This window comes from Gorilla gorilla, chromosome 17, assembly GCF_029281585.2.
Source record: "Gorilla gorilla gorilla isolate KB3781 chromosome 17, NHGRI_mGorGor1-v2.1_pri, whole genome shotgun sequence".
Lineage (NCBI taxonomy): Eukaryota > Metazoa > Chordata > Mammalia > Primates > Hominidae > Gorilla > Gorilla gorilla.
This window is the reverse complement of record NC_073241.2, coordinates 30,784,351-30,906,246: the sequence shown is the minus strand read 5'-3', so window position 1 is coordinate 30,906,246 and position 121,896 is coordinate 30,784,351. Positions and strand designations below refer to the sequence as shown.

General features: G+C 42.2%; 2 protein-coding genes across 2 annotated transcripts; both read left to right on the top strand.

Moving 5' to 3' along the window:
- Positions 1 to 207: 207 nt before the first annotated feature.
- On the top strand, positions 208 to 48,765 carry LOC129528463 (B melanoma antigen 3-like). Its single transcript, XM_055368859.1, has 4 exons — positions 208 to 351; positions 932 to 1,032; positions 39,919 to 40,081; positions 48,606 to 48,765. Exons 1-4 carry the CDS (start codon positions 208 to 210, stop codon positions 48,654 to 48,656), a joined length of 459 nt encoding a protein of 152 aa, XP_055224834.1. The 3' UTR covers positions 48,657 to 48,765.
- A 1,872-nt stretch (positions 48,766 to 50,637) lies between these two features.
- LOC129528462 (histone-lysine N-methyltransferase 2C-like) lies at positions 50,638 to 59,450 on the top strand. Its single transcript, XM_055368858.1, has 2 exons — positions 50,638 to 50,746; positions 58,750 to 59,450. The coding sequence occupies exons 1-2, from the start codon at positions 50,740 to 50,742 to the stop codon at positions 59,448 to 59,450; spliced, it is 708 nt and encodes a 235-aa protein (XP_055224833.1). The 5' UTR covers positions 50,638 to 50,739.
- Positions 59,451 to 121,896: the final 62,446 nt, after the last annotated feature.

Below are 121,896 nucleotides of genomic sequence, written 5' to 3'. Positions count from 1 at the left end.
TGCTTTAGGGGAGTTGTGAAATGTTGCATTGTCCGTGGGGAAAAGGGGAAGGTGGGGTCGGGGGGTTAGTTGGGTGCACTACCCCGGGCGTTCACTGCCCGCGACAGGAGCAGACTGGGGGCGCTATCTGGGGCTATACTGCTTGTGGTCCGGGTGGGGGGCGGGTTTAATGGGGTGCTATTTGATGCTGCAACACCCGTGGCAGGGATGGGTTGTGGACACTATCGAGTGTTACACTGCCAGGAGAAGAGGGGTCGTTTTGGGGGCGCTATCAGGGTTACACTGCCTGCAGCAGTCTCTGGGTGTGTTGTGGGCACAATCCGGGGGCTAAGCTTGTGGTGGAGGGGGCAGGTTAGGGGCGCTATGGGGGAAAGCTGCACTGCTGCTTCCAGCAGCAGGTTGTGGAGGTGGCCACGACCGTGGTGGCCTCTGAGGAAGGGGCCCTTCTCCTCTTCCCGGACTCAAGGCTCTAGAGGGTGAACAACTTCTGCTCGTTCTGGAGCGCGGAGGGTGCACAGAGTTTTTGCGGCAATCCTCTGACCACCGCAGGGCCCTCACACCCACCATGGTTACCCGGCCCTTGCCCTCTTGCTCTGTGTTGTGGGGACCATCTGGGAGCCCCAGGCATGGAGTAGTGGGCACCACGGGGGCTCAGGGTCCTGTGGGTGGAGGAGTCAGGAATGGGAACTGGTACTTGGGTGGGGGGGACTGGCTGGGTCTGAGTTTCTGCTGTTCTTGCTCCCCAAGGAGCCGCGGACACTGTGGTGTCTCCAGTCCCCACCCCAGGTCAGGAGGCCAGCTTGGTCTAGGAGGAGAGGCTGGACTTTGGAGGGTGGGTGTGAGTGCCTTCGCTGAAACTGGCCCCAGCCACCCAGTGGGCAGCATGACAGGGTGAGGCTCTAACACTGCCACTTTCTGCACCCTATTGTAGGTTTTTCTGGCATTGTCTGCCCAGCTGCTCCAAGCCAGGCTAATGAAGGAGGAGTCCCCTGTGGTGAGCTGGAGGTTGGGGCCTGAAGATGGCACAGCTCTGTGATTCATCTCCTGTGGTTGTGGCGGCCACGGTGATGGGGACGGCAGCTCAACAGGAGCGGTAGGAGGGTACCCGTGGAGGCCAAGTGGTAGGAGCCTTGGAGGGTGGGCAGGTGCATGGAGGGTGACAGCAGCGCTGATTCCTTTGGCGTCGGTGCTAATGGTGGCAGCAGCAGCAAGTCTAGGGGCCAGGAAGGAGAAGTAGGAGAGCTTTGGGGCCCGGCCCGGCCTGGGGTGGGTAAGAAGCTGCTGGTTCTGTACTGCAGGCCTCAGTGACAGTGGTGGAGGTGCAGCCAGGGCAAGGAGGAGTCCTCCCCCTTCTCCTGTGGTCTCTGGTCTCTGGACGGTGCTGTCCTTCTGCTGGCATCTGAGCCAGGTGTGAGTGGCAGCATTGTTTCATTCTTAACAGAATTTAGGGGCTTGCTATTTGTGTATCTTTTTGTTTTTGGTTGTGATAACCCTTAAGGGACAAAAGGCTTCTTTGGCTGGGTTTTGGTGTGGTGGGATCCCCCCATGTAAGACACAGGGTGCTTTCCTGGCAAGCTGTGTGTTGGAGGGAGTTCACCAAGGGGAAGAAAGGGAACCTCTCAGGAAGGTGGCTGCTGTGGCAGGTCCCCTGCCTCTGGGCACCCTTTGGGACACCTAGTTTCCCCTGTAGAAGAGGGGAGGCTTAGACCGGTATCACTTGTATCATCATAGAGGCATCCTGGCTGGGCCAGTTGATTTGACCTTCCCACTTCTTCAGCCCACCTGCCCATGGTGTCACCTGGGGAAAGTGGAACCTCAGGCCACAGGGGCAGAGGCTTCTCCAGCAGACTGATTGCTATAGCAGATTCTGTTCTGCCTGCTGCTCAGGAGGGCTTCTATGGCCACCGATCACTGCAATCTCCACCTCCTGAGATCAAGCGGTTCTCCTGTCTTAGCCTCCCAAGTAGCTGGGATTACAGGTGCGCTACCATGGCCGGCTAATTTTTTGTTGTTGTTGTTTGTCTTTTTTTGAGATGAGTCTCGCTCGAGATGAGTCTCGCTCTGTTGCCCAGGCTGGAGTGCAGTGGCGTGATCTCGGCTCACTGCAAACTCCACCTCCTGGGTTCACGCCATTCTCCTGCCTCAGCCTCCCTCCCGAGTAGCTGGGACTACAGGCGCCTGCCACCATGCCCGGCTAATTTTTTGTATTTTTAATAGAGATGGGGTTTCACCGTGTTAGCCAAGATGGTCTTGATCTCCTGACCTCATGATCTGCCCACCTCAGCCTCCCAAAGTGCTGGGATTACAGGTGTGAGCCACCGTGCCTGGCCTATGCCTGACTAATTTTTGTATTTTTAGTAGAATACTAAAAATACAGGGTTTCACCGTGTTTGCCGGGCTGGTCTTGAACTCCTGACCTCAAGTGATCTCCTCTGCCTTGGCCTCCCAGAATGCTTGGATTACAGGCATGAGCCACCATGCCCAGCTCTGATCTCTTATTTTTATTAAAGTTTTGAAATGCCACTCCCTAAAAAGGCTGCATCAATTTGTAATGTCATTAGCAATGTGTGATAGGTCTAGTTTTATCAAACCTTTGTCAAGTATAATATACTAAAATCTTTATCTTAACAACTGAAAAAAAGTACTTTAGTTCTAAGTTTTTGCTTACTTGATTAGTAGGACTAACGAATATTTTACATTTCTTTTTCTTTTTTCTTTGAGACCTGAGTCTCACACTGTTGCCCAGGTTGGAGTGCCGTGGTGTGATCTTGGCTTACTGCAACCTTTGTGTCCCAGGTTCAAGCAATTCTCCTGCCTCAGCCTCCCAAGTAGCTGGGATTACAGGCACCCACCACCACGCCCAGCTAATTATTTGTATTTTTAGTAGAAATGGGGTTTCACTATGTTGCCCAGGCTAGTCTCGAGCACCTGATCTCATGATCCACCTGCCTTGGCCTCCCAAAGTGTTGGGATTACAGGCATGAGCCACCGCGTCAGCCTTTTTTTGAATTTTATTATTTGTGTTTCTTGTGAATTGTCCAGTCGTGTTTTGTCCGTAGTTCATTAGGGTGGGGGCATTCTAACTGTTTCATATTATTAATTTAAGCTTGTTGTATGACATACTTTAAGACATTTGCTCTAAGAATTTCACCTCATTTCATTGTATAGGTAATTATCTTTTGTGTAGTGAAAAGTCCCATTATTTCTTTTAGTTCCTTTAAGATTTTATTCAATTATTTATAGAAGTAGTAAGATAAATATTTGTAGATTAGGTAAACAAAGCATTCGAATTTTTGACTTTTAGAAAGTAAAAAACATTTGATTTAATGTCTATTTTTGTTCATTCCCATTTCTTATCTAATTAATAGAACACAGTACTGGGAGGAGGAACAAAAATTTAATCATGATATTGCTGTTTTTCATAATAATCTAGGGCTAGTGATAAGTCCTCTCTTTCATCAAGAAAATATTGAAGGCCGGATGCCATCACCTGTAATCCCAGCACTTCAGGAGGCTGAGGCAGGCTGATAGCTTGAGCTCAGGATTTCAAAATCAGTCTGGGCAAAATCGTGAGATCCCGTCTCTACAAAAAAATAAAAAATAAAAAATTAGCTGCATGTGGTATGCACCTGTTGCCCCAGCTGCTCGGGAGACTGAGGAGGGTGGATCACTTGAGCCTAGGAGATTGAGGCTGTAGTGAGCTGTGATCATGCCACTGCACTCTAGCCTGGTGGCAGAGCAAGACCCTGTCTCAAAAAGAAAAAAAAAAAGAAAGAAAGTATTGAGAAGTTAACTTATTTCATTACCTTAATGAAAAATATTTAAGGCCGGGTGCAGTGGGTCACACCTGCAATCCCAGCACTTTGGGATGCTGAGGTGGGTGGATCACCCTGAGGTCTAGAGTTTGAGATCAGCCTGACCAACATGGCGAAACCTCTTCTCTACTAAAAATACAAAAATGAGCCAGGCATTTTTCTGTTAAGTTGATCATCCTTTTTAAATGATTTGTAAATAATTTTTGCATGCTAAGAAAATAAGTATTTGTTATATAATTCTAGATTCTAAATATTTTGAAGCTGTAAATGAGGTTTTAAACTCTGAGATCAGTTTTCTAATTTTGAAATAAAGGGAATCTCCATTGAAATTTACAAGTAGGGGCTGGTGATTGCAGAGTCCAATGCATAATTTATAGTTTTTCCTATTCTGGGTGCAGTTGTCATTTTAACCTGAATGCCAGGTAGTTATCTTTATAAAACTATCTTTTCTGAGTTATAGAGGTAGCATTGGGGTGGTGGAAAAAAAAACACCCTGTGCGTCTATATGTGCAGTTTTGCCAGAGGCAATTTTTATTTTTATTTATTTATTTATTTATTTATTTATTTATTTATTTATTTATTTATTTTTTGAGGTAGGATCTCACTCTGTTACCCAGGCTGGAGTGCAGTGATGCAATCATGGCTCCTTGCAGCCTCAACCTTCCTGGCTCAAGTGATCCTCCCTCTACTCAGCCTCCACAGTAGCTGGTACTACAAGTGCATACCACCACACCCGGCTAATGTTTAAATTTTTAGTAGAGACAAGATATCACTATGTTGCCCTTTCTTCCTTCACCAAAAAAAGCTGATAAACTGGCTTATTATATAACAAGGAATTCTCATTTTATTCTATTTATATTGTATTATTATTCTTTAATTTCAGTGATGCGAAGCAGTGTTTTTTGGAGGTTTTGAGTGTGAGCTTTCTCATCAGACACTGAAGAGTTTTTGAGCCTTAACTCCATTACTTAATTAGCTGGGTGACCCAGACCACTTCATTGTACAGCTCTGTTCTTGTGCTGGGGAGGGCATTCACACAAAATACAATGAAATTGTGCTTCCTGGTGGTTCTGATGTGGCTTTAGGCAAGTTCATTAAACACTGCGCTTTCAATAAGATAATGCATGTGGAATGCTGAGTACAGTGCCTTTAAGGCACTTAACGGGATATGAGAACAGTTCCATAGCCCTTCATTTTTACTTTTGATTAAGAGTTGTTTACTAATAACTAACTGGGTGAGTTATAAATGGGGAAGTAGGGTCACTGTGAAGTGGCTATGAAATAGCATAGAGGATATATATAAAAAGGTGTATTTTTACTACATATTTTCAAACTACATATTTCATTTTAGTTTGGAGAACTTTACTGAAGAATAAAGAAGTAGTAGTATGTGAGTTTGGATCATTTCTATGGTTAGGTGGTGGCTGCACTAAGGCCTTTCCAATTCTTAGTCCTGTGAGAGGTAGATAGGGTTGTGGGGGGTAGGGGAGAACAGATAAATGAGATACATTTATATTTTTTTGCATGGTAACTTATAAGGCATTGTCAAGAGAGGGAATTCATTGGAGGCAAAGAAAAATATAAAACATAGTGTATATAGGGCTTTGTAGCATCCGTGGTTTCAGGCATTTATGGGAGCCAGGCAGGGGTGGGGTATGGGGTTGAAATGTATTTCCTATGGATAAGCACAGGACTACTTTATATCACTTAATCCAAGACCCTCTTACTGGTGAGGAATCCAGCATTTAAATTTATGTATGCATATGATAAAGCTAGAGTTTTTCCAGATCTGAGACTCAAAGCTCTTTGTATTTTCATTTATACTCCAGCTCTTTTGAGGAGCTTTAAAGTCTATTTACAAAGACAGGAAAAACAAGAACGGACATAGTGGCTCACGCCTGTAATCCCAGCACTTTGGGAGGCTGAGGCCGAGACCAGCCTGGTGAATATAGTGAAACCCCGTTATCTACTAAAAATACAAAAATTAGCCCGGTGTGGTGGTGTGTGCCTGTAATCCCAGCTACTCAGGAGGCTGAGGTAGGAGAATTGCTTGAACCTGGGAGGCAGAGGTTGCAGTGAGCTGTGCCACTGCACTCCAGCCTGTGTGCCAGAGACTCTGTGTCAAAAAAAAAAAAAAAAAAAAAAAAAAAAAGGCCGGGCACGCGGTAGCTCATGTCTGTAATCTCATTGCTTTGGGAGGCCAAGGCAGGCAGATTACCTAAGGTCAGGAGTTTGAGACCAGCCTGTTCAACATGGCAAAACCCTGTCTCTACTAAAAATACAAAAATTAGCTAGGCGTGGTGGCAGGCATCATAATCTCAGCTACTCGGGAGGCTGAGGCGGGAGAATGGCTTGCACCCGGGAGGCGGAGGTTGCAGTGAGCTGAGATGGCACCCGTCAGCGCACTTCAGCGTGGGTGACAGAGCGAGACTCTGTCTCAAAAACAAAAAGCAAACAAAAAACAAACAATAACAAAAATCCTAGGAAAAACATACATGCAACAGAATGTTAAAGACGAGATTCTAAGGCTTTTTTTTTTTTTTTGGAGACAATCTCACTCTGTCACCCAGGCTGGAGTGCAGTGGTGCGATCTTGGCTCACTGCAGCCTCCGCCTCCCTGGTTAAAGCAATTCTCTGCCTCAGCCTCCCAAGTAGCTGGGATTACAGGCGCCTGCCACCAATCCCGGCTAATTTTTGTAGTTTTAGTAGAGATGGGGTTTCACCATCTTAGCCAGGCTGGTCTTGAACTCCTGACCTCGTGATCCATCTGCCTTGGCCTCCCAAAGTGCTGGGATTACAGGCATGAGCCACTGCTCCTGGCAGAGATTCTACGTTTTTTGAGAATAGTGACTGTGTTTCTTGGGTCACGGCTCTATCTTATACATCTGGCACAGTGTGTGTGTGTAGCAGGTGTTTAATATTTGTTAAACACAAGTGGTCCTTAATATCAAACAGCATGGGATTTAAGACATGAACTTGGGTTTGAGTCTCAGCACTTTCACTTCTTAGTTGTATGACCTTGGCCATTTAATCCCTTTGATCTTGAATTTCCTTATCCGAAAAATAGGGGACGTACTAATTAACATCTATTGTGATGGGTTGTAGTGAGAATTAAATGATAATGTGTACAAAATACCTAACTTGATTGGATTTGTGGTACGCAGTAGCTATAATGACCATTTTAACCCCAATATGAGAAGGATTCACTCATCACACTGTTGTATACTTCGTAGCTATTACTTCTTTAATCCCCAAGGACTTGTTTAAAAAAGTGTTCTTCAGTTTCTACTTCCCAGTTCCCTTGTGGAACTGGTAAAAATTTAAAATATCTTAACATAATATTTTATTTCAAATGATAAACAGTAAGGTAAAATGTGGTTTTTCTTGGACAACATATGGTAGAATGATGTCTGGAATATTTAGTTATGTCATTTAATACTTTTTTCCTTACCAGTTTTTAAAAAAATTATTTTATTTTAGGTTCGGGGGTAAACATGCAGGTTCGTTACATGGCTAGATTATGTAATGCTGAGGTTTGGCCTGCTAGCGCAGCCATCATCCAAAGTGACCCTAGTACCCAATAAGTAGTTTTCACCTGTGTACCTCCTCTTCTACCTTCTCTTTTGGAATCTCTGGTCTATTACTTCCATCTTTATGTTCACATGTACTCATTGTTTAGCTCCCACTTAGAAATGAGACCATGTGGTATTTGATTTTCTGGTTCTGAGTTACTTCTTTTAGGATAAAGGATGAAAAAGAATGTAGCCTCCAGCTCCATCCGTGTTGCTGCGAAGGACATGATTCCATTCTTTTTTATGGCTGTATATTTTTACCTTTTTTGCAAGGGGGAGAGGATTTAAATATGGACCAGCATAATGAAGAAAATATCTGTAATCCCCCTATTCACATAACCCCTGCTAGTTTAAAAAAAGTTCGTGTAGGCTGAGCATGGTGGCTCACACCTGTAATCCCAGCACTTTGGGAGTCCAAGGCTGGAGGATCACTTGAGCTTAAGAGTTTAAGACCAGCCTGAGTAACATAGTGAAACCTCATGTCTAAAAAAAATAAAAATTAGCCAGGTATGGTGGTGCATGCCTGTAGTCCCAGCTACTTGGGAGGATTGCTTGAGGCCAAGAGTTCGAGGCTGCAGTAAGCTGTGATTGTGCCACTGCACTCCACCAGGCGTTTAAAAAAAAAAGTAAATAATTAGAAAATTTAAATAGTGTAAACTAGAGGCCTCTCCTATTAGTTTGCTAGAGCTACCATAACAAAATACCACAAACTGAGTGACATAAGTGACACTATTTTTTTTTTTTTTTGAGACGCAGTCTCACTCTGTCGCCAGGCTGCACGATCTCGGCTCACTGCAGCCTCTGCCTCCCAGGTTCAAGTGATTCTCCTACCTCGGCCCCCTGAGTAGCTGGGACTTCCAGCCTCCAGAATTGAGAAATTTAATTTCTTTTAATTTTAAAAAATTAAGAGTGACACTCGGCCGGGTGCAGTGGCTCATGCCTATAATCCCAGCACTTTGGGAGGCTAAGGCGGGCAGATCACGAGGCCAGGAGATTTAGACTATCCTGGCTAACACGGTGAAACCCCGTCTTTACTAAAAATACAAAAAGTTGGTCGGGCGTGGTGGCTCATGCCTGCAATCCCAGCACTTTGGGAGTCCGAGGTAGGCGGATAACCTGAGGTTGGGAGTTTGAGACCAGTATGACCAACACGGAGAAACCCCGTCTCTACTAAAAATACAAAATTAGCTGTGCATGGTGGTGCATGCCTGCAATCCCAGCTACTTGGGAGGCTGAGGCAGGAGAATCGCTTGAACCCGGGAGGCAGAGATTGCACTAACCCAGATCACGCCATTGCACTCCAGCCTGAGCAACAGGAGCAAAACTCCATCTCAGGGAAAAAAAAAAAAGTCTAAGTAGTCCCAAAAACATAAAATTTGAGCCTCAAATAAGAACTGTTTTAAAATTTTAATATATTGCGTTTTTTCGCCATATAATCCCAGGTATTCTTCAGGTTAGAACTCAGTTTCACAAAAAAGGGTGTGCTTGAAAAACTTACCAAAATCTCCTGATTAGATACTTTTTTCATTTGTTTCTGTTTTTTTGAGACAGAGTCTCGCTCTGTTGCCCAGGCTGGAGTGCGGTGGCACAATCTTGGCTTACTGCAACCTCAGCCTCCCGGGTTCAAGCGATTCTCTTGCCTCAGCCTCCCGAGTGGCTGGGACTACTGGCACACACCACCATGCCTGGCTAATTTTTGTATTTTTAGTAGAGACAGGGTTTCACCATGTCGACCATGCTGGTCTTGAACTCCTGACCTCAGGTGATCCACCCACCTTGGCCTTCCAAAGTGTTGGGATTACAGGCGTGATCCACCACGCCTGGCCACAACATACTTATTTAGCAGGTGTGGATATGTGTATTTACACAGACTTACTTGTAAATAGATGTATAAATGTATACCCATAATGAATGAAATTGATGAAATTATATATATTTATATATTCATTATAAGGGGTTACATTTTTCCCCCAGCCTAGAAAGCTTCACTACATAACATGATTATGTGGGAATTTGAGAGTTGGATCGCTTTGCATTACTGTAAATGATAGAGCTTTATTTTAAAGTACTTTTTATTCTAAAGGTATATGTGCTTTTCATAAATTCAAATTCTAACAAAAGGTATACAGCACAAATTCAGTTTTACTCCCCAGAGGTTATCACTGGAAACTTTTTTTGTATATTTTTCCAGATGTTTTTGGTTTGTAGATAAGACATGTATGTACTTAGAAAAAAAGTACAGACATAGGCATATATGTTCTTTGAAAACAAATGGAATTAGGCCGGGCACGGCGGCTCACACTTGTAATCCCAGCACTTTGGGAGGCCAAGGCGGGCGGATCATGAGGTCAGGAGATGGAGACCATCCTGGCTAACACGGTGAAACCCGGTCTCTACTTAAAAATACAAAAAATTAGCCGGGCATGGTGGTGGGCGCCTGTAGTCCCAGCTACTTGGGAGGCTGAGGCAGGAGAATGGCGTGAACCCGGGAGGCAGAGCTTGCAGCGAGCCGAGATGGCACCACTGCACTCCAGCCTGGGCCACAGAGCGAGACTCCGTCTCAAAAAAAAAAAAAAAAAAAGGGACCACAAATGGAATTATACTATAAATACTGTTTTGTAACTTACTTTTTTTTGGCATACTAGTATATGTTACACATCTTTTCATAGGTATATCATTATTAATGTAGGTGCAGTTCAGTAATGATTGAAATGAAGTTTTCATTATATTCTATTTTTGAAAAATTACCAATAACTACATATATAACTGAAATCACATTATGTAACTGTCAGTATAAAGGAATGGCTCAGGTAAAACCCAATAGAAGTTGTATATTTAATATTTTTAATAATTTTTTTGATTAAAAAGTTAAAACTTGTACTACATGGCTATTAGGGTAAGGAAGTATGATCTCTATAACGTACATGGTATTTTAAAAATATCTTATTCTGGTGTGTCTTCTTGATTGTAAAACCCCACTTAACATTTTGGGCTTCTATTTACATCTTTTTACTTTAAAGTAACACTATTCTGTGGTTATTCTTGTAGCATATTAAAGTGATATTTTAAGGAATACTTAACCAAATTCTATATAAAATGTATCTACTCTAAGTTAGAAATCTTGGTGCACTTACTGGTCTTATGATCTCAGAAGTCACTTAAGATCCTGAGCTCTGTATTAAGCCAGTGCTGGTTCAAGTTCTGGATCTACCATTGAATAATTGACCATGACTTCTTTATACTTCAGTTTCCCCAACTGTTGAATAGAAATAATGATTGTTGTGATGAGTCCATAAAAAATACAGTCTTACTGACTTTATGGTGGCCGAAATTTCAAGAGTAACACAATAACAGTTAAGTCATACTGGGACCCAGGCTAATCTTTTCTCCATTGCCCTAGGCATTGATGTCCACCTGGCAAATGAGGGTGAGAAGTGGTGAGGGATTGCATGGGAGGTTTGGGGACAAGGCCTGCGAGTAGTAAAGAGGCATCTTTCACTTTTGCCCACATTTCATTGTCCAGACCAGTCATGTGAAAGGGAAGCTGGAAAATGTAGTTTAGCCATATGCCAGGAGGAAAAGGAAACGCTTTGGTAAATAGACAGTTTTTGCCACCAGTGCTAAGCACAGTTCCTGGAAGATGGTTTTCAAGTCATTAAGCAAGTCACTTTTCACCTCTCCAGGTCCGTGTTTCTTTCTGTAAAGTGGGAAGGGGGATGATAATGAAAACTTCTATGAAGCACTGTTTTGGGAGAACTATATGTTATAACCATCTTAACTCACTTAATTCTTACAAAAGTCCTCTGAAGTAAAGACTATTATTGTCCTTTTTTTTTCTTTTTTATCAGCTGAGGAAGCTAAGGCTCAGAGTGAGTCATGGACACAGGATTTGAACCCAGGCAGTCTTTTCTGTAGGGTCTGTGCTTTTATTTATTTTTATTTTTATTAATTTTTTTTTTGAGATGGAGTCTCATTCTGTCGCCCGGGCTGGAGTGCAGTGGTGTGATCTCAGCTCACTGCAACCTCACCTCTCAGGTTCAAGCACTTCTCCTCCCTCAGCCTCCCAAGTAGCTGGGATTATAGGTGAGTGCTACCACGCCAGGCTAATTTTTGTATTTTTAGTAGAGTCGGGGTTTCACTGTGTTGGCCAGGCTGGTCTTGAACTCCTGACCTCAGGTGGTTCACCTGCCTCAGCCTCCCAAAGTGCTGGGATTACAGGCATGAGCCACTGCACCTGGCCTCAGGCATAATGTGATATCATTTATAAATATTAGAGAATGTAGTTCTAAAAAGTGAAGGCTTAAGAAAAACCTAATACCACCATCATACTTAAAAAAAAATGACAGTTAAATGCATAATATCATCAAATATTCTATGTTCAGGTAAACATGTCTCAGTTTTTAAAAGTATTTGAAGAAGGCTTACATATTGCGATTAAGTCTCTTAATCTGTAGGTTACCACCTTTCTTTTTATTCTCGCAATTTATTCGTTAAAGAAATGGGTTATTTGCCCTGTAGAGTTCCCGTAGTCAGGATTTTGCTGATTCCTGAGATTCAATACCAGGTTTATCCCTGATGTTTCTTTATTTTCTGTATTTCCAAATGAGTAGTTGGAACCAGAGGCTTGGTCAGAGTCAGGTTCAGTCTTGTTTTACAAGACTGCTTCGTAGTTGTGGTGCATTCTTTCATCAGGAGTCACAAAATGTGATTTTCTCTTTTTGTGACACTAGCAACTGTTGGTGACTAATTCCTAGATCCTTTGATTCATTAAGGGTTGTAAAATGATAATGTTCTAGTTGTGTTACTCCTTCATTTTATTATCTGGAATACTGTTTTATAAAAAGAAAAGTTTCCATCACCTCTTACTTGGTTGCCCAGTGTAACTGTTCATATGGGAAAGGCAGAATAAATGTTTGCTTGTTTACCTTTCTTTACCAGTTTCCAGTGTAGTCAGTAGGTTCACTGTATTTTCCAGCTGTGATTAATAAATTTTTAAAATTATTATTTTTAATGTATCTGTTACTGTATAGGACAGTATCTGGAAATACCCAAAGACAAGATCTCTAAAGAAGTCATTGGCTAGTGGTGGATCAGTGCAGTGTGGTGGTGGTGGTGGTGGTGGTGGTGGTGGTGATGGTGGTGGTGGTGATGGTGTTGGTGGTGGTGGTGGTGGTGGTGGTGGTAGTGGTGATGGTGGTAGTGGTGGTGGTGGTAGTGGTAATGGTGATGGTGGTGGTGGTGGTAGTGGTAGTGGTAGTGGTGGTGGTGGTGGTCGTGGTTTTAGTGGTGATGGTGGTGGTGGTGGTAGTGGTGGTGTTATGCACATGGGGGATAATATAGCAGAGGCATTTAGCTTGAAATCAGGAAAGAGCTCTGGAGTTATCCTTGAGCTGTGTTTTGAAGGTTGAGTAGCAGTTTGTTGTTGGAGGAGGTAGAGGTTACTTTTCAGGCAGAGGGAGCAGCATGTGCGAAGGCTCTGAGATGTGAGAGTTTGTTACTGAAGAAATTTGGTAGGGCTGGAAGCTCAGTGAGCTTCGTGCGAGAGAGTCAAGAAATGAGGCTTTAGAGGTAGTATGGGTTTTAAGTCATTGAAGGAATAGTTTTGATTTAACTCTGAAGGCCATGGAGAGACATTGAAATGTTTTATCCAAGTGAATGGTGGAAGGAACAAACTGTGGAACCCTTCGGGCAGCACTGAGAAGAGCGACTCATGATGCCCCTTTTCTGAACTGCTTATACAGATTTGATTCTCATTCTTAGCATTACTCCTGATTCCTCCTTCGTCTACATGCACACGCACCTACACACACACACAAACACACACAGAGACACACGTCTGCCTCTCGGATCTCATTCTAGAGTCTTAGTTCTTGCTTTTTTCAGAATTTGGGCAACTAGCAAGGCTAGAAAGGAGGCCATCTGAAAAAGTGATTGGTGTTGAAAAGTTGCTGCTCCCGTCCTAGCAGCACAACTCTTGACGTCATAGTAATGGGAGTAACGACGATGATGAGTGTGGACAACTAATGAGCACTTAACTGTAGTACCAGGGACTATTCTCAGAATTCATTAGTGTGACAACCCTCTAAGGTAGGGTCTGTTATCCCCATTATACAGATGTGGCAGAAACGGCAGGGAGAAGTTAAGTGACTTGCTTAAGGTAATAAATATAGTAAGAAGCAGAGGTGGGATTGAATCTGAACAGTTTGCATCTAGAGTTCATGCTCATAACATTCTATTTATTGCCTTTCTTGTTTTATGACCCCTTTCTTATCCAAGTGTATGCTCTGTGCCCCGCACATACAAACTAGTTCCCATAACATGTGTAATATAATCCCTCCTTTCCCAGGGTTTCCCGGCTTCCTATCCTTCCCCTTAGCTTTCTGTCATCAGTTTTTCCTAGGATTTCTGGTTCAGCCTATGTCAAAGTGAGAGTCACCAACATAGTTGATGATAAATACTGTTTGATTACAGGAATGTAGGAAGATGTGCAAGCATTCTACTAAAAATGCTTTTCCCACAGATAGAGTAAACCAAGGTTGCTTAGGTTTTGTAAGACTGCCATTCAACTATAAATAGGCCTTATGTATGTTTACTAAATCAGAAAAAATTTAATATAGCTAAATTTTAAATAATCAACAACAGAAAATAAAAATATTTTGCCCCACCATCTTAAGGTTACAAAGACTTAGAGGTATATTATATTTACATGCATGCATACACACACACACACACAAATTATACATAGATGTGTAGAAAATATAGAAAAGTAGAAAAATGTATACAAATATTTGAAATACATTATGTGGAATCATGTTTGTATTTTTTTAGCTTAGGAAAGAAAGCCATTAAAAGAGTTACATGTCAATAACCATGATACTATAGGATTTTAGTAGTTGCAGAGTATTACATTACTTAAATAAATGATTCACGGAATAGTCTTTTTTTATTGGACAAGGAATTTTCCCCTCCCCCTCAATCTTTGAGAGTTAGAAACAATGCAGAGATAAGTGTCTTTATAGTTAAACCATTTTACATTTTATAATTTACTTATGATAAATTTTCAAGTTGAATTCCTAGGCCAAAGGGTATACAGATTTTAAAGACTTTCAATGTTGGCAGATATCACTGTAGGATAATTATACCAATTTATACTCTTACCAGTAATATATGAGTGTATATATTTACCTATTACTTGCCAGTTCTGGAAATTGTGAATTGAACAGAATCTTCCAAAAAGCACTGAAAATTCGCCTGGGAATGTAAATATCCTTTTCTTCCCCATTCAGCTTACTAATGAATCTATCATAATCTCAGCTGTCTGAATCTAAAAGAGAACCAGTAAAATTGAGATAACAAGTTTATTGCAAAATAAATGACCTGAAAGCCACAGGCATTGGGTGGGGTAGGAGAAGGGCAGGTAGTGGTGACTGAGGTGACTCTGTGTTTGGGTTTTTGAAAAGATTGTAGATTTGAAGGATAAGGAGTTCAGAGAAGTAGAAAGGCAAATAGGGGCTGTTATAAATAAGGACAGTGGCATGAGCCAACGGGATTATCTCTCATATTTAAAGAACATGGCTAGATCTGGTTTCCCTATAAGTTGATTCCTTACTGTTATTCTGAGTTGAATGCACATCTTTTGTCTCAGTGAAGCCTGAATGGCTTTTGATGTCTCTGATCTGGAAAGGTTGTTTGTGTATCTCAGAATAAGTCATTTTGCTAAAAAAGGCTACTCCTGAGGGAGAGCAGTGGAAAAAAGAGTTGGAAAAGTGGATTGTAGCTAGTTGAAAAAACGATTTGAATGTCAAGCTTTAGGAATTAGGTTCTTATTTGGTATGTTACAGGCAACCATATGGACTTTTGAGCAGGTGAAAAGTACAGTATTAATGGGTAGGGATAGCTTGGGAGGGAAGGAGACATGAACATTGAGCTTCAGAAAAACCAGTTAGTAAAATGTTTCAGATAATACATTGGTACTAGAAAAAGATCCATTGAAATGTGAGGCATTCACATGGAAAGAACTGGCAGAATGTGGTAATTAACTGCTATAAGGACCCCAAAATAAAAGGAGTAATCAAACATCACTCAAAGCTTTTAGCACAGTTTTTGAGAACAGTGTCAGAAGGAGAAGACAACTTTGTTCCTAAAAGTTATATTGTAAAATAAATGTAGCTTATACATTTTTGAAAGTGAAATCTCAGGATTCATGGTATCTTTACTTCTACTTGCCAAATTATTAAAATGGTGTTATATTTCTTAAGCTATTTTAAAGCCTCTATTGTAGAACAGAAATAGTAGAAAATGGAACTAATGTTTATTAAAAGTTACTATGGAAGAGGGAATAGAAATGTGTTGCTCTTGAACAGGTTTATTCAACTTTGGCACTATTGACATTTTGGGCTAGCTAATTCCTTGTCACGGGCAGTATGTCCTGTGTGTAGGATGTTAAGCAGCATTCCTGGCCTCCACCCACTAGATATAGTAGCACACCCACATCCCTCCCCTCCTCCCTGCCCCCGTGACAACCAAAAATGTCTTTAGACATTGCCAGATGTCCCTTGGGCAGCAAAAATTGCTCCCTCTCCCCAGTTAAGAGTCATTGTTCTAGAGTACAGAATCAGTACCACTAAATAAATGTTATTGGCGTGTTTAGAACAGTGCCTAGCACATGGCTGGTACTCAAATATTTGTTGAATAAATGAGTAGTCAGATTTTCATTGTGAATTAAAAACAGAACAAAACTTGATGACTGACCTTTCAAGTTGCTTTTACAAAAGAAATGGGATGTCCATTGAACATCTGTTTTAGATCTGATTTCCCAATCTGGATTATTAAAATGAGGAGGCTATTTTTTCCCAGTATATAAATGATTCTAATACTTTTTGCCGTAAAACGTTTGGAGTCTCTCTGCTAAATTATGTTCCAGTTTCTTAGCTTGGGATTCAAGTCATAAATATACTAGGTCTGTCTTACCTTTCAATGCTTTTATTTGTTCCCTTTTGAACATGACTGAATTTTACCTTTCTGTCTACCTGCCTGCCATTCTTGCTACCCCTCCTTCCTTTTTCCACTCTCATCTTTTTCCCATTTTCCAGTCTGTAAATCCTACCTATCCTTTTATTTTTTAAATTACATTATCTCATTCTGTTACTTAGGCAGGAGTGTGTTGGCACAATCATAGTTGACTGCAGCTTCGAATTTCTGGGCCCAAATGACCCTCCCATCTCAGCCTCCCAAGTAGCTGGGAATACAGGTGCACAATACTGTGCCCAGCTAGTTTTTTTTTTTTTTTTTTTTTTTGAGACAGAGTTTCACTCTTGTTGCCCAGGCTGGAGTGCAATGGTGTGATCTCGGCTCACTGCAACCTCTGCCTCCCGGGTTCAAGCGATTCTCCTGTCTCCGCCTCTCGAGTAGCTGGGATTACAGTCTCATGCCCCCATGCTCAGCTAATTTTTGTGTTTTTAGTAGAGGTGGGGTTTCATCATAGTGGTCAGGTTGGCCTTGAACTCCTGACCTCAGGTGATCTGCCTGCCTCGGCCTCCCAAAGTGCTGGGATTATAGGTGTGAGCCACTGTGCCCAGCTTAGTTTTTTTTTTTTTTTTTTTTTTTGAGATGGAGTCTCGCTCTGTTGCCCAGCCTGGAGTGAAGTGGTGTAGTGGTGTGATCTCAGCTCACTGCAACTTCTGCCTCCTGGGTTCAAGTGATTCTCCTGCCTCAGCCTCCCAAGTAGCTGGGACTACAGGCGCATGCTGCCACCCCTGGCTAAGTTTTTATATTTTAGTAGAGATGGGGTTTCACCTTGTTACCCAGCTGGTCTCGAATTCCTGAGCTCAGGCAATCCGCCTGCCTCGGCCTCCCAAAGTGCTAGGATTACAGGTGTGAGCCACCATGCCCAGCCATTCCTGGCTAGTTTTTGTAGATACTGGGGTCTCGCTGTGTTGCCTAGGCTGGTCTCGAACCCATGGGCTCAAGTGATCCTCCCATTACAGCCTCCCAAAGTGCTGGGATTACAGGCATGGGCCACTGTGCCCTGCCCTGTCCTCCTTTTTGAAGTCTCGCTCTCTCTGTCTTTACTTTTATACTTATTTTTTCTCTCTTATCATGTCTTTGCCCTTGTCTTTTTTGGAGTCTTACTCTGTCACACAGGCTGGATTGCAGTGGCACAGTTCTAGCTCACTGCAGCCTTGAAATCCTGGGGTCAAGTGATCCTCTAGCTCAAGTGATCCTCCTACTTCAGCCTCTGAGTAGCTGGGACTCTATGTGTGCACCACCACGCCTGGCTCCTTTGCCCATTTTTGTTTGTTTTTTGGAGACAGAGTCTTACTCTTGTCACCTAGGCTGGAGTGCAGTGGCATGATCTCGGCTCACTGCAACCTCCACTTTCTGGGTTCAGGCGATTGTCCTGCCTCAGCCTCCTGAGTAGCTGAGACTACAGGCGTGCACCACCATGCCTGGCCAATTTTTTTGTTTTTAGTAGAGACGGGATTTTGCCATGTTGGCCAGGCTGGTCTTGAACTCCTGACCTCAGGTGATACACCCGCGTTGGCCTCCGAAAGTGCTGGGATTATAGATAGGAGCCACCATGGCAGGCCTCCTTTGCCCATTTTGAAATTGAGTTGTTTTCTTTTCTTTTGATTAACAGGTTCCCCTCCCCCACCCACACACACAGTCTTGCTTGTTGCCCCAGGCTGGAGTGCAGTGGTGCGATCTTGGCTCACTGCACCCTCCGCCTTCTGGGTTCAAGCAATTCTCCTGCCTCAGCATACTGAGTAGCTGGGATTACAGGTGCCTGCCACCATGCCTGGCTTATTTTTGTATATTTAGTAGAGATGAGGTTTCACCATGTTGACCAGGCTCGTCTTGAACTCCAGACCTGTGATCTTCCTGCCTTGGACTCTCACAGTGCTGGGAATACAGGCATGAGCCACTGGACCCTGGCCTTAACTACATATTTTTTACATCTGCACAGTGTTTTGGAAAAAAGTGGTTCAACTGAAAGAATGAAAAGTTGGGGGCAGAATTTGCTTTTAAAAAAAAAATTTAAAAAAGGGCATTGAAAAAAGTTTCAGTGGTGTTGGGAGGGCCTTGGAACAAGGAGTGAATGGAAGATGAGGGAGTGGAGGGAGGCCATGTATGGACTCTTTCTACAGACCAGTCTGTTGAAGGAGAGAGGGCTAACAGGAAATGAAGTGCAGGGGGAAGTTTTTTGAAGATGGGAGAAAGAGGACAACTTTTATATATTTCATTTCATTTGATGCCTTATAAATTTGTAAGGAAGATAGAGCTTGTATTATGTCAGTGAAGTTGAAAATAGAGTACAGAAAAATTAAGATACAGCACCCCCAAAACCGAGAACTTCTGACATAATACACGTTGGAAATATTTATTTCAGAGTGAAGAAAATATTGGAAGTTAGGCTTGTTAATTGGTCTGCATGGTTCATAATTACTCTTTCTTATTAACTATTTAAGGAACATGAGACCAGGAAGTTAAATACCCAAGTATATGCAGATGTATATCTAGAATTGGTACCAAAGTAAATACAGGCATACCTTGGAGATACTGTAGGTTCCATTATAGACTACCACAATAAAGTGAATATCACCATAAAGCAAGGCACACAAATATTTTGGTTTACCAGTGCATGTAAATATTATGTTTACATTCTACTGCAGTCTATTAAATGTTCAATAGCGTTATATTTAAAAAACCAATGTGCATACTTTAATTTAAAAATACTTTATTGCTAAAAAATGCTACTGATCATCTGAGCTTTCAGTAAATTGTAAGATTTCTTGCTGATTGAGGATGTTGGTGGCTGCTGACTGATCCCAGCAGTGATTGCTGAAGGTTGGGGTGCCTCTGGCAGTTTCTTACAATAAGACAACAATGAAGTTTGCTATATTGATTGCCTCTTTCTTTCATGAAAGATTTCTCTGTAGCACTTGATGCTGTTTGATAGCATTTTTTACCCAAAAGTAGAACTTTTTTTCAAAATTGGAGTCAGCTCAAACCCTGCCACTGCTTTAACAGCTAAGGTTATATAGTATTCTAAATCCTTTGTTGTCATTCAATAATTTCACAGCCTTTTCACCAGGAGTAGTTTCCATCTTTAAGAAACCACTTTCTTGGGTCATCTGTAAGGAACAACTCCTAATCTGTGCAAGTTTTATCATGAGATTGCAGCAATTCAGTCACATCTTCAGGCTCCACTTCTAATTCTCTTGCTGTTTCCACTACATCTGCAGTGACTTCCTCCACTTGAGTCTTGAACCTCTCAAAGTCATCCATGAGAGTTGGAATCAACTTCTTCCAAACACCTGTTCATGTTGATATTTTGACTTCCTCTCATGAATTATGAATGTTCTTAATGACATCTACGGTGGTGAAGCCTTTCCAGAAGGTTTTCAGTTTATTTTGCCCAAATCTACTACAGGAATCACTTTTTTTTTGGAGACGGAGTCTCGCTTTGTTGGCGTGGCTGGAGTGCAGTGGTGTGATCTTGGTTTACTGCAACCTCTGCCTCCCAGTTCAAGCAATTCTCCTGACTCAGCCCCCCGAGTACCTGGGACTACAGGTGCGTGCCACCACGCCTGGCTAATTTTTGTATTTTTACTAGAGATGGGGTTTTGCCATGTTGGCCAGGGTGTTCTCGAACTCCCAGCTTCAAGTGATCCTCCTGCCTTGGTGTCCCAGAGTGCTGGGATTACAGGCATGAGCCGCCGTGCCTGGCTGAAATGTATTTCTTAAACACTAAGACTTAAAAATTGAAATTACTCATTGATGCATGGGCTGCAGTATAGATGTTGTATTGTACTGGCAGGCATGAAAGTAACATTCTTCTTTCTGAACATATCCATCAAAGCCCTCGAATGACCTGGTCCATTGTTAGTGAGTGCTAATATTTTGAAATGAATGTTTTTTCCTTAGCAGTAGGTCTTGACAGTGGACTGAAAATATTCAGTAAGCCAACCTCTAAACAGATGTGCTGTTATCCAGGCGACTGTTGTTCCATATGTAGACAGCAAGCAGATTAGATATAGCATAATTCTTAAGAGCTCTAGGACTTTTTGAGTGGCAAATGAACATTAGCTTCAATGTCAAGTTACCAGCTGCATTAGCCCCTAACAAGAGAGTCAGTTTTTATTTATTTATTTATTTATTTATTTATTTATTTATTTATTTATTTATTTTTAAAAGAGACAAGAGTCTTGCCTTGTTGTCCAGGCTGGCCTTGAACTCCTGGGCTCAAGTGATTCTCTTACCTTGGCCTCTCAAAGTGCTGGAATAACAGGTGTGGCCCCAGTCTGACCTTTGAAGCAAGGCATTGATTTTCCCTCTCTAGCTGTGAAAGTCCTAGATGGCATCTTCTTCTAATGGAAGGCTCTCTTGTCTACATAAAACACCTTGTTTAGTATAGCCACCTCCAGCAATGATCTTAGATAGATAGTCTGGATAACTTGCTACAGCTTCCATGTCAGCACTTGCTGCTTCACTTTCCACTTTTATGTTATGACAAGAGCATTTTTCCTCATGAGCCAACCTCTACTTGCTTCCAGTTTTCCTTCTGCAGTTTTCTCACCTCTCTCATCCTTCATAGAACTGAAGAAGGTTAGAGCCTTGCTGTGGATTAGGCTTTTTGCTTAAGGGAATGTTGTGGCTGGTTTGATCTTCCATATGGACCACTAAAACTTTCTTCATATTAGCAATAAGATTGTTTCATGTTCACTGACATAGTGCTTTTAATTTTATTCAAGAATTTTTCGTTTACATTCATAATTGGCTGAGTGGTACAAGAGGCCTAGCTTTAGGCCTTTCTCACTTTTTGATATTCCTTCCCCACTAAGATTAATCATTTGTAGCTTTTCAGTTAAAGTGAGAGTCACGTGACTTTTCCTTTCCGTGAATTGTTTGGGCATTATATATGACTTCTGTTGCACTACAGTGTCAGAGTTGGTTGCTGCAGAGAGCACATATATTTCAAATTGCTGCTCTGCATTCTACGAATCACAATGACATAGTTACTGCTTGTCAGTATGTGTGTGTGTGTGTGTGTGTGCCACACATATTGCCCTGGCATCTTATTTATTTCTCTCATTACCAGTGCATACCTACCTATCATGTTAAAACCAGAAAAGGAGAAAAGTGGACTTTATATGTAACACTTTAGAGGCATAGTGGAATGTATATTATTATTAACAAATTAGATAGCAAAGCATTATATTTGTTATGCTAGAAGACTATGGCTGTGCTAAAAGAATATAATATATGTCAACATTGCCAGACTGGGCACTTCTCACAATATTCCCAACCAACAGGAATAAAACTAAAGGTCAGAAAAAAAATAGTAAATTAAAACAAAATTTTATCACAGCAGAATTTCTTCTCAAAAACAAAAAATGGAAATTAGGCTATAATTAAAGTAAGTTTTTCAATGGCTTGTTAGCCAAGCAAGGAAAACCATTACCAACAGTAGTTAATTAAATTATGTTTTATTATGGTAACCAAAGATGTGTCCATAGAAAATAAACTTTAAAAAAGACTATTAGCCTTTCAGTGAGAGTAATTGCTCTAAAAGTTAAGGACATTGGGAGTAGTATCAAGTCATTTTGGAAAGAAGGGTGAATGATTTTTCATGGTTTTCTTAGGCTTTTGATGGATGAATAGGTGTTACCAGTACTGTTCAGTTGTTACATATTCCAGAAGTCAGTGCTGAGTTTGAAGTGATTGAAGAACTAGTGTTTATGCATAGTCTATGTGAAACAACTACAAAAGAAAATATTTTCAGAAAAGTTGAGCAAACACTAACTTAGTACAACCTGAAGTGGAATCCGCTAAGATGCGTTACAGTTGATAGTGGCAAAAATAACTGTGGAGCAGAAAGACTTGAGTTGGACAAATTTACAAAGCTTGTTAAATGTCAGGTGTTTAAAGCCTGATTATTCATTGTATTATTTATTAGCAGGTACTTTGCAGAAAATATTTAAATCTGTCATGTTTTAGTGAACTATTATATAATAGTGTCAGCAGTGATTTTGACTTGCATTTGTGGACTTCATCATCAAATCCTATGAATTTTTGTTAGATATAGAGGCAGAATATACTGAATTGCCATTCTACATAGCAATTTAATGACTTGGCAGTGGTAAAGTTTTATTTCACTTTTTTGCGCTGAGGAATGAGATTGAAATTTTTCTGAATAATATTGCCCTCAACTGTTAAGTCAAATGTTTAATAGCTTTGAAAGTTGGCTTTTCCTATAGATTTCATAATATTTTGTAACAAATTCACCTAAAATTACAAGGCAGAACTGTGATTATAAGTGAACCTTATACTGTGGTAAGGTCACTTCTACAAGAATAATGAATCATGAAAATCAAGAGAAAGAACAAATAGTAGGAAAATGTCTTCCAATTCCTTTTGGCCCTTCATATTTCCACTTAAACTCATAAGCTTTTAAAAAGATAATTATTTTTATTTATACTTAAAAAGATAATATAGGATAATATTTTTGTAAAAGAGTTCTTGAGATACAGCACTGAATGTAAAGGAAAATATTGGAGCATTCAACTACATTTGAGAAATAACTTCTGTTTATTAAAAGATACTGTAAGAATGAAAGCACAAGCCCTAATGAATATTCCTGTTTGATACTAAACCAAAGCTTGAGAAGTGGTAGTTTCTCAAGTTTTTCAAGTGGTTTGGTGCAATCTGAAGACTGCAATCCCATCAATGAACTTTATATCTTTACTCTTTAAAATTATAATTTATGGGCTGGGTGCAGTTGTTCACGCCTGTAATCCCAGCACTTTGGGAGGCTGAAGCGGGTGGATCACAAGGTCAGGAGCTCAAGACCAGCCTGGCCAAGATTGTGAAACCCCATCTCTACTAAAAATACAAAAATTAGCCAGGCATCGTAGCAGTCACCTGCAATCCCACCTACGGGGGTGGCCGAGGCAGAGAATCACTTGAACCCAGGAGGTGGAGGTTGCAGTGAGCCGAGATTGTGCCACTGCACTCCAGCGTGGGTGACAGAGTGAGACTCCATCTCAGACAAAAAAAAAAATTATATATATATATATAAAATTTATTAGACTACCTTGCAATTTCAGGGGATCTTTTACCCATATATGATTTTATAAGATTACTAAGTGGTCTTTGGAAAATATTGGTTCACTGAGTGATCCAGATATTCCAACTATTGATACAGTTGTTTTTATTTGTTTTGTTTTGTTTGTTTGAGACAGAATCTCACTCTGTTGCCCAGGCTGGAATGCAGTGGTGTGATCTCACCTCACTTCCGTCTCCTGGGTTCAGGTGATGCTCATGCCTCAGCCTCCTGAGTAGCTGAGACTATAGGCATGCACCACCAGGCCCAGCTAATTTTCATATTTTTAGTAGAAATGGGGTTTCACTATGTTGGCTAGGCTGGTCTTGAACTCCTGACCTCCAGTGATCCCAAAGTGCTGGGATTACAAGTGTGAGCCAGCTTACCTAGTCCTACGTATTTTTAATAAGTAACAAAATTCACATTTGTTATAATCGACTGATCTCATCAGAAAAGTCTTTAAGTATTGGAATTAGTTAAGCTTACATTGTTGGTTGTAAGTTTTTCAAATCTTCTTATTGTCCACTCATGTTCTAAGTTGTTTTCCTTGAAGTGACAGGCTCACTTTATTCATTTTTGAAGAAATATGTCAGATAATCAAGTTTTAATAATTGTGGTTTCTTAGTTGTTCTTACATGTAAAAACAGTGTTCCATGAAAAAAGCAGTTATTTCAGTTTATAAATCACATGATCACAAATTCTTTCCTCAAGAAAAACTATGGTGTAACAATTATTTTACGCTTTATTTCTCGTTTTGTCACATAAATAATTAAAAGATGTGTATTCATGGATCAAGACTTAAAACATTAAAGATTTTTGCTGCTTCATCAGTGATATGCTCAATGATACTCTACATTATTTTTACTGTAGTTGTAATGCCAGTTGAGAATGTGACAACTTCTAATACAGCTTGGTGCCAGCTGCCTTCAGTTTTGGAAATGCATCAACAGTATTACCCACCATAGCTTTTGCATCATGTAACAATTTTTGCTTCAATTGTTAAACATTATTTTGGAAACTCAAGGAACAGTAAAGCCTGTTTTATTGCCCATATTTTTACTATTTGTTTGTTCTTTCTTCCTTCAGGATGTTCTGAGAATCCTTCTTTTTATCATTCTCCTTTCTGGTTCAATAACTTTTCTCACTATTCTTTTGGTGTAGTTTTGTCTCATGACTAATTTTTAGTTGTCATTCATCTCACAATTTCTTGATTTCCCTTTCATTACTAATGGATGTTTTTGCTGGATGTAGAATTCTTTGTTGTCAGTTCTTTTAGGACTTGCAAAAATGTTATGCTGCTTTGTTCTGGCCTCCATCGTTTCAGGTGAGAAATCTGCTGTCATTTGAGTTGTTTTTCATCTGTGGATAAGGTGTCATTTCTCTTATTTATCTCAAGGTTTTTAAGTTTAGTCATTAGTTTTCAGAAGTTTATGATATATATTAGCATTGATTTATTTGTGTGTATCCTCTTAGGATTTATTCAATTTCTTGAATCTGTGGGTCTTCAAATAATTGTTCAGCTGCATCATGTTCCTTTTCTGAGATTCCAGTGACAGGAATGTTGCATCATTTATTATAGTCCCACAAGTGTCTTTAATGTCTTTTTAAAAATATATATATATATATTTATTTGTTTATTTATTGTCAGAGTTTTGCTCTTTTGCCCAGGCTGGAGTGAAGTGGTACGATCTCAGCTCACTGCAGCCTCTGCCCCTGGGTCTAAGTGATTCTCCTTCCTCAGCCTCCTGAGTAGCTGGAATTATAGGTGTGTGCCACCATGCCCAGCTAACTTTTGTATTTTTATTAGAGACAGGGTTTTGCCACGTTGGCCAGGCTGGTCTTGAACTCCTCACCTGAGGTGATGCACCCATCTCGGCCTCCCAAAGTTCTAGGATTACAGGCCTGAGCGACCGCACCTGGCCACTGTTTGTTTTTTTTTTTTTAAATCAGTTCATTTTCTTCTCTAGGTTGGGTAATCTCTCCCATTTTGTTGTTCAGCTTAGTTTGTATTTTATTATTGCTAGCATATTTTTTAATTTTCAACTTGGTATTTGTTTCTTTCTTGATTTCTTTGCGAAACTTTGTATTGTTTCCTTTGTTTCAAAATTATGTTTGTAATTGCTTTTTTTTTTTTTTTTTTTTGAGGTGGACTCTTGCTCTGTTGCCCAGGCTGGAATGCAGTAGAATTATCTCAGCTCACTGCAACCTCTGCTTCCTGGGTTCAAGTGATTCTCATGCCTCAGCCTCCCAAGTAGCTGGAATCACGGCGTGAACCACCATGCCTGGCTAATTTTTGTATTTTTAGTACAGATGGGGTTTCACAATGTTGGCCAAGCTGGTCTCGAACTCCTGACCTCTAGTGATCCAACCACCTCTGCCTCCCAAAGTGCTGGGATTACAGGCGTGAGCCACTGTGTCCAGCTGTAATTGCTTGTTGAAGCAGTTTTATAATATATAGTTTAAAATCTTTGATAGATAATTATGACATCTATAAATTCTCATGGTTTGCACGTTTCAACTATATTTTCAAATTCTTGTTCACATTTTCCTGGTTCTTAGTATGGTATGACATGTTATATTTGATTGAATCATTTGCATTTAAGTGTTGTGTTTTGAAGCTCTGCATTTTATTTAAATCCCCCCTTTTAGTAGGATTTATCTGAAACTTTGCTTTTGGGGTGGAGGTGGGGCCCAGCCTTGTTACTACTCCCAGGTGTATGTGAAGATTCCAGTTTCATAGTAGGCCTTTGTTGACTCATTGATGGAGACGTACACCTAGTAAATGCTGAGTTGGAATGAAAACTCTGGACTTGCATTATACCTTTGTGAATACCACCCTGGCTCAAAAGGTTCCTGCTTTTCACTTGGCCTCCACTGACACTGGGATGGAGGGGTGGTTAAGTTATCACTGGGCAGTGCTTTGAGTTTGGATTCTCCAGTAGGCCTCTCCTGTCATATCTCTGTAGAGGGAGGGATAGGGATATGTCCTTATCATTGGGTGGGTGTTGAACTCAGGCTCCCCACTTTTTTTCCACCCACACTCTAGAGGGAGGAAGCCACGTTACTGCCCAGTGGGTATGAGTGTCCTGTGTCCCCACTTGGCCTGCTGTGGTATCATGTTGTCTGTGGGTAGGAGTGGGGAATGGCTGACTATGTCCTCCTTTTAAGTCTTTGCAAAAGGTATATGGCTTGGGGTTTTATTTGTACCCTTTGGCTTAAACTGGTTGGTTGTTGTCTGTGAGTTTTTTTTTCTTGGTAGCCTGCCGCTTCCCTGCTTTTTTGACAAGAGACAGCCGAATTTTCTTGGAGTTTTACATATGTGTGTGCCTGTTGGTGTTTCTGAGTTGTCTGCTTCTCTAGCAACTTTTCTTGTATATATGAGTCAGAAAGGAAACCTAGGGAATTCATCCTCTTGTGTTTCTTGGCACCTGAAGCCCTAATTGGTCTGCCATCTCGCTACATTTTGTTGTCTTCCTTTGTTTGTCTTATGTATCACGGCCAAGGGTTTTTAAAGCTGTATTTAGTGGAAAGAACAGGGAAAAGTACATTTTCTGCATTTTGTCTGGAAGTGGAAGTCTGCATTCATTTTTGCCTTTTTTTCCCTGAATATAGAGTTCTGGGATGATTATGTTCTTCTTCTTCAAGCATTTAAAAGATGTTGCATTGTTTCCTGTCTTCCATGGTTTCTAATGAGAAGTCAGGTGTGGTGTCAGTAGTATCATTATTCCCATGTATATAATAATGTTTCGATATTCTCTGGCTGCTTTCAGGATTTTCTCTTTATCTTTGGTTTTCAGCAGTCTGACTATGATGTGCCTAGGTGTGGTTTTCTTTGTATTCATCGTGCTCGGGGGTTGCTGAGCTTCTTGAAAGTGTAAGTCGATATTTTTCACCAAATTTGTGAAAAGCTTGACTTTTATTTCTTATTCTTTTTCTGTCTCATCTCTCTCTCCTCTTCCTCTGTAACTCTAATTACATGAATGTTAGTATATTTGATATTTTGTAGATTACTGAGGGTCTGTTCATTTTCTTCCCAGTGTTTTTACTTTTAGTTCCTCAGAATAGATACACTATTCATGTATTTTCAAGGAGATGGACCAATTTTCTACCAATCTCTTGTTAAGCCCATCCACTAAAATTTTCATTGAAATCACTATACTTATTAGTTGTAGAATTTTCTTTTCTTTTATTTTGAGACAGGGTCTCTGTCACCCAGGCTGGAGTGCAATGGCGCGATCTCGGCTCACAGCCACCTCCACCTCCCAGGTTCAAGCGATTCTCGTGCCTCAGCCTCTCAAGTAGCTGGGACTATAAGGTGCCCACCACCACACCCAGCTAATTTTTGCATTTTTAGTAGAGGTGGGGTTTTGCCATGTTGGCTAGGCTGCTCTCAAAATCCTGGCCTTAGGTGGTCCACCTTCCTCGGCCTTCCAGAGTGCTGGGATTACAGGCAGGAGCCATCGCGCCCAGGCTGAAACTCCATTTAAATATAGATTTTAGCCAACGATATTCCGCTTTTTTTCCAAGGGTAAAATGTCCTCCCATTCCAGCCAGTTTTTGGTTATTTACAGGTAACTTCAATTAGTTAGCTTTTACATTTTCTTCAGATTTGAGACATTTTAGGAAAGTTATTCTGATATTGGTCCCTATGCTGTTACCCAATAAATAAATAAATTTATGTGTGAGAGTCATTGTTTTGTTAAGGTATATTTTGCATACACTATAATTCACCCTTCCTAAGGTGTGTATTGAATGTGATTTTGTAAATATGAACAGTCATGTAATTACCATCATAGTCAAGATACAGAATAGACCCTTTACCCATAAATTCGCTCATGACCTTTTGAAGTTACTGCCTACCTCCCACTCCAGCTCCTGGCAATCACCGATCTGTTGCTTTCCTATAGTTTTGCCTTTTCTAGACTAATATATGAATGGAACCGTACAGTATAGAATCTTTTCCGTCTGCCTTTTTTTTGCTTAGCATAATCGTTTTGAGATTGGTCCATTCACTAGCTTACAGTTAAGTTTCGTTCAATTTTTGGCCAGTATATAAAGCTGCTGTGAGCATTTATGTAACATGCTTCGTTGTAGCTGTATCTTTTCATGTTTCTTGGGTAAATACCTAGGACTGGAATTTCTGACTTGTTGGAAATAATATTCTTAACTTTGGAAAACAGTTTCACAGTTTCTTAAAAAGTGTCTGTATACTTTTCCATTTCTAGAGATCTGAGAGTTCCATTTGCTGTACATTGTTGCCAGCACTGGATATTGCCACTGTTTCTAAATTTTAGCCATCTGGTTGGCATTTAGTGACAATTTATTGTGGGTTTGATTTTGCATTCTCTGATGATTAATTAGATTGAGCCTCTTTTTATGTGTTTTTTTGCCATTTGTGTATCTTTGGTGACATGTCTGTTAAAGTATTTTGTCTCTACCACCATTTTTTTCCAGTTGATTTGCTTGTCATCTTCTTGAGTTGTGAGTTTTTTTTATATATTATTCACACAAGTCAGTTATTGGAGATGCATTTTATAAATATTTTTGCCTAATGTGTGACTTGTTTTCATTTATTTAGCAATGTTTATTGAACAGCAGAGGGTTTCATATTGATGACATTTGTTATTTGTTAATTTTTTGGAAGTTGAAAAAATTATGCTCTTTATGCTTTATTAAAAAATCTTTGCTTGCCGCAGTGTTACTTGTAGGTTTAAAAAATCCATTTATGGTTAAATTACACATGATAAGAGAATACGAGATAAGATTCATGTTTCTTTGTTTTCCATATGAATTATTTGGCAGTTCCAAAATCATTCTAAAAGATTATTTGTTGCTCTCTTGAATTATCTTGGCCCCTTGGTCAAAAACTAATTGAATATGGGAAAGTTTGACTATTTCTGTATTTTCTGTTCTTCTGACTTATTTGTCTCTCCTTTTACCAAAACCAAACATAAAAAAGACTTTTTTTTCAAACTCATGAGTTTATATTTATGTTTTCATTTTAATTCAATAGCACAATTACATATCTTTAAAACAATTTTATACCTGTAGCTAAGCTATAGTTGTATACTTTCTTTTAATATCATCTTTCCTATAACTGAAAAAGTCATTAAAAGAAGAAAAGATTATTGTTTTTGTTTCAATTTCAAAGTAATCAAAACTAAGTGTACTAGTATTAAATAGTTAAAGATAGTAGATCAATAATGAAATTTAATGTTGTTGCTTTTTGCTATCTTTTTTGAGTTTACTAGTGATGTAAAAGATTTGAGTTATTTGCTGTGATTATATAAATACTCTTTTGATGCATAATTCAGCTGTTAATATCATGTTAATTTGTGGCATTAATAATTTTACTGATAGCCCTTCTGTGATTCTGATTTTTGATAGTGGTTTTTCCCTGGTAAGTAACATTTTGTCAGCTGGCAGGTACTGGAAATCTGCTTTATCACTTCTTTTTTAAGAAAAGTGGAAAACACAAACAGTTTGTTCACCAAAGTTATATTTCAAGGATTCCATTCAACCAGAATCTGGTTCACCTTATTGACTCAACTTGGGGGTATATGTACTAGATTTTTACATACATCTGTTTGGAGAAACTCGTTTTATCTGTGTAATGTTTGTAAGACCAGAAGTTCTTTTACTGTTCTTGAAATAAAACTTTTAAGAAGCTGAGTATTCTTCTGTTAGTTTCAAATTTGGACTAAAATTACACCAAGGTTTTGGACTAAAGAGGAAGCAAATAATCTGTTCTTATGTTCTTAAAAGACATGATTTAAATTTAAGTGTATCCAACTAGATTCTTAGTGTGTCTGTGTTTACTCCTACTCAAATGAAAGCTTTTAAATTTTTTCCCACTTTTTGAAGTATTTAACTCTTCTGTAATATGCAGTGTTTTCTTATTAACTTTAAAGTTGTGTTAAGCAAACATGTTTAAATTAATATTTCAATTTCAAAAACCCTAACTTGAAACAATAAATTTTATCATTGTATACATTATGAGCTTTTAAGAATAACCAAAAAAATGGGGGTGGATGCTTTATGTGGAAGTTATGTGTATCCCTTTTCTGCTTTTGGCTAAGGACAGATATCTTAGAATTAGCTTTATGGTGCATTCATCTATCTGATTATTTCAGTTAATATCATCTTAATATAATACAGGTTACTTGAGAAGAAATCTCTTAACCCAGTATTGGAGAGATGCCAGGTAGGACACTAACCTTGATATAGGATTTCATGTGAGAAAGATAAAGGAAAATATTTTCCATTAAAAGTTGAGTTTTTATCTAAAATTCTCTTAATTTTCTAAAAAAACTTAATTTTTCTAAAAATATGTTGAAGAATTATATATAAAATTCACTTTGCTATATATAGAGCAAGTGAATAATAGGTACACATTTCTAGGAATACCCAAAATATTAGAACCTATATACCAAAATCACATCAGGAAACAAATAATAGCGCCCCAGACATTCCATTCAAGCCTCCTGTTGGTTACTATTCCTAACTCCCCAGAGACATGCACTATCATCTAGTAACAACATAGGTGAGTCTTGCCTATGTTTGTACTTTGCGTAATTGGCTTTGTACTTCGTATAATTGAGCTACTAAGTACTGTTATCTGTCATCTTTCACGTATATATTTGTGAGATAAATCCAAATTGTTCCTTCCAGTCGTTTATTTTTCTCCTTGATATATAGTATTCTGTTGTTAAGAGTACTATAATTTATTTATTTTACCGTTGGGCATTTTGAGGACTTTCAATTTGAGGTCATTATGAATTGTGTTCTGTGAACATTGCAGTACATTTCTTTTGGTTGACACTGAGAGTATTTTATGGATTCTAACCCCAAAGTGGTTACTTTCTTTTCTTACTTTCTTTTTTATTTTTTATTTTTTTGAGACAAAGTCCAGCTCTGTCCAGGCTGGAATGCAGTGGTGCAATCTCGGCTCACTGCAACCTCCACCTCCCGGGTTCAAGCGATTCTCCTGCCTCAGCCTCTCGAGTAGCTAGGATTACAGGTGTGCACCACCACGCCTGGCTAATTTTTGTATTTTTTTTTTTTTTTGGTAGAAATGGGGTTTTGCCATGTTGGCCAGGTTGGTCTCGAACTCCTTGTCTCAAGTGATCTGCCTGCCTTGGCCTCCCAAAGTGCTGGGATTACATGCACGAGCCACCGTGCCTGGTTATATGTTATTTTCTTACAACCTAAATAAAAGCCATTATGTAAACAAGACAAAATACTCAGTACATTTCCATAGTCGATGAATTTGTCTTTATTACTTGTATATAAATAATTATGAACTCCTTGAGTTCAGTTCCTTTTTCATTTCCTGACTCCATGGACTTGAACAAGGAAATTTAACCTCTCTGCTTCATTTGTAAAATGAAAAATAGTGATATCTACCTAAAGTGGTGGTGGTTAGATGGGAATAAAGTAATTTCTTTTTTTTGTTTTTGTTTTTGTTTTTGAGATGGAGTCTCACTCTGTTGCCCAGGCTAGAGTGGAGTGGCATGATCTCAGCTCACTGCAACCTCTACCTCCTGGGTTCAACTGATTCTCCTGCCTCAGCCTTCCAAGTAGCTGGGATTACAGGCGCCTGCCACCAGGCCCAGCTAATTTTTGTATTTTTAATAGAAACGGGGTCTCACCATGTTGGCCAGGGTGGTCTAAAACTCCTGACCTCAGGTGATCCACCCACCTCTGCCTTCCAAAGTGTTGGGATTACATGCGTGAGCCACTGTGCCTGGCATAGATGGGAATAAAGTAATTCTTATAAAGTACTTGGCTTAGCTGCTGGCAAATAATAATGCTTACTGATTCTTGCATATTACCCATAGTTTATTGGCTAACTTTATGTCTTCCTTAAATTATGAAATTGTATAAAGTATCCTTGTCTATTTAAAAATTATACTCATTTTTATAACTTACATGCTTTATTTGTATATATCCAGGATTCCAGATATTTGTAATTCAAATTGGAGGTTATTTTTTGTCATTTGATTTTTTTTTTCTGTAATGTGTGTTCTCACCACATAGAAGTTTTTACATTTTTATGTAGTCAGATTTATTCATGTTTTTATTTATGGTTATGTTAAAGATTATAGCTATTAGGGACCTATTTCTTCAGGGTTTATAATTTATGTATGTTGTTACAAATAGAGAAATTACTTTTCTTTGACCCAATAGGTAGAGGGCACTTTTGTGGACTCAGAAATCTTGGCTCTCCTATTTTATTTTAGGAAAATTTCTGAGATTCTGCCTCCTCATTTCCAAGCCAGAGTTTAAAATATTTACATTTTTACTTCATAGTGTTAAGACATTATGTAATGTAAGTATAATGTGTAAAAAAAAAATCTTAAAAATCTAATAGTGATTTGGCAGAGACCAAAGCATGGAGGGCCTTGAAATGCTGCTCTATTTGTTATCTATTATTATAAAGCAATTAACATAAACTTAATATCTTAAAACAGCACCCATTTACTTAGGTCAGAACTCAGGGCAGGCTCAACTGTGCTCTCTGTTTAAGGTCTCACAAGATTCAAATCAAGGTGTTACCTGGGTGGAGGCTCCAGGGGTGAATCCTCTTCTGGTGCACTCAGGTGTGGGAGGAATTCAGTTCTATGCAGTAATAGGGCTGAGCTCGCCATTTTCTTTTTCTTTTTTTTTTTTTTTTGAGACAGAGTCTTGCTCTGTCGCACAGGCTGGAGTGCAGTGGTGCAGTCTCAGCTCACTGCAACCTCTGCCTCCTGGGTTCAAGTGATTCTCGTGCCTCAGCCTCCCAAGTGGCCGGGATTACAGGCGTGCACCACCACGCCGGCTAACTTTTTTCTTTTTTTTGTATTTTTAGTAGAAACGGGGTTTTACCATGTTAGCCAGGATGGTCTCGATCTCATGACCTCGTGATCCGCCTGCCTTGGCCTCCCAAAGTGCTGGGATTACAGGCATGAGCCACCACACCCTGCTGAGCTCACCATTTTCTTACTGCCTATTGGCTTGGGTCACTCTCAGTTCCTAGAGGCCACTCTTTGGTTTTTGCTCCTGGCTCTTTTTATCTTCAAAGATTTGTATTTTATCTTCAAAGATACACTGTATTTCAAACAGTGTATTGAAATGTTCCCTTGCTATGAATTTCCCTTTTGCTACTAGCTGGAGAAAACTCCACTTTCAAAGAGGTTATTTGATTAGATTAGGCAAATCTCCCTTTTGATTAATTGAAAGGCAGTTGATTGGTGGCTTTAATCACATCTGCAGAATTCCTTTGCCATATAATATATTAATGGCATTATCCTTGCCATGATATTTCATCATATTTACAGCCTCTGTATTAGGGTAGGAAATTTGGTGGGGTTGGTGGTATGCGGGCATTTTAGAATACTGCCTACCACACATTCTGTATTGAGGGGTTTGCGTGTGATTCAGAATATATTTGTATTCCTTTAGAAAGATTGCTGTGGCAGCAGGGAGGAGGATGTGGCAGAAAGGAAAGATACTGGCAGGAGAAAAATCCCACTCTTAGCAGTCTCCATTTTGATTTTGTAATGTCGTTTGATGTTATTTTTTAGCAGATGTTTCAATCAGAAATGTGTGTTTAATAGTATGCCAACTAGAATGATTAGCCTGGACCAGAACAAGAGTCATGAGTCAGTCATTGAACTGTTCATTACTTCAGGTCAATTCATATACAGAATAATTTCATAGATTAGGTTTTATTTCAGTCAGCTTTATTTCACTTTCTAAAGTGAACAGTTGTTTAAACCTCGGATCTCATTAACAGCATTTTAACAAACACAGTATTAGGGTGGGTTTACTTCCCTAGATTGCGAATCTCATGGATTATATGTTGATTCTTATTGGCTTAATTTTTGAATCGGGCATTATTTATTGTATTTAGTCTTACAGTTTTGCATGTTTGAAGCTATATTTTTTTCCTCTGAATACCACATTTGCCACGTCTCAGAGATTTTTTTGATGTTTCTTAATCATTTAAAAATAATACATGATTTTTCTTCTTGATTGAAACTCTGCCGTTATATAGAAAGGACTTTTAAATTTTGCCAGTGGATAGATTTGGAAGTTTTTCCTTATATTGTGAATTTCTAATTTTTATTGTATTAGGTCTAGGGACGCATCTGCTTTTACTGGATATAACCTAGGAAATACCTGCTTTTTAAAATATGTGGACATTTCTTTATGACCATACATGTGAATTTTTTTTTGAAAATTCTATGTACATTTGAATAGAATGCTTTCTCTATTTTTGGAATTCAGAGATCTGTGTGTATTTTATGTGTCTGTTTGAATCAAACCCGATCATTGTTATTATTTATTTCATATCTACTTAATATCCTGATTTGAGAGCTATGTTAAAGTCTAATCTGTGCATGTTATTTCTACTCAGCTTTACTTTCTACATGTGACATATATTTATTAGGTGTATAAACTTTAATGACTATGGCTTCTTTTGGAATTTACACTGTAACATAAAACTTATGTTATTATGAATTATTATCTTTGACTTGTTCACTGCTTTTTAGTTTAAATTCTGTTTCTTTGAAATTATTGCTGTACCTGCATTTTTTGGATAGCGTTTGTGTTTTTTCCCCTCAAGTCTGTTTTTGAATTGTGTATGTCACTGTGCATTGTGCATATGTATGATTATATATATATATATAGCCGCTCCTGTGTTGCTGTAAAGAAATACCTGTCGCTGGGTAATTGATAACAAAAAGAGGTTTAATTGGCTCATGATTCTGCAGACAGTACAGGAAGTGTGGTGCTGGCATCTGCTTCTGGTGAGGGCTTCAAGAAGTTTGAAATCATTTAGCCGGGTGCGGTAGCAGGTGCCTGTAATCCCAGCTACTCAGGAGACTGAGGCAGGAGAATCGCTTGAACCTGGGGGGCGGAGGTTGCAGTGAGCCGAGATCGGGCCATTGCACTCCAGCCTGGGCAACAGAGTGAAACTCTGTCTCGAAAAGAAAAAAAATAATAAATAATAAATTTAAAAAAAAAGTTTGAAATAATGGTGGAAGGAGAAGGGGGAGCAGGCATCTCACATAGCAAGAACAGGAGCAAAGGAGACGGGTGGAGATGCCATACACTTTTGAACAACCAGATCTTGTGAGAACTCACTCGTTATCGCAAGGACAGCACCAAGCCATGAGGGATTTGCCCCCATGACCCAAACACCTCCCATAAGGCCCCACCTCCAACATCGGGGATTACATTTCAACATGAAATTTTGGTGGGGACAAATATCCAAAGTATTTCATTCATTTTATATTATATATGTGTACACACACACACACACATACATAAATGAAGTCTGTAGTATAGTTACATGTAAAATATGTGTATGTGTTAAGTAGTATATTTTGCATATTTTGAAAATTGCTGCCTTTTACTAGAGAATTTAACCTATTTACATTTGTTATCCATGGACTTGAATGTTAGCTTAACAGACATTAAAATTTTGGTTTTAAATAATTTTTTATAGACCTAGGAAAATAATGATTTTTGGGGGGTTTCTTTTTAATTCAGTATTGGTAATGAGAACTGATGCCCGATTCTTCTTTTTTTGTAATGATCTGTTTCCTTTTTTATGTGGCTCCAAGAATTTTCCTTTTATCCTTGTTATTTCAAACTTTCTGGGAAGTTTTTACCTGAAGCTGCCATTCAGGGAGTTTAAGGAGGCATTGTTACAGATCAAGAGTGAGTATTTTTGTAGGGATATAGAGATAAGTGGAACAGTGATAATGACTCTTTGGGTTTTAGGTCCCTCATCTGTTGAATGAGGATTATGCTTAATTAAATGTTAGCTTTTATTATTAGATATATACATAACTTTTCCTTTAGAATTTTGGTGATTATCATCCCTCCTATTTTCTCCCTTTCTGGTACTCATGTAAAACAGACGTTGCACCTTCTGGATCAGATTTTCATGTCATTCTACCTCTTTCTCTTGCTTTCCATCTTTGTTCTTTATTACTGCATCCTGGGAGAATCCTAGTTGCCTAACACTGGAAACAGATTGGTGAAGATTAAAAACAAATTTGGAGCATGGGGAGCCTTACAATACTTATTTATTAGAGCACGTAGCTTAAAACCATTGCTATAGTTGGTACAGAATAAATACTGGATAATTAATTAAATGAACTGTGGAATATTTAACTTCTTGGTATTTTTTATGATACAACTTTAATCTCAGAAATTTTGTTCATTCTGTTGTGTTTTATAGATACATTTTGACAGATTATTTCAATCTATTAAATAAAAGTTTTCAAAATTCCTCAGACTCATTCTTAAAATTGGTAATATGAGTTCTCACTGAATTTTTGTTGTTGTTATTGTGTTCTTGGATTAATATGGGAAAATATTATTATAACATGTTACTTTTTTTCCTTTTCTTACTCCCTGTCTTTTTAATGATGAATAGAAGTAAAAAGAAAAAATGCTGTCTAGGAATTTTCATTATTGATTCAAATAAACCATTTAGTTGATAAACCATTTAAGGGCTTTTTTTTTTTTTAATTTTTATAGACAGGTTCTCACTTTTGTTGCCCAGGCTAGAGTGCAGTAGCGTGATCACAGCTCACTGCAGCCTCAACCTCCTGGGCTCAAGCAATTTTCCCACCCCAGGCTCATGAGTAGCTGGGACTATAGGTGCATGCCACCATGCCTACCTAATTATTGTATTTTTTGTAGAGATGGAGTTTCACCATGTTGCCCAAGCTGGTTTCGAACTCCTGAGCTCAAATGATCCACCTGCCTCAGCCTCCGAAAGTGCTGGTGTTAAAAGCGTGAGCCACCATGCCCGGCCAAGAGCTGTTTACTTTATCCCTCCTCCCCAAATGTTAATTTGCTTTGTAATTGTTACTTATGTATTATATATTACTTATTATATTATTAATATCTTAACTTGCTTGATTTCTTTTATGTGTAGTATATAAGAGTGTTGACATTTGAGAAGTTCCCTGTAGAAATCTATTCTTTGATATTGTCTATGATTTTACAAGTCCTTTTTATTTGGTGTAGGAAGATACATTCCAGACTGTGTATATATAGTAAACATTTTCTTTTAATGCCGAGTGCTCTTCATTAGCTATTTAATTGTAACATATGGGTTTGAGGCGTTCCCCTAAATGTAGTGTTTTATTTTCCTTCTTTTATTCACTGATATCTTTATATGATATTGTAAATTAGTATGTTAGATATATTCCAGTACTTTTCATAATAGTTTAGCTAATATAATATTTTTCATTGCAGATATGATTAAGAGAACATATTGGTGTTTCTAAAATGAGAAAGACATTGAGAAGCTGGTCAATTTAAATTATTTTCTGTTATTATATACTTACCTCTCATTATATTTTATCTGCCAAGATTATTTTTAGTGCAAAAGGCTTCTGCAAAACTTGCCATATGGTATCAAAATAAGCGATTTTAGATTTTAACAATTTAGCAGAAATTAGTTATGTTAATGAGTTGTTACAAACATTTTTCAACAGATTGTACTTTTTCTTTCGACATTTATGTGACCTTTCTGTTTGGACATTTAGACTACCAAGGTGTTGTATTTGCAGTTAATTCTGGGTTCTGTTAATGCACTAAACATATTTAGATACCTTGGGAGTTACAATATAAAAAATTACCTGTTTTGTAAAAGCTGGTTATTACACTTTATCAATGAAGACAAATATTTATTTTTTTTCTGTGTTTCTAATGCATTAATACCCTTGAGTACCAAAATAGCACTGAAATGTTATTCTGTATACTTATAAATATTATATAAAATTAAAGTGTCACAACAGTAATTAGTGTTTATGAGTTATTTAGAAGCTTCTCCTGCTTCAGTCTCCTGAGTAGCTGGGACTACAGGTGCCCGCCACCACGTCCGGCTAATTTTTTGTATTTTCAGTAGAGATGGAGTTTCACTGTGTCAGCCAGGATGGTCTCGATCTCCTGACCTCGTGATCCGCCCGCCTTGGCCTTCCAAAGTGCCGGGATTACAGGTGTGAGCCACCGGGCCGGCCAAAGTTTTGTATCTCTTTCTTTTCTTCTTTCTGATTCAGCCCTCAGGAGTCATTTAGCTTTGTTACGTTGATTCAATGCAGTAGACTGATGACAGTGATGAAGAGTTTGATAGTATGTGAGATACAGATTTACACATAAAACATTGAAAACAATTATAATTTTAACTACTGTAGTCCCTGGTTAATTAGCAGAATATAAAGTCAGTGTAGTAACATGTGAAGATATCCACAGTAATGTTAGCAGGGTCCAACTGTCTCTGCTACGTGAGGCTCCAGTTATCTCAGCTAAGCTGTTTATGAGCCACACCCACAAACAAGATCACCAAAAGTTAAGTCTTTTTGGTATATGTATAGGAACACCTATCTATTAGGGCCTGTTTGAAGCAGCATTTTTGGTGCTTTGGATACAAGGATAGTATGTTGCCTCAATTGAAGGATCTTGGATTAGGATGAGAAAAAGGTAAACTGATCATGTAATGGCATAAGCAAGTAGGTACCATGTAACGATGTAAACAAAAATTTATGTTAGATAGTCATTTCCCACAGAGAGATTTAATACTGTATAGTACAGGGCCCATCAGACTCTCTTCAAAGAAAATAATGCTCAAAATGGGCTTGGGAGAATGAGGAAGAGTTTGTGAATCATTCTAAGGGAAAACTGAATAAGTAAATGCAACATTTTACATAATTTCTTCTGACTTCTTATGTGTTCACTTGCCCTAGACTGCCCCTCTTCTTTGGGGCTTGTTTCTGTGCGTTTTACCACTTGCAAGATAATGGAGGCAGGTTGAAATGGGAAAGATACCAGATGACTAATTTTTTCCCCCACATTTCCATCTTTTGTTAAGAAATTTGAAGTTGATTGCTACATTGAAGTATGTAGTTTTGTTGTTTTTTTTTGTGTGAGTCTTTAACCATTTGTGTCCCTGTTAACTTATAATTGATGAGTTTATTTTGTATTTATTTTTAGGCAGGGTAAAAAATAGTAATATGTCTCATAAATAATATATGTTCCTATTACTAGTTTTGGTGGGATTTAAAAACTTTATAATAATCCTCAATATAGAAACCTGCCCCTTTAACCATATTACTATTTGCTTTTAAAAAAAAATCTTTAGGTTTTGTTTCAAAAATGCTTCACAATTTATTTTTGAAAATATAAGGAATGAAATTCTAACTTTCTAATTTGAATGGAAGGATGAGTTCGTAGCACACGAGGCACTAAATTGAGTAATGTAGATTTTATTATTTTTAACGAATCTTTTGTTTAATATTTTGCAGGTTCAATTTGTTTACTTGTGATGCACAGAGAGCTTTTTATACCTTCCCAGCTTATATTTGAATATTCCTTTTCAAGGTTTTATAAAGAGATTTCTCTCCTTTACCACTTTCAGCGATGTGCATTTTGTAAGCGCTTTGGGGCCACTATCAAATGCTGTGAAGAGAAATGTACCCAGATGTATCATTATCCTTGTGCTGCGGGAGCCGGCTCCTTTCAGGATTTCAGTCACATCTTCCTGCTTTGTCCAGAACACATTGACCAAGCTCCTGAAAGATGTAAGTTCACTACGGATAGACTTTCAAACTTCAACCAATGTATTTACTGAAAATAACAAATGTTGTAAATTCCCTGAGTGTTATTCTACTTGTATTAAAAGGTAATAATACATAATCTTTAAAATCTGAGGGATCGTTGCCAGAGATTGTTGGGGAGGGAAATGTTATCAACGGTTTCATTGAAATTAAATCCAAAAAGTTATTTCCTCAGAAAAATCAAATAAAGTTTGCATGTTTTTTATTCTTAAAACATTTTAAAAACCACTGTAGAAAGATGTAAATAGGGACTGTGCAGTATTTCTGACATATACTATAAAATTATTAAAAAGCCAATCAGTATTCAACATCTTTTACACTAAAAAGCCATCCAGTTGAAGAATTAGAAGACAGTTCACTCAGGTGTTATTTCAGGATTTACGTTAATAGGAACACCAAATACTTCTGAAATTCTTGGAAATTGTGTATCCCTGATAGGTGAGATAGAAATCTCTACTGGCACATTTTCATGATTCATCTATCTTAGTCATCTGTAACCTGCGGTTGTGCTGTTTTTCTTTCTTTTCCAAATAGTATTTTATAATTCAATGAAAATGTTTAAATGTTTGAAATTTACATTATACAGGAAATTATAACTCTACTATTGTATCATTAAATAGAGATCTCTCCTTTTTCTTACTATGTGTTTTCCCAATGAGCATGTATATTTTGGGATCTTTTTTCTCCTAGTCTATTGAATTTCCAATCTTATTATGAAACCTCCATGATATTTTATTCAGTCTTTTTTATGTCACCTCTTAGTTACCTAATGTTAGCTTTTACCTGTTCCTTAGCAATGTTGATAAAAGCTTTTTTTCCTATCTTCTCCAGGTCTGTGAAACATAAGTATAGCTACCCCAGGCTTAAACTAATCTCAAATATGGTTAGTGTACATGATCATTACCCTTTATCTTTGTTGAGTACCCTAATTTCATTTTCCATTAAAATTATTTTGTGTCCACATATGTAATCATATCACCCTTAGTAACCTAGTGTACAGACAAATTATAGGTAAGGCAAACTAAAATTTTAAATTATATTTAAGCTAATAAGGGATTTAAAGTTTTAAAATGCTTTAGATTGTACACTCTTCAATCTGGAAGAGAAGAACTTTCATGCACAGCGACTGATGTGGCTACTATTTATGTACTGAGTTACTTCAGCAAGTGCATAAACTGGCAGTTATCAGAGTGGATTATATTCTGGGTGGCATAATAAATATACTTTGTCATCTCAATAAAACAATTTTATGTGTATGTAAGAATCTGAATTTCATTCAGCCTTTTGTGTAGTCATGCTTTAGACCTCAGTAAACAACATGCAAACTTGTATAAGAATGTTGCTCTAATGTTAGAACAGTTTTTTACTCAATGGCAGTGCTACTTTCTACTGAAAACTGTGTTCTAATAGTGTATACCTTCAGTTACATGTTAGCAATCATAAATCAGTTTGTAAAATAATAAACTAAATACTGAGGTGAGATAATTTGCTGTTGTTGATCATGTATATAATGAAAGGTTTATGGCAACATAAAGCTAAAAGATATACTAAAATTATGAGTACTCTGCCTTTTTCCAAAATAGACTTATGGAGACTCATAAAAATGCATGAGCAATAGGATAAAACTAAAAATAAGTAAGGAAATTTGGCAATGGAAAATTTAGATAGGATAAATATGAAGATAATAGAGAGACCCCCCAAAAATATGTAATTCCAGACAAACCACAAATTTGGCCCCATACCTTTTCAACAGTCAATACAAAGAAGGACATATGAGCCCTTAATCTGATTCTTACTATTTATAACATCACTTGATATAATGGTATAATAATAAGACATCCCTTGATAGAATGCAATGAAAAATTGTCTTAAAGTAGCCAACTTGCAGTAGAAAAATACCAGTTTCATAGGGCTGTTTCTTATAGCAGCCTTCAAACTAAGTCAGTGGTATAAAATCAAGGCCTAAATGACTAAATTAGATTCCTTTGTTTTTTTTTTTTTTTTTTTGAGACGGAGTCTCGCTCTGTCACCCTGGCTGGAATGCAGTGGCATGGCCTTGGCTCACTGCAAACTCCACTTTCCGGGTTCAGGCGATTTCTCCTGCCTCAGCCTCCCAAGTAGGTGGGATTACAGGCGCACACCATAACACCCGGCTAATTTTTTGTATTTTTAGTAGAGACGGGGTTTCGCTATGTTGGCTAGATTTGTCTCGGACTCCTGACCTCATGATCTGCCCGTCTCAGCCTCCCAAACTGCTGGGATACAGAGGTGTGAGCCATCGTGCCCGGCCTCCTTGGGGATCTTAAACAGTGCATTCTAACTACACAGCGTTCTGACCCATCTGTTAAGACGATCATAATCTTGGATTAAGTTCCAAGGATATAATTTAAAGAATATTGCAGATAGGATGTTTTGTCACCTTTTTAACATCTTTTATAAATATTTCTTCCTATCCTAATTGTGTGTCATGGCAGAAGTTACTTTTTATGCTTTTAAAATGATACTGTCTGAAATCATAGTGTTATTATGAGGGTTAAATGAAAACAATGAATGGAATTCACATAACATTGTGCCTTGTATATATTAATTGCTTTAAAAAGGGTAGTTATTTTACCTCCTATCTAAGGCTTAAGTTATGAGAATGATAATACATATTGAGTATATGTATTTTCTGTTGCTTCCTAAAGGGCAGAGCAGTAGCTGTGATAGTTGACTGAGTTAGGAGTAAGGTTGACATCTTTTTATAAAAGTTGAGAAATTTAACAAAATCATGCATCTCATTATAAAGAAATCCACTAAAGAGAGTATCTGCGAAGAAGGCCAAGATTTTCATCAGGAAACACTTTTAGGGTGCTCTGTCATAGGTAAATGGCTGGTCATTGTTGCAACATTGTTTTCATGATGATACAAGGATACATTAACCTTGACTGGAAATTTTACACTAAAAATCCATCTAGGAGATACAACCAGATATACTTCCTGAATAGGAAAAGTGAATGGTAAGAAGCCAATCATGCAAGATAAGAGGAAAGAACATTCCAGGGAGAGGGAACAGACCACTACACAGAACTTGAGGAGTGGACTTGGCATGATTCATGAACAGACAGCATGTCATTTCACTTGGAGCATAGTAGCCTACTAGGTGGGGGTAGTAGAGACATCGTCAAGGTGAACAAAGGCTAGATCATGTAGGCTTGTAAGCAAGGGAAGGAGTTTGGGTTCTGTTCAGCCTGCAATGAGAAGTTTTTGCAAGGTTTAAACATGGAAATGCTACATATCTTAATTCACCCCCTGTTCCTCAATGTATTTACTCATCATTTAGCTTTAATTCTTTTTACTTCACTTAAGCTTTAACTCCAGCCTCTTTTCTTTGGTTATCTTTGTATTTCTTGGCATTAAGTCCTGCTGCTTTTCTTTTACCCTAAATTCTGTCAGTCTTCTGACCTTTCTTATCTACCTGCCAATGATATGGTCTAGCCTTTTTGGATGACATCCATGATTTATTTTTTCTTTCCAGAGATTCTCTTTTATAGACAAATCACTCAGCCCAGTGTCCTGCCAGTAATGAAAATTGGCAGATGGTAGGGTGTGATGGAAATTAGAAAGCAATGCTGATTTGGTCCTTCTTCAATTTACACTATATGACAGCTATTTTGACTTTTCTTGCTGTTCACCAATGCTTTTATTCTTATGTGTTGTCTGGGCTTTCTTAAGCAATAGTTTCATCAAGTTTAAGGATCTGTGATAAGCTCTGTTCTAATTTAAGCTCAATGTTTTTGTCTTTTTTATTTATCTCTTCTCTTTTTACAGCTGTCTCTTAGGAAATGACCTTCTCTAAAGATGATCATTTTGTTTCCTCTCACTTTTCTCCTGCCATAAGAACCTTGCTCCCTTTACTCCATTTAGCTTCATTGTATGCCACTGTTGGCATTTCATGTCTACTTTTGTGTATACTCAAATACTCATCACTTTCATTGATCACTAGTAAAGTTTACTGAGGAGTCAATTTGATTAGTAGTCAAGAGCCTGATCTTAGAAGCCAAATAGACCTGGATTTTACTCCTCTCCCCTCTTAAATTATCTTTAGTTATAGCCTGTCTTTTTGCTTTTTCAACTGTTTAAAGAAAAATTTCTTAGTTGATTATTGCTTTAAACTTAATGTCTCTGGCTTACAGACATGTGTGTCTAAATATTCATATTTAATTTCTGTGATGACACCAAACCTATCTAGTATTATCGATAATCTTCTTATACATGACCTCCATAAGGTTGTTTCAGTATCCCCACACATCTTCTCCCTGACTGGGAGGGTTGGAACCAACCTCATTTCTTTGTGTAGTGCTTTTAAAAATAATATTGTTTTTCACGTAAGGCATATTAAGTGCTTTTGCACCAGATGTATTACATGGATGTTTTTCTTTGACTAATTTATTACCAATGATCCATAGTAATCAGATAAGACAGCAAGGTTGTCAGTAAGGAATTGGTGGAGATCATCATAGTCTAAAAAGTGATTTTTGTGACAATGACAGTTGTCTTGTTGCAGAGTGAACTTTGTTGTATATAACAGTGCTGCGCAGTATAAATATAATGTGAACAACATAAGTAATTTTTCTAGTGGGTATGTTAAAAATTTGAGGAAAAGGAAACATTTGGGAACAACTGTAGTAAATTTTATTTAATTCAGTAATCCAAAATAGTAATATTTCAAATTTTGAGATACTTTTTCCCCATTAAGATTTTGGAATCCAGTGTGCATTTTATGCTTACTGCATACCTCGATTTGAACTAATTACATTTCACTTGTTCAGAAACCACAAGTCGCTAGTAGCTACCATGGCAACCTGAAGTGTCAGGGGAGCAAACTCTAGAAAGTTTCACAGAAGCATTTTAGTGTTCCTAGGAGAGTATAATAGAAAAATGAATTGATTATCTGATAATTAGTTTCTGATAATTAGTTGAGTATTCCCCCAAGTTTTAAAAGTTTTACGGTGAGCAAAAAGAGATCAATTTTTCAATGTACATATTTTGAAAGATAAATACTAGTACTCTCTTAATATTAAGAAACATAACATCCCAGTTATGTCTTTTCTATCAAAAATGAACCAATTTATGATGCTTCCATTGTTAGATTAATGATTTATTTTAAATGCCTATCACTTAAAGAGCCATTTAAAAGTGATTTTAGCAGTAAGTCCTTCACTTAAAATATGTTCAATAAGACTTGATTCATGTTAGGCAGTTGGGGATAAAAATTTAAAAAAGTTAAGGCCCCTGTCCTTCAAGGATTCACAGAGTTGTGCTGTAAATAAATGATTATGTAACAGAAGTTTCTTGTAAGCATATGGGTAAAAGTAATATTCAACTACTAAATGGGTATTTGGGTGTGGTAATAGGTATTCAGGAAATAATGTGCAGAGTTTTTTTTTGAGACAGGGTCTCACTCTGTCCCCCAGGCTGTAGTGCCATGGCACAAACTCTAGTCACTGCAGCCTCCATCTCCTGGGTTCAAGCGATTCTCCTGCCTCAGCCTCCTGAGTAGCTGGGACAGGCATGTGCCACCACACCCTGCTAATTTTGTATTTTTAGTATAGATGGGGTTTCACCATGTTGGCCCGGCTGGTCTCAAACTCCTGACCTCAAGTTATCCATCTGCTTTGGCCTCCCAGAGTGCTGGGATTACAGGCGTGAGCCTCTGTTCCCAGCCATGAGCAGAGTTTTGAAGGCTGAGAGCACAGCAGAAAAACAAAATTTCAAGCAGAGGGAACAGAATGTGTAAAAGCACACAGACATGAATAGCATGCTATGTGAGGTGCATGGCAGACAAACCACCATGACCACAAAATAGTGAGTGGTTCTGAGATTCAGTTGGAAAGGGAGATAAGGACCTTTTTGCCTCATACTTGAAAATTCTGATTTTCTTTTAGGTGAAAAATGAGGTATTGGTGGAGTTTTAATTTATAAAGAGGTTAACAATTAGATTTACATTGTTGAAAGATTGTTCTGGATGTGTAGAAAATGATTTAGAGAGGATGTCAGAACCGTAAGTAGAGATGATTTGATGCAGAAGATACTGCAGTTAGCGAGACAGAGTATTAGGTAGGTGCAAAGGTAATTGCAGTCTTCGCCATTAAAAGTAATGCCAAAAACTGCAGTTACTTTTGCACTAACCTAATATGATAGACTAAACTATAAACATATAAGGAAGAATGATGTGTAGGAAGTTTAATACATAAGAATTGGGATCTGGCTGGATGTGTTGGGTCAGGGCTGAGTTCAGAGTCAACAATGATACTAAGGTTTCTGCCTTTATCTATTCTTGAGAAAAATGGATGATGTTTCGGGTTTTTAAAAAAGTTTCACTTTAGAGCAGTTGAGATTGAGTGTTTAGAACACCTGGCTATTGAGATCCAGTAAGACTTGAAGAATAAAAGTTTGGGGTTTATGAAAGAATTCTAGGGCCAATAATACAGATTTAGGAATCATGGTGGCATTTTATGGCATGAGAGTTGATGTGATCACAAAGGGAAACTATGGGGGATTAGGAAAGAAGGAAAAGGATGAAATCCTAAGAAACTCCAGTATTTAGAAAGATTGTATAGGTACAAAAGCCAACAAAGGAGGATGAGATGAAAGTGGGGGAAAACTAAGGAGAAATTAGGAGAGAGTTGCCATGATAGAAACTAAGGAAAGGGGCGTTTTAATGTGGGAGTGGCTAGCAATGCAAATGCTGCAAAGTGCAAAAAAGCCAAAGACTAAATCGGGTTTCCTATGGGCATTGGCAGCCTCACTAATGTAGCTTCAGATGAGTATTAGGTGCTAAGCCAGCCTTCGTGAAGTATGTCAGAGGTCCAGCCAGCGTCCACATTTTGAAGCCTGTTTTTGTACTGCCCTCAAGCGAGGAATTATTTTCACATTTTTAAAAGAGTGTAAATAAAAACAAAAGGTCTGACTTTTTGTCAGAGACTGCTATGGCTCACAAAGCCTAAAATATTTACTCTCTGGCCCTTTTCAGGAAAAGTTTGCAGACTCCGGTACAAATAAAAGAAATATATTTTTACTCTGTTTCAAGATGCTTGACTGGAAAAGAAAGAATGTATGAGTCAAAGAGAAATTGATAGGATTGACTAAACTTTCAAAAAATGGAAAAAAGTCTGAGTGCGGTAGCTCACACCTGTAATCCCAGCACTTTGGGAGGGTGAGGCAGGAGGATTGCTTGAGCTCAGGAGTTTGAGACCAGCCTGGGCTATGTGGCGAAACACCGTCTCTACTAAAAATATAAAAATTAGGTGGGCATGGTGGCACACGCCTGTAATCCCAGCTACTGGGGAGGCTGAGGCGTGAGAATCCCTTGAACCTGGGAGGCGGAGGTTACAGTAAGCCTAGATCGCGCCATTGCTCTCTAGCCTTGGTGACAGAGTGAAACTGTCTCAAAAAAAAAAGGAAAAAAAATGGTTCATATACTTTGTGATACTTGTTAAATACAGGCATATTTATATATATTATCAAAGGTTGGTATGATAAGCTTGACTGGAAAAGAAAGAACATATGAGTCAGAATAGTAGATAGGAATGATCAAACCTTCGAAAAATGAAAAGATTCATATACTTTGTGATACTTGTTATATACAGGCATATTTTTTATACATTATCTAAGATTGGTATGATTTTAGAATACATTATTTTCCTTCTTATTTTGCAATATGCATAAGTTTAACTGTATATTTGGCAGGGCAGTTTATCCTTATATTTTCTGTTTTCTATGGTAAAAGAACTGTTAGTACATTTTCTTTTAATCCACATTTAGGGATGGATGATGCCCATAATGATGTGGATTTTAATGCTTTTACAACTAGAAATTAATATAGAAGAATATATAATTAGTATATTAAGTAATGTGTTTGTGTATGAATATGTAGCTTCTGTCTTTAATGTTCTTCCACATAAGACATTTTCCAGTAATTAAAAAAAAGCCCTTATGTGATTTGAATAGTCTGTTTCTGCTTAAGAAGCATCTTAGTCTAATTGATATTAACGTTTCTTAATTTTGTCTCTTGTCTGATTTTGTAATTTCAAAATATATTTAACATTCAAAGAAAATGTTTATGTTACACTGCAAAGCATTTCTTAGTTGGTATTTTCCTTGTTTGGTTCTTTCCAGTGAGCATATATTGAGCATTAATTAGGTGTCCAGCATTATCATTGGCATTAGGAATAGAAAATTAAAGAAGACCTGCTTATGGTCTCAAGTAGATATAGCCACAAATAATTGCAAAACTATACGATTAAATTTAATGTGGTTACATTTAGATTAAATACCCTACAGTGTTTTTATTGATGCCTCTTTCTGATTAGATGACAATTCAAGGTGAATAACTTCAAATGTCTGAAAGGTTCATGATGCAAATCCTTTCAAATGATTTTACTGTATAGTCAGAAAAAATTTAAATTCTTATACAACAATTTCATTGTTTTACTGTTAATTATAGCGAAGGAAGATGCAAACTGTGCAGTGTGCGACAGCCCGGGAGACCTCTTAGATCAGTTCTTTTGTATTACTTGTGGTCAGCACTATCATGGAATGTGCCTGGATATAGCGGTTACTCCATTAAAACGTGCAGGTTGGCAATGTCCTGAGTGCAAAGTGTGCCAGAAATGCAAGTAAGTTTTCATTTCAATTCAAAGCTGTGTATTGGGTTTAAGAGGGACCCTATTACTAGGCGCTAAAGGTTTGTGTAATATAATAGAGGTTGTTCATATTTTGGCTGTATTCATTCAGAGTGACTTCATCATACTTAAGAAAATTACTGGATATTAACGTTTATATTATTTTGAAAGAAGTCTAAACAAAACTGATTTTAATCATTTAAATTGCTCTGGTAGTCTAAAGAGCTAATTTAAATTTACCAACAGTTTAAAAAATAAGCGATATTAACAATTTAAAACAAGCATGAGAAGAATAAAGTAGCTTGTCTTCAGGGGCACCGGGGAGGGGATGTGATAGGATTTAAACCTGTTACTACAGACGTAGAAGAATTAGAGTTGAGCCAAAACGTCAGTCATGTGTTTGAATTTCCATTCCAGGAAGGACAATTTCTACTATTATTTTAATGTACATCTGCATCTCTCTAAAAGGCACCTTGAATAGATCCTGGTCAGCATAATTCGAAAATGAAATATGTGGCATTTAAAAATTTGTAAGGGGGTTATCTTTTCCTATTGTATTTCATCTCTTGGTCATTTCTCCAGTCTTTTCTGTGATTTCCGCTTGCACCCCCATGATTCTAATGAGCATGATAATTTGGGGATGTTACCACCATCTTCATTTACAGGCTGAGAATTTTTGTTGAAACCAGCAAGAATTATGCCCAACTGCCATGATCAGCCTGTTTTTATTATTTAGTTTTATAAGAAATAAGCATCAATATCTTAGAGTTACGTGACATAAATAGGAATATGTACCTTCATATTTTGGTAAAAATTAGATAAAATATTCAGTAAACATTTATTCGATACCTTGTATCTGCACTCAGTTTCTTGGGAAGGATTAAAAGAACTTGAAGGAAGAGTTCTTGTCCTCCAAGATCTTTCCATGTAGCTGAAGAGATAAAACATGTGACTTTTTATGGAGAGGTTGAACTGAATAATAATTGGAGGCCAACTGACCCATCTTCCTGTTGACTTCTGTTTATCCCACAGATTTCATTCAGAGATTCCTCTCTCAGCTCTTCTTGCTTTCCCCGTTTTTTTCTCTTCCCCGCCTCTTGAATTTAAAATCATAGTATCTGAAAGTGATTATAGTCAAAAATCTCAACAGAGATAACGCTGTAGGACAGGGGCCCAATCTTTGGGGGCAGAAGAGTGTTTAAAGAAAGGTTTTAGGTTTTCAATTATAATTCTTAATAATTATGACAAGGTTCATCTTTTGTAATAATTATTCAGCGTTTAATTGCTTAATAGACATCCTAAGCACTTGAAACTGCATTACATTTAATTATCACAGTAATGTTTATTATTCCCGTTTTATACCTGAAACTCAGAGAGCTTTAGTATAAGTTGTTTAGTGACACAGCTAGAAAACAGCAGCCTGAATACAAATAGAGATCTGATGCCAAATTTGATCCTCTTTACGTTATATGACAGTCTTTTCAATTTGCTGTGCCAAGATTTGTTCTTTCCACACAGTAGCACCTAGCAGTTATAGCGCCTTCCTCTCAAAAATTATATTTTAAAAGTAAAGATCAGAGGCTATTCATCTTGCCTCAACCCTTCCTCCTTTGCAGGAATCCTAAAATGGCTAGAGCAAGTTAACCGTAGGTGAGCATTGAGTAAAGATCACCATTTAGGAGGCAATCCTTATAGCAGGGTTACCTCTGTTACTATCTGCAGAGACAAAACAGATACTGAGGTATTTATGAACTGTGCAGTTCCCAGGACTGATGATTTTCATGATTACTTATGTTGCAAAACATAAGTTTAAAGATAAGCCATCATTAATGCTATCTTACTTTTTAGACAATCGGGAGAAGATAGCAAGATGCTAGTGTGTGACACGTGTGACAAAGGGTATCATACTTTTTGTCTTCAACGAATTATGAAATCTGTACCAACCAATGGCTGGAAATGCAAAGTAAGTTGTTTATTTACTTTTTTAAATCCTCTGTATGTTTTATACGGAGAACAGACAAATCGGATATCTATTCAAATCTATATATTACCATCACCTTTTTAAAAGCAGCTTTATTGACATATAACTGACATACAGCAAACTGTACACTCTTCAAGATAATGAACATAGTCATCACCGTCAAAGTTTCCTGGTGCCTCTTGGCTTGCTTTGTGGCTGTTCAAACCCAAACCCTCTGTCTTCCTAGTCTGCTTTTTCACTATAGATTAGTATTCACTTCCTAGAATTTTTAATAAAAGCTTCATATAGTATATACTCGTTTTTGGTCTGGCTTCTTTAACTCGGTGTAATTATTTTGAAATTCATCCCTATTGCTGCACAGATCAGTAGTGATTCTTTTGTATTACTGAGTGCTGGAGATACCACAATTTGTGTATTGAATCACCTGTTGGTGAACATTTGGGTCGTTAAAATTTTGAGCTATTATAAAAAATGCCGATGAACTCATTAACTAACTTCCTACCTCACTTGGCTTCTGCCCCTTCAGGGTGAGGTGTTCAGAGCCGGGTTGGGGGCAGTGGGGTAGTGGAGATAGCCCTTGGAATCCAAGGTGCGGTTTAGCTTTTAAGCTTAGTCTTCCTGGGCTGCTGGTGTCGCGAGGTTGAGGGATGGAGTTGACCCTCAGGTGCTGCATGGGCCTGGAGCGGGTTTTCCCTGGAGCTGGAGAGGGCGTGATGGCCCGTGTGCGGGAGTGGAAGGCACAGCATTGTCATTGCCCTTCTCGGAACTGCTTTCTCTAGGGAGGAGGTGGAGGGCCTGGGAAAGGAGGGTGATGTGGCCAGAACCCCTGGTCCCTGGCGTGGGAAGGAGGTGGGAGCAGACGCAGAGAGATCCTGTACCTGCACCCTGTCCTCGCCAGTGAGGTTTGGCACCTAGAACTGCAAGCAGTATTACCAGGTTCTGCTGTGGTCTTCAGCAAGTTCTACTAGACATCTGCCTGAGTGGTGGGGGTTGAGGGGAGGGGCTTTCTCTCCTTGGGGGAAAAAGAGCTGCTGGGTAACTGTGCTCAGCTGTGGCTACCTGGGAAGTGGGGCCTGAGGGCTGAAGGATTGTGATGAACTCTGGCCTGCTTCCTCAGGTAGTTCAGATTCCTTCTCTTGCTGAATGACTTATCATTGGAAAGGAAAAACTCTGCTGTTTGACTGATTTGTATATTTACACTCTTATCTTCACTCAGTTCCTCTACTTGCCTTTTTACTTTAATATGAAGTTGAATTTGTAATTCATTTTCTTTCCTAAGGAAAAAGGACATTTAAGACTATAAGTTTACCTTAGGCTATAGCTTTGGCTGAAGCCAAGTTTATTGTATTTGTAACTTTATGTATGTATATACCTTAGCTAATAACTTTATGTTTTTTAAGTTGTGCTGAAGTATGTTAATTTATGCTTTCATTTCATTTAAACAGAGAATTTAACTAAGGTAGGTTTTTTAAAATAAATGTTTTGATACTTGAAGTATTGACTTTTTAAAGGTGTAGCATTTGTGTTTATTAATTTCATTTAGTTAGATGAAGTCCTTTTACCTTATTTTTTGACTTGTTGATTCAACAAGTTACAACTGACCACTATTAATTGTTCCTATCAATTTATCATATTTTTAAACAAATAACTTGTGGCTGTTATTTAGCAACAGTGTTAATATGTTGTGCTTTTTACCAGTATAAAATTGTTCTTTATTCTATGTAATGTGTTTTTTGTTGAGGGATCAGGAAGGGCAGGTATTTTGCTTTGCCTGACACTATGGCCACGTAGGGTGTTAGATTAACAGTTGAATGGTTATCTTTTCACATCTTATTTTGGATTCTTTTGTGTTATAAAAATGTATCTTTTGAAAGCTTAATAGAGGTCACTGTTTGGATTGATGGTTGCAATTGAAATGCTTGGCTGTTTTGAGGCAAAATTTTTCTTATAATTTCTTTCTATTTTTCTCTTCTTTTACTTCCTGCAATGATTTATAATTCAGAATCTCATTTTGTGAGTGTAAATGATTATAAATATTAAAGATATAAATTTTCTCCCATTCCCCACTGAAAATGAAGTTTTTATTCCCCTTTTCTCTGATTCGATTAACCTAGATTGTAAACCTTGTCACAATTTTCTTGCAAAAATATATTTCCTCTGTTAATTCCAACTTTACCCTCAATCTTTTGGAGTCTTGGTTGTGATCCTTTAAAAATAATTATAAATTTTTTGAAACCCTACATGTCGGAAAGAGACTGTTCCTTTTAGGCTATAAGAACTTGGCACAGTATAATGTTTCATATTACAAATTTTTCTTTTTTATACTCTGAAAACATTTTCTTCAGTTTTTTCAGTTTATGCTGTCACGAGAAAAATCTTAACTTGAAAAAATTTAATCATAATCCTTTTTTTCTTCCTGAAAGCTTTGGGAGATGTGTGAATCCCCATCCCCGCCCCCACCCCCCGCCCCAGCACCTTTTTAAAAAAATATATTCACTTAAAAAATTACCTTCTTTACACTCTCTAATAATATCTAGTCTAGTAACTACTGGATAATTTTTGTCTCTTGCTCTTAATCTTCTTTATTATGGTTTTCATTGTCTTGAGAACTGGTAGAGAATTCTGGGTGTCTTTCTCAGCTTGTTCTGTCTCCCCTTTGGTGTGCTTCTTTTCGATTTGCTCTTTGTAATCTGCTATTCTCTTTTGAGAGTGACAGAATTACATAAATTCTGGGAATACTATTGGATACTTAATCTTTTTATTCTGCTCTATGAAGGCACTATAGTGTGGTGGTTCAAAGCTTATGCTGTGGAGTCAAACTGCAGTTTTTTCAGTTACTAAATGGATGATCTTTGGCTACCTGTTGAACTTCCCTAAGTCAGTGTATAGAAGGTTAACGGTACTTACCTCACAGGGATGTTGGATTTACTGAAGTGGTATCTATAAAGTGCCCAGCACAATGCCTAACACAAAGTAAGTACAGAAACAGTTACCATAGAGTTTTTCATGGATCGAAAGGTTTGTCCTTTGAACCATTTGAAGAATGATCATCTTTCTCTGCTGTTGAATTCTTCTGTAGTTCTCTCTGTAGTCTTGAGTCATAATTTGCTCATTTGTTTGCATTTAACATTTGAGTGTTTACTGTGTGCGAACATCACTGTAGTGAAGGCTGGAGATATTGGGGCAAATCAGTGTGCCCCCACAGGGCTGTCAGTCTAGTTTGGGGCTGCTCCCTGGTGAGCTGGAGTGGGGGTGATCTTTTCAGGATCTTTATTGTAAAACAGTCATTGTCAGATGGGTTTTTTTTCCTATTTTTATCTCAGGAATGTCTGTTCGTTGGTATATTATGCGTTTTTAGAAAGTTTTTACTTGAAAATAAGTTCAAACTCTAAAAGTTGGAAAAAATAAAAATAATACGTGTATCCCATTTACTCAGATTTATCAGTTGTTAGCATTTCATTATCATTGGGCATGCCCTCTCTCGCTTTCTGTGTGTGTGTGTGTGTGTGTGTGTGTCTGTGTGTGTGTCTTTATTCCCCCAACCCCCTACTATTTGAGGGTTAATTACATACATTGTGCCTTTTTACCACCATTTCAGTATGTATTTCTTAATAGTAGGAATATTCTTAAAAAAATCACCATCCTGCTATCAACTTCCTAAACTTACATCAATGTCGTATGTTTATCTAATGTACTAGCCATGTTCCAGTTATGTCATTTGATCTTATGTCCTTCATAGCCTACCCCTTCCTCCAAGTAGATTCTAGGATTTAGTTTTTGTCATTGGTATTTTTGAAGAATAGAGTTCTTCTCGATATACTTCTTTTTTCTTTTTTCAAACAGAAATTTCCCCATGTTGTTTTTGATAACCCCTTACAATTAGATGAGAGGCATGCATTATTGGCCAGAATACTGCAAAGTGCTGATCCATCCTCAGGGTATCACAGCTGGAAGCACACATTATTCCACTTTCCCTCATGAGAATCACGTGGTCAGGCTGTTGCCCAATTTCTGTTCCCCACTCCTTTGTATCTAATAAAGCAGTATGTGAGGATACTTTAAGACCATGCAAATATCTTGCTTTTCCTCAGAATTTCCTTCTAGATTTGAAAAACTTACTCCCTAGCCCGGGTGTGGTGGCTCACACCTGTAATCCCAGCACTTTGGGAGGCTGAAGTTGGTGGATCAGTTGAGGTCAGGAGTTCAAGATCAGCCTGGCCAACATGGTGAAACCCTGTCTGTACTAAAAATACAAAAATTAGCCAGGCATGGTAGTGGGTGCCATGTAATCCCAGCTACTCAGGATGCTGAGACAGGAGAATCGCTTGAACCCGGGAGGCAGAGGTTGCAGTGAGTCGAACTCATGCTACTACACTCCAGCCTGGGTGACAGAGATAGACTCTGTCTCAAAAAACAGCAACAACAACAACAGCAACAACAACAACAAACTTACTGCCTGATGATGCCATTTTAACATGCTTTCTTTTGGTTGCAAATGATGCATTTCCAGCTCTCGCACTCCCACCACATTTACCAGTTAGCCCTCTGCTTTCTTTTGTAAGCAAGAACACTTCTTTCACATGTTAAACTTACTTACTATTAATATTGGCTCATGAACTCCTATTATCTTCAATCATTTACAACTCATTACCTAATTATTTTTTGGCTCAAATAGTCCCATACTTGCTGTCAGTTGCTCCTTCAAGCTGGCACTGGTGTTCTGCTCTCACTGCTTATTTGAACACTTCATACTTTTTGGTGTAACAAGATGTTACAAGCTCATCTTATACCTCCCGTGCCCCAGTCCTGGAATAAGTCCATTGTTAAATAAGTAACCCACATTCCTTTAGTGGGGAATGGGTGCTGGGTGTGCTCATTGCTACTGGAGGGTGTTTGCTTCTTCACCCTTTCAGTAGGTGGCGTCAGGAAATACATGCATGTGTATACACTTACAGAAGTTTGTCCAACCCATGGCCCGCAGGCTACATGTGGTCCAGGATGGCTTCGAATGTGGCCCAACAGAAATTCATAAAATTTCTTAAAACATTATGAGGTGTTTCTTTTTTGGGGTGTGTGTGTGTGTGTGGGTGTGTGTGTGTGTGTAGCTCATCAGCTATCATTAGTATTAGTGTATCTTGTGTGTGGCCCAAGATGATTCTTCTTTCAATGTGGTCCAGGAAAGCCAAAAGATTGAACACCCCTACATGTTATGTATATACACATAAATATTCATATACATATACATAACTTAGAAATAATGAATTTATACCAGCACCTCCAGTTCTTATCCTTCTCCATTGAGTTCTTTGCCTTTTCATTCTTGCATGTCTGTTCTTCTACAATAAAAATTCTGGGTTGTAGAACAGCACATTTATTCAGTTGCTCAATCTAAAAAGCAAGTCTGCTTCAGTTTGCTCTCAGTAATAGATTTTATTCCCCTTTCTTTTCTTAGTGATTTAATTTTTTAAATATAGAAGGTATGAGTATACTTTCAAACCTCAAAACTATATGAAGTTTTACTCAGAATTGTCACTGTCTCTTGTTTATTACTTATACCGCATTTTCCCCAGCCTCTTGGAAGTAACTAACTTCATTGTTTTCTGTTTTAAACCTCCTGTTATTTTTCATCTAAGAATAAGAGGATATATTGCTCTTTCAGTGAAGGTAGCATGTTGTATATGTTCTTTTGCATGTTGCTTTTTTCGTGTAATAAAATCTGGAAATCACTTCCAGGCAAGTTAGGCAAGTTCAAGAGATCTCATTCTCCTTTTAAACAGCTGCATAGCACTCCATTGTGTATCTGTGCTATGGGTTACTCAGTAACCCATGGTATTTCAGTAGTTTATGATATTTTGCATTATAAATGATTTTACACTCCCTGGCTTTGTGCATGTGTGTTTTTGAATTCTCAGGGACAAATCTGTAGGGTAAATTCCTAGGATTATTGCCTCAGGAGTGTACACATATGTAGCTTTTTGAGATACCGTCAAATTCCCTTTTTTGGGGCTTACGGTACTTTGCATTGCCACCAGAGATGTGTGAGAGAACTTTTCCTACGTCTTTGCTAACAGGATGACTTGTTCAGCTTTTGAATGTTTGTCTGCCTTCTGGGTGAAAAGTAGTGTATCAATGTAGTTTTAATTTTTGTTTATCCTAAGAGTGAAGTTGATCATTTTTTCATGTGTTTAAGGGTCAGTGTTTATTTCTTCTCATGAATTGTCTGTTCATGTGTTTTGCCTGTTATTGAAGATTTTGGCATTTTTCCCTAAATTTAAGAGTTCTTTATAAGTGAGGGATGTAAGCCCTTATATGTGTTACATGATGCAGATACTTTCTGCTAGCTTATTTGTTCTTGTTTTTTTTTTTGCTTATTTGTGTGAGACTGTGTCTCACCCTATCACCCCGGCCATAGTACAGTGGTATGGTCATAGTTCACTGTAGTCTTGACCTGGGCTCAAGCAATATTCCTGCCTCAGCCTCCCGAGTTAGCTAGGAGTTATGTGTACCACGAAGCCCAGCTAATTTTTTACTTTTGTAGAGACAGGGTCTCACCATGTTATCCAGGCTGTATTATGTGTCTTTTGACTTTGTTTTTATTATTTTTTTTGCCATGCAAAAGTTTCTTTTTTATGGAGTTGATTTATTAATCTTCTTTTGCCTCTGGATTTTTGAGTCATATTCAGAAAGCCTTTCCCTACACTGAGGGTATAGAGGACACAGATAGTCTTCTCATTGCTGGTAAGCAGTATGTTCATATTGTCTAATTTGTTTGAGTCATAAGATAATGTCTTTATCCCAAAGACATTTTTTGCAATTGCTGTATGTATATACATTACAGTAACTAAATCTTTTAGTTAAGAGATTCTGGAAAAGAATTGACAATGGATCTAAAGTAGGTTAGTTTCTCTTGAAAGTTTTTTTTTTTTTGGAGGGGGGAGGTCATGATTAAAAATATTTTGTACTATCAGATCTGTTATTTGGTAGTTTTCTTTTATCCTTACCTGTAGTCTTTCAATAAAGTGGGAAAGAAGATGAGATTTCAGTTTGGTATCAGAACATGTATAGGCCTGGGCAATATAGTGAGACCCTGTCTCTACAAAAATAAAAAAAAAATCTGGGCATGGTGACACATGCCTGCAGTCCCAGCAGTTTGGGAGGCTGAGGTGGGAGGACCACTTGAGCCCACGAGGTTGAGGCTGCAGTGAGCCATGTTTGTGCTACTGCACTCCAGCTTGGGTCACAGAGTGAGATTGAGATCCTGTTTCAAAAAAAAAAAGAACATAGATAAATAGATAAATTTTAGTCACTGATTGGTAAATGAGGCTAGCAGTGTCTTTTTACTATAATTTAAAAATTACCTTGATGAGATTGAGTTAAAGGTTTAACATACTGGTATCCTGATTTAAAATTTACCAGTGACTATGTTTCTGATATCTAAGTTTATAGATTTTCTGAGATTAGTCTTTTAATTTATAGACAATGATGAAGAGCAAGGATTATATCCAAAGAATATTTTGGCTAGGTTGGCAGGTATGGTTAAGCAAAATAAATATTGGTGGTTAGCAAATCTTTTCTGTCTGTGCTTTTGAGTCTATAGTAACTTTGTTACATCTGGGTATCTACTATTAGAAAATGCCTACACATTCTAGATCAGTCTTTACTTTTTAACTTAGGTACCTCACATAACATGATTGATCCTCATTTTCTTAACTAAAAAATGAGTATGAGAACTTTTCCTGTGTAATTTTCAATCCATTTGTAAGTACTTAAGTTATCAAACATGTTTTCATTAGGTTTTCTGGTGTGTGGCTAATTCTAATCCATAAATCCTTGTATACTTTGGCTTTCATTCACTTAATAATTGTCTGCTTTGATGAATACCTTCTGATTTAAGTTCTAGTGTAGCCAAATGTTTTATATATCTATAGTCAGAAAATTTAAAATTTGTTTGTACCTTACCATAACAAATGTTCTGAATTTTGTAGTATCATCCCAACATACAGTGAATACCGAATTGGAAAAACAGATTTCTAATGAGGTTGATAGTGAAGAAATGAAAATGTCTTCTGAAGTGAAGCATATTTGTGGTGAAGATCAAATTGAAGATAAAATGGAAGTGACAGAAAACATTGAAGTCGTTACACACCAGATCACTGTGCAGCAAGAGCAACTGCAGTTGTTAGAGGAACCTAAAACAGTGGTATCCAAAGAAGAATCAAGGCCTCCAAAATTAGTCATTGAATCTGTCACTCTTCCACTAGAAACCTTAGTGTCCCCACATGAGGAAAGCACTTCATTATGTCCTGAGGAACAGTTGGTTATAGAAAGGCTACAAGGAGAAAAGGAACATAAAGAAAATTCTGAGCTTTCTACTGGATTGATGGACTCTGAAATGACTCCTAAAATTGAGGGTTGTTTGAAAGATGTTTCATACCAAGGAGGCAAATCTATAAAGTTATCATCTGAGACAGAGTCATCATTTTCATCATCAGCAGACATAAGCAAGGCAGATGTGCCTTCCTCCCCAACACCTTCTTCAGACTCGCCTTCACATGACATGCTGCATAATTACCCTTCAGCTCTTAGTTCCTCTGCTGGAAACATCATGCCAACAACTTACATCTCAGTCACTCCAAAAATTGGCATGGGTAAACCAGCTATTACTAAGAAAATTTTCTCCTGGTAGACCTCGGTCCAAACAGGTAGGGTGATTTTAATGATATTGAGAGAAAAGACATTGGAACAATTCTATAAAATCAGAAGGTATATGTGTAGTTTTGGTGTGGATGGCAACTTTTTCTGTCTTCAGATAGAACTTCAGTGTAATGTTGATTATGTGTTTCAGCCATTATTTTTTAAATGCTGTTAATGAAGAATGCCATTTGATTAAATTTGAAGGGATCTTATTTGGAATTTCAACTCAGTTGGGCCATAAAGATGCAACCAATTGATAATAGTTTCTAATAGAAAGAACTTTAAAAATTCTTTTAGTTCTGTGCCTCAGTAAATATAGAGCCTAAAATACGTATAGTTTTGGGTATACGTAACTAACATCTATTATTTCCTTCTAATACATTTATTTATTGATATTATTCGTTGTATATATTTTTAACTGGATAAACATCAACATTTATGACAGGAATTTTCCATGCTGGGGAATTTCTCATTTTGGTGTTTTTATTAATTGCTAACTCTTGTGGGATTTCTCTTTTCAAGTAGGACTTATTTCAATAGTTTCATGGAAAAAATCTTAGAATTGTACTATTGATTTTCAGTAAGTAAAGATAAATCTTCCTGTGTCTGCTTTACATCATGTACATTCTACCCTTTAAGAATGAGTTCCATTTCTTTTTAAGTGAGATTTAAATAAAACTGCATGGCAAAATGAGGATACTATAGGTACGAATTATTTATTGTTTTACAAATTTGCTACTTTCTGAAGTGTTTTTAAAATTGCAAGATAAATAGTGGAGAAGTGTTAATTCACAATAGTAATTTGGAGTTTTAAGTTTCATGATTGAAATCGCTTCAAGTTAAGTTTTAAGTTTCATGATTTAAATGGATTAAAGTTTGGCTTTTTATAGGAATAATACCTTGATTTTAATCGTATAATTTTTAAACTGTAAGGCCAGGCTTTTAAGAAAATCATTTTTTAATGTGAAAATTAGTCTCCTCTATATCAAACCCAGATATATTTTATTCTCTAAAGACAAGGTACACGAAAGGGAAAGTAGTTGTCAGATGGGATTTAGCTGTTTCTGCATGGCAAAGACGTGTGCAGTAAAACTAGGCCACTCTTTATATATGCCTTTTTCTAAGTATTTTCCTTGACAGTTATTTCTGCTCTACCACGAAAAGTTTTTCTTCTCAAACCAGTTGTTCTCCTTTCCAGTAAGTTTTTGGTTTTGTTTTGAATAGCTATATAATAATTATGTCGTTCTGACTCTGAAAAGACTTTAGCAATGGAAATTTGAATCTCAAATTTACTTTTGGTTGATATATTTACATTCTTTAAAGATACTGCTTCATATGTATTCCTGTTAAATTTTATGTATCTCTCCTTCCTTGAAGACTTTTGTTTCAATGGAGAAACCAGGTTCAATACATTAGGAGTCTCTTTCTGTAGATTTTATGTTCTGAAATATTGGGGAGGGGGGTGTATTTCCAGGCTTATTCCATCTTATATGAGCCATGTCCTAGTATTTTGCTGAGCTCTCTTTGAATTCCCAAGTCCGATGATAATCTTTCTATTTTTCTGCCCCTCTTGTTACTACTTCATCATTTGCTGCTAATCTTGTAAGCATTTTGTAGGCTGTGTTTTCCCTCCCTCCAGCTTTTTAGTTTTCCAGTCTTGGTTTTGGTTATCTAGCAAACAGCCTTCACTTGATGATGAACCTGCTAGTATAGTGCTGTTATTAGGGAGAGTATGAATTGAATAGTACAAGATAGATCTTCCATTGGTGAGGCACTGGGACCATAACTTGCAGGAAATATTCTACAGTTAGCAGGAATGTGTATATACATGTATTAGAAATACTGAAGTTCAGTATTCTGTTACATGAGTTTCTTTGATATTAGGCATTTCTGTATTATACTTCTTTTTTTATTTACTGTTGCTTCTACGTATTCTTCACATTGGGGACTGGCTGTAAAATAAGCTGCATTTTCCTGGCTGTGATTGTGATGTAAGCAAGATTCTTTGGTTTCCAGCTATTTTTTGTTAACGTCACTGGCATTTTCATATTTTGTTGAACATTACCAATTCTTTGGTCTTTACCAGTACAATAAATACTAACCAAACAAATGTAGATTTACCTTAAGTTCTGTTTCATGTTGGGCAAATTATTAAGTTGATTTTAATGATTTTCTATAATAGTATTATATGAGCTTTTCTAGGAATTCATTTCAAAATTAAACGAACATTTTAATAGAAAACATCTGAAAGATCTATTTTGTGATAGCTAGTGATTGGATTATCAGATGTTATCTGGAGGTACAAGCTAGCCAACCAGTAGAACGGTGAGCCAGTGCTGTCTAATAGAAATATGATGCAGACCATATGTGTAATTTTAAATTTTCCAGTAGTTACACTTAAAAAAAAAAACAGGTGAAATAAATTTTAATCTATTTTATTTAACCTGGTATATTCAAAACAATATTTCAGGATTTAGTATAAAAATGAACAAGATGCTTTATACTTAAAACATCAGTTCTGGCTAGCTGCATTAGAAGTGCTCAGTGGTCACATATGATGGTGGCTGCCTTATTGCACGATGCAAGACAAAACATTTTGAGAAATACAAAAAGAGCAGTTCCAGAACTATTGGTGAAATTAAAATACCAAAAGAATTCAAGATTGACAAACTAAGACTGTGGCTGTGCTTTCACAATTTTTAAGGACTGAAGTAGAAATATTCTTTTTCTGTTCTTCATGGAACACATTTTAATGCAGATAATTGCTAAACCATTTGTTGCAGCAACAAATCATTCACATCTTCAAGTATATTCAGTTTTAAATATATAATCCAAATAACCCAATATTGGAGATTTTCTGAAGGTGAGATGTTAGGACACAGAAAATGGGATTTAAATCTCAGGTATTGGACATCCATTATCAAATATCTAATCGCATAGAATTCTTTTTCTTTAAGGAGGTTAGTAATTAAAAGTTTAGTTTTTTGTATTTTTCCTTTCATATGGAATATTTCAGGTGCTATTTAGTGAGAAATATGATGCTTATTTTCTTTATGACGTGTTTCAAATATATCTCAAATGTATGATTTAGAACCTAACTGACTACAGGAATAGTAACACATTTTTCTGATGGCTGTGAATAGAATAAGATTCCTTTGGATTTTTGTATTTTTGCCTACTGTAGATGCAGGAATTCACAAAGATGAGAAAAAATTAGACACGATAAGGTAGGAGAAGTAACAGACAGCAAATTGGATATTGTTTCATACAAATTGTCCTAATGACCTAGGTGCATTTTCTCATCTTTTATTGAAGTTATATATTCATAAATAATTTAGTATTTCATTTTTCAGCAATTAAAAATATTTTTTATTTTTTTATAGAGATGGGGGTCTTGCTGTGTAGACCAGGCTGGTTACAAAGTCCTGGCCTCAAGCAATCCTCCCATCTTGGGTCTCCCAGAGTGCTGGGATATATCATATATTAAAAAAATATATATCATATGTTATATATAATATATAACATATATTGTATAATATATAGCATGTATTATATAATATATATCATATATTGCATAATATATAGCATATATTATGTAATATATAGCGAATAATATATAATATATATCATATGTCATATTTTATACCATATATCATATAATATATATCATATATTATATTACATATATCATACATTACATAATATATTTCATATATTTATTATATATGGTATATATTACCTGTAATAAATTATTTACATATCATATAATATATAATTTATATATTAATATAATATATATTTTATGTAACATATATTATATATAATATATATAATATATATTATATATTAATATATAATATATAATATATATATTATATACATGCCATAAAATATAATATATACTATAGTTCATTATATAATATAAAAAATATATATTATATGTAATATAGATTATGTCATATTATATTTATATTATATATAATATGTAATATATAATAAATATAATATATATTTATTATATGTAATATATATAATAAATGTAATATGTAATATATTATATGTAATATATAATATATATTATATATAATATATATTATGTAGAATATAACATAATATATAATATATATAATATATATTATATATAATATAACATAATATATATAATATATATTACATATATTATGATATATTATATATAATACATATTATATATTATATATTACATATATAAAATATATATTATATGTATATAACTGTTTTTAGACAGAGTCTTGTTCTGTTGCACAGGCTGTGGTGCAATGGCTCCATCTAGGCTCACTGCACCCTCTGCTTCACGGGTTCAACTGATTGTCCTGCCTCAGCCTCCCAGGTAGCTGGGACTACACCACACTGGGACTACACCAGCTGCCACCATGCCTGGCTAATTTTTTTTAGTATTAGTAGAGACAGGATTTCACTGTATTGGCCAAGATGGTCTTGATCTCCTCACCTTGTGATCCTCTTGCCTTGGCCTCCCAAAGTGTTGGGATTAGAGGCCTGAGCCAAGATACATATTTTTTAAATGAAGAAAAATTTCAAAGGTACTCTACTTGGTACAGTAATCAAATATATAAATTGAGGAATAAAACATAACCATGAAACATATTGATAACTGCATATGGAAAATACAGACGATAATGTTTTAAATAACATATTTCGAAAGCACTAACTAGTAATTTGAAGAGTTTGCATTTGACAGGCCGGTATGAACATACCTTGAATGCAGCAACACAGGTTCCCCATAAGACAAATCAAAATCAGGGAAAATGAAACCACAAAGGTTCAATCTGCTCTGACCTTTGAAAAACTCAGCACAGACAGTCGCACTTAGGACCAAGGGCAGGAGATCCCTAATCCCACCACCATGGCGATAGGGCATAAATATTCCAGGGTGAAGGCACAATCCAGATTGTGAGGTCCAACTGCTGCCAGGCAGGCAGTAGTGCTTTTACAGGTACAGGAAGGTCATGGAAGGCTCAGTGATTTGTTCCAAAAACTGAATCCTAAGCCCACACATTACTATGCTGTACTTCTTAAAATAAGTTATGAGATGGGAAATAGGGCACCCACAAATATACATACATATATACATATGTGTGTATATATATATATAATTATATATAATGTAATACGAATAACATGTATAATAGGTATAACATATATAATTTCCTTTCACATCCTGAATCCTTACATTCTATATAATATATTATCTATAATATAATGTATAATAATGTGTAATTATGATATACACTATAATACATATAATGTATAATTATTATATATAACATAATATATAATTATTTATATAACTAAATGAGTATATATATTATTATATAATTACATATAATTATATATCACATAATATATAATATATATCATGTATAATATATGATATATGATATAATATATAATATCATATGTATAATATATAATATATAATATATAATAAATATAATATATAATGTATTATATATTACATATAACACGTAATATATTACACATAAAATATAATATATAATATATTATATAGTATATAATATATATCATATAATATATAACATTATATAACATATATCATAATGTAATATATATAATATATATGACATATATTAGATTACATATGATATTTTGTTTAGTAATAATATAATATATAAAACATGATATATTATTTATACTATATAATGACATATTTATTCTACATTAAGATGTATTATATATATCTATATATCTATATAATATATATATAATATAATCATACATAACAGAATATTATATAATTATGTATAATTGATAACGTATAGAAGATATATCATATACATAATATGTATCATATATTATACGAATCATATATTATATCCATAATATATATCATATGTTATAATATATATCATGCATTGTATAATATGTAGCATATGATATATAATGTATATCATATTATATAATATACAGCATATAGTATAAAATATATATCATACATCATATTATATTCCATATATCATATAATATACATCATATCTCATATATAATCATATGTTATATTATATATTGTATATTATATTTATTATATATGGTATGTATTACCTATAATGTATTATTTACATATATAATATATAATTTAAGTATTATATAATATATGTTTTAAAATATGATATATATAATATATATTATATATTTTATATATGATGTATTTAATATATAATATATGTAATATATAATTAATATATCCATAATATATAATATATAATATAAATAATATACATAAAATATATAATATATGTATATAATATATAATATATAATATAACTTATATACATGTCATAAAGAAGATATATATTATAGTTCATTATATAGTATGCATCTCATATATTATATAATATATATAATATATTTATTATTTGTATTATATATAATTTTAATACGTATCATAATATATATTGTGTCATATATAAATTATATATTATATAATATATGCAATATATATAATACATATAATATATATTATATATAATATGACATAATATATTATATATATTGTATATATTATTAGATAATATATTATATATTACATATTATATATAATATATAATACGTATATATAATTTATATTTTATATATATAATTGTTTTTAGACAGAGTCTTTTAGTGTTGCACAGACTGGGGTACAATGGCGCCATCTTGGCTCACTGCAAATTCTGCCCGACGGGTTCAAGCGATTGTCCAGCCTCAGCCCCCCAAGTAGGTGGGACTGCACCACACTGGGACTACACCAGCTGCCACCATGCCTGGCTAATTTTTTTTAGTTTTAGTAGAGACAGGATTTCACTGTATTTGCCAGGATGGTCTTGATGTCCTCACCTTGTGAGCCTCTTGCCTTGGCCTCCCAAAGTGCTGGGATTAGAGGCCTGAGCCAAGATACCTATTTTTTAAATGAAGAAAGATTTCAAAGGTACTCTACTTGGTACAATAATCACATGTATTAACTGAGGAATAAAACAACCATGAAACATATTGATAAATGCACATTGAAAATACAGAGTGTAATGTTTTAAATAACATATTTGGAAAGCACTACCTAGTAATTTGATGAGTTTGCATTTTGCAGGCCAGTATGAACATACCTTGAATGCAGCAACACAGGCTCCCCATTAGAAAAATCAAAATCAGAGAAAATGAAACCACAGAGGTTCAATCTGCTCTGACCTTTGAAGAACTCAGCACAGACAGTGGCACTTAGGACCAAGGGCAACAGATCCCTAATCCCATCACCATCGTGATAAGGCATAAAAATTCCACGGTGAAGGCACAATACACATTGTGCAGTCCAACTGCAGCCAGGCAGTCAGGAGTGCTTTTACATGTACAGGAAGGTCATTGAAGGCTCAGTGTTTTGTTTCAAAAACTGAATCCCAAGTCCAAACATTACTATGCAGTACTTCTTAAAATAAGTTATGAGATGGGAAATAGGGCACCCCCAAATATATGTAAATATATGTGGGTATATATATATATAATTATATAAAATGTAATATATATATCATATATAATATGAATAACATATATATAATTTACTTTTACGTCCTGCAACCTCCTATATATTTTGTATATTATAAAATATTATGATATATTATTATTATATACAATATAATACATATAATAATGCATAATTATTATATATAACAATATATAATTATATATATAAGTATAAAATTACATAATTACATGTAATAGAATAAATATCTATAATACATAATATATAATTTGTAATATATTATATAATATATAATATATGTATAACATTATATGACATGTAATATTTCATATATAATATATAATGTACTGTATATTACATATAATATGTAATATACATAATATATAATAGATATAAATTATATAATGTGTATAAGATATTATATATTCAATAACATATTATATATTATATCATAATATAATATATATTATATTACGTATATGATAGATTAAACATATAATATCTTACATTACGTAGAGTAATAATATACAATATATAATATATTATGACATATATAATATATTATGATATAATACATAGTATATATTAAGATATATAATATACAGTATGATCATATACAATAGATTATTATATAATTATATATACTATATAACATATATAATATATATCATATATTATATATTATATATCATATATTACATATAATATATATCATATATTATATATAATATATATCATATACTATATATCATATATATCATATGTTATATATAATATATATCTATATTATATAATATATGATGTATATAATATATAATATATATCATATATATTATATTATATATGTATCATATTATATATATCTTACATTATATAAAATGTATATCATATATGTTATATATCAGATGTTATTTTTCATATATTATCAATGATATATATCATATGTTATATATACTATATATTATACATTATATAATATGCAGCATGTTATATATTATATATCATATTATATAGTATATAGCGTATTACATAATATAAATCATATATCATATTATATACCATAAATCATATAATATACATTATACATTGCATTATATATATCATATATTATATAATATATGCCATATATTTAATGTAGATGGTATATATTACCTATAACATATTATTTACATATCATATAATATATAATGTATATATTATATAATACATTATTTTATTTAACATATATTATACATAATATATATTATATTTTATATAGTGTACACTTAATATGTAATATATACTTTATATATTTAATATTTTATATATAATATATATTATATACATGTCATAAAATATAATATATATTATAGTTCATTATATGATACATAATATATGTTATATAATATTTATAATAGTATAGATTTCATATATAATATTAAATATATATTATATATTATATATTATATAAATAATATATAATATGTAATATATATGATGTCATATTATATATAATATATTATATGTAATATATATAATACATATAATATATAATATAAAATATGACAGCGTATATATTACGTATATTTTATATATTATGACATATTGTATATTATATGTTTTATATAACATATATAATATATTATAAGCTATATAATATATATGTTATATATATGTTATGTGTATGATATATGTTATGTATATTACGTTATATATAATTATATATATATACACGCTCACATATATATATATATATTTATATATATATGGGGTTGCCCTATTTCCCATCTCATAACTTATTTCAACAAGCACAGCATAGTAATATGTGGGCTTGGGATTCAGTTTTTGAAACAAAACACTGAGCCTTCCATGACCTTCCTGTATATGTAAAAGCACTGCTGTCTGCCTGGCAGCAGTTGGACATCACAATGTGGATTGTACCTTCACCCTGGAATGTTTATGCCCTATCGACATGGTGATGGGGTTAGGGATCTCCTGCCCTTGGTCCTAAGTGCAACTGTCTGTGCTGAGTTTTTCAAAGGTCAGAGCAGATTGAACCTTTGTGGTTTCATTTTCTCTGATTTTGATTTTCCTTCTGGGGAACCTCTGTTGCTGCATTCAAGGTATGTTCATACTAGCCTGTCAAATGCGAACTCTTCAAATTACTATTTAATGCTTTCCAAATATGTTATTGAAAAAATTGTCCTCTGTATTTTCCATCTGCAGTTATAAATATGTTTCATGTTTATGTTTTATTCCTTAATTTATATCTTTGATTACTGTACCAAGCAGAGTACTTTTGAAATTTTTCTTCATTTAAAAAATATGTATCTTGGTTCAGGCCTCTTATCCCAGCCCTTTGGGAGGATAAGGCGGGAGGATCACAAGACAGGAGATCAAGACCATCATGGCAAATGCAGTGAAGCCCTGTCTCAACTAAATATACAAAAAATTAGCCAGGCATGGTGGAAGCTGCTATAGTCCCAGTGCAGTGTAGTCGCAGTTACCTGGGAGGCTGAGGCAGGACAATCACTTGAACCCGTGAGGGAGAGGTTGCAGTGAGCCAAGGTGGCGCCATTGCACTCCAGCCTGTGCAACAGAACAAGACTCTAAGAAATAATTATATTTATATAATATATATCATATATAGTATATATTAATATGTTGTATGTCATATATAATACATATGTAATACATATAATACATCATAATACATATAATATATAATATATATTGTGTCATATTATATATAATACAATATTTTATATATATTATATATAAAATATTATATATTATATACTATATAAATTATTATATATATTATATATTATATAACATATATATTACATAATATATAATATATTATATAACATATATATTACATAATATATAATATATTATATATATTATATGTTATATAATATATTATATATATTATATGTTATATAATATATATATAATGTAATATGTTGTATATATGATGTAATATATTATACCTTATATAATATATTGCATATATTATATGTTATATAATATATTGCATATATTATATGTTATATAATATATTGCATATATTATATGTTATATAATATATTGCATATATTATATGTTATATAATATATTGCATATATTATATGTTATATAATATATTGTATATATTATTTGTTATATAATATATTGTATATATTATCTGTTATATAATATTTTGTATATATTATATGTTGCATAATATAACATGACAAAATATATAACATGTAATATAATATGTAATGACATATAATATATATTGTATGACATGTAAAATGTATATGTTATATGTATAACATATTATATATTATATATTAAATATTATATATATTACATATATGATATATATGATATATAATATATTATAGTTATTTTTTATTAAATATAGATTATATATATTAAACATATGATATATATTATATATAATATATGCTAAATAAAGTATGTAATTTATTATGTTATATATAAATATTATATTATATGATATGTAAATTATATATTATTTGTAATATATACCATATATATTATGTAATATATGATATACATTATATAATATATGATATATATTTAATACATGATGCATACAATATAATATGTGAGAAATTATGTAACAGATGATATGTAATATAATATATGGTAATTACATAATATATGATATGTATTACATAATATATGATATATACCATAGATAATATATGATAGAAAACATAATATCTGATATATATCTTATAATATGTGATATATATTAGATATAATGTATGGTATATATTATATATCATATGTGATATGTCATATATGATATATATTATATATCACTTATGATATATCATATATGATATATATTAAAAATCATACATGATATATCATATTTGATATATATTATATATCATATATGATATGTATTTTATTTGTTATATATTATATATAATTATATAATATTCTTTTAAAAGTGATTATATTATTATTATATATAATATATCATAATAGATTATATATAATATATGATAATATATTTTATATTATATTACATTATTAGTATACATTCTATAATATACATCATATATAGTATAATATATGTCACGTATGTAATGTTATAATATATATCATATGATGTATGTAATATATTATTTAATGTATAACATATAATGTATAATATATTTTATATCATATGCAATATATTACTTATAATATAGGAAATATAATATATTATATATAATATAATATAATATATCACATATAATATAAAATATATAATATATATTATGGCTTACATAATATATTATATATTACATAACCTATTATGTATTCGATATTATATATATATCATATAATATATTAGATATTAGATATACGTTATATAATATATTATATATTAGATATATATTATACATATTATATGTTGTTATATTATAAATAATTACATATGTAATTATATATGTAATTATATATTGCATTATATATAATAATTTTATATTATTATACTTATTTTATTATATATAATGATATATTATATATTATATTACACATAATGTATTATATGTAATATAAGGAGGCAGGAGGTAAATGGAATTTATCTGTATGTTATGCATATGATATATGTTATATATATTACGTTATATATAATTACATATATATATGCACACATCTATATATGTATATATTTGGGTTTACCCTATTTCCCATCTCATAACTTATTTCAACAATTACAGCATAGTAATATGTAGCCGTGGGATTTAGTTTTTGAAACAAAACACTGAGCCTTCAATTACCTTCCTGTACACGTAAAATCACTGCTGTCTGCGTGGCAGCAGTTGGACCTCACAATGTTGATTGTGCCTTCACCCTGGAAGGTCTAACCCCTATCACCATGGTGATGGGGTTAGGGATCTCCTGCCTTTGGTCCTAAGTGCCACTGTCTGTGCTGAGTTTTTCAAAGGTCAGAGCAGATTGAACTTTTGTGATTTCTTTTCCCTCATTTTGATTTTTCTTCTGGGGAACCTGTGTTGCTGCATTCAATGTGTGTTCATACTAGCCTGTCCAATGCGAACTCTTCAAATTACTAGTTAATGCTTTTGAAATATGTTATTTAAACAATTGTCCTCTGTATTTTCTATCTGCAGTTATAAATATGTTTCATGGTTAGGTTTTATTACTCAATTTTTACATTTGATTATTGTACCAAGCAGAGTACCTTTGAAATTTTTCTTCATTTAAAAAATATCTATCTTGGCTCACGCCTGTTATCCCAGCATTTTGCGAGGACAAGGGAAGAGGATTACAAGGAAAGGAGAACAAGACCATCGTGGACAACACAGTGAAGCCCTGTCTCTACTAAAAGTACAAAAAATTAGCCAGGCATGGTGGCAGCTGCTGTAGTCCCAGTGCGGTGTAGTCGCAGTTACCTGGGAGGCTGAGGCAGGACAATCACTTGAAACCGTGAGGGAGAGGTTGCAGTGAGCCAAGTGGCGCCATTGCATTCCAGCCTGTGCAACAGAACAAGACTCTGTCTAAAAATAAATTACATATATAATATATATAATATATAAAATATATTATGTAATATATGTCATAGAATACATATATATCATAATATCTATAATATATAATATATAGTATGCCACATTATATGTAATATATATAATATATTATATATAATATTTCTTACATGTAATATACAATGTATTATATACACTCATATATTATGTATTATAGATAACATTTATTACATATATTATATAATATATAGTATATCACATTTTACATAATATATAATATATATAATATGAGAAAACATATTACATAATATAAATTATGTAATGACATATAATATATGTTACATTTTATGACATGTAAATAATATACATTGTATATAATATATTATATATATTATGTATTAAATATATATTATATGTATTAAATATATGATATATATTGCATTTAATATATTATACATATTAAATATTTAATATACATTATATATTAAATATATGATACACATTATATATAATATATGTTAAATAATATATAAAATTTATTATATAATATGTAAATATTACATGATTTGTAAATTATATATTATATGTAATATAGACCATCAACAATATGTATAATATATGATATACAATATATGATATATATTTAATATATGATACATATGATATATGATGTAATATATGATATATAATATAACATAATATATGATATATAATATAATATGTGATCTATGTTACATAATATATGATATATATTATGTAACATGATATATATTATATAGGATATAAAACAATATACGATATATAACATATAATATATATTTATTACATATAACATAAGATATATGTTATCTATAACATATGATAAACATTGTATATAACATATGATATGTATTATATAAAACATATGATATATATAATACATGATGAATGTTAAATATATGATATATTATATGATATTTTAAATATTAGCTATTAGACATTATATAATGAATGATATATTATATGTTACATGTTATATAAATTATATATTAAAATATTATATATAATAATCTATAATCATACAATTATATATGTAATTATATATGTTGTAATATATATAATAATTATATATTTTTACCTGTATTATATTATACATAATAGTTATATATTATTATATATTATATTATACATAATATATTATTATATATTATATTATACATAATATATTATATGTAATATAAGTATGCAGGATTTAAAAGGAAATTATATATATTTGATACATATTATATATGTTATATATAATACGTTTTGTATAATTATATATACATACACACACACATATTTAAATATATCTATTTATATATTTGGGGTTGCCCTATTTCCAATCTCATAACTTATTTCAAGAAGCACAGCATAGTAATATGTGGGCTTGGGATTCAGTTTTTGGAACAAAACACTGAGCATTCAGTGACCTTCCTGTACATGTAAAAGCACTGCTGTCTGCCTGGCAGCAGTTGCACATCACAATGTGGATTGTACCTTCACCCTGGAATGTTTATGCCCTATCGCCATGGTGAAGGGGTTAGGGATCTCCTGCTCTTGGTCCTCAGTGCCACTGTCAGTGCTGAGTTTTTCAAAGGTCAGAGCAGATTGTGGTTTCATTTTCCCTGATTTTGATTTTCCTTTTGGGGAGCCTGTGTTGCTGCATTCAAGGTATGTTCATACTAGCCTGTCAAATGCGAACTCTTCAAATTACTATTTAATGCTTTCCAAATATGTTATTTTAAAAATTGTCCTCTGTATTTTCCATCTGCAGTTATAAATATGTTTCATGGTTAAGTTTTATTCCTGAACTTATATATTTGATTATTGTACCAAGCAGAGTACCTTTGAAATTTTTCTTCATTTAAAAGATATGTATCTTGGCTCAGGCCTGTTATCCCAGCACTTTGGTAGGACAAGGCAAGAGGATCAGAAGGAAAGGAGATCAAGACCATCGTGGCCAAGGCAGTGAAGCCGTGTCTCCACTAAAAATACAAAAAATTACCCAGACATGGTGGCAGCTGCTGTAGTCCCAGTGCGGTGTAGTCGCAGTTACCTGGGAGGCTGAGGCAGGACAATCACTTGAACCCGTGAGGGAGAGGTTGCACTGAGCCAAGATGGCACCATTGCACTCCAGCCTGTGGAACAGAAAAAGACTCTGTCTAAAAATAAATTACATATATGTAATATATATCATATATACATTATATATTCAATAATATATTATAGATGTCGTATATAATACATATATAATATATAATACACCAAAATATAAATAATATTTAATATATATTTTGTCACATTGTATATAATATGTACTATATGTAATATTTATTTCGTATAATTTATAATATATTACATATAATTATACATTATATATCATATATAATATTTATTATATATAATATATAATGTATTATGTATATTATATTTTATATAATATATAATATATACAATACGACAAAATATATTACATAATATTTGTTATGAAAAGACATACAATATATGTTATAATTTATGACATGTAAATAATATATGTTGTATAAATAATATATATGACGGTGGGGACTTGGTACCCAGAACTTCGGAGGATAATGGGTTCCTTCAAAATCGGTAAGGATGGACGACGGATGATTCGCTTAGAGCTGATGGTGGTGGTGGTCTTGCATGCCATCCCTGACCTGATGCGCGTCTTCCCTGGCTGTCTGCCGACGTTGGAGCCACTGGAGCGTTGGCTGCTGCTGGCCACCCGGGTTCTCTTGGCATCTGTGTAACCTGTGACCAAGCAAGGGCTGGAAGAGTGGGCGATCGTCTTCCTCTTCCTGGGGGCTGCGATGCGGACTCCCGAGGGCCTCTCTGACAGCCTTGGGGCGCCTGGCAAGCAGCAGGCCGATCCCCTCTGCGCAGGGAAGTAGCACGCCTCCGTCACCATCTTGGGCCACGCTGGGGGCACCGCCGGACCCCTGTTCTGGGGCTCCGCCTGGATGTCCACAAATGCTGAGGCCTGGCTGTGCATCTGGGGCACCCGGAGCCCGAAGCTCTGGGCAGGCTGATGAGAGGGCAGTGGGAATTCTGGAGCCTCCAGGGCCGCCTCCTCGGCCACCTTCTTAGCTTCTGGGTATCCAGGTGGGAACCAGCAGGGAGCTGTGTCTCGCAACATCTTGCTGCCTTCGGGAGCACCGGCCTGGCTCTGCTCCTCTCCCAACTGGCGGCTTCAATGAGTGCCGCGGCCGCCACGCGTCGCCTTTATAGACGCACAGGGCAGAGTGGGTGGGACTTCTCCTTGATAGGTTGCTGCTTCAATCCAATCACACTGAGTCTCATCTTCCACCAGACTCCAGCTTGGGAATGCCCCAGGGGGTGCGCTAGCGGAATCAACTGGAACTCCTGGTTGCTAACCTTGGATCTAGGTTGCTTTTCCTGAGTTAATTAACTGTCCGTGCAGGGCAGTCCTATAATGGCTACTGGAATTGGGCTACCTAGGATTAAATGAAGGTTCAGGGAGGTTGGGCAACTTGCTTGGGCCCACACAGCACCCCATGGAGCCAGGACTGATCCAGCAGTCTGCTGCATGCTGGAGGGCAGGATCTCTCTGGGGTTGCCTTTCCCTGCTCTGTGCACTCCTCCGCTGTGGGCAAATTGAGGACAGGAAGTGGACCGCACCCACTTCTCTCCCAGGACTCGGGCAATGTTCAACACAGGGGGTCTTCCAAAGGTTCATAGAAAATGCACATGCTGAAGAAACTATGCATGGATTTCCACTGGTTTGCACTCAAATAAACTTGTCCTAACTTCTTATCACCTTTCTGAACTAGATCTAGTTTGAGGCACTGAGAAGGATGAGACATCCACTGAAAAGGACTCCTATCAGAGCAACATGAATTCCACGAAAACTGCAGCAAGAGCAAACATCAAATTTCTGGTGAAGCTTGGGTGGAAGAATGAAGAAATCATTGATGTTTTCAGAAAAGCTGATAAGGGCACTACTCCAAAGAAATGAACTCTCTACGAATGTATAGCTTGTTTCAAGAAGAGGTGAGAAGAGGTGGAAGATGAATCCTGCAGTGGCTGTGAAAACCACTGTGCCCAGATCAGCTGCAGTTACGACGAGAGCTATCAGTGGAAATTTTAAACAGGAGGGATCACGATCCTGACGCATCCCTCTGACAGATTATAACCGGAAGTTGGAACATGGCTTTACCAATATGATCTCGAGGGCAAGGCATCATCAAAGCGGTGGCTACCAAGAGGTGGCAGTGGTCCAGTCAAAGGAAAAGGAGGCCAGTCAGGAGCCAACATCATGGCATCAGTGTTTTGGGACACTCAAGGCATTTTGCTTGCTGACTTTCTGAAGGGTCAAACATCTGCTTTTTAGGAGAGTGTTCTGAGAAGCTTAGATAAAGCTTTGGTAGAAACATGCTGGGAAAGTCTCACCAGATCCTTGTTCACCACCTCAGTGCTCTGCTCATTCCTCTCATCAAACAAGGGCAATTTTGTCAGTTTCAATGGGCAGTCCTTAGGAATTCACCTTACGGGCTGCTTTCATTCCTTCTAGACTCTTTTTGATTCCTAATTATAATAAGTCACCCTGCCTTGCTTGGAAAGATGAGAGAAAGTCTCCTTGCCTTGCTGGGACAGATGAGAGATGAGATCCTCCTCTTCTCTCCCAGGACAGAATGGTCAGACTTGAGTTTCCTTTCTCCTCACTCTTCTCCTCCTTGAGGGAGGTGCTGTACCGGACAGACCTACTCCCGTGTCTAGACACGGGTAGACTCATTTAAGATCCTCACAGGCAATCCTCCATGGGGTCAAAGGGGAAGGACTTATTTCTTCAGGGCTCAGTAGTCCACATCCTTACGCGCACCTTCACCAGCCCAGGGCGGGGTAGCGGTGGGTGAAAGGGCGTGGCTCAGAGCCCGCTTCTTCCGCTCGGGCGTATCCTGGGAGGAACCCTTGTCCAGTGAGCAGGTCTTCGTCTCCACCAAATTCCCTAGGGGGACATTTCTGGCAGCCCTTCTTGTTCAGCAGCTTACGGGGGTCAGGTGGACCTCTGCTGGTCACCAGCCTGAAGCACTTTCTCCATTTCAGCTATTTTTGCAGTTGCCTAGGTGACTTTTGAACCTCATTACCCAGAACAGCAAACGGACGAGGGGTGAGAAAAGTGGCCGTCTGGGTTTGCAGCATAGTGCTGCCTTAGAGGAGTTGTGCAGTCTTCGGGTGTGTGAAACTTCACCTGGCTGATTTGTGGGAATGCCTCCACAAATTCGCTAAATTCAGTAGCTTTTGCCTTCCAAGATTCATTTACACAATGTTGAATGCTTTAAATGAATGAGCGTGAAGAGTGCTGGGCTGGAAAGTGATGATATGGGTGGTAGGGACTCCTCGGAGTAGAGTAGAGTTTTACTATTATAACTGGGAGGCAAATAAAAAGGAGCTGAACGTGATCCATAATAAAAGAAGCACACACTCACAAAGCTCCGTACCAACTACATTAAAATGGAAATCATGATATTTGGAAATACGACTTAATTGGAAATCATTAAGTAATCTCATCAAACATTTTTCAGTGGGTGGCAGGGCTATGGCGGGAAAACGGCAACGGTTCTGGCACCTACTTAACTTGATTCCATGAAATTCACCCAACAGGCCTCCAGAGAAGATATTACTGCTCTGATATTACAAAGGGAAAAACAGCTATGGCGTCTCTAAAAAGCACAACGTTCTAGGACTGGAATGACTTGAAATCCACACATAAATTTCTGAGTGTTTTTTGCCATAAGGTACTTTCCACCTTACTGTAAAGCACATCCTAAAATTGTCTGCAATGCAAATGGATTATGTGCATCCAACAGGAAACAGCACAGGTTGAGAAGCTGTTACTTCATAGCTCATTGCGACCACTAGTGAAAAGTGTGGGGTCTCATCACTTTTGCCCCCACGTTTTGCCTGTTGGTTTCTCCACACTGTCAGGAGGATTTGACCAACTCCCTGTGGCTCAGGTTCGCTTATGCAGCATGGTGGGGAAACCAGTGGGTATTGAAGACCTGCCTCTGGTGTGCCAGGAAGTTGTGCCTGCCGGCCACTCTGACTTGCGATCTTCCGCCTCAGTGTATGGCATCCTACACCTGGGTAATTAACACTGCCAGCATGATAAGAAGGTCCCTTCATCACTATTGCCACTAGTCCTTCCGACTCCTGTGCCCTGTTCCTTCTTTATTGGAACCCAAGAACGAGCAAACATAGTATTTTCAAACATCTCTCCCCCTTCCCTGGTACCACCAATATTCCACCATCCTAATTCCCTCAGAAGCATTCAGTCTCTCCATCCTGAGGTGGTGAAATCCCTCTAGGCATTTATAAGTATACCTGGACGTAAGAAATACAAGATACCGTTGTATTAACTAAATATAGTGTTGCTAAGTTCGTACTTTTCCTTGGTTGATTTTATTTTATAAATAGGTATCACTGGCATTTTTCAAAATGCGGTAGGCACAGAGAGTATATATGATGGAATTACATCCTCCTTCCCTGCACTCAGCAACCGAGATCTTCCCCCTACGGGCACTCAAAGGTTTCATTGTCTGAAATATCAGCCTAAACGTAGTTTATGTTTAGTAAGCAACAACTGTAAATAGTCCCACCTCCAAACGGAGTGGATTTAGGTTTCACTTTTCCAAGGAAAATCCATCAAAGAATTTTTCCACGTACTTTAAAACCATCCCACGTATAGAATCCATTATTATTGATGGGGACAGGCCCGAGGGGCAGCGGTGGGGATTCCGGGGGACTGGGAGTGGGGGGTTGGGGTTACTCTTGGCTTTTTGCCCTCTCCTGCCGCCGGCTGCTCCAGTTTCTTTCGCTTTGCGGCGCGGTGGACAGGGTGAGCTCTCGGGACTGATGGCGGTTTTGGAAGAGGCCTGGGGCTAAGGACAGGCCAGGGCGGAGGGAGAGGCGGACCGCTGGCGTGGCTGGATCTGGGCGCGCTGTCGGACCTTCCACATCACCAGCTGCAGGCAGGCGTTTGCGTCCTCGCTGGAGTTGTGGCCGTCCTGGCTGTCCTGGATGATCTGTCCCAGGTAGTCAGCTGCGAGATTCCTGAGGGAGCGCTTGTAGGGGAAACCCAGGTAGTGCGGGAAGAGCACGGCCGTGTCCACCACGGTGCTGTGGATGAGCTTCAGGGCCAGCAGATCGCTCTCCAGGCTGTGCCCGATGAGGATGGTTTGGGCGCTGAGAAAGCTCAGCAGGATGGCTTGGACTTGGGGCAAGGTGATGCTCGTCTTGGCGACGTCGGCCTCGGTGACTCCGGAAAACCTGGTGTTGTAGTCCACGATCTCGTTGTCGGGCTTGACGAAGGTGTCGTACACCACTCGCATGTCGGCGTCCACCACGGTGACGCGGGTCAGCTCTAGGCCATGCGTGGTGTAGCACATCTCACAGTCCAAGGCGTAGATTCCTGGATAAGCGTCTCTGGACAACTCTTTCTTGAAGGTCTCCACGAAGCCATCGAGCCTCTCCTTGCGGCCGTCCCGCACGTGCTGCTTTGCCACCTGGCAGCCCACAGAGCCAGGAGCAGCTGCACAGCAGGTGTACTGGCTAACCCGGCCTCCAGCCACCTGGCTCGAGCGGACCCGCCCCCAGTGATAGTAACACAACTGGTCGCGTACACAGCGGCCCGAGGAGGACACCAGGTACTCGGTGCCACAACGGCAGCAGACCCTGCAGCAGGAGTCGCCGGGCCCCTTCCCCTGGCCAGTGAAGAGGACGGCGCCTCCGGGCCGCTCGGGGTGCGGGAAGGGGTAGCCGTTCTCCTTGAGCTGGTCCTGGGTGAGCAGGAACTCCTGGAGGCGGCCGTACAGGGCGGCCCTGCTGAGGCCGGGCATGGAGCTGGGGTCAGGCCCTTGAGTCTCTTGAGGGTGTTCAGGACCACATTCAGGTACCTGTTCTTGTTGGGGCTGCAGTCGTAGGCCACCTTCTCCTCGTTCAGCGCCTTCTCCTCGGCCTCCTGCTTGGAGGCGCAGAACTTGAGACACTCTTTGGTGAACAGTTGGAGATAGCCTCGGCGGATGACGGTGGGGACTTGGCACCCAGACCTTCGGAGGATAATGGGTTTCTTCAAACTCGGTAAGGATGGACGACGGACGATTCGCTTAGAGCTGATGGTGGTGGTGGTCTTGCATGCCATCCCTGACCTGTTGCGCGTCTTCCCTGGCTGTCTGCCGACCTTGGAGCCACTGGAGCGTTGGCTGCTGCTGGCCACCCGGGTTCTCTTGGCATCTGTGTAACCTGTGACCAAGCAAGGGCTGGAAGAGTGGGCGATCGTCTTCCTCTTCCTGGGGGCTGCGATGCGGACTCCCGAGGGCCTCTCTGACAGCCTTGGGGCGCCTGGCAAGCAGCAGGCCGATCCCCTCTGCGCAGGGAAGTAGCACGCCTCCGTCACCATCTTGGGCCACGCTGGGGGCACCGCCGGACCCCTGTTCTGGGGCTCCGCCTGGATGTCCACAAATGCTGAGGCCTGGCTGTGCATCTGGGGCACCCGGAGCCCGAAGCTCTGGGCAGGCTGATGAGAGGGCAGTGGGAATTCTGGAGCCTCCAGGGCCGCCTCCTCGGCCACCTTCTTAGCTTCTGGGTACCCAGGTGGGAACCAGCAGGGAGCTGTGGCTCGCAACATCTTGCTGCCTTCGGGAGCACCGGCCTGGCTCTGCTCCGCTCTCAGCTGGCGGCTTGCCTCCAGGGCCGCCTCCTCGGCCACCTTCTTAGCTTCTGGGTATCCAGGTGGGAACCAGCAGGGAGCTGTGGCTCGCAACATCTTGCTGCCTTCGGGAGCACCGGCCTGGCTCTGCTCCTCTCCCAACTGGCGGCTTCAATGAGTGCCGCGGCCGCCACGCGTCGCCTTTATAGACGCACAGGGCAGAGTGGGTGGGACTTCTCCTTGATAGGTTGCTGCTTCAATCCAATCACACTGAGCCTCATCTTCCACCAGACTCCAGCTTGGGAATGCCCCAGGGGGTGCGCTAGCGGAATCAACTGGAACTCCTGGTTGCTAACCTTGGAGCTAGGTTGCTTTTCCTGAGTTAATTAACTGTCCGTGCAGGGCAGTCCTATAATGGCTACTGGAATTGGGCTACCTAGGATTAAATGAAGGTTCAGGGAGGTTGGGCAACTTGCTTGGGCCCACACAGCACCCCATGGAGCCAGGACTGATCCAGCAGTCTGCTGCATGCTGGAGGGCAGGATCTCTCTGGGGTTGCCTTTCCCTGCTCTGTGCACTCCTCCGCTGTGGGCAAATTGAGGACAGGAAGTGGACCGCACCCACTTCTCTCCCAGGACTCGGGCAATGTTCAACACAGGGGGTCTTCCAAAGGTTCATAGAAAATGCACATGCTGAAGAAACTATGCATGGATTTCCACTGGTTTGCACTCAAATAAACTTGTCCTAACTTCTTATCACCTTTCTGAACTAGATCTAGTTTGAGGCACTGAGAAGGATGAGACATCCAATGAAAAGGACTCCTATCAGAGCAACATGAATTCCACGAAAACTGCAGCAAGAGCAAACATCAAATTTCTGGTGAAGCTTGGGTGGAAGAATGAAGAAATCATTGATGTTTTCAGAAAAGCTGATAAGGACACTACTCCAAAGAAATGAACTCTCTACGAATATATAGCTTGTTTCAAGAAGAGGTGAGAAGATGTGGAAGATGAATCCTGCAGTGGCTGTGAAAACCACTGTGCCCAGATCAGCTGCAGTTACGACGAGAGCTATCAGTGGAAATTTTAAACAGGAGGGATCACGATCCTGACGCATCCCTCTGACAGATTATAACCGGAAGTTGGAACATGGCTTTACCAATATGATCTCGAGGGCAAGGCATCATCAAAGCGGTGGCTACCAAGAGGTGGCAGTGGTCCAGTCAAAGGAAAAGGAGGCCAGTCAGGAGTCAACATCATGGCATCAGTGTTTTGGGACACTCAAGGCATTTTGCTTGCTGACTTTCTGAAGGGCCAAACATCTGCTTTTTAGGAGAGTGTTCTGAGAAGCTTAGATAAAGCTTTGGTAGAAACATGCTGGGAAAGTCTCACCAGATCCTTGTTCACCACCTCAGTGCTCTGCTCATTCCTCTCATCAAACAAGGGCAATTTTGTCAGTTTCAATGGGCAGTCCTTAGGAATTCACCTTACGGGCTGCTTTCATTCCTTCTAGACTCTTTTTGATTCCTAATTATAATAAGTCACCCTGCCTTGCTTGGAAAGATGAGAGAAAGTCTCCTTGCCTTGCTGGGACAGATGAGAGATGAGATCCTCCTCTTCTCTCCCAGGACAGAATGGTCAGACTTGAGTTTCCTTTCTCCTCACTCTTCTCCTCCTTGAGGGAGGTGCTGTACCGGACAGACCAACTCCCGTGTCTAGACACGGGTAGACTCATTTAAGATCCTCACAGGCAATCCTCCATGGGGTCAAAGGGGAAGGACTTATTTCTTCAGGGCTCAGTAGTCCACATCCTTTCGCGCACCTTCACCAGCCCAGGGCGGGGTAGCGGTGGGTGAAAGGGCGTGGCTCAGAGCCCGCTTCTTCCGCTCGGGCGTATCCTGGGAGGAACCCTTGTCCAGTGAGCAGGTCTTCGTCTCCACCAAATTCCCTAGGGGGACATTTCTGGCAGCCCTTCTTGTTCAGCAGCTTACGGGGGTCAGGTGGACCTCTGCTGGTCACCAGCCTGAAGCCCTTTCTCCATTTCAGCTATTTTTGCAGTTGCCTAGGTGACTTTTGAACCTCATTACCCAGAACAGCAAACGGACGAGGGGTGAGAAAAGTGGCCGTCTGGGTTTGCAGCATAGTGCTGCCTTAGAGGAGTTGTGCAGTCTTCGGGTGTGTGAAACTTCACCTGGCTGATTTGTGGGAATGCCTCCACAAATTCGCTAAATTCAGTAGCTTTTGCCTTCCAAGATTCATTTACACAATGTTGAATGCTTTAAATGAATGAGCGTGAAGAGTGCTGGGCTGGAAAGTGATGATATGGGTGGTAGGGACTCCTCGGAGTAGAGGAGTAGAGTTTTACTATTATAACTGGGAGGCAAATAAAAAGGAGCTGAACGTGATCCATAATAAAAGAAGCACACACTCACAAAGCTCCGTACCAACTACATTAAAATGGAAATCATGATATTTGGAAATACGACTTAAATGGAAATCGTTAAGTAATCTCATCAAACATTTTTCAGTGGGTGGCAGGGCTATGGCGGGAAAACGGCAATGGTTCTGGCACCTACTTAACTTGATTCCATGAAATTCACCCAACAGGCCTCCAGAGAAGATATTACTGCTCTGATATTACAAAGGGAAAAACAGCTATGGCGTCTCTAAAAAGCACAACGTTCTAGGACTGGAATGACTTGAAATCCACACATAAATTTCTGAGTGTTTTTTGCCATAAGGTACTTTCCACCTTACTGTAAAGCACATCCTAAAATTGTCTGCAATGCAAATGGATTATGTGCATCCAACAGGAAACAGCACAGGTTGAGAAGCTGTTACTTCATAGCTCATTGTGACCACTAGTGAAAAGTGTGGGGTCTCATCACTTTTGCCCCCACGTTTTGCCTGTTGGTTTCTCCACACTGTCAGGAGGATTTGACCAACTCCCTGTGGCTCAGGTTCGCTTATGCAGCCTGGTGGGGAAACCAGTGGGTATTGAAGACCTGCCTCTGGTGTGCCAGGAAGTTGTGCCTGCCGGCCACTCTGACTTGCGATCTTCCGCCTCAGTGTATGGCATCCTACACCTGGGTAATTAACACTGCCAGCATGATAAGAAGGTCCCTTCATCACTATTGCCACTAGTCCTTCCGACTCCTGTGCCCTGTTCCTTCTTTATTGGAACCCAAGAACGAGCAAACATAGTATTTTCAAACATCTCTCCCCCTTCCCTGGTACCACCAATATTCCACCATCCTAATTCCCTCAGAAGCATTCAGTCTCTCCATCCTGAGGTGGTGAAATCCCTCTAGGCATTTATAAGTATACCTGGACGTAAGAAATACAAGATACCGTTGTATTAACTAAATATAGTGTTGCTAAGTTCGTACTTTTCCTTGGTTGATTTTATTTTATAAATAGGTATCACTGGCATTTTTCAAAATGCGGTAGGCACAGAGAGTATATATGATGGAATTACATCCTCCTTCCCTGCACTCAGCAACCGAGATCTTCCCCCTACGGGCACTCAAAGGTTTCATTGTCTGAAATATCAGCCTAAACGTAGTTTATGTTTAGTAAGCACCAACTGTAAATAGTCCCACCTCCAAACGGAGTGGATTTAGGTTTCACTTTTCCAAGGAAAATCCATCAAAGAATTTTTCCACGTACTTTAAAACCATCCCACGTATAGAATCCATTATTATTGATGGGGACAGGCCCGAGGGGCAGCGGCGGGGATTCCGGGGGACTGGGAGTGGGGGGTTGGGGTTACTCTTGGCTTTTTGCCCTCTCCTGCCGCCGGCTGCTCCAGTTTCTTTCGCTTTGCGGCGCGGTGGACAGGGTGAGCTCTCGGGACTGATGGCGGTTTTGGAAGAGGCCTGGGGCTAAGGACAGGCCAGGGCGGAGGGAGAGGCGGACCGCTGGCGTGGCTGGATCTGGGCGCGCTGTCGGACCTTCCACATCACCAGCTGCAGGCAGGCGTTTGCGTCCTCGCTGGAGTTGTGGCCGTCCTGGCTGTCCTGGATGATCTGTCCCAGGTAGTCGGCCGCGAGATTCCTGAGGGAGCGCTTGTAGGGGAAACCCAGGTAGTGCGGGAAGAGCACGGCCGTGTCCACCACGGTGCTGTGGATGAGCTTCAGGGCCAGCAGATCGCTCTCCAGGCTGTGCCCGATGAGGATGGTTTGGGCGCTGAGAAAGCTCAGCAGGATGGCTTGGACTTGGGGCAAGGTGATGCTCGTCTTGGCGACGTCGGCCTCGGTGACTCCGGAAAACCTGGTGTTGTAGTCCACGATCTCGTTGTCGGGCTTGACGAAGGTGTCGTACACCACTCGCATGTCGGCGTCCACCACGGTGACGCGGGTCAGCTCTAGGCCATGCGTGGTGTAGCACATCTCACAGTCCAAGGCGTAGATTCCTGGATAAGCGTCTCTGGACAACTCTTTCTTGAAGGTCTCCACGAAGCCATCGAGCCTCTCCTTGCGGCCGTCCCGCACGTGCTGCTTTGCCACCTGGCAGCCCACAGAGCCAGGAGCAGCTGCACAGCAGGTGTACTGGCTAACCCGGCCTCCAGCCACCTGGCTCGAGCGGACCCGCCCCCAGTGATAGTAACACAACTGGTCGCGTACACAGCGGCCCGAGGAGGACACCAGGTACTCGGTGCCACAACGGCAGCAGACCCTGCAGCAGGAGTCGCCGGGCCCCTTCCCCTGGCCAGTGAAGAGGACGGCGCCTCCGGGCCGCTCGGGGTGCGGGAAGGGGTAGCCGTTCTCCTTGAGCTGGTCCTGGGTGAGCAGGAACTCCTGGAGGCGGCCGTACAGGGCGGCCCTGCTGAGGCCGGGCATGGAGCTGGGGGTCAGGCCCTTGAGTCTCTTGAGGGTGTTCAGGACCACGTTCAGGTACCTGTTCTTGTTGGGGCTGCAGTCGTAGGCCACCTTCTCCTCGTTCAGCGCCTTCTCCTCGGCCTCCTGCTTGGAGGCGCAGAACTTGAGACACTCTTTGGTGAACAGTTGGAGATAGCCTCGGCGGATGACGGTGGGGACTTGGCACCCAGACCTTCGGAGGATAATGGGTTTCTTCAAACTCGGTAAGGATGGACGACGGACGATTCGCTTAGAGCTGATGGTGGTGGTGGTCTTGCATGCCATCCCTGACCTGTTGCGCGTCTTCCCTGGCTGTCTGCCGACCTTGGAGCCACTGGAGCGTTGGCTGCTGCTGGCCACCCGGGTTCTCTTGGCATCTGTGTAACCTGTGACCAAGCAAGGGCTGGAAGAGTGGGCGATCGTCTTCCTCTTCCTGGGGGCTGCGATGCGGACTCCCGAGGGCCTCTCTGACAGCCTTGGGGCGCCTGGCAAGCAGCAGGCCGATCCCCTCTGCGCAGGGAAGTAGCACGCCTCCGTCACCATCTTGGGCCACGCTGGGGGCACCGCCGGACCCCTGTTCTGGGGCTCCGCCTGGATGTCCACAAATGCTGAGGCCTGGCTGTGCATCTGGGGCACCCGGAGCCCGAAGCTCTGGGCAGGCTGATGAGAGGGCAGTGGGAATTCTGGAGCCTCCAGGGCCGCCTCCTCGGCCACCTTCTTAGCTTCTGGGTACCCAGGTGGGAACCAGCAGGGAGCTGTGGCTCGCAACATCTTGCTGCCTTCGGGAGCACCGGCCTGGCTCTGCTCAGCTCCCAGCTGGCGGCTTGCCTCCAGGGCCGCCTCCTCGGCCACCTTCTTAGCTTCTGGGTACCCAGGTGGGAACCAGCAGGGAGCTGTGGCTCGCAACATCTTGCTGCCTTCGGGAGCACCGGCCTGGCTCTGCTCCGCTCTCAGCTGGCGGCTTGCCTCCAGGGCCGCCTCCTCGGCCACCTTCTTAGCTTCTGGGTATCCAGGTGGGAACCAGCAGGGAGCTGTGGCTCGCAACGTCTTGCTGCCTTCGGGAGCACCGGCCTGGCTCTGCTCCTCTCCCAACTGGCGGCTTCAATGAGTGCCGCGGCCGCCACGCGTCGCCTTTATAGACGCACAGGGCAGAGTGGGTGGGACTTCTCCTTGATAGGTTGCTGCTTCAATCCAATCACACTGAGCCTCATCTTCCACCAGACTCCAGCTTGGGAATGCCCCAGGGGGTGCGCTAGCGGAATCAACTGGAACTCCTGGTTGCTAACCTTGGAGCTAGGTTGCTTTTCCTGAGTTAATTAACTGTCCGTGCAGGGCAGTCCTATAATGGCTACTGGAATTGGGCTACCTAGGATTAAATGAAGGTTCAGGGAGGTTGAGCAACTTGCTTGGGCCCACACAGCACCCCATGGAGCCAGGACTGATCCAGCAGTCTGCTGCATGCTGGAGGGCAGGATCTCTCTGGGGTTGCCTTTCCCTGCTCTGTGCACTCCTCCGCTGTGGGCAAATTGAGGACAGGAAGTGGACCGCACCCACTTCTCTCCCAGGACTCGGGCAATGTTCAACACAGGGGGTCTTCCAAAGGTTCATAGAAAATGCACATGCTGAAGAAACTATGCATGGATTTCCACTGGTTTGCACTCAAATAAACTTGTCCTAACTTCTTATCACCTTTCTGAACTAGATCTAGTTTGAGGCACTGAGAAGGATGAGACATCCACTGAAAAGGACTCCTATCAGAGCAACATGAATTCCACGAAAACTGCAGCAAGAGCAAACATCAAATTTCTGGTGAAGCTTGGGTGGAAGAATGAAGAAATCATTGATGTTTTCAGAAAAGCTGATAAGGACACTACTCCAAAGAAATGAACTCTCTACGAATGTATAGCTTGTTTCAAGAAGAGGTGAGAAGATGTGGAAGATGAATCCTGCAGTGGCTGTGAAAACCACTGTGCCCAGATCAGCTGCAGTTACGACGAGAGCTATCAGTGGAAATTTTAAACAGGAGGGATCACGATCCTGACGCATCCCTCTGACAGATTATAACCGGAAGTTGGAACATGGCTTTACCAATATGATCTCGAGGGCAAGGCATCATCAAAGCGGTGGCTACCAAGAGGTGGCAGTGGTCCAGTCAAAGGAAAAGGAGGCCAGTCAGGAGTCAACATCATGGCATCAGTGTTTTGGGACACTCAAGGCATTTTGCTTGCTGACTTTCTGAAGGGCCAAACATCTGCTTTTTAGGAGAGTGTTCTGAGAAGCTTAGATAAAGCTTTGGTAGAAACATGCTGGGAAAGTCTCACCAGATCCTTGTTCACCACCTCAGTGCTCTGCTCATTCCTCTCATCAAACAAGGGCAATTTTGTCAGTTTCAATGGGCAGTCCTTAGGAATTCACCTTACGGGCTGCTTTCGTTCCTTCTAGACTCTTTTTGATTCCTAATTATAATAAGTCACCCTGCCTTGCTTGGAAAGATGAGAGAAAGTCTCCTTGCCTTGCTGGGACAGATGAGAGATGAGATCCTCCTCTTCTCTCCCAGGACAGAATGGTCAGACTTGAGTTTCCTTTCTCCTCACTCTTCTCCTCCTTGAGGGAGGTGCTGTACCGGACAGACCAACTCCCGTGTCTAGACACGGGTAGACTCATTTAAGATCCTCACAGGCAATCCTCCATGGGGTCAAAGGGGAAGGACTTATTTCTTCAGGGCTCAGTAGTCCACATCCTTTCGCGCACCTTCACCAGCCCAGGGCGGGGTAGCGGTGGGTGAAAGGGCGTGGCTCAGAGCCCGCTTCTTCCGCTCGGGCGTATCCTGGGAGGAACCCTTGTCCAGTGAGCAGGTCTTCGTCTCCACCAAATTCCCTAGGGGGACATTTCTGGCAGCCCTTCTTGTTCAGCAGCTTACGGGGGTCAGGTGGACCTCTGCTGGTCACCAGCCTGAAGCCCTTTCTCCATTTCAGCTATTTTTGCAGTTGCCTAGGTGACTTTTGAACCTCATTACCCAGAACAGCAAACGGACGAGGGGTGAGAAAAGTGGCCGTCTGGGTTTGCAGCATAGTGCTGCCTTAGAGGAGTTGTGCAGTCTTCGGGTGTGTGAAACTTCACCTGGCTGATTTGTGGGAATGCCTCCACAAATTCGCTAAATTCAGTAGCTTTTGCCTTCCAAGATTCATTTACACAATGTTGAATGCTTTAAATGAATGAGCGTGAAGAGTGCTGGGCTGGAAAGTGATGATATGGGTGGTAGGGACTCCTCGGAGTAGAGGAGTAGAGTTTTACTATTATAACTGGGAGGCAAATAAAAAGGAGCTGAACGTGATCCATAATAAAAGAAGCACACACTCACAAAGCTCCGTACCAACTACATTAAAATGGAAATCATGATATTTGGAAATACGACTTAATTGGAAATCATTAAGTAATCTCATCAAACATTTTTCAGTGGGTGGCAGGGCTATGGCGGGAAAACGGCAACGGTTCTGGCACCTACTTAACTTGATTCCATGAAATTCACCCAACAGGCCTCCAGAGAAGATATTACTGCTCTGATATTACAAAGGGAAAAACAGCTATGGCGTCTCTAAAAAGCACAACGTTCTAGGACTGGAATGACTTGAAATCCACACATAAATTTCTGAGTGTTTTTTGCCATAAGGTACTTTCCACCTTACTGTAAAGCACATCCTAAAATTGTCTGCAATGCAAATGGATTATGTGCATCCAACAGGAAACAGCACAGGTTGAGAAGCTGTTACTTCATAGCTCATTGCGACCACTAGTGAAAAGTGTGGGGTCTCATCACTTTTGCCCCCACGTTTTGCCTGTTGGTTTCTCCACACTGTCAGGAGGATTTGACCAACTCCCTGTGGCTCAGGTTCACTTATGCAGCCTGGTGGGGAAACCAGTGGGTATTGAAGACCTGCCTCTGGTGTGCCAGGAAGTTGTGCCTGCCGGCCACTCTGACTTGCGATCTTCCGCCTCAGTGTATGGCATCCTACACCTGGGTAATTAACACTGCCAGCATGATAAGAAGGTCCCTTCATCACTATTGCCACTAGTCCTTCCGACTCCTGTGCCCTGTTCCTTCTTTATTGGAACCCAAGAACGAGCAAACATAGTATTTTCAAACATCTCTCCCCCTTCCCTGGTACCACCAATATTCCACCATCCTAATTCCCTCAGAAGCATTCAGTCTCTCCATCCTGAGGTGGTGAAATCCCTCTAGGCATTTATAAGTATACCTGGACGTAAGAAATACAAGATACCGTTGTATTAACTAAATATAGTGTTGCTAAGTTCGTACTTTTCCTTGGTTGATTTTATTTTATAAATAGGTATCACTGGCATTTTTCAAAATGCGGTAGGCACAGAGAGTATATATGATGGAATTACATCCTCCTTCCCTGCACTCAGCAACCGAGATCTTCCCCCTACGGGCACTCAAAGGTTTCATTGTCTGAAATATCAGCCTAAACGTAGTTTATGTTTAGTAAGCACCAACTGTAAATAGTCCCACCTCCAAACGGAGTGGATTTAGGTTTCACTTTTCCAAGGAAAATCCATCAAAGAATTTTTCCACGTACTTTAAAACCATCCCACGTATAGAATCCATTATTATTGATGGGGACAGGCCCGAGGGGCAGCGGCGGGGATTCCGGGGGACTGGGAGTGGGGGGTTGGGGTTACTCTTGGCTTTTTGCCCTCTCCTGCCGCCGGCTGCTCCAGTTTCTTTCGCTTTGCGGCGCGGTGGACAGGGTGAGCTCTCGGGACTGATGGCGGTTTTGGAAGAGGCCTGGGGCTAAGGACAGGCCAGGGCGGAGGGAGAGGCGGACCGCTGGCGTGGCTGGATCTGGGCGCGCTGTCGGACCTTCCACATCACCAGCTGCAGGCAGGCGTTTGCGTCCTCGCTGGAGTTGTGGCCGTCCTGGCTGTCCTGGATGATCTGTCCCAGGTAGTCGGCCGCGAGATTCCTGAGGGAGCGCTTGTAGGGGAAACCCAGGTAGTGCGGGAAGAGCACGGCCGTGTCCACCACGGTGCTGTGGATGAGCTTCAGGGCCAGCAGATCGCTCTCCAGGCTGTGCCCGATGAGGATGGTTTGGGCGCTGAGAAAGCTCAGCAGGATGGCTTGGACTTGGGGCAAGGTGATGCTCGTCTTGGCGACGTCGGCCTCGGTGACTCCGGAAAACCTGGTGTTGTAGTCCACGATCTCGTTGTCGGGCTTGACGAAGGTGTCGTACACCACTCGCATGTCGGCGTCCACCACGGTGACGCGGGTCAGCTCTAGGCCATGCGTGGTGTAGCACATCTCACAGTCCAAGGCGTAGATTCCTGGATAAGCGTCTCTGGACAACTCTTTCTTGAAGGTCTCCACGAAGCCATCGAGCCTCTCCTTGCGGCCGTCCCGCACGTGCTGCTTTGCCACCTGGCAGCCCACAGAGCCAGGAGCAGCTGCACAGCAGGTGTACTGGCTAACCCGGCCTCCAGCCACCTGGCTCGAGCGGACCCGCCCCCAGTGATAGTAACACAACTGGTCGCGTACACAGCGGCCCGAGGAGGACACCAGGTACTCGGTGCCACAACGGCAGCAGACCCTGCAGCAGGAGTCGCCGGGCCCCTTCCCCTGGCCAGTGAAGAGGACGGCGCCTCCGGGCCGCTCGGGGTGCGGGAAGGGGTAGCCGTTCTCCTTGAGCTGGTCCTGGGTGAGCAGGAACTCCTGGAGGCGGCCGTACAGGGCGGCCCTGCTGAGGCCGGGCATGGAGCTGGGGGTCAGGCCCTTGAGTCTCTTGAGGGTGTTCAGGACCACGTTCAGGTACCTGTTCTTGTTGGGGCTGCAGTCGTAGGCCACCTTCTCCTCGTTCAGCGCCTTCTCCTCGGCCTCCTGCTTGGAGGCGCAGAACTTGAGACACTCTTTGGTGAACAGTTGGAGATAGCCTCGGCGGATGACGGTGGGGACTTGGCACCCAGACCTTCGGAGGATAATGGGTTTCTTCAAACTCGGTAAGGATGGACGACGGACGATTCGCTTAGAGCTGATGGTGGTGGTGGTCTTGCATGCCATCCCTGACCTGTTGCGCGTCTTCCCTGGCTGTCTGCCGACCTTGGAGCCACTGGAGCGTTGGCTGCTGCTGGCCACCCGGGTTCTCTTGGCATCTGTGTAACCTGTGACCAAGCAAGGGCTGGAAGAGTGGGCGATCGTCTTCCTCTTCCTGGGGGCTGCGATGCGGACTCCCGAGGGCCTCTCTGACAGCCTTGGGGCGCCTGGCAAGCAGCAGGCCGATCCCCTCTGCGCAGGGAAGTAGCACGCCTCCGTCACCATCTTGGGCCACGCTGGGGGCACCGCCGGACCCCTGTTCTGGGGCTCCGCCTGGATGTCCACAAATGCTGAGGCCTGGCTGTGCATCTGGGGCACCCGGAGCCCGAAGCTCTGGGCAGGCTGATGAGAGGGCAGTGGGAATTCTGGAGCCTCCAGGGCCGCCTCCTCGGCCACCTTCTTAGCTTCTGGGTACCCAGGTGGGAACCAGCAGGGAGCTGTGGCTCGCAACATCTTGCTGCCTTCGGGAGCACCGGCCTGGCTCTGCTCAGCTCCCAGCTGGCGGCTTGCCTCCAGGGCCGCCTCCTCGGCCACCTTCTTAGCTTCTGGGTACCCAGGTGGGAACCAGCAGGGAGCTGTGGCTCGCAACATCTTGCTGCCTTCGGGAGCACCGACCTGGCTCTGCTCCGCTCTCAGCTGGCGGCTTGCCTCCAGAGCCGCCTCCTCGGCCACCTTCTTAGCTTCTGGGTATCCAGGTGGGAACCAGCAGGGAGCTGTGGCTCGCAACGTCTTGCTGCCTTCGGGAGCACCGGCCTGGCTCTGCTCCTCTCCCAACTGGCGGCTTCAATGAGTGCCGCGGCCGCCACGCGTCGCCTTTATAGACGCACAGGGCAGAGTGGGTGGGACTTCTCCTTGATAGGTTGCTGCTTCAATCCAATCACACTGAGCCTCATCTTCCACCAGACTCCAGCTTGGGAATGCCCCAGGGGGTGCGCTAGCGGAATCAACTGGAACTCCTGGTTGCTAACCTTGGAGCTAGGTTGCTTTTCCTGAGTTAATTAACTGTCCGTGCAGGGCAGTCCTATAATGGCTACTGGAATTGGGCTACCTAGGATTAAATGAAGGTTCAGGGAGGTTGAGCAACTTGCTTGGGCCCACACAGCACCCCATGGAGCCAGGACTGATCCAGCAGTCTGCTGCATGCTGGAGGGCAGGATCTCTCTGGGGTTGCCTTTCCCTGCTCTGTGCACTCCTCCGCTGTGGGCAAATTGAGGACAGGAAGTGGACCGCACCCACTTCTCTCCCAGGACTCGGGCAATGTTCAACACAGGGGGTCTTCCAAAGGTTCATAGAAAATGCACATGCTGAAGAAACTATGCATGGATTTCCACTGGTTTGCACTCAAATAAACTTGTCCTAACTTCTTATCACCTTTCTGAACTAGATCTAGTTTGAGGCACTGAGAAGGATGAGACATCCACTGAAAAGGACTCCTATCAGAGCAACATGAATTCCACGAAAACTGCAGCAAGAGCAAACATCAAATTTCTGGTGAAGCTTGGGTGGAAGAATGAAGAAATCATTGATGTTTTCAGAAAAGCTGATAAGGACACTACTCCAAAGAAATGAACTCTCTACGAATGTATAGCTTGTTTCAAGAAGAGGTGAGAAGATGTGGAAGATGAATCCTGCAGTGGCTGTGAAAACCACTGTGCCCAGATCAGCTGCAGTTACGACGAGAGCTATCAGTGGAAATTTTAAACAGGAGGGATCACGATCCTGACGCATCCCTCTGACAGATTATAACCGGAAGTTGGAACATGGCTTTACCAATATGATCTCGAGGGCAAGGCATCATCAAAGCGGTGGCTACCAAGAGGTGGCAGTGGTCCAGTCAAAGGAAAAGGAGGCCAGTCAGGAGTCAACATCATGGCATCAGTGTTTTGGGACACTCAAGGCATTTTGCTTGCTGACTTTCTGAAGGGCCAAACATCTGCTTTTTAGGAGAGTGTTCTGAGAAGCTTAGATAAAGCTTTGGTAGAAACATGCTGGGAAAGTCTCACCAGATCCTTGTTCACCACCTCAGTGCTCTGCTCATTCCTCTCATCAAACAAGGGCAATTTTGTCAGTTTCAATGGGCAGTCCTTAGGAATTCACCTTACGGGCTGCTTTCGTTCCTTCTAGACTCTTTTTGATTCCTAATTATAATAAGTCACCCTGCCTTGCTTGGAAAGATGAGAGAAAGTCTCCTTGCCTTGCTGGGACAGATGAGAGATGAGATCCTCCTCTTCTCTCCCAGGACAGAATGGTCAGACTTGAGTTTCCTTTCTCCTCACTCTTCTCCTCCTTGAGGGAGGTGCTGTACCGGACAGACCAACTCCCGTGTCTAGACACGGGTAGACTCATTTAAGATCCTCACAGGCAATCCTCCATGGGGTCAAAGGGGAAGGACTTATTTCTTCAGGGCTCAGTAGTCCACATCCTTTCGCGCACCTTCACCAGCCCAGGGCGGGGTAGCGGTGGGTGAAAGGGCGTGGCTCAGAGCCCGCTTCTTCCGCTCGGGCGTATCCTGGGAGGAACCCTTGTCCAGTGAGCAGGTCTTCGTCTCCACCAAATTCCCTAGGGGGACATTTCTGGCAGCCCTTCTTGTTCAGCAGCTTACGGGGGTCAGGTGGACCTCTGCTGGTCACCAGCCTGAAGCCCTTTCTCCATTTCAGCTATTTTTGCAGTTGCCTAGGTGACTTTTGAACCTCATTACCCAGAACAGCAAACGGACGAGGGGTGAGAAAAGTGGCCGTCTGGGTTTGCAGCATAGTGCTGCCTTAGAGGAGTTGTGCAGTCTTCGGGTGTGTGAAACTTCACCTGGCTGATTTGTGGGAATGCCTCCACAAATTCGCTAAATTCAGTAGCTTTTGCCTTCCAAGATTCATTTACACAATGTTGAATGCTTTAAATGAATGAGCGTGAAGAGTGCTGGGCTGGAAAGTGATGATATGGGTGGTAGGGACTCCTCGGAGTAGAGGAGTAGAGTTTTACTATTATAACTGGGAGGCAAATAAAAAGGAGCTGAACGTGATCCATAATAAAAGAAGCACACACTCACAAAGCTCCGTACCAACTACATTAAAATGGAAATCATGATATTTGGAAATACGACTTAATTGGAAATCATTAAGTAATCTCATCAAACATTTTTCAGTGGGTGGCAGGGCTATGGCGGGAAAACGGCAACGGTTCTGGCACCTACTTAACTTGATTCCATGAAATTCACCCAACAGGCCTCCAGAGAAGATATTACTGCTCTGATATTACAAAGGGAAAAACAGCTATGGCGTCTCTAAAAAGCACAACGTTCTAGGACTGGAATGACTTGAAATCCACACATAAATTTCTGAGTGTTTTTTGCCATAAGGTACTTTCCACCTTACTGTAAAGCACATCCTAAAATTGTCTGCAATGCAAATGGATTATGTGCATCCAACAGGAAACAGCACAGGTTGAGAAGCTGTTACTTCATAGCTCATTGCGACCACTAGTGAAAAGTGTGGGGTCTCATCACTTTTGCCCCCACGTTTTGCCTGTTGGTTTCTCCACACTGTCAGGAGGATTTGACCAACTCCCTGTGGCTCAGGTTCACTTATGCAGCCTGGTGGGGAAACCAGTGGGTATTGAAGACCTGCCTCTGGTGTGCCAGGAAGTTGTGCCTGCCGGCCACTCTGACTTGCGATCTTCCGCCTCAGTGTATGGCATCCTACACCTGGGTAATTAACACTGCCAGCATGATAAGAAGGTCCCTTCATCACTATTGCCACTAGTCCTTCCGACTCCTGTGCCCTGTTCCTTCTTTATTGGAACCCAAGAACGAGCAAACATAGTATTTTCAAACATCTCTCCCCCTTCCCTGGTACCACCAATATTCCACCATCCTAATTCCCTCAGAAGCATTCAGTCTCTCCATCCTGAGGTGGTGAAATCCCTCTAGGCATTTATAAGTATACCTGGACGTAAGAAATACAAGATACCGTTGTATTAACTAAATATAGTGTTGCTAAGTTCGTACTTTTCCTTGGTTGATTTTATTTTATAAATAGGTATCACTGGCATTTTTCAAAATGCGGTAGGCACAGAGAGTATATATGATGGAATTACATCCTCCTTCCCTGCACTCAGCAACCGAGATCTTCCCCCTACGGGCACTCAAAGGTTTCATTGTCTGAAATATCAGCCTAAACGTAGTTTATGTTTAGTAAGCACCAACTGTAAATAGTCCCACCTCCAAACGGAGTGGATTTAGGTTTCACTTTTCCAAGGAAAATCCATCAAAGAATTTTTCCACGTACTTTAAAACCATCCCACGTATAGAATCCATTATTATTGATGGGGACAGGCCCGAGGGGCAGCGGCGGGGATTCCGGGGGACTGGGAGTGGGGGGTTGGGGTTACTCTTGGCTTTTTGCCCTCTCCTGCCGCCGGCTGCTCCAGTTTCTTTCGCTTTGCGGCGCGGTGGACAGGGTGAGCTCTCGGGACTGATGGCGGTTTTGGAAGAGGCCTGGGGCTAAGGACAGGCCAGGGCGGAGGGAGAGGCGGACCGCTGGCGTGGCTGGATCTGGGCGCGCTGTCGGACCTTCCACATCACCAGCTGCAGGCAGGCGTTTGCGTCCTCGCTGGAGTTGTGGCCGTCCTGGCTGTCCTGGATGATCTGTCCCAGGTAGTCGGCCGCGAGATTCCTGAGGGAGCGCTTGTAGGGGAAACCCAGGTAGTGCGGGAAGAGCACGGCCGTGTCCACCACGGTGCTGTGGATGAGCTTCAGGGCCAGCAGATCGCTCTCCAGGCTGTGCCCGATGAGGATGGTTTGGGCGCTGAGAAAGCTCAGCAGGATGGCTTGGACTTGGGGCAAGGTGATGCTCGTCTTGGCGACGTCGGCCTCGGTGACTCCGGAAAACCTGGTGTTGTAGTCCACGATCTCGTTGTCGGGCTTGACGAAGGTGTCGTACACCACTCGCATGTCGGCGTCCACCACGGTGACGCGGGTCAGCTCTAGGCCATGCGTGGTGTAGCACATCTCACAGTCCAAGGCGTAGATTCCTGGATAAGCGTCTCTGGACAACTCTTTCTTGAAGGTCTCCACGAAGCCATCGAGCCTCTCCTTGCGGCCGTCCCGCACGTGCTGCTTTGCCACCTGGCAGCCCACAGAGCCAGGAGCAGCTGCACAGCAGGTGTACTGGCTAACCCGGCCTCCAGCCACCTGGCTCGAGCGGACCCGCCCCCAGTGATAGTAACACAACTGGTCGCGTACACAGCGGCCCGAGGAGGACACCAGGTACTCGGTGCCACAACGGCAGCAGACCCTGCAGCAGGAGTCGCCGGGCCCCTTCCCCTGGCCAGTGAAGAGGACGGCGCCTCCGGGCCGCTCGGGGTGCGGGAAGGGGTAGCCGTTCTCCTTGAGCTGGTCCTGGGTGAGCAGGAACTCCTGGAGGCGGCCGTACAGGGCGGCCCTGCTGAGGCCGGGCATGGAGCTGGGGGTCAGGCCCTTGAGTCTCTTGAGGGTGTTCAGGACCACGTTCAGGTACCTGTTCTTGTTGGGGCTGCAGTCGTAGGCCACCTTCTCCTCGTTCAGCGCCTTCTCCTCGGCCTCCTGCTTGGAGGCGCAGAACTTGAGACACTCTTTGGTGAACAGTTGGAGATAGCCTCGGCGGATGACGGTGGGGACTTGGCACCCAGACCTTCGGAGGATAATGGGTTTCTTCAAACTCGGTAAGGATGGACGACGGACGATTCGCTTAGAGCTGATGGTGGTGGTGGTCTTGCATGCCATCCCTGACCTGTTGCGCGTCTTCCCTGGCTGTCTGCCGACCTTGGAGCCACTGGAGCGTTGGCTGCTGCTGGCCACCCGGGTTCTCTTGGCATCTGTGTAACCTGTGACCAAGCAAGGGCTGGAAGAGTGGGCGATCGTCTTCCTCTTCCTGGGGGCTGCGATGCGGACTCCCGAGGGCCTCTCTGACAGCCTTGGGGCGCCTGGCAAGCAGCAGGCCGATCCCCTCTGCGCAGGGAAGTAGCACGCCTCCGTCACCATCTTGGGCCACGCTGGGGGCACCGCCGGACCCCTGTTCTGGGGCTCCGCCTGGATGTCCACAAATGCTGAGGCCTGGCTGTGCATCTGGGGCACCCGGAGCCCGAAGCTCTGGGCAGGCTGATGAGAGGGCAGTGGGAATTCTGGAGCCTCCAGGGCCGCCTCCTCGGCCACCTTCTTAGCTTCTGGGTACCCAGGTGGGAACCAGCAGGGAGCTGTGGCTCGCAACATCTTGCTGCCTTCGGGAGCACCGGCCTGGCTCTGCTCCGCTCTCAGCTGGCGGCTTGCCTCCAGGGCCGCCTCCTCGGCCACCTTCTTAGCTTCTGGGTATCCAGGTGGGAACCAGCAGGGAGCTGTGGCTCGCAACATCTTGCTGCCTTCGGGAGCACCGGCCTGGCTCTGCTCCTCTCCCAACTGGCGGCTTCAATGAGTGCCGCGGCCGCCACGCGTCGCCTTTATAGACGCACAGGGCAGAGTGGGTGGGACTTCTCCTTGATAGGTTGCTGCTTCAATCCAATCACACTGAGCCTCATCTTCCACCAGACTCCAGCTTGGGAATGCCCCAGGGGGTGCGCTAGCGGAATCAACTGGAACTCCTGGTTGCTAACCTTGGAGCTAGGTTGCTTTTCCTGAGTTAATTAACTGTCCGTGCAGGGCAGTCCTATAATGGCTACTGGAATTGGGCTACCTAGGATTAAATGAAGGTTCAGGGAGGTTGGGCAACTTGCTTGGGCCCACACAGCACCCCATGGAGCCAGGACTGATCCAGCAGTCTGCTGCATGCTGGAGGGCAGGATCTCTCTGGGGTTGCCTTTCCCTGCTCTGTGCACTCCTCCGCTGTGGGCAAATTGAGGACAGGAAGTGGACCGCACCCACTTCTCTCCCAGGACTCGGGCAATGTTCAACACAGGGGGTCTTCCAAAGGTTCATAGAAAATGCACATGCTGAAGAAACTATGCATGGATTTCCACTGGTTTGCACTCAAATAAACTTGTCCTAACTTCTTATCACCTTTCTGAACTAGATCTAGTTTGAGGCACTGAGAAGGATGAGACATCCAATGAAAAGGACTCCTATCAGAGCAACATGAATTCCACGAAAACTGCAGCAAGAGCAAACATCAAATTTCTGGTGAAGCTTGGGTGGAAGAATGAAGAAATCATTGATGTTTTCAGAAAAGCTGATAAGGACACTACTCCAAAGAAATGAACTCTCTACGAATGTATAGCTTGTTTCAAGAAGAGGTGAGAAGATGTGGAAGATGAATCCTGCAGTGGCTGTGAAAACCACTGTGCCCAGATCAGCTGCAGTTACGACGAGAGCTATCAGTGGAAATTTTAAACAGGAGGGATCACGATCCTGACGCATCCCTCTGACAGATTATAACCGGAAGTTGGAACATGGCTTTACCAATATGATCTCGAGGGCAAGGCATCATCAAAGCGGTGGCTACCAAGAGGTGGCAGTGGTCCAGTCAAAGGAAAAGGAGGCCAGTCAGGAGTCAACATCATGGCATCAGTGTTTTGGGACACTCAAGGCATTTTGCTTGCTGACTTTCTGAAGGGCCAAACATCTGCTTTTTAGGAGAGTGTTCTGAGAAGCTTAGATAAAGCTTTGGTAGAAACATGCTGGGAAAGTCTCACCAGATCCTTGTTCACCACCTCAGTGCTCTGCTCATTCCTCTCATCAAACAAGGGCAATTTTGTCAGTTTCAATGGGCAGTCCTTAGGAATTCACCTTACGGGCTGCTTTCGTTCCTTCTAGACTCTTTTTGATTCCTAATTATAATAAGTCACCCTGCCTTGCTTGGAAAGATGAGAGAAAGTCTCCTTGCCTTGCTGGGACAGATGAGAGATGAGATCCTCCTCTTCTCTCCCAGGACAGAATGGTCAGACTTGAGTTTCCTTTCTCCTCACTCTTCTCCTCCTTGAGGGAGGTGCTGTACCGGACAGACCAACTCCCGTGTCTAGACACGGGTAGACTCATTTAAGATCCTCACAGGCAATCCTCCATGGGGTCAAAGGGGAAGGACTTATTTCTTCAGGGCTCAGTAGTCCACATCCTTTCGCGCACCTTCACCAGCCCAGGGCGGGGTAGCGGTGGGTGAAAGGGCGTGGCTCAGAGCCCGCTTCTTCCGCTCGGGCGTATCCTGGGAGGAACCCTTGTCCAGTGAGCAGGTCTTCGTCTCCACCAAATTCCCTAGGGGGACATTTCTGGCAGCCCTTCTTGTTCAGCAGCTTACGGGGGTCAGGTGGACCTCTGCTGGTCACCAGCCTGAAGCCCTTTCTCCATTTCAGCTATTTTTGCAGTTGCCTAGGTGACTTTTGAACCTCATTACCCAGAACAGCAAACGGACGAGGGGTGAGAAAAGTGGCCGTCTGGGTTTGCAGCATAGTGCTGCCTTAGAGGAGTTGTGCAGTCTTCGGGTGTGTGAAACTTCACCTGGCTGATTTGTGGGAATGCCTCCACAAATTCGCTAAATTCAGTAGCTTTTGCCTTCCAAGATTCATTTACACAATGTTGAATGCTTTAAATGAATGAGCGTGAAGAGTGCTGGGCTGGAAAGTGATGATATGGGTGGTAGGGACTCCTCGGAGTAGAGGAGTAGAGTTTTACTATTATAACTGGGAGGCAAATAAAAAGGAGCTGAACGTGATCCATAATAAAAGAAGCACACACTCACAAAGCTCCGTACCAACTACATTAAAATGGAAATCATGATATTTGGAAATACGACTTAAATGGAAATCGTTAAGTAATCTCATCAAACATTTTTCAGTGGGTGGCAGGGCTATGGCGGGAAAACGGCAATGGTTCTGGCACCTACTTAACTTGATTCCATGAAATTCACCCAACAGGCCTCCAGAGAAGATATTACTGCTCTGATATTACAAAGGGAAAAACAGCTATGGCGTCTCTAAAAAGCACAACGTTCTAGGACTGGAATGACTTGAAATCCACACATAAATTTCTGAGTGTTTTTTGCCATAAGGTACTTTCCACCTTACTGTAAAGCACATCCTAAAATTGTCTGCAATGCAAATGGATTATGTGCATCCAACAGGAAACAGCACAGGTTGAGAAGCTGTTACTTCATAGCTCATTGTGACCACTAGTGAAAAGTGTGGGGTCTCATCACTTTTGCCCCCACGTTTTGCCTGTTGGTTTCTCCACACTGTCAGGAGGATTTGACCAACTCCCTGTGGCTCAGGTTCGCTTATGCAGCCTGGTGGGGAAACCAGTGGGTATTGAAGACCTGCCTCTGGTGTGCCAGGAAGTTGTGCCTGCCGGCCACTCTGACTTGCGATCTTCCGCCTCAGTGTATGGCATCCTACACCTGGGTAATTAACACTGCCAGCATCATAAGAAGGTCCCTTCATCACTATTGCCACTAGTCCTTCCGACTCCTGTGCCCTGTTCCTTCTTTATTGGAACCCAAGAACGAGCAAACATAGTATTTTCAAACATCTCTCCCCCTTCCCTGGTACCACCAATATTCCACCATCCTAATTCCCTCAGAAGCATTCAGTCTCTCCATCCTGAGGTGGTGAAATCCCTCTAGGCATTTATAAGTATACCTGGACGTAAGAAATACAAGATACCGTTGTATTAACTAAATATAGTGTTGCTAAGTTCGTACTTTTCCTTGGTTGATTTTATTTTATAAATAGGTATCACTGGCATTTTTCAAAATGCGGTAGGCACAGAGAGTATATATGATGGAATTACATCCTCCTTCCCTGCACTCAGCAACCGAGATCTTCCCCCTACGGGCACTCAAAGATTTCATTGTCTGAAATATCAGCCTAAACGTAGTTTATGTTTAGTAAGCACCAACTGTAAATAGTCCCACCTCCAAACGGAGTGGATTTAGGTTTCACTTTTCCAAGGAAAATCCATCAAAGAATTTTTCCACGTACTTTAAAACCATCCCACGTATAGAATCCATTATTATTGATGGGGACAGACCCGAGGGGCAGCGGCGGGGATTCCCGGGGACTGGGAGTGGGGGGTTGGGGTTACTCTTGGCTTTTTGCCCTCTCCTGCCGCCGGCTGCTCCAGTTTCTTTCGCTTTGCGGCGCGGTGGACAGGGTGAGCTCTCGGGACTGATGGCGGTTTTGGAAGAGGCCTGGGGCTAAGGACAGGCCAGGGCGGAGGGAGAGGCGGACCGCTGGCGTGGCTGGATCTGGGCGCGCTGTCGGACCTTCCACATCACCAGCTGCAGGCAGGCGTTTGCGTCCTCGCTGGAGTTGTGGCCGTCCTGGCTGTCCTGGATGATCTGTCCCAGGTAGTCGGCCGCGAGATTCCTGAGGGAGCGCTTGTAGGGGAAACCCAGGTAGTGCGGGAAGAGCACGGCCGTGTCCACCACGGTGCTGTGGATGAGCTTCAGGGCCAGCAGATCGCTCTCCAGGCTGTGCCCGATGAGGATGGTTTGGGCGCTGAGAAAGCTCAGCAGGATGGCTTGGACTTGGGGCAAGGTGATGCTCGTCTTGGCGACGTCGGCCTCGGTGACTCCGGAAAACCTGGTGTTGTAGTCCACGATCTCGTTGTCGGGCTTGACGAAGGTGTCGTACACCACTCGCATGTCGGCGTCCACCACGGTGACGCGGGTCAGCTCTAGGCCATGCGTGGTGTAGCACATCTCACAGTCCAAGGCGTAGATTCCTGGATAAGCGTCTCTGGACAACTCTTTCTTGAAGGTCTCCACGAAGCCATCGAGCCTCTCCTTGCGGCCGTCCCGCACGTGCTGCTTTGCCACCTGGCAGCCCACAGAGCCAGGAGCAGCTGCACAGCAGGTGTACTGGCTAACCCGGCCTCCAGCCACCTGGCTCGAGCGGACCCGCCCCCAGTGATAGTAACACAACTGGTCGCGTACACAGCGGCCCGAGGAGGACACCAGGTACTCGGTGCCACAACGGCAGCAGACCCTGCAGCAGGAGTCGCCGGGCCCCTTCCCCTGGCCAGTGAAGAGGACGGCGCCTCCGGGCCGCTCGGGGTGCGGGAAGGGGTAGCCGTTCTCCTTGAGCTGGTCCTGGGTGAGCAGGAACTCCTGGAGGCGGCCGTACAGGGCGGCCCTGCTGAGGCCGGGCATGGAGCTGGGGGTCAGGCCCTTGAGTCTCTTGAGGGTGTTCAGGACCACGTTCAGGTACCTGTTCTTCTTGGGGCTGCAGTCGTAGGCCACCTTCTCCTCGTTCAGCGCCTTCTCCTCGGCCTCCTGCTTGGAGGCGCAGAACTTGAGACACTCTTCGGTGAACAGTTGGAGATAGCCTCGGCGGATGACGGTGGGGACTTGGCACCCAGACCTTCGGAGGATAATGGGTTTCTTCAAACTCGGTAAGGATGGACGACGGACGATTCGCTTAGAGCTGATGGTGGTGGTGGTCTTGCATGCCATCCCTGACCTGTTGCGCGTCTTCCCTGGCTGTCTGCCGACCTTGGAGCCACTGGAGCGTTGGCTGCTGCTGGCCACCCGGGTTCTCTTGGCATCTGTGTAACCTGTGACCAAGCAAGGGCTGGAAGAGTGGGCGATCGTCTTCCTCTTCCTGGGGGCTGCGATGCGGACTCCCGAGGGCCTCTCTGACAGCCTTGGGGCGCCTGGCAAGCAGCAGGCCGATCCCCTCTGCGCAGGGAAGTAGCACGCCTCCGTCACCATCTTGGGCCACGCTGGGGGCACCGCCGGACCCCTGTTCTGGGGCTCCGCCTGGATGTCCACAAATGCTGAGGCCTGGCTGTGCATCTGGGGCACCCGGAGCCCGAAGCTCTGGGCAGGCTGATGAGAGGGCAGTGGGAATTCTGGAGCCTCCAGGGCCGCCTCCTCGGCCACCTTCTTAGCTTCTGGGTACCCAGGTGGGAACCAGCAGGGAGCTGTGGCTCGCAACATCTTGCTGCCTTCGGGAGCACCGGCCTGGCTCTGCTCCGCTCTCAGCTGGCGGCTTGCCTCCAGGGCCGCCTCCTCGGCCACCTTCTTAGCTTCTGGGTATCCAGGTGGGAACCAGCAGGGAGCTGTGGCTCGCAACGTCTTGCTGCCTTCGGGAGCACCGGCCTGGCTCTGCTCCTCTCCCAACTGGCGGCTTCAATGAGTGCCGCGGCCGCCACGCGTCGCCTTTATAGACGCACAGGGCAGAGTGGGTGGGACTTCTCCTTGATAGGTTGCTGCTTCAATCCAATCACACTGAGCCTCATCTTCCACCAGACTCCAGCTTGGGAATGCCCCAGGGGGTGCGCTAGCGGAATCAACTGGAACTCCTGGTTGCTAACCTTGGAGCTAGGTTGCTTTTCCTGAGTTAATTAACTGTCCGTGCAGGGCAGTCCTATAATGGCTACTGGAATTGGGCTACCTAGGATTAAATGAAGGTTCAGGGAGGTTGGGCAACTTGCTTGGGCCCACACAGCACCCCATGGAGCCAGGACTGATCCAGCAGTCTGCTGCATGCTGGAGGGCAGGATCTCTCTGGGGTTGCCTTTCCCTGCTCTGTGCACTCCTCCGCTGTGGGCAAATTGAGGACAGGAAGTGGACCGCACCCACTTCTCTCCCAGGACTCGGGCAATGTTCAACACAGGGGGTCTTCCAAAGGTTCATAGAAAATGCACATGCTGAAGAAACTATGCATGGATTTCCACTGGTTTGCACTCAAATAAACTTGTCCTAACTTCTTATCACCTTTCTGAACTAGATCTAGTTTGAGGCACTGAGAAGGATGAGACATCCACTGAAAAGGACTCCTATCAGAGCAACATGAATTCCACGAAAACTGCAGCAAGAGCAAACATCAAATTTCTGGTGAAGCTTGGGTGGAAGAATGAAGAAATCATTGATGTTTTCAGAAAAGCTGATAAGGACACTACTCCAAAGAAATGAACTCTCTACGAATGTATAGCTTGTTTCAAGAAGAGGTGAGAAGATGTGGAAGATGAATCCTGCAGTGGCTGTGAAAACCACTGTGCCCAGATCAGCTGCAGTTACGACGAGAGCTATCAGTGGAAATTTTAAACAGGAGGGATCACGATCCTGACGCATCCCTCTGACAGATTATAACCGGAAGTTGGAACATGGCTTTACCAATATGATCTCGAGGGCAAGGCATCATCAAAGCGGTGGCTACCAAGAGGTGGCAGTGGTCCAGTCAAAGGAAAAGGAGGCCAGTCAGGAGTCAACATCATGGCATCAGTGTTTTGGGACACTCAAGGCATTTTGCTTGCTGACTTTCTGAAGGGCCAAACATCTGCTTTTTAGGAGAGTGTTCTGAGAAGCTTAGATAAAGCTTTGGTAGAAACATGCTGGGAAAGTCTCACCAGATCCTTGTTCACCACCTCAGTGCTCTGCTCATTCCTCTCATCAAACAAGGGCAATTTTGTCAGTTTCAATGGGCAGTCCTTAGGAATTCACCTTACGGGCTGCTTTCGTTCCTTCTAGACTCTTTTTGATTCCTAATTATAATAAGTCACCCTGCCTTGCTTGGAAAGATGAGAGAAAGTCTCCTTGCCTTGCTGGGACAGATGAGAGATGAGATCCTCCTCTTCTCTCCCAGGACAGAATGGTCAGACTTGAGTTTCCTTTCTCCTCACTCTTCTCCTCCTTGAGGGAGGTGCTGTACCGGACAGACCAACTCCCGTGTCTAGACACGGGTAGACTCATTTAAGATCCTCACAGGCAATCCTCCATGGGGTCAAAGGGGAAGGACTTATTTCTTCAGGGCTCAGTAGTCCACATCCTTTCGCGCACCTTCACCAGCCCAGGGCGGGGTAGCGGTGGGTGAAAGGGCGTGGCTCAGAGCCCGCTTCTTCCGCTCGGGCGTATCCTGGGAGGAACCCTTGTCCAGTGAGCAGGTCTTCGTCTCCACCAAATTCCCTAGGGGGACATTTCTGGCAGCCCTTCTTGTTCAGCAGCTTACGGGGGTCAGGTGGACCTCTGCTGGTCACCAGCCTGAAGCCCTTTCTCCATTTCAGCTATTTTTGCAGTTGCCTAGGTGACTTTTGAACCTCATTACCCAGAACAGCAAACGGACGAGGGGTGAGAAAAGTGGCCGTCTGGGTTTGCAGCATAGTGCTGCCTTAGAGGAGTTGTGCAGTCTTCGGGTGTGTGAAACTTCACCTGGCTGATTTGTGGGAATGCCTCCACAAATTCGCTAAATTCAGTAGCTTTTGCCTTCCAAGATTCATTTACACAATGTTGAATGCTTTAAATGAATGAGCGTGAAGAGTGCTGGGCTGGAAAGTGATGATATGGGTGGTAGGGACTCCTCGGAGTAGAGGAGTAGAGTTTTACTATTATAACTGGGAGGCAAATAAAAAGGAGCTGAACGTGATCCATAATAAAAGAAGCACACACTCACAAAGCTCCGTACCAACTACATTAAAATGGAAATCATGATATTTGGAAATACGACTTAAATGGAAATCGTTAAGTAATCTCATCAAACATTTTTCAGTGGGTGGCAGGGCTATGGCGGGAAAACGGCAATGGTTCTGGCACCTACTTAACTTGATTCCATGAAATTCACCCAACAGGCCTCCAGAGAAGATATTACTGCTCTGATATTACAAAGGGAAAAACAGCTATGGCGTCTCTAAAAAGCACAACGTTCTAGGACTGGAATGACTTGAAATCCACACATAAATTTCTGAGTGTTTTTTGCCATAAGGTACTTTCCACCTTACTGTAAAGCACATCCTAAAATTGTCTGCAATGCAAATGGATTATGTGCATCCAACAGGAAACAGCACAGGTTGAGAAGCTGTTACTTCATAGCTCATTGTGACCACTAGTGAAAAGTGTGGGGTCTCATCACTTTTGCCCCCACGTTTTGCCTGTTGGTTTCTCCACACTGTCAGGAGGATTTGACCAACTCCCTGTGGCTCAGGTTCGCTTATGCAGCCTGGTGGGGAAACCAGTGGGTATTGAAGACCTGCCTCTGGTGTGCCAGGAAGTTGTGCCTGCCGGCCACTCTGACTTGCGATCTTCCGCCTCAGTGTATGGCATCCTACACCTGGGTAATTAACACTGCCAGCATCATAAGAAGGTCCCTTCATCACTATTGCCACTAGTCCTTCCGACTCCTGTGCCCTGTTCCTTCTTTATTGGAACCCAAGAACGAGCAAACATAGTATTTTCAAACATCTCTCCCCCTTCCCTGGTACCACCAATATTCCACCATCCTAATTCCCTCAGAAGCATTCAGTCTCTCCATCCTGAGGTGGTGAAATCCCTCTAGGCATTTATAAGTATACCTGGACGTAAGAAATACAAGATACCGTTGTATTAACTAAATATAGTGTTGCTAAGTTCGTACTTTTCCTTGGTTGATTTTATTTTATAAATAGGTATCACTGGCATTTTTCAAAATGCGGTAGGCACAGAGAGTATATATGATGGAATTACATCCTCCTTCCCTGCACTCAGCAACCGAGATCTTCCCCCTACGGGCACTCAAAGATTTCATTGTCTGAAATATCAGCCTAAACGTAGTTTATGTTTAGTAAGCACCAACTGTAAATAGTCCCACCTCCAAACGGAGTGGATTTAGGTTTCACTTTTCCAAGGAAAATCCATCAAAGAATTTTTCCACGTACTTTAAAACCATCCCACGTATAGAATCCATTATTATTGATGGGGACAGACCCGAGGGGCAGCGGCGGGGATTCCCGGGGACTGGGAGTGGGGGGTTGGGGTTACTCTTGGCTTTTTGCCCTCTCCTGCCGCCGGCTGCTCCAGTTTCTTTCGCTTTGCGGCGCGGTGGACAGGGTGAGCTCTCGGGACTGATGGCGGTTTTGGAAGAGGCCTGGGGCTAAGGACAGGCCAGGGCGGAGGGAGAGGCGGACCGCTGGCGTGGCTGGATCTGGGCGCGCTGTCGGACCTTCCACATCACCAGCTGCAGGCAGGCGTTTGCGTCCTCGCTGGAGTTGTGGCCGTCCTGGCTGTCCTGGATGATCTGTCCCAGGTAGTCGGCCGCGAGATTCCTGAGGGAGCGCTTGTAGGGGAAACCCAGGTAGTGCGGGAAGAGCACGGCCGTGTCCACCACGGTGCTGTGGATGAGCTTCAGGGCCAGCAGATCGCTCTCCAGGCTGTGCCCGATGAGGATGGTTTGGGCGCTGAGAAAGCTCAGCAGGATGGCTTGGACTTGGGGCAAGGTGATGCTCGTCTTGGCGACGTCGGCCTCGGTGACTCCGGAAAACCTGGTGTTGTAGTCCACGATCTCGTTGTCGGGCTTGACGAAGGTGTCGTACACCACTCGCATGTCGGCGTCCACCACGGTGACGCGGGTCAGCTCTAGGCCATGCGTGGTGTAGCACATCTCACAGTCCAAGGCGTAGATTCCTGGATAAGCGTCTCTGGACAACTCTTTCTTGAAGGTCTCCACGAAGCCATCGAGCCTCTCCTTGCGGCCGTCCCGCACGTGCTGCTTTGCCACCTGGCAGCCCACAGAGCCAGGAGCAGCTGCACAGCAGGTGTACTGGCTAACCCGGCCTCCAGCCACCTGGCTCGAGCGGACCCGCCCCCAGTGATAGTAACACAACTGGTCGCGTACACAGCGGCCCGAGGAGGACACCAGGTACTCGGTGCCACAACGGCAGCAGACCCTGCAGCAGGAGTCGCCGGGCCCCTTCCCCTGGCCAGTGAAGAGGACGGCGCCTCCGGGCCGCTCGGGGTGCGGGAAGGGGTAGCCGTTCTCCTTGAGCTGGTCCTGGGTGAGCAGGAACTCCTGGAGGCGGCCGTACAGGGTGGCCCTGCTGAGGCCGGGCATGGAGCTGGGGGTCAGGCCCTTGAGTCTCTTGAGGGTGTTCAGGACCACGTTCAGGTACCTGTTCTTGTTGGGGCTGCAGTCGTAGGCCACCTTCTCCTGGTTCAGCGCCTTCTCCTCGGCCTCCTGCTTGGAGGCGCAGAACTTGAGACACTCTTCGGTGAACAGTTGGAGATAGCCTCGGCGGATGACGGTGGGGACTTGGCACCCAGACCTTCGGAGGATAATGGGTTTCTTCAAACTCGGTAAGGATGGACGACGGACGATTCGCTTAGAGCTGATGGTGGTGGTGGTCTTGCATGCCATCCCTGACCTGTTGTGCGTCTTCCCTGGCTGTCTGCCGACCTTGGAGCCACTGGAGCGTTGGCTGCTGCTGGCCACCCGGGTTCTCTTGGCATCTGTGTAACCTGTGACCAAGCAAGGGCTGGAAGAGTGGGCGATCGTCTTCCTCTTCCTGGGGGCTGCGATGCGGACTCCCGAGGGCCTCTCTGACAGCCTTGGGGCGCCTGGCAAGCAGCAGGCCGATCCCCTCTGCGCAGGGAAGTAGCACGCCTCCGTCACCATCTTGGGCCACGCTGGGGGCACCGCCGGACCCCTGTTCTGGGGCTCCGCCTGGATGTCCACAAATGCTGAGGCCTGGCTGTGCATCTGGGGCACCCGGAGCCCGAAGCTCTGGGCAGGCTGATGAGAGGGCAGTGGGAATTCTGGAGCCTCCAGGGCCGCCTCCTCGGCCACCTTCTTAGCTTCTGGGTACCCAGGTGGGAACCAGCAGGGAGCTGTGGCTCGCAACATCTTGCTGCCTTCGGGAGCACCGGCCTGGCTCTGCTCAGCTCCCAGCTGGCGGCTTGCCTCCAGGGCCGCCTCCTCGGCCACCTTCTTAGCTTCTGGGTACCCAGGTGGGAACCAGCAGGGAGCTGTGGCTCGCAACATCTTGCTGCCTTCGGGAGCACCGGCCTGGCTCTGCTCCGCTCTCAGCTGGCGGCTTGCCTCCAGGGCCGCCTCCTCGGCCACCTTCTTAGCTTCTGGGTATCCAGGTGGGAACCAGCAGGGAGCTGTGGCTCGCAACGTCTTGCTGCCTTCGGGAGCACCGGCCTGGCTCTGCTCCTCTCCCAACTGGCGGCTTCAATGAGTGCCGCGGCCGCCACGCGTCGCCTTTATAGACGCACAGGGCAGAGTGGGTGGGACTTCTCCTTGATAGGTTGCTGCTTCAATCCAATCACACTGAGCCTCATCTTCCACCAGACTCCAGCTTGGGAATGCCCCAGGGGGTGCGCTAGCGGAATCAACTGGAACTCCTGGTTGCTAACCTTGGAGCTAGGTTGCTTTTCCTGAGTTAATTAACTGTCCGTGCAGGGCAGTCCTATAATGGCTACTGGAATTGGGCTACCTAGGATTAAATGAAGGTTCAGGGAGGTTGGGCAACTTGCTTGGGCCCACACAGCACCCCATGGAGCCAGGACTGATCCAGCAGTCTGCTGCATGCTGGAGGGCAGGATCTCTCTGGGGTTGCCTTTCCCTGCTCTGTGCACTCCTCCGCTGTGGGCAAATTGAGGACAGGAAGTGGACCGCACCCACTTCTCTCCCAGGACTCGGGCAATGTTCAACACAGGGGGTCTTCCAAAGGTTCATAGAAAATGCACATGCTGAAGAAACTATGCATGGATTTCCACTGGTTTGCACTCAAATAAACTTGTCCTAACTTCTTATCACCTTTCTGAACTAGATCTAGTTTGAGGCACTGAGAAGGATGAGACATCCACTGAAAAGGACTCCTATCAGAGCAACATGAATTCCACGAAAACTGCAGCAAGAGCAAACATCAAATTTCTGGTGAAGCTTGGGTGGAAGAATGAAGAAATCATTGATGTTTTCAGAAAAGCTGATAAGGACACTACTCCAAAGAAATGAACTCTCTACGAATGTATAGCTTGTTTCAAGAAGAGGTGAGAAGATGTGGAAGATGAATCCTGCAGTGGCTGTGAAAACCACTGTGCCCAGATCAGCTGCAGTTACGACGAGAGCTATCAGTGGAAATTTTAAACAGGAGGGATCACGATCCTGACGCATCCCTCTGACAGATTATAACCGGAAGTTGGAACATGGCTTTACCAATATGATCTCGAGGGCAAGGCATCATCAAAGCGGTGGCTACCAAGAGGTGGCAGTGGTCCAGTCAAAGGAAAAGGAGGCCAGTCAGGAGTCAACATCATGGCATCAGTGTTTTGGGACACTCAAGGCATTTTGCTTGCTGACTTTCTGAAGGGCCAAACATCTGCTTTTTAGGAGAGTGTTCTGAGAAGCTTAGATAAAGCTTTGGTAGAAACATGCTGGGAAAGTCTCACCAGATCCTTGTTCACCACCTCAGTGCTCTGCTCATTCCTCTCATCAAACAAGGGCAATTTTGTCAGTTTCAATGGGCAGTCCTTAGGAATTCACCTTACGGGCTGCTTTCGTTCCTTCTAGACTCTTTTTGATTCCTAATTATAATAAGTCACCCTGCCTTGCTTGGAAAGATGAGAGAAAGTCTCCTTGCCTTGCTGGGACAGATGAGAGATGAGATCCTCCTCTTCTCTCCCAGGACAGAATGGTCAGACTTGAGTTTCCTTTCTCCTCACTCTTCTCCTCCTTGAGGGAGGTGCTGTACCGGACAGACCAACTCCCGTGTCTAGACACGGGTAGACTCATTTAAGATCCTCACAGGCAATCCTCCATGGGGTCAAAGGGGAAGGACTTATTTCTTCAGGGCTCAGTAGTCCACATCCTTTCGCGCACCTTCACCAGCCCAGGGCGGGGTAGCGGTGGGTGAAAGGGCGTGGCTCAGAGCCCGCTTCTTCCGCTCGGGCGTATCCTGGGAGGAACCCTTGTCCAGTGAGCAGGTCTTCGTCTCCACCAAATTCCCTAGGGGGACATTTCTGGCAGCCCTTCTTGTTCAGCAGCTTACGGGGGTCAGGTGGACCTCTGCTGGTCACCAGCCTGAAGCCCTTTCTCCATTTCAGCTATTTTTGCAGTTGCCTAGGTGACTTTTGAACCTCATTACCCAGAACAGCAAACGGACGAGGGGTGAGAAAAGTGGCCGTCTGGGTTTGCAGCATAGTGCTGCCTTAGAGGAGTTGTGCAGTCTTCGGGTGTGTGAAACTTCACCTGGCTGATTTGTGGGAATGCCTCCACAAATTCGCTAAATTCAGTAGCTTTTGCCTTCCAAGATTCATTTACACAATGTTGAATGCTTTAAATGAATGAGCGTGAAGAGTGCTGGGCTGGAAAGTGATGATATGGGTGGTAGGGACTCCTCGGAGTAGAGGAGTAGAGTTTTACTATTATAACTGGGAGGCAAATAAAAAGGAGCTGAACGTGATCCATAATAAAAGAAGCACACACTCACAAAGCTCCGTACCAACTACATTAAAATGGAAATCATGATATTTGGAAATACGACTTAAATGGAAATCGTTAAGTAATCTCATCAAACATTTTTCAGTGGGTGGCAGGGCTATGGCGGGAAAACGGCAATGGTTCTGGCACCTACTTAACTTGATTCCATGAAATTCACCCAACAGGCCTCCAGAGAAGATATTACTGCTCTGATATTACAAAGGGAAAAACAGCTATGGCGTCTCTAAAAAGCACAACGTTCTAGGACTGGAATGACTTGAAATCCACACATAAATTTCTGAGTGTTTTTTGCCATAAGGTACTTTCCACCTTACTGTAAAGCACATCCTAAAATTGTCTGCAATGCAAATGGATTATGTGCATCCAACAGGAAACAGCACAGGTTGAGAAGCTGTTACTTCATAGCTCATTGTGACCACTAGTGAAAAGTGTGGGGTCTCATCACTTTTGCCCCCACGTTTTGCCTGTTGGTTTCTCCACACTGTCAGGAGGATTTGACCAACTCCCTGTGGCTCAGGTTCGCTTATGCAGCCTGGTGGGGAAACCAGTGGGTATTGAAGACCTGCCTCTGGTGTGCCAGGAAGTTGTGCCTGCCGGCCACTCTGACTTGCGATCTTCCGCCTCAGTGTATGGCATCCTACACCTGGGTAATTAACACTGCCAGCATCATAAGAAGGTCCCTTCATCACTATTGCCACTAGTCCTTCCGACTCCTGTGCCCTGTTCCTTCTTTATTGGAACCCAAGAACGAGCAAACATAGTATTTTCAAACATCTCTCCCCCTTCCCTGGTACCACCAATATTCCACCATCCTAATTCCCTCAGAAGCATTCAGTCTCTCCATCCTGAGGTGGTGAAATCCCTCTAGGCATTTATAAGTATACCTGGACGTAAGAAATACAAGATACCGTTGTATTAACTAAATATAGTGTTGCTAAGTTCGTACTTTTCCTTGGTTGATTTTATTTTATAAATAGGTATCACTGGCATTTTTCAAAATGCGGTAGGCACAGAGAGTATATATGATGGAATTACATCCTCCTTCCCTGCACTCAGCAACCGAGATCTTCCCCCTACGGGCACTCAAAGATTTCATTGTCTGAAATATCAGCCTAAACGTAGTTTATGTTTAGTAAGCACCAACTGTAAATAGTCCCACCTCCAAACGGAGTGGATTTAGGTTTCACTTTTCCAAGGAAAATCCATCAAAGAATTTTTCCACGTACTTTAAAACCATCCCACGTATAGAATCCATTATTATTGATGGGGACAGACCCGAGGGGCAGCGGCGGGGATTCCCGGGGACTGGGAGTGGGGGGTTGGGGTTACTCTTGGCTTTTTGCCCTCTCCTGCCGCCGGCTGCTCCAGTTTCTTTCGCTTTGCGGCGCGGTGGACAGGGTGAGCTCTCGGGACTGATGGCGGTTTTGGAAGAGGCCTGGGGCTAAGGACAGGCCAGGGCGGAGGGAGAGGCGGACCGCTGGCGTGGCTGGATCTGGGCGCGCTGTCGGACCTTCCACATCACCAGCTGCAGGCAGGCGTTTGCGTCCTCGCTGGAGTTGTGGCCGTCCTGGCTGTCCTGGATGATCTGTCCCAGGTAGTCGGCCGCGAGATTCCTGAGGGAGCGCTTGTAGGGGAAACCCAGGTAGTGCGGGAAGAGCACGGCCGTGTCCACCACGGTGCTGTGGATGAGCTTCAGGGCCAGCAGATCGCTCTCCAGGCTGTGCCCGATGAGGATGGTTTGGGCGCTGAGAAAGCTCAGCAGGATGGCTTGGACTTGGGGCAAGGTGATGCTCGTCTTGGCGACGTCGGCCTCGGTGACTCCGGAAAACCTGGTGTTGTAGTCCACGATCTCGTTGTCGGGCTTGACGAAGGTGTCGTACACCACTCGCATGTCGGCGTCCACCACGGTGACGCGGGTCAGCTCTAGGCCATGCGTGGTGTAGCACATCTCACAGTCCAAGGCGTAGATTCCTGGATAAGCGTCTCTGGACAACTCTTTCTTGAAGGTCTCCACGAAGCCATCGAGCCTCTCCTTGCGGCCGTCCCGCACGTGCTGCTTTGCCACCTGGCAGCCCACAGAGCCAGGAGCAGCTGCACAGCAGGTGTACTGGCTAACCCGGCCTCCAGCCACCTGGCTCGAGCGGACCCGCCCCCAGTGATAGTAACACAACTGGTCGCGTACACAGCGGCCCGAGGAGGACACCAGGTACTCGGTGCCACAACGGCAGCAGACCCTGCAGCAGGAGTCGCCGGGCCCCTTCCCCTGGCCAGTGAAGAGGACGGCGCCTCCGGGCCGCTCGGGGTGCGGGAAGGGGTAGCCGTTCTCCTTGAGCTGGTCCTGGGTGAGCAGGAACTCCTGGAGGCGGCCGTACAGGGCGGCCCTGCTGAGGCCGGGCATGGAGCTGGGGGTCAGGCCCTTGAGTCTCTTGAGGGTGTTCAGGACCACGTTCAGGTACCTGTTCTTGTTGGGGCTGCAGTCGTAGGCCACCTTCTCCTCGTTCAGCGCCTTCTCCTCGGCCTCCTGCTTGGAGGCGCAGAACTTGAGACACTCTTTGGTGAACAGTTGGAGATAGCCTCGGCGGATGACGGTGGGGACTTGGCACCCAGACCTTCGGAGGATAATGGGTTTCTTCAAACTCGGTAAGGATGGACGACGGACGATTCGCTTAGAGCTGATGGTGGTGGTGGTCTTGCATGCCATCCCTGACCTGTTGCGCGTCTTCCCTGGCTGTCTGCCGACCTTGGAGCCACTGGAGCGTTGGCTGCTGCTGGCCACCCGGGTTCTCTTGGCATCTGTGTAACCTGTGACCAAGCAAGGGCTGGAAGAGTGGGCGATCGTCTTCCTCTTCCTGGGGGCTGCGATGCGGACTCCCGAGGGCCTCTCTGACAGCCTTGGGGCGCCTGGCAAGCAGCAGGCCGATCCCCTCTGCGCAGGGAAGTAGCACGCCTCCGTCACCATCTTGGGCCACGCTGGGGGCACCGCCGGACCCCTGTTCTGGGGCTCCGCCTGGATGTCCACAAATGCTGAGGCCTGGCTGTGCATCTGGGGCACCCGGAGCCCGAAGCTCTGGGCAGGCTGATGAGAGGGCAGTGGGAATTCTGGAGCCTCCAGGGCCGCCTCCTCGGCCACCTTCTTAGCTTCTGGGTACCCAGGTGGGAACCAGCAGGGAGCTGTGGCTCGCAACATCTTGCTGCCTTCGGGAGCACCGGCCTGGCTCTGCTCCGCTCTCAGCTGGCGGCTTGCCTCCAGGGCCGCCTCCTCGGCCACCTTCTTAGCTTCTGGGTATCCAGGTGGGAACCAGCAGGGAGCTGTGGCTCGCAACATCTTGCTGCCTTCGGGAGCACCGGCCTGGCTCTGCTCCTCTCCCAACTGGCGGCTTCAATGAGTGCCGCGGCCGCCACGCGTCGCCTTTATAGACGCACAGGGCAGAGTGGGTGGGACTTCTCCTTGATAGGTTGCTGCTTCAATCCAATCACACTGAGCCTCATCTTCCACCAGACTCCAGCTTGGGAATGCCCCAGGGGGTGCGCTAGCGGAATCAACTGGAACTCCTGGTTGCTAACCTTGGAGCTAGGTTGCTTTTCCTGAGTTAATTAACTGTCCGTGCAGGGCAGTCCTATAATGGCTACTGGAATTGGGCTACCTAGGATTAAATGAAGGTTCAGGGAGGTTGGGCAACTTGCTTGGGCCCACACAGCACCCCATGGAGCCAGGACTGATCCAGCAGTCTGCTGCATGCTGGAGGGCAGGATCTCTCTGGGGTTGCCTTTCCCTGCTCTGTGCACTCCTCCGCTGTGGGCAAATTGAGGACAGGAAGTGGACCGCACCCACTTCTCTCCCAGGACTCGGGCAATGTTCAACACAGGGGGTCTTCCAAAGGTTCATAGAAAATGCACATGCTGAAGAAACTATGCATGGATTTCCACTGGTTTGCACTCAAATAAACTTGTCCTAACTTCTTATCACCTTTCTGAACTAGATCTAGTTTGAGGCACTGAGAAGGATGAGACATCCAATGAAAAGGACTCCTATCAGAGCAACATGAATTCCACGAAAACTGCAGCAAGAGCAAACATCAAATTTCTGGTGAAGCTTGGGTGGAAGAATGAAGAAATCATTGATGTTTTCAGAAAAGCTGATAAGGACACTACTCCAAAGAAATGAACTCTCTACGAATGTATAGCTTGTTTCAAGAAGAGGTGAGAAGATGTGGAAGATGAATCCTGCAGTGGCTGTGAAAACCACTGTGCCCAGATCAGCTGCAGTTACGACGAGAGCTATCAGTGGAAATTTTAAACAGGAGGGATCACGATCCTGACGCATCCCTCTGACAGATTATAACCGGAAGTTGGAACATGGCTTTACCAATATGATCTCGAGGGCAAGGCATCATCAAAGCGGTGGCTACCAAGAGGTGGCAGTGGTCCAGTCAAAGGAAAAGGAGGCCAGTCAGGAGTCAACATCATGGCATCAGTGTTTTGGGACACTCAAGGCATTTTGCTTGCTGACTTTCTGAAGGGCCAAACATCTGCTTTTTAGGAGAGTGTTCTGAGAAGCTTAGATAAAGCTTTGGTAGAAACATGCTGGGAAAGTCTCACCAGATCCTTGTTCACCACCTCAGTGCTCTGCTCATTCCTCTCATCAAACAAGGGCAATTTTGTCAGTTTCAATGGGCAGTCCTTAGGAATTCACCTTACGGGCTGCTTTCGTTCCTTCTAGACTCTTTTTGATTCCTAATTATAATAAGTCACCCTGCCTTGCTTGGAAAGATGAGAGAAAGTCTCCTTGCCTTGCTGGGACAGATGAGAGATGAGATCCTCCTCTTCTCTCCCAGGACAGAATGGTCAGACTTGAGTTTCCTTTCTCCTCACTCTTCTCCTCCTTGAGGGAGGTGCTGTACCGGACAGACCAACTCCCGTGTCTAGACACGGGTAGACTCATTTAAGATCCTCACAGGCAATCCTCCATGGGGTCAAAGGGGAAGGACTTATTTCTTCAGGGCTCAGTAGTCCACATCCTTTCGCGCACCTTCACCAGCCCAGGGCGGGGTAGCGGTGGGTGAAAGGGCGTGGCTCAGAGCCCGCTTCTTCCGCTCGGGCGTATCCTGGGAGGAACCCTTGTCCAGTGAGCAGGTCTTCGTCTCCACCAAATTCCCTAGGGGGACATTTCTGGCAGCCCTTCTTGTTCAGCAGCTTACGGGGGTCAGGTGGACCTCTGCTGGTCACCAGCCTGAAGCCCTTTCTCCATTTCAGCTATTTTTGCAGTTGCCTAGGTGACTTTTGAACCTCATTACCCAGAACAGCAAACGGACGAGGGGTGAGAAAAGTGGCCGTCTGGGTTTGCAGCATAGTGCTGCCTTAGAGGAGTTGTGCAGTCTTCGGGTGTGTGAAACTTCACCTGGCTGATTTGTGGGAATGCCTCCACAAATTCGCTAAATTCAGTAGCTTTTGCCTTCCAAGATTCATTTACACAATGTTGAATGCTTTAAATGAATGAGCGTGAAGAGTGCTGGGCTGGAAAGTGATGATATGGGTGGTAGGGACTCCTCGGAGTAGAGGAGTAGAGTTTTACTATTATAACTGGGAGGCAAATAAAAAGGAGCTGAACGTGATCCATAATAAAAGAAGCACACACTCACAAAGCTCCGTACCAACTACATTAAAATGGAAATCATGATATTTGGAAATACGACTTAATTGGAAATCATTAAGTAATCTCATCAAACATTTTTCAGTGGGTGGCAGGGCTATGGCGGGAAAACGGCAACGGTTCTGGCACCTACTTAACTTGATTCCATGAAATTCACCCAACAGGCCTCCAGAGAAGATATTACTGCTCTGATATTACAAAGGGAAAAACAGCTATGGCGTCTCTAAAAAGCACAACGTTCTAGGACTGGAATGACTTGAAATCCACACATAAATTTCTGAGTGTTTTTTGCCATAAGGTACTTTCCACCTTACTGTAAAGCACATCCTAAAATTGTCTGCAATGCAAATGGATTATGTGCATCCAACAGGAAACAGCACAGGTTGAGAAGCTGTTACTTCATAGCTCATTGCGACCACTAGTGAAAAGTGTGGGGTCTCATCACTTTTGCCCCCACGTTTTGCCTGTTGGTTTCTCCACACTGTCAGGAGGATTTGACCAACTCCCTGTGGCTCAGGTTCACTTATGCAGCCTGGTGGGGAAACCAGTGGGTATTGAAGACCTGCCTCTGGTGTGCCAGGAAGTTGTGCCTGCCGGCCACTCTGACTTGCGATCTTCCGCCTCAGTGTATGGCATCCTACACCTGGGTAATTAACACTGCCAGCATCATAAGAAGGTCCCTTCATCACTATTGCCACTAGTCCTTCCGACTCCTGTGCCCTGTTCCTTCTTTATTGGAACCCAAGAACGAGCAAACATAGTATTTTCAAATATCTCTCCCCCTTCCCTGGTACCACCAATATTCCACCATCCTAATTCCCTCAGAAGCATTCAGTCTCTCCATCCTGAGGTGGTGAAATCCCTCTAGGCATTTATAAGTATACCTGGACGTAAGAAATACAAGATACCGTTGTATTAACTAAATATAGTGTTGCTAAGTTCGTACTTTTCCTTGGTTGATTTTATTTTATAAATAGGTATCACTGGCATTTTTCAAAATGCGGTAGGCACAGAGAGTATATATGATGGAATTACATCCTCCTTCCCTGCACTCAGCAACCGAGATCTTCCCCCTACGGGCACTCAAAGGTTTCATTGTCTGAAATATCAGCCCAAACGTAGTTTATGTTTAGTAAGCACCAACTGTAAATAGTCCCACCTCCAAACGGAGTGGATTTAGGTTTCACTTTTCCAAGGAAAATCCATCAAAGAATTTTTCCACGTACTTTAAAACCATCCCACGTATAGAATCCATTATTATTGATGGGGACAGGCCCGAGGGGCAGCGGCGGGGATTCCGGGGGACTGGGAGTGGGGGGTTGGGGTTACTCTTGGCTTTTTGCCCTCTCCTGCCGCCGGCTGCTCCAGTTTCTTTCGCTTTGCGGCGCGGTGGACAGGGTGAGCTCTCGGGACTGATGGCGGTTTTGGAAGAGGCCTGGGGCTAAGGACAGGCCAGGGCGGAGGGAGAGGCGGACCGCTGGCGTGGCTGGATCTGGGCACGCTGTCGGACCTTCCACATCACCAGCTGCAGGCAGGCGTTTGCGTCCTCGCTGGAGTTGTGGCCGTCCTGGCTGTCCTGGATGATCTGTCCCAGGTAGTCGGCCGCGAGATTCCTGAGGGAGCGCTTGTAGGGGAAACCCAGGTAGTGCGGGAAGAGCACGGCCGTGTCCACCACGGTGCTGTGGATGAGCTTCAGGGCCAGCAGATCGCTCTCCAGGCTGTGCCCGATGAGGATGGTTTGGGCGCTGAGAAAGCTCAGCAGGATGGCTTGGACTTGGGGCAAGGTGATGCTCGTCTTGGCGACGTCGGCCTCGGTGACTCCGGAAAACCTGGTGTTGTAGTCCACGATCTCGTTGTCGGGCTTGACGAAGGTGTCGTACACCACTCGCATGTCGGCGTCCACCACGGTGACGCGGGTCAGCTCTAGGCCATGCGTGGTGTAGCACATCTCACAGTCCAAGGCGTAGATTCCTGGATAAGCGTCTCTGGACAACTCTTTCTTGAAGGTCTCCACGAAGCCATCGAGGCTCTCCTTGCGGCCGTCCCGCACGTGCTGCTTTGCCACCTGGCAGCCCACAGAGCCAGGAGCAGCTGCACAGCAGGTGTACTGGCTAACCCGGCCTCCAGCCACCTGGCTCGAGCGGACCCGCCCCCAGTGATAATAACACAACTGGTCGCGTACACAGCGGCCCGAGGAGGACACCAGGTACTCGGTGCCACAACGGCAGCAGACCCTGCAGGAGGAGTCGCCGGGCCCCTTCCCCTGGCCAGTGAAGAGGACGGCGCCTCCGGGCCGCTCGGGGTGCGGGAAGGGGTAGCCGTTCTCCTTGAGCTGGTCCTGGGTGAGCAGGAACTCCTGGAGGCGGCCGTACAGGGTGGCCCTGCTGAGGCCGGGCATGGAGCTGGGGGTCAGGCCCTTGAGTCTCTTGAGGGTGTTCAGGACCACGTTCAGGTACCTGTTCTTGTTGGGGCTGCAGTCGTAGGCCACCTTCTCCTCGTTCAGCGCCTTCTCCTCGGCCTCCTGCTTGGAGGCGCAGAACTTGAGACACTCTTCGGTGAACAGTTGGAGATAGCCTCGGCGGATGACGGTGGGGACTTGGCACCCAGACCTTCGGAGGATAATGGGTTTCTTCAAACTCGGTAAGGATGGACGACGGACGATTCGCTTAGAGCTGATGGTGGTGGTGGTCTTGCATGCCATCCCTGACCTGTTGCGCGTCTTCCCTGGCTGTCTGCCGACCTTGGAGCCACTGGAGCGTTGGCTGCTGCTGGCCACCCGGGTTCTCTTGGCATCTGTGTAACCTGTGACCAAGCAAGGGCTGGAAGAGTGGGCGATCGTCTTCCTCTTCCTGGGGGCTGCGATGCGGACTCCCGAGGGCCTCTCTGACAGCCTTGGGGCGCCTGGCAAGCAGCAGGCCGATCCCCTCTGCGCAGGGAAGTAGCACGCCTCCGTCACCATCTTGGGCCACGCTGGGGGCACCGCCGGACCCCTGTTCTGGGGCTCCGCCTGGATGTCCACAAATGCTGAGGCCTGGCTGTGCATCTGGGGCACCCGGAGCCCGAAGCTCTGGGCAGGCTGATGAGAGGGCAGTGGGAATTCTGGAGCCTCCAGGGCCGCCTCCTCGGCCACCTTCTTAGCTTCTGGGTACCCAGGTGGGAACCAGCAGGGAGCTGTGGCTCGCAACATCTTGCTGCCTTCGGGAGCACCGGCCTGGCTCTGCTCCGCTCTCAGCTGGCGGCTTGCCTCCAGGGCCGCCTCCTCGGCCACCTTCTTAGCTTCTGGGTATCCAGGTGGGAACCAGCAGGGAGCTGTGGCTCGCAACGTCTTGCTGCCTTCGGGAGCACCGGCCTGGCTCTGCTCCTCTCCCAACTGGCGGCTTCAATGAGTGCCGCGGCCGCCACGCGTCGCCTTTATAGACGCACAGGGCAGAGTGGGTGGGACTTCTCCTTGATAGGTTGCTGCTTCAATCCAATCACACTGAGCCTCATCTTCCACCAGACTCCAGCTTGGGAATGCCCCAGGGGGTGCGCTAGCGGAATCAACTGGAACTCCTGGTTGCTAACCTTGGAGCTAGGTTGCTTTTCCTGAGTTAATTAACTGTCCGTGCAGGGCAGTCCTATAATGGCTACTGGAATTGGGCTACCTAGGATTAAATGAAGGTTCAGGGAGGTTGGGCAACTTGCTTGGGCCCACACAGCACCCCATGGAGCCAGGACTGATCCAGCAGTCTGCTGCATGCTGGAGGGCAGGATCTCTCTGGGGTTGCCTTTCCCTGCTCTGTGCACTCCTCCGCTGTGGGCAAATTGAGGACAGGAAGTGGACCGCACCCACTTCTCTCCCAGGACTCGGGCAATGTTCAACACAGGGGGTCTTCCAAAGGTTCATAGAAAATGCACATGCTGAAGAAACTATGCATGGATTTCCACTGGTTTGCACTCAAAT

Bases quoted from the DNA above. Each gene is read 5' to 3' on its own strand.
- LOC129528463 (XM_055368859.1), top strand. From the start codon at position 208: ATGGGTTGTGGACACTATCGAGTGTTACACTGCCAGGAGAAGAGGGGT. The intron at 352-931 runs GTTAGGGGCGCT...ACCCTATTGTAG, and splicing joins GCTTGTGGTGGAGGGGGCAG to GTTTTTCTGGCATTGTCTGC. The intron at 40,082-48,605 runs GTAAGTTCACTA...TGTTAATTATAG, and splicing joins TGACCAAGCTCCTGAAAGAT to CGAAGGAAGATGCAAACTGT.